The sequence below is a fragment of the Phacochoerus africanus genome, chromosome 11, assembly GCF_016906955.1.
Source record: "Phacochoerus africanus isolate WHEZ1 chromosome 11, ROS_Pafr_v1, whole genome shotgun sequence".
NCBI classification, from domain to species: Eukaryota; Metazoa; Chordata; class Mammalia; order Artiodactyla; family Suidae; genus Phacochoerus; species Phacochoerus africanus.
The window spans coordinates 81,094,577-81,219,939 of NC_062554.1; the positions used below are offsets into that span (position 1 = coordinate 81,094,577).

The following is a 125,363-nucleotide window of genomic DNA, read 5'->3' on the forward strand; positions in this document are numbered from 1 at the left end:
AGGCCAGGAATCAAAGATACTAGTCAAAGTCATTTCTGCTGAGCCACAATGGGAACTCTGAAACATTCCTTGTTCAGAGTTGAGTATTAAACATTCCTTGTTCACAGACTCTGTATTTATTAGATGCTTTAAAAGCTCTTGAATAAATTAATCTAAAGGTAAATGCTGTCGAGTTGGTAGGAAATTAGCACTAGAAGTAAAAAAAAAAATCAGCTTCTTGTTCACGTTAGTTTATATTTCTCTAATGTTTCTCTCTCTCTCATTCTGTACCTGCCTCTCCTTTTCTATTTAGCTGAGTTCATTTCCAACAAATGGAAAAAAGTTAAAGTGGCCACCAGGAAATTTTTCTAGTCTATAGTCAAATACCTTCGGAAAAATACACTTAGTTTACAATCACAACGCATACATCTGGGTATCTTAACCATAAATCTAATGCAATTATTGTTCCTTTATATATTTCCTCAATTTTATATGAATAATAAGTACACTCTCCGATGACAAAAAATAAAAAGTAAAAGCAACATAAAAACCATACAACTTTGAGAAGTTTCATATATAAACATGCACCGTATGACCCAGCAATCCTGTTACTAGATAGTTACCCAAGAGAAATGGAAAAATACCTTCACAAAATAGTATTCAAATGTTAGTAGCAGTGTTTATTACTTATAGTAAAACATTAAAAACAGTCTAAATGTCTGTCAACTGGTAGATGAGTAAGCAAATTTTTGCATATCCATGAAGCTGTAATACACCACAACAAAAAGAGATGAACTACCAATTCATGCAAAAGCGTGAATGAATTTCAGAAACGTGCTTAGAAGTTAGACACTGAAGGCTACATACCAGGTTACTCCATTTTTATTAAGTGTCCAGAAAATGGTGGTCTATAGTGGGAGAAAATAAATTTGTAGGTGCCAGGAGCTAGGGTTAGTGGGAAGGGATTGACAGCTAGAGGCCCAAGGGAACTGTTTGGTTCAGTGATAAAGTGTTATATCATGAATACTGTCAAACTCCATCAAATTGTACACTTACTGGTGAATTTTCTTATATGTAACTTTTACCTTAAAAAGTCTGATTAAAAATAATTTTTAAAATGGTAAATATGAGCCTCAAGTAGGCTCCAAATATTTAACAGATTAGAGGGGTATACTTGGAATACCTGCCTAAATTATTGGGGCCACTCAAATATGCTTTCTTGCCAGCCACTCACAGTGCATATCAGACATTCACAGGCATCTTACTGCTTATGACTATGGAAGGATTTAGTGAGTGAAGTGCATAGACCCGAGACTACGTTCTGATAATATTAAGGGATTGTGAAGGGGTCAGGTTATAGTATGAACCTGAGTTGGCCACAGCATGCTGAAGCCTTGAGACATGTCTCAGAGTGCTCTTTGGATGACATATAACTGGCAAGGGGTAGTGTATGTATCAGACACCAGAATCTAATTGGCAGGAGGAGATTGGAAAATATTCAATATCCATGATTTAGTGAAATATAAGTAATTTTTTAAATGACTAAACAGAAAGGGCTGAGTAAAAAGGTCCTCTTATTTTAAGGTTCTCTGCTTAGGACTAGTGATAATAGAGACCTTAATATGTAACCAGGAATTCTTTTATCAACTGGAAGAAATAATCACAGGCAGGGATAATTTCTAAAGAATATCAAGATATTTAAATAAGATCTGTTGTACAAAAAGTATAATATATGCAATTATATAATATAATGTTAATGTCCATTAATATATAAAATATAGATATGACTTTTCCTTTTTAAACATGACATAAATTATGAGTATTAAATGTGTAAAAAGAAACACTGAATTAAGTTCCATAGTGCAAAAGATATAGCAATAAAAATTGGAATTTTATTTCTAATTTGGGCTTTTTCTTTTAAAAATATATAAGAAAATGAAAGTCAAAATATTGGTAAAATGTTATATAATAATCTGCTCTTATATAATAATTATTCTTGACAAAGTGATAATGTACTTCAATGATAAAACTCTTTTGAAGTTAAAAAAGAAACTCTTGAAACATGCATTTCTTTCATTATAACTGTATCTATTAGTAAAATAGTTTTTCCTAAAAAGCAGAATAAGTGTCTATCTTTGTTTTGTCTTGAAGGAAAAGTGGCCCAAACATTACAAAAACACATTCAGATTTCTGTTCTTTCTTATTGGATTTGAATTACACAAAAACAGGGATAGATTATGCTGTGGACAATGATAAATAAGTGGGAACTTACAGTTATACTTGAACAGATAAAAGCAGCTTTTCATTACTGGGGCAAATTATGATTCTTTTAGGAAGTTTACCCCAAAACCCCTGCTGACAAAGTTATAATGCCTGTCTGAATGCCCTTACTGCAGTATGTGTGCTTTTGTTTACTAAATTATATTTGCTAATAACAAAGATTCAACTAGATCTTGGCCCCAGCCTAAACTGATCCTCATGATCACTCATGACTTCAAACACTGCTGATTGCTGCTCCCTCCATACAGAGATCTGCTTGAGAACAGGATACGTGAGCACAGGATTTCTCTATTCCAAGAGTTTTACATCAGGTCCTCAGAACTTATTCATCATACTGATGAAACTCTGTACCCTTCTACCAACTTCTCCCTATTTACCCCACACCCCGGCCCCTGGCAACCACTTTTTTCTCCCTCTGTTTTTATGCGGAGTTTTTAGTCTGTGTTGTTTTTAAATTCTACATATAAATGATACTGTACATGATTTGTCTTTCTCTGCCTGACATTTCACTTAACATTATGGCCTTAAAAATCCATCCATGTAGTCACAAATGGCAAAACTGCCTTCTTCCCCATGGCTGAATAATATTCCATCTTCTTTTTCCAGTAATCCATTGATGGACACTTAGATTGTTTCAATGTCTTAGCTATTATAGATAATGCTGCAATGAACATGGGAGCACAGATATATCTTCAATGTCCTGTTTTCTTTTTTTTTTTTTTTTGAATATACAACCAGAAGCGGGATTGCTGGATCATACAATACTTGAATTTTTAACTTTTTTAAGGAAACTCCATACTGTTTTCCATAGCGGCTACACCAATTTACATTCCCACCAACAGTGCACAAGAGTTCCCTCTTCTCCACATCCCAGTCAACCCTTGTTTATCTCTTGTCTGTTTCACGATACCCATTTTAACAAGTGGGAGGTGACATCTCATTGTAGTTTTGATTTGCATTTCCTTGACAATTAGTGATATTAAGCACTTTTCTGAGTACTTGTTGGCCATTTGTATGTCTTCTTTGAAAATATATCTAGTCAAATCCTCTGCCCATTAAAAAAATCAGATTGTTTGTTCTTGCAATTGAGTTGTTTGAGCCCTTTATGTATTTTGGACGTTAACCTCCTTATTAGATATATGATTTGTGAATATTTTTTCTTATTAACTTGGTTGCTTTTTCAATTTGTTGATAGATTTGCTCTGTTAAGCAGGTTGCTTTTTTGATTTGATAGTCTCCTTTGCTGTGCAGAAATTTTTTAGTATGATGTAGTCCCACTTTTTTGTTTTTGTTGCCTATGCTTTTGTCAGATTCAAAATATCATGGCCAAGAATCATGTCCAAAAGTTTACACCCTTTGTTTTCTTCTAGAAATTCAATGGTTTCAAATGTTATGTTAACGTCTCTAATCCATTCTAAGTTGAATTTTGTGTATAGCATAAGATACAGGTCCAGTTTCATTCTTTTTCATGTGTTGGTCTAGTTTTCTGAATACAATTTATTGACAAGAATCTCCTTTCCCCATTGTATATTCTTGGTTCTTTTGTCATAAATTAATTGACGATAGGCTTATTTATGGACCCTCTATTTTGCTACATTGCCTATGGATCTATTTTTATGCCAACATTATACTGTTTTTATTACTATAGGTTTGTAATATAGTTTAAAATCATCTTCAATACTAAGTAATAGATTGCTAGCTATATTTGTACACTATGCTTTTTTGTCTGTTCTCATACTGTACTATTATCCCTAAGGCATGCCCTTCACTGTCCCTCTCTACCTCTCAAAATTCTACCACTAGAAATGCCATTATTAAAAGTTTAAATAAAGGTTAGTATTTAAATAAACAATTAAGTGTTTGTCTATTCTTTTCCTAGAAATTACTGTCCCCCTCTAAAAATGCTGGGGAAAAAAAAAAACAGAGATGTGAACCTCACTGCCAACAAAATAACAGAACAAATTAAATGACTGGCAAAAGTAACACAAGTCAAGCAGAATGCAGGAAAATGTGGAAAACAGATGCCCCCAGCTGTGTATCCCTAACATTGCTGATAGAATACACATCTTCTAATAATCATCTCAGTGTGAGAAAGAAACCCCAAAATCATCTGTTTTCAATAATAATAAAAGGGTGAGTGGGCAGGCAGTGAGAATGCTCCTGTATTCATGTGGTAGAAGGCAAGGATGAATGGGGAAAAAAATTATTTTTGAGCATTGCTTCTTTTCTGGGATGTTGGTCATTCAAGTGTTCATTTGCATTAGTTCATTGTATATTAACATTCATTGATTTTTCTAATGTTGTATTTCCATAAAAATAATTCATAAGGGGATATAACTTCTATTTACTAACCTCTATAACTTGAAGAAAGAGAACGCACTTTCTATTCCAGTTATTATGGCTCTGTAACAAATTACTCCATGCAACTATTTATTATCTTCATAGATTCTGTGGGTTAGGAATTCAGTCAGAGCACAGCAGGGATGGCTGTTCTCTACTCCAGCACTTCTCTTCTTCAGTGATAAGGCTCTAATCTGGGGGCAGGAACAATCTGAAGATTTATTCTCTCATATGTCTGGGAGTTGATGCTGGTTCACAACCATTTAGAGGATCTTATAAAGGATACAACTTCATTTACAAAAGCGACAAAACAAACCAAAAAAGAGTAAGGAACAAGAAAGATATCTATGAAGGAAACTGTAAAGTTCTACTGTGGATATAAGTCAGAAAATAAACATTACATTTCTGAGTTTAAAAAATCAGGGAAAGGAGTTCCCGCCATGGCGCAGCAGAAACTAATCTGATTAGGAACCATGAGGTTGTGGGTTCAATCCCTAGCCTCACTCAGTGGGTTAAGGATCCGGTGTTGCTGTGAGCTGTGGTGTAGGTCACAGATGTGGCTCAGATCTGGCGCATTGCTCTGGCTCTGGTGTAGGCTGGCAGCTGCAACTTTGATTAGACCCCTAGCCTGGGAACCTCCATATGCCACAGGTGTGGCCCTAAAATGTAAAAAAAAAAAAAAAAAAAAACCAAAAATAACAAAACAAAACAACAGGGAAGAACACAAAGATGTTGATTCTCCCTATGTTAATTTAAAATTGTAAAGTGTATCAAATAAAATAAAAACAGGACTCAGAGTTCCTGTTGTGGCATATGAATCATACTAGTATGATTGGAAATGAATCACACTGGTATCCATGAGGATGTAGTTCGATCCCTAGACTCACTCAGTGCGTCAGGGATCTGGTGTTGCCATGAGCTGTGGTGTAGGCTGCAGACATGGCTCAGATCCCGTGTTGCTGTGGCTGTGGTATAGGCTGGCAGCTGTAGCTCTGATTTGACCCCCAGCCTGGGAACTTCAATATGCCAAGAGTGTGACCCTAAAAAGCAAAATAATTAAATTAATTAATTAATTAAAATAAAAACAGGACTCAACCATAAAAATTAATGAAATAATTCCATTTGCAGTACATGGATGGACCTAGAGATTATCATACTAAGAGAAATCAGACAGAAAAAGACAAATACCATATGATATCACTTACATGGAGAGCCTAGTAAAAATGATACAAAACAACTTATTTACAAAACAGAAACAGACTCACAGATTTCAAAATCAAGTTTATGGTTACCAAAGGGGAATGTAGTAGGGAGGGGATAAATTAGGAGTTTGGGATTAACAAATACATACTACTATACATGAAATAGATAATCAGGGAGTTCCCCTTGTGGCTCAGTGGGTTATGAACTACATGATGATACAGGTTCACTCCCTGGTCTCGCTCAGTGGGTTAAGGATCTGATGTTGTCGTGAGCTATGGTGTAGGTCACAGAAGTGGCTCAGGTCCTGCGTTGCTGTGGCTGTGGTGTAGGGCAGGAGCTGCAGCTCCCATTCCACCCCTAGCCTGGGAACTTCCATATGCCACATGTGTGGCCCTACGTAGCAATAAATGAATAAATAAATAAATAAAATGCAAATGAGTCAAGAAGAGCTGCACTTTTAAAACAAATAAATAAATAAAATAAAATTGATAATCAGCAAGGATCTACTGTACAGCCCAGGGAACTCTACTCAATATTCTATGGTAACCTATATGGGAAAAGAATCTGATAAAGAATAGATGTATGTATATAAAGAAAACTGAATTATTTTGCTGTACACCTGAAATTAACACAACTTTGTAAGTCAACTATACTCTAATAAAATTTTTTTTAAATAAATTAAATAAAAAACAGGATTTTTTTTTCTATGAAGGCAAAGTGATTCTAGGCAAATTACATCATCTGTTCCATGAGCTGTTACTGGATTCAGAGCACCTTTGCTGGCCTGAATCCATCACTGGTGCAAGCCACCATCACCTCTCATCTGGGCTACTGAAATACCCTAACTGGACTACCTGCTTCCACTCTTCTTGTCCTCTCCCTCATTCCACTCCCATTAGGCTATTCTTTAAAACATGAACAATTCCTCTGATAGCATCGGTCAGACCTGCTCCAATGGCTTTCCTACACAGTTATAATCCAAAGTTCTTCACGTGGTCTACAAGCATTCTAGGACCTGGATATTTCTCAGAACACATTTTCTACCACTGCCCTACTTACTCGCCTTTGTCCTTTTTCACTTTTCCCCAGAAATATTCCTCAATATGCTTTTCAAGCTCTTTTCAGGTTTGCACTCATTGTTCCATCTGCCAGCAATGTTCTTACTCTATAAAATCAAATCCATTCCCCTTTCAAATCAAATGTCACCTCAGAGAAACTATCATTGAATATCCTATATAAAATACAGTATTTATGCTGATTTATTTTCTTTATATTATAGTTTTATTTGTTTGGGGGTTTTCTGTCTTCTCCACTAGGAAGCACATTTTTACAAGGATAGAAACCTTTTCCCTAAACACTTAAAATAATATATGGCATATTTATTGGCAAGCACTCAATAAATAATGAACTGAATGAGTAAATAGAGTGAGAATCATTTTCAAAATTAGTATATCATAAAAACAATGTAACCCCAAAGTAGCATAACATAACAGTATGACTCTATAGTAACATATCATAACCCTACAAATAACAATGATAACAATCAATGGAATTAGTAGTTATATTTAAGACCAGAAATTGATCCAAATACAAATGCAATTTAGTATAAAAGAGAAAACACTTCAAATTAGGAGAAGGGTTGGTTCAAAATTATTGGTGTCTCAACAACTTGAAAAACTATTTGGAACAAGAAAATAAATTAAGCAGAATATTTTACCTTCAGGCCTTAAAGTAAACTCCAGATGAACTAAGTACTTAAATATAAAAAATGATATCAGGAAGTACTGGAAAATTCATAGGAGAATCTGGAAAATCACCTTAGAAATGGAACACTTTTTTTTAAAAGGTTGCACAAAGTCGGAAACCATTTTTCAAGCATTGAAACTTTTTACTGTTAAAAATTTCAAATGTCTTTATTTGAAAAATCGCTTAGGGAGTTCCCGTCGTGGCGCAGTGGTTAACGAATCCCACTAGGAACCATGAGGTTGCGGGTTCGATCCCTGCCCTTGCTCAGTGGGTTAACGATCCGGCGTTGCCATGAGCTGTGGTGTAGGTTGCAGACGCGGCTCGGATCCCGCTTTGCTGTGGCTCTGGCGTAGGCTTGTGGCTACAGCTCCGATTAGACCCCTAGCCTGGGAACCTCCATATGCCGCGGGAGCGGCCCAAGAAATAGCAAAAAGACAAAAAAAAAAGAAAAGAAAAATTGCTTAAAAAAACCCAAAGGAAGGAAAAACATCCATAACTTGTATCAAACACAAATTGCAAATTTTCTCAATATATGATAAGTTCCTAAGATAAAGAAGAAGACAACTGACAACCTGGTAGAAAAATGAGCAATGTATGTGAATAGATACCATATTAAATTAAATAACTTTAAATATGTGAAAATATGTTAATCTGCACTAAGAAAATGCAATTCAACATGTTATGGCAATGACATTTTGTTATTTACCTGTTTCACTGGCAAGCATTAAAAAAATGACACTACACTGTGTTAGGGTAGACAGAGGATATCAGGCACGTTCATACACTGCTATTGGAAGTTTAAATTGGAACAACTTTCATGAAGAATGTATTAGCTATCTATTGTACATAACAAAATACTGTAAAACTTAGAGGCTTAAAAACAACAACAAACATTTATTTTCTCTGACAATTTCTCTGGGACAGAAATTTGGGAGCAGCTTAGGTTGGGTGGTCCTGGCTCAGGTTCCTTTATGAGGCTGCAACCAGGATGTTAGTCAGGGCTGCAGTCATTTTAAGGCTTTCTGAGCCCTAAATATTCCACTCTTAACAGTGACTCACACACCTGGCTAGCAATTTGGTGCTGACTGTTGGTGGGAATCCTCAGTTCGTCCACCTGTAAGCCTCTCCCAGGGGTGCTTTGGGTGTCCTCATCACATGGCAGCTGGATTCCTCTAGAGAGATTCAAAAGAAAGCAAAGTGGAAACATTATTTTTATTACTAGACTCTGTACTCTTATCATGTTCTCAATATCCTATTGGTCATTTAGGTTAACACTGTTCATTGTGGGAGGAGACTACAAAGAAGCATATATTTCAGGAGAAAATGACAACTGGAAATCATCTTGGAGGCTGGCTACCACAGGAAACAATTTGGAAAATAATTTTCAAAATAAAATTTCATATAAATTCTGAATCTTAAGTTCTACTTCTAATTATCCTCCAAACACCCACTTGTATATAAGGATATATTCATCTCAGCTTTGTTACCAAAACACAGAAAATTGAAATAATCTAAATGCTTTTGAATATGGGTTCTGATTAAATAAATTATAATGCATCCATACAATGTAATACACATGTCTTTCAGTAGATTCCACACAAAAAAAAAGAAAAAAAAAGAAAGAAAGAAATAGTACTGCCTTTGGAAAAGGCAGTAGTAATCAGGGTGACAAGGGAAAAGAGGGAACATTTTTTTTCTATGCATGCTCTTCTGTATATTTAATATTTTGTAGCTACGTGCAAGAATTATCTACTTTGAGAAAAATGGTAAAAATATATAACTGCTGTAGTCTTTGTAAAACTAAGTTCCCAAGCAAATGTTAGTTGGGCTGTACTGAGCCATTGTGCTTTTATTTCATCTTTTTGTTATATATTAATCAATTTGCTATTATCATTATTATTTGGACCTTCAAATCAATTCTCCTCTGAGATTTCAAGCCTCTGAAGTGTACTGATTACCTGGCATATTCCTAAATGCTTAACATATCCCCACATGTTCCTAAGTGCTTAACGTATATTTGTTTAAGTCAAGGTCTCATAACCTCAGCACTACTACTATTTTGGGGCCAGATGATATTTTGTTAAAAGGGGCTGTTCTGAAGTCAGATAAAGACAAATATATGAAATCACTAACATGTGAAATATAATAAAAATTGTATAATTGAACTCACAAAACAGAAACAGACACAAAGATTTCGAAACCAAACTTATGTTCACCAAAGAGGAAATGTGGGATGGGGGAGGGATAAATTAGGGGGTTGGGATTGATATATACACACTACTATATACAAAATAGATGGGTAACAAGGACGTAATGTACAGCATAGGGAAATTAACTCAGTACTCTGTAATAACTTATATGGGAAAAGAATCTGAAAAGGAATGGATATATGTATAACTGATTTACTTTGCTGTACACCTGAAATTAACACAACTTTGTAATCAACTTTATTCAAATAAAATCAAAAGAGGTGGGAGGTTGTTCTATACATTGTAGGATGTTTAATAACCACCCTCGCCTCCAACTAGATGCCAGTAATGGAATATAAATCATAACAAATAAAATATTTCGAGACATGGTCAAATGTCCCCTGAAGGGAAGGAATCATCCCCAGTTGAGAGTCATTGATTTAAAGTAATGACATATCCAACCTTGGAGTAGACACAGAATTTTAAAAGATTTTTAAAGCAAGATTTAGTATACATTTTCTACTACAATATAATAATTAGGCATATACTTTTGATATAAGTGAATTAAGGGATGGAATATACTAGAGATTATTAGCTAAAGGAAGAATAATATTTAATATTTTTGTTATTATTCATTTACTATTCTTAATTGTTCCTTGTTATTTGACATCAAGAATTGACCTTGCATAAGAAAGTGAAGAATTCAGAACTCCTCATTTAGCGAAACAGTATGATTTGCAAAATGATGAATGATGGCCTATACGTGAGATACATCATTGTCTTTCCCCTTTCTTCTAAATGACTATAATGATAGCAAAAAATTGACTATCAGTACACGAAGGGTATGATTTAGAATAAACACTCCATTCTTTGATGCAGATCACTTCATCAAATAAGGATTAAACTACATAAAGATTAATTATGCCAGCCAAATTGCTAGTTCTGGATGATTTCTTTTAATTGATAACCAATGGTTTACAAACTAGAAATCACCACCTATGAAACTGGATGAAAAGCCTCACGGTGAGAATGACAGAGTAACACTGAGGATACTTAAGACAGATCATTGTTATCTCATAAACAGCCTTACTATGGAGGAAAGACCTCCATAACACATGGATGAGGGAATTAACAAATCTTTCCCTGTCTTTAAGATCATTATTTTGTCATTAAAGGCTTTGCGGTATTAAGAGCATTTCCCATTTCTCCTACTCAACTCACTGTCTTGTCTTAATCCCAACAAAAGGAGAAGGAAGAAGAAAGGAAGGAGGAAGGGAGGCTGGGAGGAAGGGAGGCGAAAAAGAAAGAAGGTAGCAAAGGAAGAATGGAAAGGAATTTTTCTGTTAAAGAATAAAATTTTCAATTATCTACAAGATAAAAATTAAACTAATGGCCTAATTTTATATTTTCTTTCCCTTTATTTCTACTGAAACACAATTCAGCCAACATCTATAAAGCCAATTTTGAAATATACTTAAGAAACTTAACTAAAATTACTATGTTCACTACATTTCCATAATGTAATTTTTTTAATGTATTATAAAGGATCACTATAGGCAAACTTACTGGTGTTATTCAGACTAATTTCAAATAATACTGCCTTAAAAACTGGAAATTCCTGCTTCCTTTAATTCTACAATACTTGCATTGCTTTCTCTTATCTGTCTTGATACCTGAGTATCTGCCACCAAATTCCAAATGGTGTTATGTATCTACCAACAGTTCCAGTACTTAAAAAAAGAACTAAAGGTATTTTCAGTTAAATATTTTTTCTCAATCCTAATTTGACTAGAGTATAAGACATTAACACTGTATATTGTTTTTAATACTGACTCAATTTTGTTGGCTCTATCACTGTATAATAGTCCATCTGGTTAAAATATTAGCAGAGTGAAGTACCTAGTTATTATTTCCTAGTAACATAGGACATATTATTATCATTATTTATTTGAAAGGCAACCAGTTATATAGTCTGACTGTTCATAAAGCAAGAAGATATTATAGAATCATCCTATCAAGGTAGGTCACTTGTGTAATAACTAGAAATTTACACAAAATCCACAATTCAGTAGTTTAAATGGCTGATCATACATCAAGCTTTAAAAACAGAACAAGTAATCAAGAAGGAATATGCTTTGTGTGCTTATAAGTGGAAATATTACATCTTCTTTGTAAGATAAATGTTATTTCATGGAAAATAATAATGTCTACAACATAATTAATCTCAAACGAACTGATCTTAGAATCATGATGAAGCTAAGTATAATGTTTATATTGATGAAACTAATTGTAAAGTTTGTGTAGAAATTCTAATTTATCTTTTTTTCCCAAGGAAAAAATAGACATATAGTATTATTCATGAATATTTAAAGATAAATACTCTTGGTATCATAAACACATACTCATTTTCTATTGTAATTTCTTATAATTTAAGCCCAAGGCAAGAAATGGAAGAAGTTGAAATTTCATATGGTCCAACCTAATTGTATGAACAAGAAAATTAAGGAACTGAAGTAAGAAAGTAAAAGAAAGAAAATGTAAAGGAGAATATTGGCTTAGTAAAAAGTAGACAATCCTGCAGCATGGATGGACCTAGAAATTATCATACTAAATTAAGTAAGTCAGTAGAAAGACAAATATCATATGAGATCACTAATATGTGGAATCTAAGAGAAATGATATAATAGAACTTACAAAAGACAAACAGACTCAAAGATTTCAAAACCAAATTTATGCTTACCAAAAGGGAAACACTGGGTAGGGGGAAGGATAAATTGGGATGTTGGGATTGATATATACATACTACTATATGTAAAATACACAGACAACAAGGAACTACTATACAGTACAGGAAAATTATACTCAATACTGTGTAATAATCTATATGGGAAAAGAATCTGAAAAGGAATAGATATATGTATATGTTCAACCGATTTACTTTACATCTGAAATTAATACAACTTTGTAAGTCAACTATATTCCAATGAAAAATTTTTAAAAAGTAGATGTCCACTTTATATTATATTCAACAAAACAACTTAGCAAAAACACAAAAAAATTACATACAAATAGTTTTTTCACTTTGAAAAATTTATATAAAGTATTATGAGGTTTACAATTCACATATGACACGTAAATATTACATTTTAACTTGGTGTCATAATCGGCAGCCTAATGGATAAGAGATTAATTAAAACATTCCACACAACACTGAATAGTTAAAGATAGTGAATGCATTAACTCTGATTATAATTTACATAAATTTTAATGCATTTGCAAGAGAAAAGATCCTTTATTTTTCTTCAGATTTAATGACAGGGTTTTATCACCTTTCATGACTGCAGATTTTAAAATCACACTGTAGTGACTAAAGGATGGCCTCTGACATCTTACACCTGAAACTGCTCTATCTAAAAACCTAGGAAGCAATTTGCCATAGGTTTATTAAGAATGTAAACATCTATAATGAATTCTAAATTAATAATCAACTATATAATTGATATATTTTGAAGGATGTAAAGGTCAATTATCTATGATGGTTTAGGATATTAATATTAATTTGAAAAGGACAAAAATTGTGAAAATACCATTGATTTCAGCTTTAACATAAAATTGGCATAATATCCAAAGCAAGTGAATGTTATTAGGCAATTTGAAAATATTATATAAGACAGAGTATAGAACTTGAAATAATTCAAATACCTCAGTATAGGATATAAGACGTTATTCAATACACACATTACTGACCACACTTTCTACTTGAGTACTGAATTTTGGGCTTTCCTCTAAGGAGTAAGATCACCTGGTAATTTAGATTGAGAGAATGACTCAGTGGTTTTTGACTTTGTCTGGTATTACCACATTTCAGTTACCACATGATACATAACATACACTGGTAATTATAGCCACCATACTATGCTTTAGAGACCCAGAATTTACACATCTTATAGCTGGAAGAAAATATTCTGCCCAAATCTCCTACCCCCTCCCATCCCCTTCAGCCTTTGCCAAATATTCCACTGTGTATACATACCACATTTTCTATATCCAGTCATCATAGTTATGAAGTCACCCATGGACACACATAGTTGTTTCTATGTCTTGGATATTGTGAATAAAAGCTGCAAGGAATGTGGGAGTGCAGATATCTCTTTGATACCCTAGAGCCAGCAGGTGCTGAGATGAGCCAGGGGCCTGAAAGCCCTCACCTGGTATCCTTAGCACTTATGAAGTGACTTCCAAAATTGATATTTCTGGGAGAAAAATGGTGCTAAAATTTCCTATATAGCCATCTTGCTGATGTCCCTCCCTTGTTCAGGAGTATTTCAAAATAAAGATTATTTATATTTCTGATTCTGACTTTACTATTTCAAAAATTTCTAAACTGTGGCAAAGTTTAATGAAAAATTCCGAAGCAAAATTCCAGAAATTTCACTACTTTAGAAAAGCTAAAAATATTCAACTTTGGATTAATTACCAAATACTTCTTCAGTATTTTTAAGTGAACATTTATATTAACTGATTAGAATTTCACATACACAAAAAAGAAAACTATTCATGAAAATGAATTAATGTACTGCTTACATTTCAAATAATTTCCAGGTGGATAAAATTTGAGACAATCTTCCTTTATCCTAAAGAAACCAAAAGAATTTTTGATCTATTAAAGGTATATGACATTTCAATTTTTTTGTTTGTTCCACAAGATGAAAAATGATTAAGCTGCCAACCCATACACGCTCTGCTCTCATCTCTATTGGTCAAGAGCTGTTCCTTTCTCTAAAACAAGTCATCTTCCTCTATGCTTTACCACCACCATAGCACCAATATACCAACATCCATGTCACCATAAACAAGCATCCTCTCCTTCATTATCAAATTCTGTGAGGTCATTCTTTCAGTACCAGTTCCTCATAGGGCCCCTCCTTGGCACTCACAGCCAACTAAACCAACTATTATTCCAAGTCCAAAACCTTCCACCACTCATTGGCCAAAGAGAAAATTGGAATGATCCAGCTGAAGTCACAAATATACTTCAGGACCATATTACTGAGGCCAGCAAGGATTTCTTTGTCATGCATGCCTGTCCCTTCCTGGATTATAGCCAAAGGGAAAATTCTCACAGAAGATGTGAGCACAGAGCCAATGACATTGCTAGTAAACCTTATATAGATTCATAGTAATCCTCAAAATACATATTTTAACTGGTCAATCACCCTAAATATAAATTTTATACCAGATAGATTCACCAACTCATTAGTAAACTAGCACTCTAATGATTTTTAGAATTTTTTTTTCTTTTTATGAGAGCACATGTGGCATATGGAAGTTCCCAGGCTAGGGATCAAATTGGAGCTGCAGCTGCTGGCCTATGCCACAGCCACAGCAACACCAGATCTCAGCCTCATCTGTGAACCTGCGACCTACACTGCAGCTTGTGACAACAATGGATCCTTTTTTTTTTTTTTTGTCTTTTTGCCTTTTTTTCTTTGGCCGCTTCCGCAGCATATGGAGATTCCCAGGCTAGGGGTCTAATCAGAGCCTTAGCCTACGCAAGAGCCACAGCAACCCAGGATCCGAGCCACGTCTACAACCTACACCACAGCTCTGGGCAACGCCGGATCCTTAACCCACTGAGCAAAGCCAGGGATCGAACCTGCAACCTCATAGTTTCTAATCTGATTCGTTAACCACTGCGCCACGACGGGAACTCCAACACTGGATCCTTAACCTACAGAGTAAGGTCAGGGACTGACCCACATCCTCACAAACACTATACTGGGTTCTTAACCCAATAAGCCACAACAGGAACTCCAATTTTTAGCATTTCTATTTATTTATTTATTTAGTCTTTCTGTCTCTTCTAAGGCCACACCCGTGGCATATGGAGATTCCCAGGCTAGGGGTCTAATTGGAGCTGTAGCTGCTGGCCTACGTCAGAGCCACAGAAACTTGGGATCCGAGCCGCATCTGCAACCTACACCATAGCTCACAGCAACACCAGATCCTAAACCCACTGAGCCAGGCCAGGGATAGAACCCACAACCTCATGACTCCTAGTCGGATTTGCTAACCACTGAGCCATGATGGGAACTCCAGAATTTTTATTTTTTTAAATTTTTGGTTTTTCAGCAGATTTAACACAGACTTTCAACTACACAATTTAGCAGAAACTTTATGAGGTCAGATCCCATAAATAACATTTATATGTATGTTTTCATGTGTCAGACAGACATAAACAAATCTCAGACTCTTGGTGCTATACTGCATGAGTGATCTACCCCTTAAACACACCAGAAACACCCAGGAATTGAGCTCTTATGTAGAGTTTTTCTACAATGATCTGAACAAATAATTCCAGATAAATAAGCACTTTAAAAGCAGAGGAAATATTCAAAAGTACAGAAAAGTACATTATTTAACATGTATTTCACTTGAAACTCTAGGGTTTAAGAACTTCTAGCATTTCTTTCCAAATGACAATGATTTACTTCCTGATATCAAAGAAAGTATTTAATAATATAAATGATCATAGAAAGTATTTAATAATATAAATGCATGCATTGCACTTTCCAAAATTTAAAGTAATATTTTAATTTTTATTTTATACTTTAGGTCGCACCTGCAGCATGTGTAAGTTCCAGGCCAGAGACTGAACTTGCACCACAGCTGCCACCTGGAGCCAAAGCAGTGACAATGCCGGATCTTTAACCTGCTGGGCCACCAGGGAACACCTGAAGTAATATTTTTAGATAAAATTTTATCTATATCAGTGCCCTTTTTTTTTCCATTTGAAAAGAATTCTTTGGGCTGTAGTTTATCTTCAGATTGAAACTATGGTAATTTATTTTTCAATTTCATCCTTACATTTTATTATTTTTTATTTTGGGGGGGCATATCAAGTTTATTGCTGTCTTCCACAAGAAGGCAGCCCACTGCATAGAATGGTCCCCACCCTTGTTAATGGTACTTGTCAGGACAAAATCAGGTTGAAACAAACCGTACACATTGTTATAATTCAGTCTTATAATATTAAGTTGAAAATTAAATTCTATTCCATAGTCAAATAATTATAAGGAAAATGGCAATTTATGTAATAATTGATAGTAAATAAATATATACCACTTTGTAATTTTAAATTATCATGTGAAAACTATCATTAAGCTGACTTGACAAATTTATGTGGTCTCCTCCGACCTAACTGTGTATACAAATCACTTAACAGAATGTGTTAAATACAGACTGTGACTCAGGAAGCCTCGGCTGCAATCTGAAATTCTTCATTTCTAATAAGTTTTAGTGATGCCAATGCTCACAGACCAAACATGCAACCCACTGCGTAGCAAGCGAAGATATTAGGAAATTCGTGACATACTATAGTTTAACTATTGTAAATTGTACTTTCCTACAGGTTGTGCTAACCCATTATATATTAACCTAAATTAGTATTTATGCTGGACACAAGTTGGAATAACTACCCAGCTCACACTGATCCTTCCAATGGCTTTAGTACCTATGTAATTTGGTACTAAATATGCTCCAGATCAAAGATATTGGACCAGTTAGACACTTGATTTAGGAAGAGAGTAAGATTCTCTCTGGATGATTATTACAGCTCAGTCACTTTAAAAGCAATCTCTCTGAAAGTCTCAGTCTCCTGATACTGAAGTCTTTGGAGCTGCCTTTTTGAAGCTTGATCAATTCATATTTTAATATCCAAATTAATTTAATACCTTCTCATAAGTCTTCTTAAGTTACTCAAAGTTGATTTTTGTTGCTTGCAACCCAATGAACCATAATAACACAATTTATCAGAGCAGAGGACAAAATGGAATTATTAAAAACACCCCCTCTACTGAACACCACAAAAAAAGAGTAAGTGCTGCTATGCTATCTATCAGAATAGCCACCAGGCACATATGGCTATTTAAATTTAAATAAATTTAAAGAAAATTTAAAATTCATCTTCACTGTCACACTAGCCACCTTTTAAGTGTTCTATACCAACATGCGGCTAGTGGCTATCACATTAGATGGTGCAGATAAATGGCATATTGAACATTTCCATCACTAAAGAAAGTTCTATGGCAACACACTGTAAGGAGACTGGGCATCAGATAAGTTATTTGGGGTCTGTGGGTATAGCAAATTTTGGAAAAAGACTACTCAAATATGCTAAGAAATTCTTCCACTGACACTGTACTAGGAACAAATTTATACATGATGCCTCTAGGTTCTAATTTCTCTTTTCAGAAAGAAATTATTCACAAACTGCCCATTCCTCTAGGAATGCTATGACATTGTTGAAATGATTTCTATGACTCTTTGGTCAGCGTGCTAATCCAATCCTTATAGTCATTAGTAAACCATACAAAGTTATTATTTAATAAAACAAATTTTCATTAACATGGTAAAAAGTAAATTTAAAATGGGAATTATAAATAAATGAAAGAAAAAACATTAAAGGATTGGATAATAAATACGAATTAATTTAACATGCATATTTGTATCTGGTAAAATATGCTAAAATATGCATATTAAGTAAAATATGCTAAATAAGGTCATTCTCAAAGACATTAAAACAAATGAGCCTCATAGATTCACTGCAGACTTATGAGGAGGGGGTTAAAGGCCATTCACCATCCATTGGTTGGACAATGATCCCCTTCATAGATAATACAAGAGAAATTATCTTGGTATTTTAGGTCTAAAATCATATGTCATAATATATTTCTACATTACCCAAATAAAAAAGTAAAATATTACAAAGTTTGTTAGAGATTAAATATTTACCACACCATCCTCCTAATAGGTATGCACTCATTAAAATGCAGCATCAACCTTATAAAAGGGAAAGGGGACTACATACCTTCATATGTTAATACATTCATGCAAAAATACATACGTATATTCACAAATCTGGAGTCAGACTCTTATTTGCCTGAATCTTCAGCCCTGTGTTTTCCAGTCACTGTTTTCTCCCAATATAGGATGATACAAGCATGAAAATAGCTACTCTTTTAGTTTTTATTGTTTTCAAACTACAACATACTGCATACTGCATCTAAGAGGCAATAATTGATTACAAAAAACTGCCTGATTAATAAAAGTAATGAACAAGTTATGGTCTGTACATATGTGTAAGTAAACATGTCATTGTAAGAAAACCCGTGATATTCTAATGTAAACTTAAAGTGGTAACACTTACAGGCTGATGTGTTCTCTACCAACTGATAAAACAAATCTTTTTCTGCATGACTTCAAACATAACATGGTACTTTTAATCTGAATTTTATGATGAAAATATATTGACCATTAATTTTAAATAAATAGACCACTTAATATTCATATGAAAATATGGATACTACTTAGAGCATGAAAAATCCTAGCTCTGAAATTTAATTATTTAGGCTTTTAAAAAACCGTAGCACAGTTTTTAGAGTATAAATGATGAATTAACTAGTTGATAAAAGAAGTATGCTAATGAGACTTTGGTTCCTTTTACATCAGCTAATTTCAGTCTTTTTCACACTTTTTAAATATTAAGACTGTGTTTGTGTGTGTGTGTGTGTGTGTATGTATGTGAGAGAGAGAGAGACTGAATTAATGTAAATGATCCCTATATCAAGAATAGCTTTGAGTACATGTGCTACTGACACTGAATCACCAGATTTATTTGAAAATGACATTTAACCATATTGTTTGTTCATTAAGTTACAACATCCTCCAAATCTGGAATCTATTATGGTATATTATGGCTTGTTATATCTTATGCAATTTTATAATAAAATAATTTTAGCGGGTCTTCCCAGCAGATTTACCAGTACTGATTCCAGAAATTAAACCAAACTATTCAATTACATGTAATTGGCCAGTGCTCTCCTAACTCAAAAAACAACATTCATTAAACTTCAATACATCTTATTACTTGATATAACAAAAACATCATACATCAAAGCAAATGAGCAACTGTAGTAAAACAAAATACCGTCTTCCTTTCTGGAGATTGTTAGAAAATCTGATAGGTGAATTAAATCCACAGGGGAAGCTTAGAAGAGTAAAACAATAGAGATACATCTCCTCAGCAGAATTATGAACCTGTTAAAGGAGATTTCTCTCTGGAACTGTCATCAATGACCCCTACACTTGTTCACACTAGACCACCAATACTGTGTGACAAATGGAAGGTGTATGTTTCAATACAAAATGTCATATTAAAAGACTCTGATCGATACTCTAGCACTTCTCTTCTCAAAGTTGAAACACATAGGCCATGATGTCACCATTGCTATTTCACGTTTGTATTACTTTGCATTTTCCTAAAAATATTATTTATCACTGATTCTGTATACTTTTTCTTTACCATTGATACAAATTTTATTTCATATTGATGTGAATATGAGTAAGGAAATACTCTGCTATTCTATCACTACTACTGATTATAGTGTTTGCAAATTTCAAAGGTAAGTTCAAGAAGGACACTTTAAAGGCATTTCTACTTTACTTCACCAAAATGTTGTGTTTTGTTACTGTAAGTTTTTAATTTTTTGATGTAAATGAACATGTGGCTATAGATTTAAATGTTCTGAGGCGTTCCTGTCGTGGCTCAGCAGAATCTAAGAACACGACTGGTAGCCACTGCTGCCGGAATTTGGCCTCTGTCTGCTGGTGTGGAATTAAAACACAGAGAGTTTTGGGTAAAGGAGAAAAAAAAATAGCTTTTTGCTTTTCCAGGCAAAGGAGGGTCAAATCAGGCTAATGCCTTAAAGACTGTGCCCCCCTTAAAAAGAATTGAGAGGAGTTTTATAGCAAAAAGGAGAAAAACAGGTTTTCAGATACGAATCAGGATTGGGACAAACATGCATTCTTCTTTCTTTGGGGGAATCTTAATCATCAAAGCTAGAGTCAGGAGATCTCGGCCTGATCAAGATGGTGGTCTTCTGGGTTATTGCCTAGAATAACAATACTTGCAAAAAGGGAATATTGATAAGAGATTAGAACAAACTAGGAAAGTTCCTGAAAAATGTCTTATGCTGATAATCTTAACACACAAGTAATTATGCTCAGGGTGCCTAATCTTTAGCTTACAAGTGATTGTGTTTAGGTGCAATTCAGTCAGTGAGAAAGACAAAGAAAGACTCTAAACTGTTCAATTTCAAAGTATTCATTTCTAAAAGAAGCATAAGGAATGTAGCTTTTCTATTAGGTGTATAAGATGCCTGTATTATTATGTATATTCCTTTAGGGGGAAGCAGGATACTGCCCCAAGGTTGTACTATTGTTGCTTGACTGTTTCTCCCTTCCTTGATCAGCAACTGTCTGAACCTGTCCCTAGGAACTGAGGGAAGGTCATAATGGCTGAATGAGACCCATTTCCTAACAACAAGAAATGGGGGACACAGAAAGGCTTTTGCACCCAGGAGCCACACAGGGCCATGTCCGGTTTCAGCATGAGGACATGGGTTCCATCCCTGGCCTTGCTCAGTGGGTTAAAGGATCCAGCGTTGCCGGGAACTGTGGTGTAGGTCACAAATGTGGCTCAGATGTGGCATTGCTATGGCTGTGTCATAGGCTGGCAGCTGCAGCCCTAATGCAACCTCTAGCCCAGGAACTTCCATATGCCTTGGGTGCAGCCCTAAAAAGAAGAGAAAAATTTTGAGAAAGCATTTCAGCTCAATCTTTATAAATATTTTGATTTATAGTCAGTGAGCTACAGAAGAAGTTGAGGCTTTAGAGAGAAGAGACTTGTGGGTGGAAGTCATGGAAAAGGAGAAAAGTAGAATCTTAAAAAATTTAAATTACAATTACATGAGTTTTTCATTTTAAAATCAGTATCTGCATAACAAACAGTCCCTTTTCCTCTGGGAGGTGGAGGAGGAAAAATGTTTACCATATGTTGGATGTTCCAAATAAAGAGGGCGAAGAGTACTCCCTTTCTCTGCCTCTGTAGTACAAGTGTTATCTATCAATAAAGCACTGTAGTCAGACCAGGTGGTCCACTTTAATGAGTCCTCCCGAGTGGCTATTAATTAGCATGTTATTATATAATGTCTCATTATCATTCTATCATTTATAATTGGTTCCTTTACTTCCTTCATTTTTTTTTTGTCTTTTTTTTTTTTTTTTTTTTGCTATTTCTTGGGCCGCTCCCGCAGCATATGGAGGTTCCCAGGCTAGGGGTCGAATCGGAGCTGTAGCCACCGGCCTACGCCAAAGCCACAGCAACGCGGGATCCGAGCCGCGTCTGCAACCTACACCACAGCTCACGGCAACGCCGGATCGTTAACCCACTGAGCAAGGGCAGGGACCGAACCCGCAACCTCATGGTTCCTAGTGGGATTCGTTAACCACTGCGCCACAACGGGAACTCCCATTCATTTTTTAGAATACACTTCATGACACTTATGAAGAAGTTGAAATGCTTAGAAGAGCTCAGTGCAGCAAAATGTTTTGTGGTGAGGGGGAAACTTGATACTGGTGAAGAGGGAGCAAACAATGAATGAGCCAACATAATAGAGGATAACTAGTAATAAAGGAAAGACTAAATAATGATGAGTGGAATTTGTTAGTTTTCTATATCTCAGGATTTAGCACCACTTAACTAGACAAAATATGTACATATCTGGTTCAAATAATACTATGTTTTCTTCCTTGATATTCATTTATTCATTCAACAACTATTTATTGTTTACCTGTGATATTTCTGGCAATGTGGTTTGAGGTAAAATTACTTTTTTTGCCCATGCACATGGCATGGGGAAGTCCCCAGGCCAGAGATCAAACACACACCACTGCAGTGACTCAGCCACAGCAGTGATAACACTTTTCCTTAAACCACTAGGCCACCAAGGAAGTCCTAAAATTACTTTTTAGACTTCCCAATAAACAGGAATTTTAGGTCTCTTGCTTTTTTGCACTTATACAAGATAAGAACCATCTGACTGAAACTTGTGAAAACTTTGAAAAGGTGAATGAAACACTGTAACAAAGAACATCCACATTACTTAAAAATACAAGAAGCTATTATGTGGCATTACACAAAATGTATGTGTATTTCTGCTCTTTTCAATTTAGATTCTTTCCTTCAAATCAGTAGCATTCTATACCCCCTCTTTTGAGGAGACCACTTAGGCAGCTACCCAGTCAACACAGATATAAAGAAAAACAAACAAACAAAAAAAACCAGGGCAACATATTTTCTCTAAAAAGAAAAATAAGCTGTATCTAGAACTATAAAACTGGTATTACATATTTTATAAAAAATATAAAATGCCAATCTTTAAAAAAATAATATAGACAATACTTAAACTTCAAAGAATTAGAAAAAATAGAGTAAGAATTAGAAAAATTTAGGAGTTCCCGTTGTGGCGCAGCGGAAACGAATCCCGACTAGGAACCATGAGATTTCAGGTGCAATACATGGCCTCGCTCAGTGGGTTAAGGATCCAGTGTTGCTGTGGCTATGGTATAGGCTGGCAGCTATAGTTCCAATTCAACCCCTAGCCTGGGAAACTCCATATGCTGCAGGTGCGGCCCTAAAAAGAAAAAAAAAATTGGAAAAGTTTATAAAACAAACAATACATAAGCATAGAGACACAGCAGAATACCTAACCATAACTGGAGATCAAAAGAACTGAACCCAAACTTAATTAAAAAGAAGGTGATGTCTTTTCATACACCAGGATAAATGTCATGGCAATTTCTTAGAGAAAAACAAATATGGAAACCCACTATTTGTTGTACATAATTATGCTCCCAGCTGACTGAACAGCAAAGTTTGTACAGTTCTCATTCTACAGTGAGTTCAGTGATTCTAGACAAAAACATCAAGTATTCTTAGAGTTCTAATAAAAAGGATTCTCCCAGGCACATTTGTTAACAATGACCTCTATGTAATTAATTACTCTAGCCAAGTTCTAGTACCAGGAGTAGGAATAAAATATTTTCACAGACGATTGCATTTAATAGGGCTTATTTTTGTTTGGGTGTTTTATTTATTACACATGCATGCCTGACCATTTGTGAAACTAACAACCTTTAGGAAGGTGAAGGTTAAAAGTGAGACTCTGTACTTTTCCATTAGTCATCAGGTACTAGATTCAAGCAGCAGATTGTGTCTTTTAATTGGTTTATTTAGCTAGTTCCGATGTTCTTGTGTGTTACTAAATTTTGTATTTGTGACTCAAAACATTGCTGCCAAATATTCTATGAGGTCTCCAAAATAATTCAATGAAAATAGCTTGGCAAATGACATAGGAACGATTATATTAAGCAAAAAGTTCAAATAAATCTACGAGTGAGTTGGGGTAGGGAGAAGTACTTCCATGGAAATGACTTAATAATGAGGATAACAAAAATAAGGCATTGATGATATACTAAGTGTTTAACATTAGCTAGGCAATAATGAAACTGTGATTGCAAGGTAATGAGTACATTCCAAGCAGAAATGAAACCAAAGTGGCAGGAAGAACAAGACAGGAAATGCAGAAGAGCAGGAAATGCAGCATCCTGGCAGAGTGTTTGCACCTAGATTCCCTTACAGAAGGCTTGGCTGGGCCACAGTGCCAATATTTGGCCAAACATCATTCTGGATGTTTCTGAGAGGGTATTTGTAGTTAAAATTTATATTTAAATTAGTGGACTTTTGAGTAAAGCAGATCGTCCCCCCATAATACAAGTGGGCCTCACTCAATCAATTGAAGAACTGAATAGAATAAAAGACTGATCTCCCCAAAGCAAGAGGGAATTTGGCCAGCAGTTGGATTTTGGACTTGAACTGCAACACTGGCTCTTCCCAAGTTTCCAACTCTCTGCTTCTTTTTATCTTTGTTAATATTGATGTAAATATAGACATCAGTATTGATACAGACATAGACAAAGAGCAATACATCCTGTTGGTTTTGTTTCTCTAGCGAATCCTGGCCAATACATTGGAGTTACAGATTTTGGGGGTGAAGACTCCAAAATTAAAGTGCCATTCTCATGCCATTATATCAAGGGTACATGTTATCATCATAACTTATCACCACTGATGTTAACCTTGATCACCTGGCTGAGGTAGTGTAAGATTTCTCAGACGCAAAGTTACCATATTTCTGCCTTTCCATACTGTTCTCTTTGGGAGGAAGTCACCATATGCAGTTTACAGTTAAGGAGTAAGAAGTTATGTTCCACCTCCTTAAGGGAAGAACTCCTATGTAAATTATTCCAAATTCTTCTTTTTATTTCCCACATTTATTTATTCAATCATTTATTTATATCTATATGAACTTGGGGATGCATATTTCATAATTCAGGTTATGATCATATACCACATTTATTTATCATCATATACCATGTTATTGTGGTTCAAAGTGTACAAGCTTTAGCTGGGAACTTTTTCACTGTCTCTTGTGTCCCTTTGATATACCTGCATCACTGTGGATTGCTGTAACTCTCTTTTGTTTGCTTAGCCAATTCCTTACCTTACAGAAATACAAGATTCTTCAGGCTTATCTTATATATTTCTTGAACCAATCCTAGAATAATCCCTTTCTCTAAGGATCCTTAGTTTCCTTCCTAATGATGTTAGAAATCAAGGTATGGGCACCAGGTAAGCTCATGCTACTCCCCAGTAGCATGTCATTGTTTCCATGTTTTCACAACTGACAGAGAAAGGAAATCTTTGTGTGTATAATAACATGTGAATATACACAAAAATATGTAAACAGTTGTGTAAAAAAACCTTACTATTTGTATTTCTATTAAGCTAAAATGAGTGCATACCCGTGTCTCCAACCCTAATCCTTTACTGCACTGATAGCCCCTTCCCTTGCTTATCTACAACCTCCCACTCCAACAACGAAAAACTTGGCTCCACTTGTGTCCTATCCATCAATTGTCCAGTTCCCATATATATGTATGGGGGTATCAGAATTGGTCATCTGTAGCTCCACATGAAACCACTTTATTAACTATAGTATGGTGCTTACATACATTTTCTTTTGCATTTAAAGGCTCCATTCATCTCCAAAGTTACTTAGGTCAGTATCTTCCTCCCTCATCCCCATATTTTCCGCAAGGTCGTTTCATTTATTTATAATAAAGTTAGATTTTTTGCCATATTTTATCTGCATTATTCCTGGGATCACACAACATGCTAAATTTTTTTTTTAATTTCCATACATTTAAGCTCAGTCTTTATATTGTAAAGTTCCGTGGGTTTTGACAATGCATAGGGTTTATATTCTATTTCATTAACTTCTGCTTTTCTATATATTATTTCCTTTCATCTTCTTAAATTAGATTTAATTTTGTCTCCTCTTTTGTGTCTTAATGTATAAGCTTAGCTAGTTCACTGTATGTCTTTTTTCTTTTCTAATATAGGCATGTAATATGAATCTTTACTGTGACTGGTTTTAAGATTTTATTTTGTTTTTTAGGATTCATTGAGCTTCTAGAATATGGGGATTGATATCTCCAGTCATTTTGGAAGTTTCTCATATTTAATCTCTTCAAATATTTCTTCTGTCCCTTTTTTCTTCTTCTTGGACCTAAAGTACACACATGATAGACCATTTGGTACTGTCCTACAGATATCGGACACTATCTTCCATCTGCCCCCTCCCCTTTGGCTCTGCATATTTGGTTTGTGTAATTTCTATTGACCTGTCTCAAGTTGCTATGTCCTTAAGTCCTAAAGTTCTGATGTGTCCAGTTTGCTGATAATCCAAACGGACATTTATGTCTGATATTTTATTAATTCTTTTCCATCATTTTAATTTTTTTAACCAGTTCCCATCTCTTTCCCAAAACACCCTGTCTGTTCACACATGATGTCCATTTTTCCTACAGAGTCTGTAACATATTTATCATAGTGATTTTTTTTCTTTTTTTTTTATTTTAGGGGCACACTTGTAGCATATGGAGGTTCCCAGTCTAGGGGTCCAATTGGAGCTATGGCTGCCAGCCTACACCACAGCCACAGCAATGCCAGATCCGAGCCGAGTCTGCAACCTACACCATAGCTCACAGCAACACTGGATCCTCAACCCACTGAGCGAGGCCAAGGATCGAAGCTGTGTCCTCGTGGATGCTAGTGAGATTCCTTTCCGCTGAGCCATGACAGGAATTCCAATCACAGCCATTTTAAAGTCCTGTTCAGGTAATCCCAACATCTGGGCCATTTCTGTGTTTGCCTCTATTAACTGTTTTCTCTTTTGACCATGGCTCACATTTTCTTGGGCCTTTTCAAACCTCACTTTTTATTGTATGTTAGATATTATATAAAACAGTAAATAATTTTTACCCTAAAAAACTATCTTGCCACTGTTTCTGCTTTTTGAGTCCTTAGATTTGCTGAGTCTGGACACTGCTGAAATTAATTAGTTTCATTTTACCATGTGCTTCAAATGTGTTTGGGTTCATAGTGCTGGCAAAACCCCAGAGATGACTTTGTACCTGATATTCCATCCTCTCAACTATCTGCTTCTCTCTTAGCTCAGAGGCTTAGCTTCCAGCATGTCCACGGGATGTTCTCTTTACTGTCTAGTCTTGCCTGTTTTTCTGTGCCTCAGAACTCTCTCCATCCTGATGCCCTGCCCCAGCCTTCAGAGGATTGCTACAGTACACCTGAACAGGCCTGCTATCCTCAAAGGGATTGTTCCCAGCAATTCTGCCTCACTCTCTGCCTTTCACATACTACTTTTGAGCACTTAGCTAAGGACTTGGGAAGAGTCAGAGGGTGGCTGCAGACTCAAGCTATGACTGGAGCTCCATGAGACTGAGAGCTTGCATTCCAGTTCACACACAGGTGTTAAACATTTGGCTGGTCTCCCTTTACTTCCGTTTATGGTAGTAAAAAGCTACTTGGTGCACCATAAACACCATAAGCTATTCCGTAAGAAATGAAAACAGCTGTCATTCTTTTCTCTCTTAGGAAGTTCTTATTACCTTTGAATTTAAATTTATTAAAGTTTACTTGTGGGAGTTCCTGTCATGGCTGAGGTAACAAACCTGACTGGTACCCATGAGGTTCAATCCCTGGCCCTGCTCAGTGGGTTAAGGATCCAGGGTTGCAGTGAGCTGTGGTATAGGTCACAGATGCAACTTGGATCCCGCATTGCTGTGGCTGTGGCATAGGCCAGCAGCTGCACTCTACTTCAACCTCTAGCCTGGGAACACAGAACGAGAACAAACAATCCAAAAATTTATTTGGAACAACAAAGACCCAGAATTGCCAAAGCAATTCTGAAGAACAAAAACCAAGCAGGAGGCATAAATGTCTCAGACTTCAGGCAATATTACAAAGCCACGGTCATCAAGACAGTGTGGTACTGGTACCGAAACAGACAGACCAATGGAACAGAATAGAGAACCCAGAAATAAACTCAGAGACCTATGGTCAGTTAATCTTTGACAAAGGAGGCAAGAACATAAAATGGGAAAAAGACAGTCTTTTCAGCAAGTACTGCTAAAAAACCTGGACAGCTGCACGCAAATCAATGAAACTAGAACACACCCTCACACCATGTATGAAGATAAACTCAAAATGGCTGAATGACTTAAATATAAGACAAGACACCATCAAACTCCTGGAGGAGAACATAAGCAAAACATTCTCTGGCATCAACCTTACAAATGTTTTCTCAGGTCAGTCTCCCAAAGCAACAGAAATAAGAGCAAAAATAAACCAATGGGACCTAGTCATACTGACAAGCTTTTGCACAGCAAAGGAAACCCAAAAGAAAACAAAAAGACAACTTACAGAATGGGAGAAAATAGTTTTAAATGATGCAATGGACAAGGGCCTAATCTCTAAAATATATAAGCAACTTATACAACTCAACAGCAAAAAAGCCAACAACCCAATGGAAAAATGAGCAAAAGACCTCAATAGACATTTCTCCAAGGAAGACATTTCTCCATCTGGCCAACAAGCACTTGAAACAATGTTCAACATCACTGATTATTAGAGAAATGCAAATCAAAACTACCATGAGATACCACCTCACACCAGTCAGAATGGCCATCATTAATAAGTCCACAAATAATAAATGCTGTAGGGGGTATAGAAAAAAGAGAACCCTCCTGCACTGGTGGTGGGAATGGAAGCTGGTACAACCACTGTGGAGAACAGTACCTTGGAAAACTACACATAGAATACCATATGACCCAGCAATCCCTCTCTTGGGCATATATCCACACAAAACTCTACTTAAAAAAGACACACACACCCACATGTTCACTGCAGTCCTATTCACAATAGCCAAGACATGGAATCAACCCAAATATCCACTGACAGATGATTGGATTAGGAAGATGTGGTATACATACGTGATGGAATACTACTCAGCCATAAAAAAGAACAAAATAATGCCATTTGCAGCAACATTGATGGAACTAGAGAACCTCATCCTGAGTGAAGTAAGTCAGAAAGAGAAAGACAAATACCATATGATATCACTTATACCTGGAATCTAATACATGGCACAAATGAACCTTTCCAGAGAAAAGAAAATCATGGACTTGGAGAATAGACTTGTGGTTGGAAGGGGAAAGGGGAAGAAGTGGGAGGGACTGGGAGCTTGGGGTTAATAGATGCAGAATGTTGCCTTCAGGATGAATCAGCAATGGGATCCTGCTGTGTAGTACTGGGAACTCTGTCTAGTCACTTATGATGGAACACGTAATGTGAGAAAAAAGAACATATACATGTGTGTGTAACTGGGTCACCATGTTGTACAGTAGAAAAAAATATATATATACATATAAAAATAAATGATAAAAAGATAAAAACTAAAAATAGTAAAATAAAATAATAGGAAAAAATAATAATAAAAAAAGAAAGTTCACTTGTGTCCTCAGTTCTCTAAGTTGTGTGTGTGTGTGTGGTTTTTTTATTATTTTTTTTATTTTTCTGTGGCTTATGCTTTTTTTTTTTTTGAGGGGTAGAAAAAGTGTAAGGTTATTACACATAACTGAATTGTTATGAAGTGGAATAATCTCTTACTACTTTGTAAATTCTGACTGGACACTGTATTTTTATTTTATAGTCCTTTCAATACACCTTGTCAAGAGTTCTCTTTTCAACAGCAGTGATGACTGATCACTAAAGAGTGAACTTTCTTTTTTCTCTTAACCATTTAACTTTATTCATTGTTCTCCCTTCCATTCATGTAGTAAAAACTACTTGATCCCCTTGTGACTATTATTATCTGGCCTTATTTCCCATTCTTTGAGTCTCTAACACCGATAATGTTTCCTTTTCCACCTACCTGTGCATAGTTGGGCCTCCCCATACTTTGAGAACAATTCTGACTTTGTATAGAGAGCAGAACTTGCCCTAAAGGGCCTTGATTTACTATTAAGCTCCATTCTTTTGTACCCACCAAAGAGGTATCATTGCTCAGACATTCTGCCTACATACATAATTTGTATTATGTTGGCTCTTTGTTCAGAACTTCCCATACTGTTTTAAGGATAGCATCTTCCTGAAAGCTTTTGTTTCTTTAATATTAACCATCTAGTACAAGCCAGGAATCAGAAAGTACTGCTTCCAAGCTGGGTCGACCTTTTGGATTTGATTAATTGCCCAGCTGAACACAAAAACTTGCTTATCATTCTCTGACTTCACTGATCTCTATAGTTATGAACTCTGAAGGGAAACAAAAGCTGCCAACTCCTCTTCCCTCCAATCACTCCAACTTGAATAGTCTCATTGTCTCCCATGTCACTTAGTAGATTTGTTGCCTAACCTGAGATTACTCTTCTGATTATTTAATAATTAACCTTGCAGTACAAACACAGGAGAAATTAATTAAGATACTAATACCAGGAGAATATATTACTCTCCTAGAAAGATGTGAATCTTAATCTCCTGGAAAGGTCTGAATCCCAAATAATCATCAATTTGCAAGACATATAGGGATATACTTTGAATATAGTGGGCTTCACCTATTTCTTGACGACCAGGGTCTATTACTAATCTAATGACCGTGTTGATTTACCAGCCATCTCATCGATCCCACTCCACTACTTCATCAGAAAACAAAATATGTAAAACAAATACTGAAACTTCAAATTATGTATAGCTATTCCTCATCTACACTATTTATGTTGTTTAAGCTTTTGGATTTTTTTGGCTTTTTAGGGCCACACCTGTGGCATATGGAAGTTCCCAGGCTAGGGGTCAAATTGGAGGTTAGCTTCCGGCCTACACCAGAGCCACAACAATGCAGGATCTGAGCTGCATCTGCGGCCTACACCACAGCTCACGGCAACACCAGGTCCTTAACCCATTAAGCAAGGTCAGGGATCGAACCTGCATCCTCATGGTTACTAGTCAGATTTGTTTCCACTGAGCCACGAGAAGAACTCCTGTTTAAGCTTAAAAATACTTTTTTCCAACTTCCATTATTTCACTTCTTCCACAATCTCTCAGGTAATATTCAGTAATAACCGAGTGTTTCTGATTCTATTTTCCAATTATTTGTAGCTATTCAACTTCTCTGTCCCCCAGGCATCATTACTTTTGTCTGGGGTCCTTCTCAAACTTCTTATCTAGTCTCTCAGCCTTCAATATCCCTCCCATTCAGTTCCCATGCATTTCCAGTAACAATTCCGGAAATGATCTTTTAAAAATACATACATGACCATAATGATTGGCACTACGGCATAACTCCTTAATGAAAAGGATCCTTCATGACTAATTTATTTTCTCAGTTTTCAGCCTAATCTCATTTTCTACTTAGTTTTCACTTGCACACTATGCTCCATATTCATAGTTAAATATACCTTACTCTTTCAGAGCCTGTGCACATGTTCTTTTCTTGCATATAATTCCACTTCCAGCTTTACTCAGTGAGCTTTTCCTCAAGTAGCCCCTCCTGCAGAACGTCTTTTTTAATCCCTAAGTCTGTATCCAATGCCATCTCTCTATACAGCCTATGCAAATCCTTATCTTAGCACTTAACACCTTATATTGTATTTGTTGAGTTACTTAACCCTCTTTCTCACTTAGCTTTAGGTAATGTTGATGAATTCATTCTATCAAAATGAACTTCTGCTCTTTGAAATACAGTTAAAGGAATGAGAGAGAGCACAGCCACAGTTAAGAAAAAAATTCTGCATATCCCTGATAAATACTTTTTTTCAGAACACTTTTCCAAAGGTACTATGAGAATGGCAAATAAGAACTTAGAAAGATGTTCAACATCAGTAACCGTTAGGGAAATGCAAACTAAAACCATAATAAAAAACCACTACTCCTTTATCAGAATGGCTAAAAATTTTTAAAAATGACTATACCAAGTATTGGTAAAAGTTTAGCTCAGTGGAAACTTAAACACAGCTAATGCGAATATAAAATGATACAGCCACTTTGGAAAGTAGTTTGGCAGTTTCTTAAAACTTTAAACATTCAACTACCATAAGTCATTCTACTCCAGGGTGTATACTCCAAAGAAATGTAAGCAACATGTCTTGGAAAGTCATGTACATGAATGTTCACAGCAGCTTTGCCTATAACAGCCAGAAAGTCAAAATGTAGGCCAAAATATCAAACAACAGGTGAAGAGACAAATTGTGGTATATACTTAAAGTGAATGCTCTTCGGCAATAAAAAGGGATGGACTCTGAGTACTTACAAGATGGATGAATCTCAAAATGAGCAGACAGTGAAAAAAGTCAGACAAAAAAGAGTACATAATGTTTGATTTCATTAATGTAAAATTCAAGAAGATGTAAGCTTATCTATAAGGACAGAAAGCATATCGGTGGAAGAGTAGCAAGCATGAGGTTACAAAAAGACACAAAAAAAATCCTTGTGGTTGTGAATATGTTCATTATTTTGATTATAGTTTTGGTTTTACAAGCATATTCATATGTTCAAACGTCTCAAATTTTACTCCTTAAACATGTACAGTTAAGGGAATGTCAATTATACTCCAATAAAACTTTAAAGAAATTTTTAAAAAATCTCCTTCACATTCCTCACTTCTCCAAGGAATCCTCATCAGTCTTTCAGTACCAGTTAGATAACATTCTTTAATGCATGTCTATCATTCATATACCTTATCATATTTCAATGTTTTTGTTGATTTACCTATCAACCTCACTAGATTTATAAACAATTTGAAGGGAGATATTATTTTTGAGATTGATTTCTTAGAATACACACTCTTTCTGAACATACACATTGGTTTTGTTCCAGGTAGAACAGTGACTTGAATGGACACTGGCCTGTACTGATACCTGTTGACTAAAGAAAAATGTACAATCTCAAAGTTGTAAGCTACATTTTACTAGGGGACCTGTGGACTATAGCCCAGGAAACAGCCATAGCTCTGAGGACTAGCTCTGAGCTGTTCAGATAGCTCTGAGGAACTGCTCCAAAGAGGTAAGGGAGGAGCCAGGACAGATAGGAGTTTTTGCTGGGGAAAAACAAAACATATAATCACACATCAAAAGATAGCTGCTAACCACAAAAAACAGACATCTCAAGTTGGTGATTCCTATGTATGGGAAGATGCAAGAGTCTGCATTTACCGATTTCTTAGATATGCATCTCAACTACCTAAAGCCAGTACCCTGTTTTTCTCAGTCCTGAATTCCCCTCAGGATGCACCCTCAGGGGCAGCTGCAGTGGCCGATGGCTTGAGGGTAGAGCAACATCCCTTGGTTACTGGAATAGCAGGCAATATTCATTGTTTACTGAAATGGCAGGCAACAATTTTTGTCTACTTGCCAGATGCCCTCATCTACATACTAATATCTGTTGTTAAGGCCCTCATCTACATACTAATATCTGTTGCTAAGGCCATCATTATTAATTACTAATAATTAATTAGTATTAATTTTAAGACTAATCTGAGAGATTGTCAGAATTGAACATCTTCAAAGTGATATTTAAGAATCTTGAAAATAGAAATCAGAAGGTTAAATAATATACTTTGACATACATCTTGCAGGTATGCCAGCTTCTACTTGACTCTTCTGTTTTAATTGAAAACTAACCTGGTCCTCCTACACACTTGTCATTTACGGAAATTCTCAAGAAATTTTCTAAGGGATTTCATGCAGAGAAACAAAAGGGATAATAATGCTAATAGGCCAAACTGTATCAAATTGTCATAATTTAAGAGTCATAGTGGGGAGGACCTTTGGAAAGCCATGTTTAAGAGAAAAAAAGTACAATGAAAAATAAAGTATTTGGGGTTAGCATAAAAGTCTCACTAGACACTAAGATGAGATATATACTGTATTATTTTCTCCCTTAAACTAAAATTTTCTAGTTATATATAATTTAAGAAGTCCTAGGAACTCTTATTGGTGTTTTGTGTTGTGGTATGGAACTCTGTTACCTAAAAGAATAGAATACATCCTAACCACATGTGACTCTGGAGCACTTGAAATGTGGCTACTCTGAATTAAATTGGGCCAATCTTTAATCTCATATGAGAAACAGAATGTAAAATGTTTTATTAATTTTTATATTTATTTTGAAATAATAATGTCAGACATAATGGCTTATTAAAACTTATTTCACCTATTTCTTTTTATTTTTTCTAATGTGGCTACTAGAAAATTTTAAGTTACATATATAGCTTGCATTTGTTGCTCAATTATATTTTTGTTGGACTGCACTTTATAGAGAGAATAAACTTCCATCCAGTGCCTGAACTGGCAACTGTCATTTCAGAGGAAAAATTTTCATACTTATAGGTTAATCCTTTTACATTGTAGTTATTTTATTTGGATAAAGAAACAAAAGAAAGGATTTCAAAATTTTAATACCAAATGTCATTGGGAGTGACAAAAAAGTTGGGAGGATATTGGGATATTGAGAACTGAGGCTATTGGGAACAAACATAGGGGGCATTTTGGTTATTAAAAAAAGTCTCAAGGCTAATCTTATAAAAGAGAGGCTGAGATAAAGGTAAATCCAAACTGGTTGTAGAAGGGGAATTTTTCATTTTTGCTGCAGCAGCTTGAGAAAAGAGGAGTCTGGCCCCTAGATTTAGAGGAAAGCATTTGGGGAAAATCTCAATAAAGAGTCAGAATGGGCTCCTGGGGATCTGATGGCAGCCTGGGCTCAGAAGGAATCACTCCAATATGACTCTTGGGCAGAAAATGAACTCTGAATTTTAGTAAAAATCAATGCTGAATACTGGAATTTAAGTTGTTTGCTGTTTTGTGTACCTTAACCACTTTTTAACTCCTATAAGTGTGTGGTAATAGTCTGTTACACATACAGCTTTCCGTTCACGGTGACCTGTAGTATGACAGAAAGGAACCGTGTTTAAAGGAGTGGCAAAGGGATGCAGAGAGAGCAATGAAGAATTCTGAAACAGTAATAAGACAGTACAAAGTGATCAAAATTTGAACCAGGAGCACAGCACAGAAAATAATGACAATCAATCACCAACAAAAAGTGATAAGCCTTCCATCTCAGAAATCTTTAGAAAAATTGGAGTACACTCCCTGGAAAAGAGGCTTCACGTTATTTGCCTATTAATGGAAAGGGTGACTCTGGAAGACTAGAGAACTAGGGAGACACACTGAGTAATTTATACGTACGGAATCTCTACTCAGATTTTTTCAGTTTCTTATCCACTTTCAATTCCTTTCTCAGATTTAATATTTAATGAGAAAGAACAAATTAATTTAATTACAAGCTCTAACTAGATTTTTAAAACATCCTTTTGAGCTTGGGAAATACTAGTTGTCAAAGTGATAAGATCTCAACATTTAGAAACTTCCTTAAGACTTACATTTTACATTTTTAATTTGATTTTTATTAGGCTTTTCTCTTTAAATGTATTATATTTTGAAGATCATTCATATGATTGGGGCATTGATATTTTTTAAATGACAGTCCATAAAATGACGAGTCTACTTCTATGTCTGCCCATTATTCTGTACCTTGGTGATTACTGATGAAAATATGAAGAACACATAGCCAGAATCCAGGGTACCCAAGCTATCTTATAAATAAAAATAAAAATTTGCCCCTTTAAACTGCAATATAAACAATGATACAATGATAACACTTTTTAAACAGAGAAAATAAAATTGTAAAAAAAAAAGAAAGAAAAATGAATCTTTTCAGGGTTTTCTAAAAATAAATGTGAGGTCACCTAAGTATTGATATACCACAATTGAATCTTGCCTCTGCTCTCTATCTAATTCATAGTTACTGTTCCCTAAAGCCACTTTTGAAAATGAGAAGAAATAAAAGAAATAATGGCTAGCAAATATAACACCACAGTTGGACAGCCATCTTTATCTAGTTGGTTTTGGGGGTTTTTGTTTGTTTGTTTTTTGCTTTTTAGCATCTCACATGTGGCATATCAAAGTTCCCAGGCTAAGTGTCAAATCAGAGCTGCAGCTGCCGGCCTATGCCTCAGCCCCAGCAATGCAGGATCCTTAACCCACTGAACAAGGCCAGGGATGGAACTGCATCTTTATGAATACTAGTCTGGTTCATTAGCAGCTGAGCCACAAAAGGGAACTCCTAATTGGGTTTTATAATCCATTTTCTTGCAATTAATCCTTAATTTACAGCCAGGGTTTTTGGTTTGTTTTTTTTTTTTTTTTTTTTTTTTTTGTCTTCTTGCCTTTCCTAGGGCCGCACCCATGGCATATAGAGATTCCCAGGCTAGGGGTCTAATCGGAGCTGTAGCCACTGGCCTACGCCAGAGCCACAGCAACTCGGGATCCGAGCCAAGTCTGCAACCTACACCACAACTCATGGCAATGCGGGATCCTTAACCCACTGAGCAAGGCCAGGTATCGAACCCACAACCTCATCGTTCCTAGTTGGATTCGTTAACCACTGAGCCATGACAGGAACTCCCAGCCAGGGTTTTTAATCTGGTCCTCATGGACAGACTTCAAGGATATCTGTGAACCCTTCGAAATCTTTTTTTATGTCTCTTTTATTCCCCCTTGGGAAAGGAGGCTTCATTTCATATTCCAGATTATTAAAGAGATCTGTGACCTAAAAAAGTTTTAACAGTTGCTGCTTTGGAATGTATTTTAAATGAACTCTTAAAGAAAACCTATTGTCTTATATGTGAAGAATTAGACCAAGATTTGAAAATACAAATAATCTTGAGATTCTTGATTAGGAAATAACATTTAGAAAAAAAGCAAAAATACCTTTGATATTTAAGACCCTATCTCTCTAAAAAATCTTAAAAAAAAAATTTTTGCTTTTATCATTCTCTTTCATGAAAGCCCATAGCAGTTTTACTCCCTTCACAGTCTCTAGTATGAAGTTTAAGAATTATTTTTTCATCAGCATATATCTTTCAGTGTTCACGTATTTTAACTTTTTCTAGACAAAAATCCATCTTTCTAATTAAATATAGATATTTCTGCTACAGTGGTTAATAGCTTAGGCTTTGGAATCAAAATATCCAAGTTTCAATTCTGATATATGCTAGTCTGAGGCCATAGAAAAGTTGTAGTACCTGGAAACTCTATTTCCTCTATTTAAAAAAAGATGTGGGGTAATAACAGAACCTAATCTGAAGTGTTTCTATAAAAATTAAATTAGGTTATGTAAAGAAGGCTTGATACAATAAATTCATTCCTTCTGAACAGAACAGCCCTCTCAAATTCAAGTTATTCTCATTAGAAATTATAATTAAGACAAAGATCCTACAGAAGATTCAGATGCACTAAAGTCACTAACTTGTTTTAATTACTTTTACTTTTTCTAGCTTTATTGAGATATAATTGACATATAATATTGTGTAAGTTTAACATGTACAATATGTTGATTTAATACTCATACATTACAAAATGATACCACAGTAACTTGCATTAGCTAACACCTGCATCATCTCACATGATCACCATTTCATTGTTGTGGTGAGAGTATTTAAGATCTACTCTTTCAAGTACACGATACCATGTTATTAATTACAGTCACTATGCTGTACATTAGATCCCTAGAACTTATTCATCTTATAACTGGAAGTTCATCCTCTTTGATCGGCATCTCTCTTTTGTCCTACTCTCCAACTCCTGGTAACCACCATCCTAGTCTCTGTTTCTATGAGCTCAGCTTTGTAAAATTCCACATGTATGTGATATCATACAGTATTCATCTTTGTTTGACTTACTTCACTTAGCATAATGCCTTCAAGTTCTACCCATGTTGCCACAAACAGCAAGATGTTTCTCCTTCGCAATCAACAGTCACCTGTGTGTGTGTCTGTGTGTATACACACATATACACAGATGTATAGTGTATATATACATACATATACACACACACACTTCTTTTTGATTGATTCACCCATTGACAAACACTTAGGTTGTTTCAAGATATTGGCTATTGTGAACAATGCTACAATGAACATGGGAATTCAGCTATCTCTTCAAGACCCTGTTTTCATTTCCTTCAGATACCTACTGAAGAAGTGGGCTTGCTGGATCATATGGCAGGTTTAGTTTTAATTTTCTGAGGACCATCATACTGTTTTCCAGAGTGACTGAAATAATTTACATTTCCACCAACAGTGCAAAGGATCCCTTTTCGCCACATCCTTACCAACACTTCCCTGTTGAAGAGGTGGGAAGATGAAGAAAGCCCTCCCAGGCCTTCTGACCTCAGTGTGGAAAGCCAAGCACCAGATTCCCCTCTGGTGTTTGCATAGCTGGGAGCTTTGCTAGTTGTCCCTGATGAAGACACTGGACTTGAATGATCTTAATTCTAATTGCAAATCTGCTTATATCTTCTAGCTTTCCCTGCTCTGCCTCTAAGCTCATTCCTTGGCTTATCCCTCTTTTCCCCTATTCTTTCCCAACCCAAACACTCTATACCCTCTAGACTGAACTGCTGATCACCTCATCAACAAAGAATGTGGATTGTGAGGCTGACAAACTTTGACTTAAATTCTGTGTTGCTTATTATCTACGTGATGTGGGACACATTGCTTAACCTCACTAAGCCTCAGTTTTCTCATGTGTAATAAGGGGGGAAGTTATACATTTTTCATAGGTTCTGGAGCTTCAAAGGGCTCATGTTATGGTTACTTATTGCTGAATAACAAACCACCTTGGATCACAGTAGGTTAAAATAGTGAGTTACATTTATTTTGCCCATAAATCTTCAATTTAGGTAAAGTTCCAAGAGAAAGAAAGCCAGGTGGAAAACAATGCCTTTTATGACCTCACCTGGAGGTCGTAGAGGGTGACTTCTGCTATTTTCTGCTCATTAAGGAAGTCACAAAATTCCACAGTTTCAAGGGGAGTGAAAATAGACTCTACTGTTTGAAAGGCCTTAACCTTGATGCAAACTTCCTCTGAAAGAAATTTTGCCGTATGGTTGATTACTCTTAGGATCGAGGTGATTTACCATTACAGTTAAAGAAAAAACCAGAATGTGCGGCAAAGCTAAGTTTTCAAGAGAAAATTAAACATAGAAAAATTCCTTAGCTCCAGTATCATTGGTGAGTACAACCAGAAATCACTACAGAAGAATTATCACCTATTCAGAGTTCTCCTGGACTTTTAAAGGATACGGCCTTCATATCTGTTATCACAGAGACTGAAATGGAACTCAGGAAATCATTGTTAACCAAACAATTGCAAGCTTTGGCAGTAATTTTCCTTTCAAAATGTCCTTTAGTGATGAAAATCAGAGTACAGGAGCAAATGCACCAAGTATTTAATACCTATTTTTAAAAATATTCATTGTTATTTGGGCAATAAATTTTTCATAATAACATTTAAATTTACTACATAACTTAGGGTGCCAACTCCTGGGTAAGACCCATTGAGACTGGCATTATTACTATCCCCATTTTACAGATAATAAGTTAGGTATAAAGAAGGTTAAGTATCTTATACAAACTCTGTATATCCCAGTCAGGCTGGGCTCATCCTCAGGTAATGTGGCTGTAAAGGCTGTATTTCTAACCATGCCATTAAACTGCTTATTACAGCGATCTTCTTTTAAAAAGACTCACTCCTATGTGAAATCCAGTTATTTGGATAAGGACATGCTGTGCAGCCAGAATTTTTAAAGTTAAGTGATAAAGATAGTTGAGAGAATAATGAGTAAGTATTCCCATGAGAATTAAAAAAAGAAAAAACTTTTATCCAAAAAGTTAAACTTGCTAATTCAAAAATGCATGTAGTAGAGCAAATGAAAATAGCCTCAGATTACAAATGACTATATTTTGCATGGTTTCTTCCATTTATATCTATATGTTCTAAATGTGAATATATTTTACAGCCTTTATAATACTTCATATACTAGCTACTGCATACTGCTTTTACTTAGTGATATACTATCATCACTTCTATGTAACATAACATGGGCTTTACCAGATCTCATTGCATGGCTGTTCTATATTAAGTTATCCTGTAGAGTCATACAGGTGGACTGTCAGAATAGATACATAAGTTGCTTTTCTTTTTTCTCTCGCATGTTGTGATTTGTTTCAGCTGTACTATTTATTTTGAAATTTCAAAAAATGTTAGTGGAAAATAACCATTCCTCTACCCACTTTTAGGAGGCTTGAGCTGAATTTGATGGGATAAATGATTTACTCAAAGACCCACTGGAAGACAAGGGCTAAAAAGGGTGGAGAATGATTTAATCAACATGGCATTGTTGGACATTTAGATGAAAACATTTTGTACAAAAGTCATATTAGTTCTCATTAGGGTCAGGATAAATTCCAAAGGATGTGAATGCAGGATGTGAAAATTTAAATTTTTAATACTCTTGCTACATAATGCCTAACTGCTTGCTAGTAATTTTATGAGCTTATATCTTCACCAATATAGTGTGAGAAGGCTCATTATCTTACACATATATATATAATTTTGGTATTAAACCGTATATTGTTTTTTCCATCGCTGGCCTGGCCTGGGAACTTCCACATGCTGCTGGGGGGGGGGGGGGGGAATTCATATTGCTTTGATTTCTATTTCTTACTTTTTTTTACGTATCTTCATATTCTCTTGGTCAAACAAATCTATCCTGTCAGAACATAGAAATAAATTACTATGACTTTCTTCCTGGGTTACTATATATACATGCTGTTACCCTGATTATAACAATGACTTTCATTCACTAAACATTAAACACTGCAGGCAATGAGTAGCCCGAGCTTGACAGTCATTTCCATTATCTCATTTAACCCTCAAAACAACTCTGCATTGTTATTCTCATTTTCTTAACCCGTTGAGGTGTTAAGGAGAGTAGACCCAAGTCACAGAGATGAGCTGAAACACAGTATTTGAGCAGACTCACACCCTTGTAATTTAGCACTTAGTGGGCGGGGGAGGGCGCACCTTGCGCGAAAACAAAAACATCCAGAACAAAACCAAAGCCGGTTCCCGCCCACTCACTGTTTTCTTCTAATAATCACGAGATTCTAAATTAAAACAGATGTGACTTTTTGGCTGCCAGACATGGCTACCGACCAGTTTATCTCACTCCTAGCGTCTCTAGTGTCAGGGGTCACTTGAAGAGCCCAGGTTTGAGGCAAACAGTACACGTCTTTCCCCTTCGCAAAGGGAAACAGCCTGACAGGGGAAAACGGAGGGGGTACCACCATTTTTAAATCTTCAGAGCTCGAGCGGCCCAACTTTACCTCTAAGTCTTAGGAGACCAAGGTAACGAAACAGGTAGACCGAACAAGCACAGTACCAGGCCTTCAGCGCTGTAGAAAGGCGGAGAATGTACGCAAACGTGACGCACGCTTCCGGGCTACACCCCCCTGCTCCGGGAGCGCTCTGCGCAGGCGCGGGAGCAGGTCGCAGCAGCGCTGGGCCTCGGCTTAAGCTGTTGTTGTGCCGCCCCTCCCCCACCCCTACCCTGCGGCGGCCCAGCGCTGCAGGCCGCTGACTCCAGCCCCAGCACCCGGGACTGCGGACTTCGTGACCCTTTCCTCGGGCTTGTCCGCGCCGGAGCAGCTCGGGACTGCGCAGCACTCCGCGTGCCGGTGAGCGACCCAGGACGCGCAGCCCCCAAGTCCCCTTCTGGAACAGGGCCAAGCGGGCGCCCTGGGAAGAGCCGAGCCCAACGAGGAGATGGAGGAGGGGAGGCTGCCAGGGAGCTGGGCCCGCCCGGCGACCAGGGAAGCGCTTTGGGCTGGGCAGTGGAGGTGTGTCACCTCCTCTCACCCGGGCCCAGCCTCCTGCCAAGGGGCTCCAGGCTTCGGCCCAAGCCTGGCACACAGGGTAGTTTCCGGGTCTCCATACGTTGAGCGCCCAGGTGGCCCCGGGTTTTCTCTCCTTGAGTTTTCTTTACTCGCTGCCGGTGTTTCAACTTTAACCTTTCCCAGAGTAGGCAGGCTGCGTCCTGAGTTTTGTTTATGTAGTTTTTAAAAGGCGCCGACTTCTCTCGCTCAGATCATGACCCATTTAAATTGGATGGAGTCCTGTACAGGTTTTTTTCCCCTCTCCGTAAGGAGTCTGAGATCCGTGTTGATTTTGAGTAAATTAAAGGATTTTGATAAAAACATCGAACACAGGGAAGAGGAATGGTCCCAGCACCTCTTTATAAACTAAAGGAATCTCCAAAAATAAAAGTGGTTGAAGTGCTCTGAGGAAAATCCTGTGGAGAGGACAAGGATGCCCCAGTACCTCACAGTCTGCAACTTGTCCTTTAGCCTTGATGATGCAGTCAGAGGCTGACTCTATCAAGGCAACTGTTACGTAAGGGTGTTAAGGAGGCCCAGACTGAGAGCCACTTGGTTTTGCCTTCTGTGTCTTTTCCCCTTAAGACATTACAGTGGGAGGCACCTTATACCTCTGTTGTGTTAACTGAGATCCCAGAAAGGGTGCCTCTGAGGCCCTGGCTGCTAAGGCCCGATCCCAACTCATCTAATATTCCATACAGGCTCCAAGGTCAAAGTGTGTGGAAACAGTGATGTTAATTTGCCCGTGAGCCACCTGTGATTGGCAAGTATTGGTTTGGCCTGGATTTCATTTCTTTGAGCCGAATCAAGAGAAAATAGTGCATTTTTAGAAGTTATAAATCATTTATGTTTTTGAACATAATAATCAGTGTACATAGATTTTTTTTAATGGTGAAAATAGGCATCTTTATTCATCATTCGGAAATTTTGTTTAGTTTTTTATCTTGCTGTTGACACAATGTTTGAGTAACTCCAGCACACGGATGGGGTTTTTTTGTTTTGTTTTGTTTTTGGCTGCAGCTGTGGCTTGTGGAAGTTCCAGGACCAGGGTTCGAACCCAAGCCTCTGCAGTGACAACACCAGATCCTTAACCTCTCCCCGAATGCCATTTTTAAAGAGCGAACTTTTCTTTGCAGCATAAGATAAACTGAATTATTTTGAATGCCAGTTTTCCTTATTAAAATCAATGAGAACTTTTGAAAGAAATATCTTGTATGTGAATGACTTTAATAATCTGTTTTTAGAAACTGATAAAAGTATATGTTCAAATTTAGAAAAAGAAGGAATGGATTATTTTTAAATTCAGCTTTCTCCCTTTGTTACTTTGCTCTAAGAATATCAACAGATAGAATGTATGACTTTTTAAGTTCGTTTTATCCTTAAAATTGTATGACCTTAACTGCAATGTTATTATATTACCTACCCTCTGAGGTTATTTTGATATAGGTACTAGCACTAATTACTTATTTTTATTTGGCTTTAAATTGATATTTAATTTCCCCATGTATTTTTGATGAATTATAGTCAATATTTTGGAATATTAATTTCATAATTTTAACTTCACTAACTATTGAAGGAAAAACATGAACGTTTTGTTTTTCAAGTTTGTGTGTGTGCAAGTATTTAAATGTTTAAAGCAAGAAATGTGAGGATGAGAAAGTTTGTGGATTTTATTTATCACATGGGGGTATGAAAACTACTACTTTGATATTACCTGGTGATAACTAACTGTAGTCTACCCAAAGCAACTTTTGCCTTCATTTAGAAACACAGAATGTGTTTTTGTTTTATTCTGAGTGAAGTCCATATATTTCTAGTCGGAGAACTAGTGTAGGCTTTTGTCAGATTAATATTTAGTATTTAATATTCTTTGAAAGCCCATTCTCATCACAAATCTGATGTGATGTCTTTTCATTTTGTTAGAAAAATACTGCTGAACTCTAATAAATGGCTCTCTTATTTCAGATATTACTTTGATTGAGTGTAATTCTGATCCAAATAGTGGTTTAAACATTCCCTTGAAGGTTGTTCTAAATTACTTTGACTAATATAAATATCCTGTAATTTTCTTGAGTGGCTTTTTGTTTGTTTGTTTGTTGTTTTTTTAGGACCGCTTCTGCAGTATATGGAAGTTCCCAGGCTAGGGGGACAAGTCAGAGCTGCAGCTGCCAGCCTATGATACAGCCACAGCAACGCCAGATCCAAGCTGTGTCTGTAACCTACACCATAGCTGAGAGCAACACTGGAACCTTAATCCACTGAGCAAGGCCAGGGATCAAACTTGAGTCCTCATTGTCGGGTTCTTTACCACTGAGCCACAACGGGAACTCCATATTCTTGACTATACTGTTTTACTGTAGTTTACTATAAGATTTTTCTTTTTCTTAGACATGGGAAAGTCTTTTTCTCATTTGCCTCTGCATTCGAATAAAGAGGATGCTTATGATGCAGTCACATCAACTGAAAATATGAGAAATGGATTAGTCAATAGTGAAGTCCATAATGAAGATGGAAGAAATGGAGATGTTTCTCAGTTTCCATATGTGGAATTTACAGGAAGAGATAGTGTCACTTGCCCCACTTGTCAAGGAACAGGAAGAATTCCTAGAGGTATGTGTTATTGCACAGTTTTTCCTTTTAAGAATGATACCAGCATTTGCACAAGTACTATGAAACCAGTGGGTTTAAGTACAACCCTTTATGTTTTAAAAGACTCTTAGAATTGAAATCAAAACTTCACATCGGTTATCTTCAGTCAAAAAACACAAAGAAACAAAGATATAAATTGAGGTTCCTAAAGCAATAATGAAAACCACCTCTCTGCCTACATTATTTTTTCTTTCCCACCTTTAATTATAGCTGACTTGCAACACCTCTTTTCATCCTATTTGACATCAACAGAGGTCATATCACAGTTGCTTTGTTTTATTGGATGTTAGAAACAATACAAGTAATGAGGTGACCTAATATTTTTAATTTGTTACTAAGCTGGTCATGTGCTAATTAGTTGTTTTTTAAAAGAACTATGTGAGGAGGAATGGCATATGAAGATGAGCCATATAGGAAAAAAAAAAATCAATTTGTGACATGTCATAGGGGAAATTAGTAGTGAGTAATTCCCATGTGCTGTTTATAGGCTACCTTAGTAGCAATGGCAATAAGTAGAAATAATAAAAGTACCTTGTGCTATGCTCATTTTCTGGTTAGTAAAAGTTGATATTTGACCCTGGTGAGACCCTGATGGGAGGACAGACTGACAGTATAAAGTTTTATTTTTTCAGAGGTAGTAGCTATTTGAGAATAAAAGGATTATTGTAGTGGAAGCTATTAATGTACCAGGCTGGGGATGGAGAGGGGGTCAAGTCCTATTTTAGCAATCTGGATATGTTTTCGAGCTATAGCCAGTAGATATTTTTGGCAGCCTAGATGTGCATTGTGTATAGTAGGATCAAGGGTGATTTCAATGATGTTTTTGTCTGAGCAGCTGGAAAAAAGAGGTAGCCACTTATTAAGAGGAAGAAAGGAAGGTTTGAGTGTATGTCTCAGGGGAGAAATCAGGAGCTCAATTTTAGATGTGCTAAGTTTGGAGATGTGTATTTGACCTCTCAGTGGATATGCTCAGTAGGACATTAGTTATAAGAAGGGCCCGAAATTCAAATACAAGGCTTAGGCTAGAGTCATCAGTGTATAGATGCTGTTTAAAACTGAGTTGGTTGAGGGGGTTCCCATTGTGGCACAGTGGAAAAGAATCCAGCGAGTATCCATGAGATGTGGATTTGATCCCTGGCTCGGTGGGTCAGGGATCCCACTTTGCTGTGAGTTGTGATGGAGGTCGCAGACGTGGTTCAGATCCCAAGTTGCTGTGGCTGTGGTGCAGGCTGGCATCTACAGCTTCAATTCGACCCCTAGCCTGGGAACTTCCATATGCCTCAGGTGTGGCCCTAAAAAAAAAAAAACAAAAAACAAGTTGTTGAGAATAGTAGGTTTATCAGTATGAACAGAAGACAGAAGAAACTCTAGCACGGACCCTTGGGGCATGGCAACACTTCAAGGTCAATGACATGAGAATTGGCAAAGGACACTAAAAAGAGCAGTCACAATAGAAGTAGCAAATCCCATTGTCTGTGGTGTCCTAGAAAATAAATGAAGAAAATGTAGTCCTTGGTGGAGGAGAGATTGATCAGCTATATTAGATCCTAATGGATCAGGCAGTGTGGAGACTTGGTGAATTTAGAAGCCACTGGAGACCATTAAAAAGGGAGTTTTGCCCCCTTGCTGTACAGTGGGAAAATAAAAAATAAATAAATAAATAAAAGGCATAAGGGGGGAAAAAAAAAAAGGGAGTTTTGGTAGCCTGCAAAAAAATGTATAGCATGTATAGAGTAGGATCAGGAGCGCGTAGGAAGAGCAAAGTTATATAGTGATAAGAATAGCTTTTTTGAGGAACTTTGCTGTATAGAAAATGAGAGAAGGCGAGTGGTAGCTAGAGCAACCTATAAGGTCAGGAGAAGAATTTTTTGAAGATGGAATGAATAATATGTTTGTATGATAGTGAGAATGATGCATAGAGCAAAATTTGATAGTGTGGACAACAGAGGGGAATTATTAGATTCAGTGCACAAGTGAAGGGGGCTGCTATTAAAGAGGAGCACAGACAATTCACTCCTAGTGATAGAAGGGAAGGTGTGGATACAGAAGCAGGTGGAGATTGTGCAAGTTCTCTTCCCTTTGCTATATGGTGAGCTAAGAGTAAGAATGGGGTGAAGATAATGGGGATTTGAAAAGAAAGTGGGAGTTCCCGTTCTGGCACAGCAGAAACCAATTCCACTAGTAACCATGAAGTTGCAGGTTTGATCCGTGGCCTCGCTCAGTGGGTTAAGGCTCCGGCATTGCCATGATCTGTGGTGTTGGTCACAGACGCAGCTCGGATCCTGCATTGCTGTGGCTGTGGTGTAGGCCAGCAGCTGTAGCTCTGACTCTTGACCCCAGCCTGAGAACTTCCATATGCCGTGGGTGTGCCCCTAAATAAAAGAAAAAGAAAGGAAAAGAGAGTGGATATTATGAAGTTATAGTTTGAGAGAGTCAGATTGAGAGTGTGAACTAGGGAAATACAGTGTGAGTGTTGGCATCATTAAGAGGCACTTGAGATTGGTGATCTAAAATGAGATCATTGAGCCTACTGGTTTTGTTTTTCTCTCTCTGCTTTTAGCTGTGTGGACATAGGCATAGTGGCTAAAGAGTTGGTTTGTTTTTTTTTTATTTTCCCACTGTACAGCAAGGGGGTCAGGTTATCCTTACATGTATACATTACAATTACATTTTTCCCCCAGCCTTTCTTCTGTTGCAACATGAGTATCTAGACAAAGTTCTCAATGCTATTCAGCAGGATCTCCTTGTAAATCTATTCTAAGTTGTGTCTGATAACCCCAAGCTCCCGATCCCTCCCACTCCCTCCCCCTCCCATCAGGCAGCCACAAGTCTCTTCTCCAAGTCCATGATTTTCTTTTCTAAGGAGGTGTTCATTTGTGCTGGATATTAGATTCCAGCTATGAGTGATATCATATGGTATTTGTCTTGGTCTTTCTGGCTCAGTATGAGATTCTCTAGCTCCATCCATGTTGCTGCAAATGGCATTATGTCATTCTTTTTGATGGCTGAGTAGTATTCCATTGTGTATATATACCACATCTTCCGAATCCAATCCTCTGTCGATGGACATTTGGGTTGTTTCCATGTCTTGGCTATTGTGAATAGTGCTGCAATGAACATGTGGGTGCATGTGGCTCTTTTAAGTAGAGTTTTGTCCGGATAGATGCCCAAGAGTGGGATTGCGGGGTCATATGGAAGTTCTATGGATAGATTTCTAAGGTATCTCCAAAGTGTTCTCCATAGTGGCTGTACCAGTTTACATTCCCACCAACAGTGTAGGAGGGTTCCCTTTTCTCCACACCCCCTCCAGCACTTGTTATTTGTGGATTTATTAATGATGGCCATTCTGACTGATGTGAGGTGATATCTCATGGTAGTTTTGATTTGCATTTCTCATAACCAGCGATGTTGAGCATTTTTTCATGTGTTTGTTGGCCATCTGTATATCTTCTTTGGAGAAATGTCTATTTAGGTCTTTGCCCATTTTTCCATTGATTGATTGGCTTTTTTGCTGCTGGGTTGTATAAGTTGTTTATATATTCTAGAGATTAAGCCCTTGTCGGTTGCATCATTTGAAACTATTTTCTCCCATTCTGTAAGTTGTCTTTTTATTTTCGTTTTGGTTTCCTTTGCTGTGCAAAAGCTTTTCAGTTTGATGAGGTCCCATGGGTTTATTTTTGCTCTAATTTCTATTGCTTTGGGAGACCGACCTGAGAAAATATTCATGATGTTGATGTCAGAGAGTGTTTTGCCTATGTTTTCTTCTAGGCGAATGATGGTGTCCTGTCGTATATTTAAGTCTTTCAGCCATTTGGAGTTTATTTTTGTGCATGGTGTGAGGGTGTGTTCTAGTTTCATTGCTTTGCATGCAGCTGTCCAGGTTTCCCAGCAATGCTTGCTGAATAGACTTTCTTTTTCCCATTTGATGTTCTTGCCTCCCTTGTCAAAGATTAATTGACCATAGGTGTCAGGGTTTACTTCCGGGTTCTCTATTCTGTTCCATTGGTCTGTCTGTCTGTTTTGATACCAGTACCACACTGTTTTGATGACTGTGTCTTTGTAGTATTTCTTGAAGTCTGGGAGAGTGATGCCTCCTGCTTGGTTTTTGTTTCTCAGGATTGCTTTGGCGATTCTGGGTCTTTTGTGGTTCCATATAAGTGTTTGGATTGTTTGTTGTAGTTCTGTGAAAAATGTCATGGGTCATTTGATAGGGATTGCATTGAATCTGTAGATTGCTTTGGGTAGGATGGCCATTTTTACAATATTGATTTTCCCAATCCAGGAACATGGACTATCTTTCCATTTCTTTACATCTTCTTTGATTTCTTTGATTAAAGTTTTATAGTTCTCAGCATATAGGTCCTTTACCTCTTTGGTCAGGTGTATTCCGAGGTATTTTATTTTGTGAGGTGCAATTTTAAAAGGTATCGTATTTTTGTATTCCTTTTCTAATATTTCATTGCTGGTATACAGAAATGCAACTGACTTCTGAATGTTAATCTTATATCCTGCTACTTTGCTGAATTTATGAATCAGTTCAAGTAGTTTGGGGTTGAGTTAAAGGGTTGGTTTTAACCAGATGTAGTTCAGACAGATGAATACCACCAAACAAGATAGGATATGTAAACACATACACATATACAAATGGTATATATTTATATACTTATATGTGGGCATGGTAGTGGGAGGATAGATAAGGGGAGACTTGTGGAGGGGGCAGGGAGGAATAAGAGAAGTATTACAGAAAGCTTTAAAGAGAATTTGACTGTGGTGCTTTAATAGTTAACACAAAGAGCCAAGTTATGGTAAGACTAGAAAATTTGTATTTAAAAATCCCCTTATCTGTTAAAGCATATAATGTTCAACTCAAGTAATAAATGTTGGATTTTGAAGGGACTAAGTGTGGAGAGGGGTGTGACCTGAAAGAGTCCTGGAAGCTATGTATAAATAGGGGTTCCTAAAGCATGAGCCTTAATATGTGTCAGTTTTGGTTTTCAAGAGGGAGAGTGTAAGGACCTCTATAGTTTTAAGGGTTTCAGGACACAGGGGCAGCAGTATGTTTCTTCTGCTCTGATTCCTATAACCAAATTAAAGTCTTAATGGAAACCTGTGGAAAATAGAAAATTAGAGAGGGAGTATGAAGGAATGCTTGGTAAATTCAGATCTTCTGAAAGCTGGGACTTTTTAGATGTTTTTCTCAGTAGAGAAGGAATTACTCCATTTTGCTTTTTGTTTTTTGTTGGCTTTTTAGGGCCACACTTGCAAGCCGTATGAAAGTTCCCAGGTTAGGGGTCGAATCAGCTGCAGATGCTGGTTTCTGCCAGAGCCACAGCAACACGGGATCCGAGCTGCATCTGCAACCTACACCACAGCTCACGGCAACACCAAATCCTTAACCCACTGAGTGAGGCCAGAGATAGAACCTGCATCCTCATGGATACTAGTCAGGTTCGTAACTCCCTACCTCACAATGGGAACTCCAGAAAGTATTGCTTTTTCTCCTTCTTTATAATATTTTGACTAGGTAGAAATCTAGGTGTGAAAAAAAGAGTATCTGCTTTGGAATTCAACTGCTACCGATAATTTTTGAAGATTTCGAGAGCCGTTTATTAAAGGAATGAGATGAGGGCCAGATGTTATTCTGGTCTTTCCATACCGGATTTTGATGAGGAGCCACTATGTGTTTAATTAATTATGTTAATAACTTTCCGAATCTACTTCTTTTACTTTTAGGACAAGAAAACCAACTTGTAGCATTGATTCCATACAGTGATCAAAGATTAAGACCAAGAAGAACGTAAGTGATTATAAGAAAGTGGCAATTGTTTTAATGTTTCTTGCCTTTCAAATTATGTATAAATAAATACTTTAGTTAAAACTGTTAAAAAGAAAAAAGTACTGTCAGGTTGTTGAGTAATGCCTCATATGCTTTATGTCATAAAAAAAACAGAAAAGGATTCCTGATTGGGTAAGTTCTTGAAAGCAGCATAGTATCTAAGTCTTCTCAAATCTATTCTTAAAACAGACCTAAAATAGCAGTTAGGAAAGACAGAAACAACATTTTCATTAAGAATGGGTGTTAAGGTATTCCCACTAAATTCAAAATAAATATGGGTATTCAAATCATGAAAATCATGATTGCATAAGGACCCAAACATGCTTAGCAGCTGTGTGGAAGTTGTAAAGGGAAGCCTAAGAGCCCTTACACAATGTAAATTCTTTACCCCAGAAGAAGAGGCCCCCACTCAGAGGACTTTCAGTGAATACCCCTAAGAATAATCTCTGGAAATGGGAAGACTACAAACTGTAGCTTGGAGAGAGTGCAAAAAGGCCTCAAGAAAATCTAAAGGAACCAGATCATCTTAAGACATCAAAAACTCCTACAAAAGGACAGATACAACCTAAAGGGAAAAAATGCTGGGGGTGGAATCCAGGTTCTGTAGGGCAAGAATAGGTATGAAAGAGAGAAAAGGTTCAGTAGAGAGATAATCTCAGAAGATAAGTGGATATACATGCAGACCATCTGTTTTAATCCTTTATATAACAACATAGCGTGGAGTTCTTGAGCAGTGAAGCTAGGAAAAAAATCCTGGCCCATCCTGACCACTTAAAATGGCAGCTTTTCTTCAGAGTACCAAAATGCATCTCATTTAAACATGGGCCAAAAAAGGGGGGATTATTATCAAGCATTATTACAAAGTTAGTAAAATTTTACCAAGACGAAAATGAACTGAACAAAATGCTAACAGATGATGAAGCGTTATCAGAACAGTAGATGAAAGCTTTAACTTAATACCTAATGTTAAAAGAGATTAAGTAAACTGTAGACATTATGATAGCATAACATAAGTCAGAAATTGAGGAGCTTGGAAGTGAGATGACCAAAAACTAGAAAGACAGTCTACAGGCCCCTGGAAAGAATTAGAAAAAAATAATTTCAGAAATGAAGATAAAACTGGAAGAACACAGTGCAAAGTGATACCTTGGAAAGTGCAATTAAAGAAATAGAGGATACAAAGGAGGAAATGAAACCATACATCCCATGAGTACACACACACAAACACAAATTAATGAAAAGTACTTAAGAGAGAAAGGTAATAAAACACAAGGCAAAGAGATTGAGCATGAATGTAATTCAAGTCTGTGAAGAAAATCTCAGGAGGCAAACAACAAATAGTTAACATGTAATTCAAGATCACTTCCCTGAAGTAAAACAACATGTGAATCTGCACATTTCAAAGATACACCATAATTTTGAAAATAACCCATCCTAGTGAAATTTCTGAACTTGTAAAAATAAATAGCCGAAAAGCCTTTTTGAGCACCCAGGCAAAGGATCAATGAATTTATAAAGGATAGAAAATCAGATTGGCATGTTATTTCTTGACCACAGTGCTTCAAACAAATATGCAATAGAGCAGCATATCTAAGTCTTGAATGGAATGAAAACTAACCCAAGATTTTATAAATAGTCTATTACATAATGTATAGACAGTTCTGAATGTAAAAGAAATTAGGGTTAATTTCTTTACAACCTGAGAGGAGAACAACTTTCCTATGATCTAGAATCCAGTAATGAAAGAAAAGATTAATAAATTTGAATAAAATAAAAAATTAGTAAAAGTGTAAATTAACTTTTACAAGATGAAAACAAAAAAATGGAAATCACAGAATACAAGGAGCAGGACCATGTGAAGATATAAGGAGAAGGCAGCCAGCAGCTGTAGGCCAGAAAGAGTACCCTTCCCAGAACCTGGCATATAGGCATGCTCATCTTGTATTTCCAGCCTAGAGAGCCATGAGAAACAAATGTTTGCTTTTCAAGCCAAAAAAACAAAAAGCAAACTGGGATGTGATGTCTGCAAATTATTATCACAGAAATCCAATATCCTTCCTGTAGAGTTTCATAGTTTGGAGAAAGAAAAAGCCTAACCAAACAAAAGGTAAGGGCTATGAACAGACAATTCAAAAAGAAGAAAAGCAAATATCCGTTAAACATATGAAAAGATGTTCAGTCTTGCTCCTAAGAGAAATGCAAATTACAACAACGTTGAGACGTTGAGATACCATTTCTTTTATAATGATTTTTATTTTTTCCATTGTAGCTGGTTTACAGTGTTCTTTCAATTTTCTACTGTACAGAAAGGTGACCTGTTACACATACATGTACACATTCTTTTTTCTCAAATTTCTTAAGTATCAGATGAACAAAAGTCCAAAATTTTGACAGTATATGTTGTTGGCAGTACTGTGTGAAAATAAGCACCTTTGTGCCGTGATACAGACGGGAAAATTTGGCCTTATCTATCAAGATTACACATGCATTTACCCTTTGGCTCAGGAATTCTACTTTGGAAAATTTATTTCTAAGGATTACTGTCCTTAGAATGCAGTAGTAAATGGCATTTGCACAAGTTATTCACAGTGGCAATGTTTGTATTAGCAAAGACAAGAAATGTTTGAAATGGCCAGTAGTAGATGACTGGTAGAAGTTATGCTCTATCCATATGATAAAATGAAATGAGGAAGGACTCTTTATTTTACTACACTGTGATATCCGCAGCACATTTTTATTTGAAAACACACACATGCATATACACACAGAAAATAGAATGATAAACCAAAGACTAACAAAATTGATTACCCTCAGAGTTTGTGAAAGGACTTTGAAGAGAGAACGGGTAAGCAAGTTAGATCTCTGTGAGCACATATATATTTTTTTCTTGTTTAGACTTTAGATCATGTAGTTGTTTAAAATACAACTTAAAAGATTGTATCAAAAGTTAAAAAAAAAAGCAGTTCCTAAAAATTGGAACAAACTGAAACAGATGATTCTAACTGTATATCAAGTTGATAACATAACCACACATCAAAGACTTACTTTAAGTGACTTAAAAACATTGTATTTTGACTGTCAGTGTCTAGGAAGATACGTTCTAAATGGGAAAAAAAAAACTAAAATGGTATTTTAAACTGCACTCAATAGTTGCATTACTAGTAGTAATTTTGTTATAATTTAGAAATTTTTGTACATACAGTAAATAAATAGCTGTGTAAATGCCGTTAGTGAACAAGATTTTTAGCATCAGAACAAAGACTTAAAACTACAATATCAAATAAATTGTATTCTCCACTTCTGACCAAGATGGGAATCGCAAGGGCTGGATTGATCCACTCGCATGAAACAACCACAAAATTATGCAAATACAAAATAGTGAAATGTTATTTTCAATCAGTGAACGTCAAGCAGCTCAGGACAGATATCCCTGTGGAGGGATAAAAAAAGAAATGAGCCTTATAATTTCACCCACTTACTGTCCAGAGAAAGGTTTCAGGGTGTAGCCCATAGAAAAGAACCCAGGCAGAGCTTAGCAGTCTCCCTGAATTAAGAAGTAAATGGTGCTAGGGATCCAGGAGAACAAGATGGCTAGAGTTATCAGGGCAGATTTCCAAAAGTAGAGAGTTACAGAGGGTGCTCCTCTGATGTTAGGATACTGATAGGTGTGAATGCATGGAGAAAGTACCTGAAGCTAGAGAAAGAGCTGTCTGAAAGGAGCAAAGGGAATGGTCCTCAGAGCTTACATAGGGCCAGGAAAGTTGTTTCCATCAATGAGTGTAGAAAATCTCATAATGCATAGGATGTTGGGTGGAGTATTTAGGAGGGTATTGCCAGAGTGATAGAGATAAAATTAGAGTGATAAGAGTCAAAGCAGCAGTCTGCAGCCTAGGAGCTTCCACATGCCGTGGGTGTGGCAAAAAAGAAAAAAGGAAAACCTGAAATAAATGTTGAAACTCTCATTTAAAGAAGTACAAACCAAAAAAAGGGTGCTGTGGGCTTTGAGCAGAGTGCTGTTTATTGGAGAAACCAAGAAATAATGTTGTCCCTTAGTATCAGTGTGGAGATTGATTCCAGGAGCCTTGGCATGTACCAAAATCCACTGGTATTCATTCAAGTCTCTTTTGTAAAATGGCATAGTACAGTCGACTCCACATCTGAGTTTTCAAATCTGTGGATTCAACCAACCATAGAAGGAAATTTCAATATGTGGTTGGTTGAATCCAGGGATTCAAAACATGCAAATAATGGAGGGCTGACTGCAGTGTCTTGAAACTCTAGTTTAGAGGGTAAATCGAAGATAGGAGGTAGTTTTCATCTATGGATGCTAAGTATTTCCTTCTCTTTGTTAAGAGTGAGAAATGAAAGAAACATTTCAGGGGGAGTTAGAATAGCAATGTCACAGGAGGCTTTTTTTTTTTTTTTTTTTTTTGGTCTATCCCTGCATAATACTATCCCTTTTCTGGTTTTTTTTTTTTTTTGGCCTTCCCCATGACATGTGAAAGTTCCCAGGCAAGTGACTGGATCTGCAACCCGAGCCAACACCAGGTCCTTAACCCCCTGTGCTATAAGAGAACTCTATATTATTCCTTTTTCTTGATTTTAAAGAAACAGTTTAACAACATCTTCAGAGCATACTTGATGAATGTAAGCAATGTTTTTAAAATGGAGTATGTAAATACTTTGAGATGAGACTCAAAAGGGCTATCTTAGATTGATAAGGTTATGTCTTTACATTTTTAAGGGGTTCACAGGTGGTTCTGATGAGCAGTCACTTTAGAGAATCATGTGATGGCAAAACTCACATGTGAAAATTCTGCTTCAGTGAATTCGTCAGGGAGTCTTGAAATTTATATTTGTATAAAGTTTCCCAGCTGGATTCTAATGAAAAGCCTAGTTTGGGAATCACTGCAGTAAAGGTTCTATCTGTAAAAAATCTGAAATCCTATAGTCTCCAAAATGGTAAATATGTCTTTGAAGGAGGACATTTTAACACTTAATAGATTGAAATTTAATCATTTTTAATACCGTTATAATGTAAAAAGGTGGTAAAATCATACATCTTTTCCTGCTGGCATATAATACATAGGGGCAAAATTCAAATCGAAAATGTCTTCTCTAGTAAGTGTTTTGTTATGTAATTTTTGATGAATGTATGTTTAAATATTCCATTTTCCTTTGCAGAAAACTGTATGTGATGGCTTCTGTGTTTGTCTGTCTGCTTCTTTCTGGACTGGCTGTGTTTTTCCTTTTCCCTCGCTCTATCGACGTGAAATACATTGGCGTAAAATCAGCATACGTCAGTTATGATGTTCAGAAGCGTACAATATATTTAAATATCACAGTAAGTACATAGTTGTATTAAAAATATTTGACCTCATTCCTTTATCATGTTAAGCAATACCTTTGTCCTTATTGAGAGAATATTTAACGTTAGATATCAGTACTAAGTTTTTTTTGTGTATGTCTGTTATGTTGACCTTCTCTGTCATTTATGATTCTGCTAAAAGTGGCAAATAATAAATATTGGCAATCCTGTGTATACAAAATCATTTAGCATTTGAAGATGCCTTTAGGAGGGTAAAATAGACAAAACCATTAATTACTGTAAAAAAAAAAGTATTTACCATCTATTTACTTTTCAGTATTTGACTCTGAATAGCTTCTAGCAAGAGACTAACGTAGTTGATTCAATAGATGTTTAAATGTAATATTTTCATTTCCTTGTATTTTGTGAAACACAATTTTTGCCAAGTGGGAAAAAAAATCCAACAATTCCCCTGTCATGAAATGCTTTACAATTAGTACTGTATTCATTTATTTTTAAATGTAAAGAACAAGTAACTTATTTGATTTCTCTTATAAATTAGTATGTGTGAAAATAGCCTCTGTGTGTACCAGGACAGTGATTTTTTTTTTAGGACCCTGCAGCCTTCCTGCATCTGAACACAAACAAAAACTCAGAGAAAATCCTATACCTATTTTACACGTTAACATTTGTTTAAAAAAAAAAACATGATTTGCAAACCACTGTATTGTTAAAAAGACATATATTGATTGAGGTCTTAAGGTACATATTTGTGGTGGTGATGTGTTTAGAAAAGTGATATTGGACTTCAGTTCCTCAAAGAGATGTTTGGTACCTTTAGGTTGCGGTAGAGATCCTATGGTGTTGCCTTTGAGGAAGGAGGCTTTGGAGGGTCAGGGAGTGAAATGGAATGTGTGTTAAAGTGGAATTACTTAACAATTATAACAAAAAAGGAACTTCCATGGATCCATTTATGCCCATTGCTTACTGTCAAAGATGTCAATCTAAGGGCTTGAAAAAAAAGAAAATCCAACAATTGTATCTGTGAATATATATGTGCAAAAGTATAACACAATACTAATTTTATAAAGCATTTCATATGACTAGGGAATTGTTGGGTTTTTTTCCCCACTTGAACAGCCTTTTGGAACAAAGACTGTATTTTCCTTTTTTGTACAGTGTTTAAAACGATGGCTGAATATTTTTGGCCAACTTCCAGAGCCTGTTTCAGATGAAATCCTGTAAATTTATAATGAAAGATAATGAAATCCATGTGCTGTTCCCTTTTAGATACCAGAAAGTATGTTTAAATAACAGTATCTTTATTTTAAAAAACTATTCAGGAATTCCTATATTTTGGGATACTAGTACCTAACTAAATTGAGAAAATGAGAACATTAAATAAGAAATAGGTTTATTATATAGATAAACACTAGGCTTAACTGGATGACAGTGAGATAAGAGGCTGAGATTTCTGCAGGTTTTCTATCAATATTTTGAAAAATGGAATTATATAATGTTACTTTTGTTCCTTAAAATGAAGTAGTACTACTTACATTTTGTCAGTAATATTTTTTGTCTATTTGTGAAAATATTTATCATTGTAAGACATTTGAAAAATACTGTAATGTATATTTTCTTGTCTACCTAGACCTAACTATTAGTATATTACTAGTCTGCCCTCTGTATCCACCAGTTCCAATTCTACCCCTAGCCTGGGAACTTAAATTTGCCACAGGTGCAGCCCTAAAAAACAAAAACAAATAAATCAGAGATTTTTTAAAAAGTCAAAGTTGCAGTTCCCACTGTGATGCAGTGGGATCAGTCGTGTCTCTACAGTGACAGGGACACAGGTTCAATCCCTGGCCTGGCACAGTGGGTTAAGGATCCAGCATTGCTGCAGCTGTGGCATAGGCTACATCTCCAGCTCGGATTCTATCCCTGGCCCAGGAAACTCCATATGCCATGGAGTGGCCAAAAAAAAAAAAAAGCAAGACTTGAATTTGCTGTGTTCTGGAAACTGTTTACATACCATTTACATTGTATTTACAACTGTGTACATAGCGTTTACATTGCATTAGGTATTTTAAGTAATCTATAGTATGTGGAGAATGTGTGTAGGTTATGTGCAAATACTGTGTCATTTACATAAGGGACTTGAACATTTCCAGATTTTAGTATCCTGTGGTGAGGTGAGGGCTGAGTGAAGGTGAGTAGGGAGAGTCATAGGTGGTCTTGGAACCAGTCCTCTTTGGATACAGGGACAACCATACATATATTTGCTAACAGTGTATATATACGTGTATATATTACAAATAACATTTACACACGCAATTGGACTTTTTATATAAAGGATACACACATATGCAAGTGTATGCAAATGCACGTTCTCTCTTAATTGAGATCTCACTACTTTTTTCCATATTAAGTGATTGCGTGTAGGTTCTTTACATGGGTGTATTACAATTTACTCAACCATTTTCCCAATAGATTCTTAGTTTTGCTGTCATAAATATTTATTCAGAAAATATCTGTGCTTAAACTTCATGTTTCCATTTCAAATTCTGTCTTATTATTTTGTTTTTATGTTTATTTTTGTGTTTCTTTCTAACTCCCAATATATCTTGTTCTAATTCTCATAAGAATTTTTGTTCTCAATCTGTTTTGCATCATTGATCTCTTTTAATGTTGTAGTGAAAACTATTGACACTTTAGAAGAACCACATACCAGTATTATTTTGCATATGTATAGGACTGCAAGATTCTGCTGAATCCCATTCTTTGGTCTGTATCAGAAGGTACATTGACCTTAAGTTAACAATCCTTTTCTATAGTGTCTGGAAATGAAATTGATGTTGGTATTAAAAGCCAAATCAATGAAACTATTTATGTATTTAGATAAAAATTATTTCTACCATCTTATAGAATTTTTTTAATTTCTACATTTAAAACTAATAATGTAAATGAATGCATAAATATGACCATAAAATTGCTGATTGCTAGCACTTTTTTTTTTTTGTCTTTTTGCTATTTCTTGAGCTGCTCCCGAGGCATATGGAAGTTCCCAGGCTAGGGTCGAATCGGAGCTGTAGCCACAGGCCTACGCCAGAGCCACAGCAATGCGGGATCCGAGCCGCGTCTGCAACCTACACCACAGCTTACGGCAACACCAGATTGTTAACCCACTAAGCAAGGGCAGGGACCGAGAACCCGAAACCTCATAGTTTCTAATCTGATTCGTTAACCACTACGCCACGACGGGAACTCCTGCTAGCACTTTTTTAATCCTTTTTTTTTTCTTTTTTGGCCACCCTATGGCATATGGAATTCCTAGGCCAGGGATCAGATCTTAGCAGCAGTTGTGAGCTAAGCTGCAGCAACACGGGATCCTTAAGCCACTGTGCTGGGGAAGGGGGAACCAATGTGTGTCCCAGTGCTCCCAATACACCGTTGAGTCACAGTAGAAACTCCTTTAATCCTTTTTCACTAAGATTATTTTCTCTCTTCTTTTCACTTATCCCATATTGTATCTTTCCATATCTTTTTCCAAATTCATGTTAACTCATAAACTCACATGTTGTTTTTCTTAAATCATTATTTATTTTTAAAAGCAATGTTTTGTACATACTTTTACGCATCTTGATTTTTTTCATTTGTTATTAATACCTTGTAGAAATCTCTCCATGTTTTCTGGCTTAGAGTTAATCCATTCTGCATATTATTCCATGTAATGACTTAATATTTTTTCAATCATTCTTTTTTATGATGGGCATTCACTTTATTTACAAGATTTTTGTTTTTGTTTTTGTTTTTTTGCTAGTACAAAGAACACTGTCCTTAACAGCCTAATGTTTTTATTTCTATGGAGTACTCAAAAGTAGAGTTGCTAGGTCAAAGGATATACAGAATTTTTATTTTAATAAATAGTGCTGTAATGTTTCACATATTTCCAGGAGTATAAAAATATATCATTTTGTGCATATTCTTGCCTGGAATAAAATCTGTCACTTCTACAAGTTTTACTAGTTTATTGAGTATAAAAAAGTATTGCATTTTTACTTAAATCAACTTTCCTCTGACTGTAAATGAATTTGAGAAATTTTACATGTTTCTTTGCCATTTATTTTATTTTATTTTTCGTCTTTGGTCTATTTAGGGCTGTGCCCACGGCATATGGAAGTTCCCAGGCTAGGGATCCAGTCGGAGCTGAAGCCAGAGGCCTATGCCACAGCCACAGCAAGACGGGATCCGAGCTACATCTGTGACCTACACCACAGCTCACAGCCATGCCGGATCCTTAATCCACTGAGCCAGGGATCGAACGTGCATCCTTCCAGATGCTGGTCAGGTTCGTTAACCACTGAGCCACGACAGGAACTCCTCTTTGCCATTTATATTGTACTCTTCTGATTTCTTTACTCATGTTGTTTGCTCTAATTTTTTTTTCCGACAGGGAAGGCTTTGACCTTTTTTTTTTCCCAATTTGTAAGGCACTTTGTACAAATGTTAATCATTATTATCTGCCTTGCAAATTCTTCAAGATTTATTGTGTATATTGTCAATTTTGTTGATGATTTCTTTTGCTATGACTTTTAGATGTTTTATTATGTTATTTCTTGATTTAACATTTTTCTTTCTTATTTTCATTGACTGTTTCCTAAAGTAATTTGAGATAACTGTCGTAAATTAGAATTGTAGAAGTTCACCCCAGCAGTTACTTAAGTATAGAAATGATGCAACTGCATTTCTTTGCAGCCAGCCAGTCTTGAATTTATCCCATTTCTTCTAAAAAATGACCTGTTGGAGAGTTTCTGCTATGGCACAATGTGATCGGTGGCATTGAACTGATCGATCAATTGAACTAGTTCAATCTCCAACCCAGCACAGAGGATACTAACTACATTGCCTCAGCTGCAGCAGAGGTTGCAACTGCACCTCAGGTCTGATCTTTGGCTCTGGAATTCTATATTCAGAGAGGCAGCCAAAAAAGAAAAAAACCAAAAACAAAAACCTGTTGGGACTCTCTCCTGATATATGTTAGAAATACCAATGTCTTTTAAACAAATAGTTTATTTAAAGTACTGTTTAACATTTTAAATGATTGCCTTTGTATTTAATAGAATAGGAAATAGCTTAGTCTGTGGAGACATATATGTATTAATATTTAGTAAACATTTAGATGAAATTCTAGAATTATTTTTATTGAATTTTTACTTAGGCCACAAATATATTTTCTAACATTCATTTTTCTATATTCCTGTACTATACATTTTCTGGAGCCATTTTTAAGTGTGATCATTGTAGGCATATTGTATACTTAGCACTCATGCATAAAACCAAATAATTTGTTCATTTAATGTTCCTTGACATTTTTGGTAATACTTTTCTTCCATGTAATAAATGGAGCATGGCCACAGCTGGAGTCATTTTCTCTATTAATTGTGAATACATAGTTGTTATGCTTATTTTAAGGTAACTTGTACATTTTCTGCCTCCTTTCTTTTTCAGAATACACTGAATATAACGAATAATAACTATTATTCTGTTGAAGTTGAAAACATCATTGCACAAGTTCAGTTTTCAAAAACAGTTATTGGAAAGGCACGCTTGAACAACATAACCAAAATTGGTCCACTGGATATGAAACAAGTAAGCTTCGTTTATGAAATACTTTTGAGAAGTTAAATGAGTAAATTAATCTCAGCTTTGTATGTCATATTAACCTGAGGGAGATGGAGGATTTCCTAAAAACTAGACTTTGAAATGTACTCCATACATGTGTAAGAGAAAGTCTTAGAATCAACGGAAAGGTAGAGATTTCTAAACTCTTTGAAGTTATGAAACGTATCTGAAATACTTGATGTTTTGATCCTATCCTCTATTGGTTCCTTTTCATTTTTTGCCTTTCAGATTGATTATACAGTACCTACTGTCATAGCAGAGGAAATGAGTTATATGTAGTAAGTTCTGATTTTTAATTATATTCTCTCATTGAATTATAAATGTGTGTGTAAATATTAGTTTCCCATCTTCTTAGCAGTGAAAAGACCACATTTTGGAATATTCCTTCTGGCTTCTGATCATCTCTGTTCTCTTCTCCCTTTTTCAACATATGTAACATTAATGATGTGTAACATTAATGTTCATATACCTATACATATAATTCTTTTCTTCAGAATTAGGATCAAATGAGTAAATTAATCTCATTTTTTTATTAACTATGTTTTAAGAACCATATTCTCACATTCTTTTATTTGTTTCTATTTTAGTCTAGGAGGAATAAAAATACTAGTGATATAGTAATATTCAGTTACTGGTTTTAAGTTCTGAAGCTTTTAAATTGGATCTAAATGATTATTAATTCTTGTTACGTAAAAAATAGTAATAAATTGGGAGTTCCCAACATGGCACAGTGGTTAATGAATCCGACTAGGAACCATGAGCTTGCGGGTTCGATCCCTGGCCTTACTCAGTGGGTTGAGGATCTGGCGTTGCCATGAGCTATGGTGTAGGTTGCAGACGCAGCTCGGATCCCGCGTTGCTGTGGCTCTGGCGTAGGCCGGTGGCTACAGCTCCGATTAGACCCCTAGCCTGGGAATCTCCATATGCCCTGGGAGCGGCCCTAGAAAAAAAGCAAAAAAAGACCAAAAAAAAATAGTAATAAATTTCATCATCTTTTGATATCAGCCTGATATAGAATTTCTGAGTAACACACTGGTTACTAAAATTTCAAAAAAATAAACAGTAGCAGTAATTTGTAGCCCTGTTAAAACAACTCTACAGTTGTTATAGTATGAAAACATGTTTTTATGTATTTATTTATTTTTTGTCTTTTTTAGGTCCGCACACATGGCATATGGAAGTTCCCAGACTGGGGATCGAATCGGAGCTGTAGCTGCCAGCCGACACCACAGCCAGAGCAATGCCAGATCTGAGCCATGTCTGCAGCCTATACCACAGCTCATGGCATCACCAGATCCTTAACCCACTGAACAAGGCCAGGGATCAAACCTGTGTCCTCATGGATACTAGTTGGGTTCATTACTGCTGAGCCACAACAGGAAGTCCAGCATAATGTTTTTAGAATAAGAAGTCATGATAATATTAATCATTTGAGGTATAGAAAATGCTCAACTAATAAATGCTTATTTATTATATCTTAATAGTATTTTTGTTAGTGTTAACATAGGAAAAAGAATAGTAATTCAACTATTTTAAATTTATAATGCCATAGTTTGCATGTATTCACATTTTTTTCTTTAACAGTGATTTCTGTACACTGATATCCATCAAAGTACATAACATAGTTCTCATGATGCAGTAAGTATGAAATTTTTTTTTGAAAGCAATTCTTTGTTTAAAATTAGATATATAACATTGGCTTAGAGCATACATATACATCTCTATAAATGCCAGCTCATTTGGTATTAAGCCTTACTAGAACACTCTAAGGTGAAGTAAATATTATTCCACTTTACACATGAGGAAATGGGAGCTCAGAGAAATAGTGAAGGATCACTTGGATGCTAAATAGCCTGGACCTTTTAAGAACTCAGGAAAATGGCAGAAGTTTGGTAGTGAAAAGGACAAGCTCAACACCCAGTTAGTTCCTTGCTGCCTGTGGTAAAGAATCATTAAAGATAGGAGAAATAATGTTACTGGTTTGCAAATTGGGTGTTATCCTAAGTCATGGAAACATTGTGGGTTATAAGTGGAGTAGTTGGGCCATTAGCTGACCTTTGATTAACCCTTTCATATGATGAGAGAATTGTATAATTATTTTTAAGAGTGCAGTGGTCTTACATGTTTTTTAAATAAAGATAAGTATTCTGAAAAAAAAATATTTTTCACCTGTTTGGATAGGGCTTGCTCAGCCAGCATTTCTGTGGTCTGTGGCAAACTATTTCCTACTAGGCTCATGTCCAGAATATTAAGTCATTAAAGAATATCTCTCTGGAGAGAATTTTGATATATAAAGTCTTTTTTATATAGAAATATTCAGTGTTTCTCTCCATTTGTTTTATTTTTAGAGTTACTGTAACAACAACTTACTTTGGACATTCGGAACAGATATCCCAGGAGAGGTACCAGTATGTTGATTGTGGAAGGAACACAACTTACCAGCTGGGGCAGTCTGAATATCTAAATGTACTTCAGCCACAACAGTAAAAGCAGAGATGCAGCTGGGGAAGAAGAAATAGCTGTTGATATTTTCAGAACTCTGTAGGATGAGGTACTTAACTTCCTGATAGATCTTAAATTGAACAACCTAAAGTTTACACTTCTACTTTAAGAGTGTAGCTAAAAGTATGTGGACTTGTAGATTATCATAACTCTCCACTCTGTGTTCATCATATTTGTACCAGGATCTTTACTTGAATCTGAATTTACTGATTGGTTCTCTTCTCTCCTGGTCTCCCCCCAAAAGGGGCGAACTTAGACTTCTACAGGACAATAGATAATTATTTGAAATTCATAGCTCTAATCACTACTGAAAACATAATTTTGGTGATGAACATAGTTTGAGAAACTTTATTTCTGAATGCTTTTTATAGACTATTACTGAGGGCCTCTTATTCATGGAAGACTTTTAAAGAATAACCTTTTTTTTCCCTGTTTTATAAATTCCCATTGCTACTTGGTAGTATTTCAACTATATTTAAGCTTTTAGCTAAATGTTCTTATTTGTTCATTTGAAGTCCTCATTTGCATGTTTTTGTCAGTCTTATTTCAAGCTAGTGCTTGCTTGCATAACATTTATAAACCAAAATAATCTTTGCATAATTCTGTACCTAACATTTTTAAAAACCTCGAAATAATGTGTTTCACATGTTTTTCCATGTTAGTTATAGTTCTGTGAAATTTTTGTGTAAAAACCTAATCATTTATAGTATTGTAAATAAATTGTGCATGGCTTTTATATAGCTTTAATAATTGTCAAAGTGGTACAGATTTAAAATGTAGTAAGTTGCTCATTAAAATTAAAAAAACAAAAATGAAATTCAGAAACCTCTAAATGTGAATATTGTTGCAATTACATATTAGATCAGGCATAAAGTAGGTTTGAAATAAAATATTGATGCTCCACTTTTTTTTAATGTTGCTTTTCATACTAAAGAATTGTGAAGACACTTAACTTTTCACAGCTGTTAAGTACCCAAGTCATCAATTTTATGAATGTTTTAGAGGAGGAAATTACTTCTTTGGTAGAAATTACCCAGGGAATCATGTTATTAAATGATGGTGGCTATATCAAAATAAAACCTATATTATGCTTTTAAAAATTTAATCACTTTGCACATCGTGGATATCATGCATCTAGCAGTTAACATTTTTATAGGTTTCAACTTTTGATTTGGGTTTTATTTAAAGTTATTTTCAAGTGTAAATTATTGACTTACTTTGCTGTTTTATATTTTTAATCCTGTTTCCATTTGGGCTTTTTGCCTTTTCACTTACCAAGTTCTGAGTACCTTTTAAATACATAGCACTGAGCGTAGGGGCTGAATATGATACCAAAAACAGTTAAGTGGCTTGAGATTAGTTTTCTTCTGTTTTCTAGTGACAGAAATCAGGCCACCTACCCCTTCTCCCCTCAAAGTGCCTAACTTAGGTCTGAAACATACTTATGAATAAGTCTGACTCTCTGAACTATAAAACATAAGCTTTATTTAATTAATTAGAGCTAATGAAGCCCTCCTTTCTGCCTTTAAACACACTCAGGTCTGCCCTTAGCTTTCATATCCTTTTCTCTACATTTTCCTGAGTGAATATTTAAACAGGTGAAATGCACTAACTTCCTTTTTTTCAATAACTACTTAGACTTCCCTTAATCCATTGCTAATTCACCCATCCTTACTATTGAACTAAAGTCACCCCTTTAAATTTATGAACTTTGTAGTCCAACACAATCTGTAATTTCTTTTCTTCTATGTTTTTTGACTACTCACCTTTTCCTTGAAACTACACAGTTCTCTACTGTGTAGATTCATTTTGCACTTTTCATATCATCTTAATTTTTTTTTTTCATTCTCCTGTCTTTTGATATCTTTTATTGAGTAGTAATCTAGACCCTTTGCTGCCTCAAAATTTCTACTGTTTTGGCTTCAACAATCACCTATATTGGGGCTTCCACATCTGTTTCTACACACATGACCAGTAACCCATCTAGTTTCTCAGTTAGCTAATGACTTGGAAAGTAATAGATTTCACTGTCTCTGTGTAAAATCAAACAATGTTAAAAATTTTTTATCATATTTTGTTTTGTTTGCACCTTGTACTCATGCCCCATTTCTTCAAGATCATCCTTCAGATATGTCTCCTTCAAAATCAGTCCTGATTTATTTTCCTGATTTGTATCTTCAAACCTTGGAAAACTGTGTAGTGTAAATTAAATGGACTTTTCTGTTGACTTGTGGCTCTAATATCCTTTTATAGTACATGCAAAGTATCTACCGAAGAGTCACGAAAATAAGGGACCATTTGCTTTTAATGACTTAGTTTTGAATATTTTTTCTTCATCTTTGATTTAAAAACTCTTTATTATACCTGCTTTCTGTAGAGTTCAAGTCAGAATAAAACTGGAATTTGAAATAAGTTAAAAAAAAATCCCAATAATAGAGAAATAAAGATCACTGTGACTACTTTTAGAGATGGTTCTGTAACTGCCAGAACAAGCCTGGAACAAAGCAGACTATAAATTAATAAAACTACAAAAACACATTAAGATGAAGCAAACTTATAGCCACTAAAAAAATAAAAAATCTTAAAATAATGGGTGAGGCTTTAACTTTTCTTAGGTCATTGTCCAGTGTAATTTCTTATGTAGTAGTAGGGTAGCTATTGATAACATTTTTTGAAACTGCTCTTAGACCTTATACAAAGGACATAGTAAAGAGGTTACAGATTTTTTCCTGATACTTCTAAAAATAACTTTCTCTTAAATTGTACCTTTAATAGACTGGTCATTATAACCACATCTAATATAGTAACAAACCTATGTGTTTTGATATGACATGTATATAAATAGCACTGTGCCCTTTTCAGAACTCTTTGATATTTTTACTTAAATCATTTCTCATATCCTATGAGTCAGAAAAAGATGGTGGTAGGGTGAAGAGGCATGGAGAGGTTGAGGTACTTGCTCAAAATCTCATATTTAGTACATAGTTATTTGCTAGACCTAGTTATTCTGTCTTCCCTATCTGTGCTCTGTCATTTAAAAATAACCATTGGACGGAGTTCCTGTCGTGGCACAGTGGTTAACGAATCCAACTAGGAACCACAAGGTTGCGGGTTCGATCCCTGGCCTTGATCAGTGGGTTAAGGATCCGGCGTTGCCGAGAGAGAGCAATAGTGTGGGTCGCAGACGCGGCTCAGATCCCGCATTGCTGTGGTTCTGGCATAGGCCGGTGACTATAGCTCTGATTGGATCCCTAGCCTGGGAACCTCCATATGCCACAGGAGCACCTCAAGAAAAGGCAAAAAGACCAGGAAAAAAAATAATAAAAATAACCATTGGAGGAGTTCCCGTCGTGGCCCAGTGGTTAACGAATCTGACTAGGAACCATGAGGTTGTGGGTTCAGTCCCTGGCCTTGCTCAGTGGGTTAAGGATCCAGCATTGCCGTGAGCTGTGGTGTAGGTTGCAGACTCGGCTCAGATCTCGCGTTGCTGTGGCTGTGGCGTAGGCCGGTGGCTACAGCTCCAATTCGAACCTTAGCCTGGGAACCTCTATGTGCCACGGGAGCGGCCCAAGAAATGGCAAAAAGACAAAAAATAATAATAATAATAACCATTGGAAAGCCCCGTTGACTCAGGTTAGTATGAATAAAAATTAGAGAAAACATTCACATAGGTAATAATGGCAATCAGAATAATAATGATGGCCTAAGATTTCAGTATATTGAAATTGGTACCTGAAATAGCAAATGAACATTTGTAAAATATTTTGGAGCATAATCTCTAGCTTAATTTGTCTGTTAAAGTTTAGTACTCCTTCCAAGAAAGATAAAAATATGTTTCAGAGTAGACTATAAATAATAGAGATTATTGGATTTGAGATTTGAAATAAGAATAGTATGAAAATATTAGATACTGTTAAAGCTGCTTGAAATGTCTAAGTAACCATCTTTACTGTAGCACATAATATGTAAATGACTGATTTTATTGTGTGTATTTTTTCTATGCCTTTTTTCTTAATTTAGGTAATGAGTTAATTATTTTCTCTAAGAATTTATGAATGATAAGAAAATAAAATTAACCTCAGATCATCTGAATTTTTTTGGGAATGACACAGTTTGGTGTTAAAATAAATAGGAAGTGACTGCCAAAACACAAGAAAAATAACTTAGGAGACTTCCGACTTTAGCCTAAATCAACCCTTTGAGTTACTTAGCCTCATCATTATTACAGTATAATTCTGGGTGTTTAATTGGAGAGCATATTCCCAACTTCCTCTCATAGCATTTTACTTGTTTTTAAAAAAGTTTTAAAATAAACAGTTTTTTATATAATGACCCCATCTTATTTAAGAACATAGTTTATTACATGCTTAACTCCAAAAATAAGTCACTACTCAGTATAGCTAATATTTACTGGTTACTTACTGTGTCATATACTGTACTAAGCTTTTGTGTGCATTATCTTATCCCTGAGAAAAGCCCTTTAAGGTAGTTATTATCATTGCTCCTCATGTCACCTCTGAGGAAATTAAGTTTTAAAGAAGTTAAGAATTATGCTTGAACGTGATTAGGGATTCAAAACAAGTCTGACTCAAGCATCATTGGTCTTACAATTAGCATATTTTCTTTCTAGCTTTTGAAAATATTTTAAATGTAAAAATGTATTGGATATTGTACTTAATATATAAGATTCTGAGGTTTTTTTGATGGTATTTTCAAAAATAGTCTTAGAGTACTTATTTTTTAGATAATTAGTACAAAAAATGTGTATCATTGATTTTTTAAATATTAATACTTACCCTTTAAAGGTTTTTTTCTGATGCATCCAGGGCATGTGGAAGTTTCAGGCCAGGGACTGAACCCACACCACCACTGTAACCTTAATCCTTAACCCACTGGGCCACCAGGCTCCAATTTTTTTCTTTTTAAAAGATATAATAATTTAAATTACAAATACATATCATTCTTTTTTGATAAGCAGTATGAATTGAACTTCAAGTTATTAGGTTGTATGCCAAGGTTACTCATCATAATGTCATGATTTTTAGTTCATAACATCTGGAAACAGTAACAGCTTGGCTCAAATACATCTAAAAGTAATTAATTTTCTCTCTCTTTTTTGTAAAATCAGATTTTAAATGAGATGTTAAACTATTTTAAGGAAAAAATATGTTTGAAAAGATGGGGTAAAAAGATTGTTAAACACTATTTCTTCAAAAAATTTATTTTTACATGAAAACAAAATATATTTGCCATATGCTTCAGTCAAAAATTTCACTTCTCTATCCCATATCTGTATTTCAAGGTAAAAATGTTCACTTGTCAGCTGAAATTTCTGGTTAGAACTAATATTTGTGTATTTTTGTGCTTAGAATGTAAATTTCACAGGGGATTTTTGAAATTTATTCTTAATTTGGATAAAAGCAAGCGATATATATACATATATATATATATAGTTACTCTAGGGATAAAAATGTTAATTTCCATTTTTTGAAAAACTACCAATGTGGTTATGTTTTTAGTTCTTTTTACAGACATTCAGCACAGTCGTTAAATTAAAAAATACAGTATGGTCTGTATTGACCCAAAAAGTATTCCATAAATTAATTTAACAAATATATGGCAAGTTTTTCATAGCTAAATCTAATTCTTCTAGAAGGAAGTTTGTTGCCTTCTGTTTAATCACATTAATTGAAATGTGTTTAAGAGAAATGTTTTCAGCATATTTTATATACTAAAAACCAAAAAGGATTAGTACTGGGCCAATGGCCAAGATGTAATATTACTACCTTGTAGACTGTTATAGTTTAAATTGTCCCACTTCCCCCAGAATTTTAGAAACTAGAAGTCTGGGAGATAACCGTATCAGCTATAGTCAGGTGATTCTAAATGCTCTAAGCACTATTCATCTTTGAGTTAGTGTGTGAGACAAAAAAATGCCAAGTTTCAAAAGTGCATAATTTCATTTTGTTTTAGGCATAAATATCAGCAAGATATGTCTTGTGTGTTTTGTCTTATATTTCCTCATAGAAATAAATTAAGAGTTTGGAAAATGATTTGAAATGCTTTCTGGTTTGAGATGCTTTTTGACTTGACCTGCTTGGTCGAATATTTGAATGATGGCACTGCTGGGTAAATTCTAACCCATGATTATGATTGTGGAAGAAAAACTAATATAGTGTGACACTATGTTTGGGCACTTACTCTTGGTTTATATTATGTATTAGCCTCCATGATGACATACTTATTAAATTTCCAAGTTGAGCAGTTCTGTAATTGTAACCATTGTTGCTATTCCTCTAACAAAACATGCTTATGATGGTAAAATGAATAGAAGTGCCCCCAAATGCTATTTTTTTAATCACTTGTAACTGTTACTCTTGTAATTGTGTATGACAAAATAAAATTTGTAAAAATTTTAGCATGAAAAATAAAATTTGTATCAGTCAGGTATTTTGGTTATGCTTTTGAAATCCTCTTGACATAGACACATCACCATAAACATTTTAAAAGTCCTTTAGCTTAAAGATCTTGAGTTCTTAACAGTTGTTACCCAGATTCCACTTTTATATCATTTGATTTCTTTTAACTTTTATATGCTTAGTTTCCAATCTGTTGCCTAATTCTATCTGTTCTATGTCTGTAATACCTTTGGAGTCTGTCTCATAGTTGAAATCCCCATTGCTATTTCTCCCTAATTTTTTATTGAAAAAAACCTAAGTCTCTATTGTGTTGTTGGGAACCTTTCATTATCTAGTTACAACCGAAATTCACAGTCCTATTTCCTATCATTACCCCTCACTTATATCCCAGCCAAATTGAGATGTTTGCCATTCCTTGGAAACTTAGCTTTATTCACACTTTGCTCATTCTGTTCCTTTTTTCTTAGAAAAGTATTTAACCATCTCTTTAATCCCCCAATCTTAATTTATTTTTCAACACCCAGCTCAAGTGTCCTATGCCTTTCTCCTTTCTGCCAAGCTTACTAAATCATTTGGTGACATTTTCCCAAATGTGTACTCCTTTTTTTTTTTTAAACTGTCTTTTGTCTTTTTGGGGCCGCACCCATGGCACATGGAGGTTCCCAGGCTAGGGGTCTAGTTGGAGCTGCAGCCGCCAGCCTACGCCACAGCCACAGCAACGTGGGGCCTGAGCTGCGTCTGTGGCCTATTACCACAGTTCACAGCAACGCCAGATCCCCAGCCCACTGAGCGAGGCCAGGGATCAAACCCGCAAGTTCATGGTCACTAGTCAGGTTCCTTAACCACTAAGCCACGACAGGAACTCCCACAAATGTGTACTCTTAAAATAATTGTCTAATCACAAAAAAATTGTTTTGATTTTGTTTTTGAACCCAAACTTTTTGTTTTGAACTGAACTTAAAACTTAATTTTTTTTTTTTTTATGGCCATACCTGCAGAATATGAAAGTTCCCAGGCCAGAGATTGAGCCAGAGCTACAGCTGTGGCCAACGCCACAGCCACAGCAACACCAGGTCCAAGCCATGTCTGCAGTTCATGCTGCAGCTTGCAGTAACGCTGGATCCTTAACCCACTTAAGCGAGGCCAGGTATCGAACCCACGTTGTCACAGAGACAACATTGGGTCCTTAACCTGCTAAGCCAAAACAGGAACTCCTTTTAAAAAGACCTTTCATTTTAATATTAATCAAACACATTTTGCCAGCTTGGTGTTTTAATTATGAATTTAAAAATCTTGTTTTGTATCAAGTAACATGATTTGAAGGTAGATGAAATGTAATCAAAGATACCTTGGTAGAATAATAGGGGAAGAGAAAAGATTAATTATCTGGGTGTACTTGAGTCAGTTTTATCACAAAAGAAGAAATTTGTGCATGTTTTTTCCCTGATTTTCTGTTCCTTTGGTCATTAGCTTTCAGAATTTTTTTTTTTAGGTTATATAAAACCTATTTTTTATACAGTGTCTTACATAGAACCCTAAGATATGACAAAACATAGCAATTTTTTTTTTTTTTTTTTGGTTTTTAGGACCTCACCCTTGGCATATGGAAGTTCCCAAGGAGTTGGATCGGATCTACAGCTTCTGGCCTACACCACAGCCACAGCAACAGGGAGTCTGAGCCATGTCTGCAACCTACATCACAGCTCATGGCAATGCTGGATCCCCAACCCACTGAGCAAGGTCAGGGATGGAACCCGAATCCTCATGGATGCTAGTCAGATTCATTTCCGATGAATCACGACTGGAACTCCTTATTTATTTTTTTATTTTTGGCAACTTCTATTTCATTGGGAGAAGAACTGCAGGCCCTCGCCCTCACTGGTCATCTTCCCCGATGGCCCCCTAAGCCACTGGCTTAGAGTGTGATGTATAGTCACTTCTTTAGTGATAACTTACTGTAGTTTAATAAAACTGCTTTGGTTTACGACTCAAAGATATTTCACAGCTGGGAAAATGTAAGCTTAAATTATTAATTTATATTTTATAAATAGCTTTGAAAATGAGAATAAAGGGGAAACACAGATTAAGTCCTAATTTCCCAATTACTGATTTTCCATGTTTACATATGTTTCAGTGTTTTTTTTAAAGGATACACTTTCCAAACAAAATGACTTTTTTTTGTCATGGTTGATAATTTGTGAATAATTGTTTCTACTTCTTAGAACAAAAACAAATAGTATCTGTAACAACTTATGTAAAGTTAAGAGTAAGGTTAAAAAGTCAGTTTTTTTATTGAGAACGATTATTCAGATGTAAAGTTTTCATGTTTTTAAGATAGTCCTTTATCCTAAAACTTATTTATTCACATGCAAATTCTTATTTTTTAAAAAGTTACAAGCTTACTTGCTTACATGTTAAATTAATTGTGTCCTTATGGTTAACTTTTTGTGCTTTTTTTTTTTGTCTTTTTGTCTTTTTTAGGGCCACACCCACAGCATATGGAGGTTCCCAGGCTAGGAGTCTAAGTGGAGCTGTAGCCACCAGCCTACGCCACAGCCATAGCAACGTGGGATCTGAGCCATGTCTATGACCTACACCACAGCTTGCAGCACTGCCAGATCCTTAACCCTCTGAGCAAGGCCAGGGATCAAACCTGTGTCCTCATGTATACTAGTTGGGTTCATTAACCATTGACCTATAACAGTAACTCCACTTTTTGTGCTTTTTGAGTTAAGCAGTATGACATTTCCTAAAATCATACTATTTGAATATTCATGTTCTTTATCACATTTAACTTTAAAAGCATTACCTCTTCAACCAGTATCTTCTTTCCTTCCTAAAATTCTAGCTGACTATTTTATAAGCTGTGGTCTATTTTAAAAAAGGAATGCTTTCAGCATTCCTGAACCATGGAATTCCCATTCTTCTTTCCTTAGCATCTATTACCATGTAAAATACTATACATGTTTACTGATTTATTTATCATCTGTATGCGTGAATGAGAACAAGATTTCTTGTCTATTTTATTAACTGCTGCAGCACTCATTTACTTACCACTGGGTTACAGGTGTACCAGCCTTCTGGAAAGGATAAATTCTGAGGTGAATTCTGAGGCTGCTGATCATCTCACGTTGTGAGCATCCTAGTTAGTTCATCCTAATACACTGAACAAATGTTTTCTATGAATACTAGGGAGGGGACTTGTTGGAAAGCCCCATACCTGAAGGAAATGATGAACAAAATAATTTGTTTGTTTATCCTATTAACTGATAGAAATCATGTGGCATACTTCCCAAACTTTCATTAGAATATGCTATTATAGTGAAGAAAAAAAAGAATATGCTATAGTATTACCAATATTTTCCCTTAAATAAATTTTTCTTTCCTTTTTTTTTAGGACCATAGAGATAATTTATTCCAAAATCCTTATTTTACAATGGAGAAAGGTAGGATTAGGAAGGAACTGATATGATAACATGTCATTAAGGAGTAGCTGACTCCCAATCCTTGGCTCAGTCCATTAAACTATTATGTTTTTCAGATATAAACAAATATGTCTATAGCAAACTTAATCAACATTACTGCCCTGGCTGATCCCTTAAATAAATTTTGGCTTTCAACTTAGGTCTGATCTTTATCATTTTATGATTTATTAAAGGCAAAGATAGAACTATATATTATATATAATTACATATATAATTCTAAGTTATATGAAGATGAAAACTATGTTATTTAACAATTCTGGATGTATACACAAACTGATTTACATGGAGGTTAAAATAATTTTATATAGAATGAATCATTTAAAACATTGTTTTTGAAACGTGATTTTAAGTCCCAGTAGCTTTGTTCAAATTCTCTTTTCATTTTCAGTTGTAAAAATACAGTATTCAAAGACACTTGCCCTCAGTGATAAACATTTTTATTTGGTTTATCTATAGCTGTAGACCAAATCCTGGAAGCAAAGTGCCACTTTGAATTTTTTTGCAAACTGCCTATTTAAGTTTTGGACAGTTCACTAATAGGATTTATGTTGAGCTACAGATGTTTAGCCAGGCCAGTTGGCTGTATCTAAAATTAATTGGAAGTCTAACTAGGGTAAATAACAAATATATTCATCTGGATTTATCTTTCAAGTCTAAGTTACTTTGTGGCTGAAAAGTTAGAATATTAAGCAGCTTAGTAACCACGTCTATTTACCCTTTCTCTGGGCATTATTTTCTATTTCATGTCATAGGTAATGTAACAATCTGATTATTTGGGTTTGATTTGTAGCACACTTAGGAATTTATGATCTTATGATTAAATAAAAAGATGAGGCTCATGCAAAGGCTGACCTTTAAATTCTAAATAATTTCTTTCAGATATCAATTTTTTGGGGGGGTCTTTTTTTGTCTTTTCTAGGGCCACACCCACGGCATATGGAGGTTCCCAGGCTAGGAGTCTAATCAGAGTTGTACCCATCGGCCTACGCCACAGCCACAGCAACACCAGATCCAAGCCACATCTGTGACCAACACCACAGCTTGTGTGCAAGGCCAGGGATCGAAACTACAACCTCATGGTTCCTAGAGTCGTTAACCACTGAGCCGCGATGGGAACTCCTCAGATATCAATTCTAATCATTGTATCAGGAGTTTGAATGTAGCCTGTTGGAGCATGATTGATCATTATCTCTCAATGGAAAATGTACACCTGCCTGGACACAATAATTCTGCTTTCAGAATTTATTTTTCTTTCTGTAATATTTGAGTAAATAAGTATAGAGTTATGGATTTCAAATTTTAACATGTTACATTGAACATGAATACTGCAGCATAGTCTCCTAACCCAAATTATTATTATTATTTTTTCTTTTTCTAGGGTCTCACCCACATCATATGGAGGTACCCAGCCTAGGGGTCTAATCGGAGCTGTAGCTGCTGGCCTATGCCGGAGCCATAGCAACTCGGGATCCAAGCCGCATCTATTGACCTACACCATGGCTCACCACAACGCTGGATCCTTAACCCACTGAGCAAGGCCAGGGATCGAACCTGCAACCTCATGGTTCCTAGTCAGATTCGTTAACCACTGAGCCACGACAGGAACTCCAATTATTACAATTTTTTTTAAGAAAAGCCCTGCTCAGAAACAAGGAAAGAAACCTGGAGTTGACTCAAAACTGAAGAAATCTCTGTAAAAAAGATTTTTAAAAATTAAAGAAAAAGAATCATATCAAAGGGAGACTATAGTCCATGCATTGATACCATTCTGAAAGGTGGAATTACAGGGCTAAATGCCTGACGGGGTACAAGTGGAAGCAGGAGAGGGCCCAAGGGAAGCTTGGAAATAAAACAGTGAGTGTTGTGCCAACAACTCCAAAATATAGAAAGAAAAAATTGATACTGGACACAGAGAAATGGACCAATAGACAGTGAGATTTAACATTTCTTTCCTGAAGGCTGAGGATATTGAGGATTTAGATTAAAAAATTCAGTGATCTGTGATCTAAAAGAAAATTTTGTCAGAACATTGGTATGTGAGTGGGCTTAGGTAACTTCCACTCAAATGTAATACAACTAGGTATCAATAAAAATAATAAATTATATAAAGCTGGAAATTGAAAAGGTATGTAACTGAAGGCAAAGAGGAAATAAAATGGAAATCATTTAGAAGCAAAATGGGATCATTACTTACAAAATCTTTTCAGATGTAGCCAAAGTGATGTAAAAACTGCCTGAAATGTATGTATCAGAAAATAAAGAATGGCATTTCCTGGTGGCCTAACAGGTTAAGAACTCTCTTGTCATTGCTGTGACTCAGGTTCCATCCCTGGCCTGGGAACTTCTGCATGCCATGGGTGTAGCCCCCCCAAAAAAAAAAGGAGAAATGAGGAAGATTGAATATAAGTAATCTATATTTCCAGCTCATAACCAGAAGAAAATAAAAGCAACAAAATAGACCTGAAAAAAATGGAATGAGAAAAATCTGATGATAGAAGAAAAAAACTATGATAATGCAGATTATTAAAAATAGGTTCTAAAAACCAGGCCTTTTATTTCCAGCATTGTAGTGAGATGGGTGTCTAGAGCCACTTTCATAGCACAGAACTTCTAAAGTGATTGGAAAAATATTTTTACATGATGAAGCTAGTGAAGAGGAAACGTTTGGAGCAAAAATCACTTAGAATCACATGAATAAGAATCACATGGATAAGAAATCTACATGTTAAAAAGTGTGTGATACAGCAAAAGGATTACAAATATGAAATTAGTCAAAGGAAATGTTAAAGCCTTCAGTGTATTTGCTGGAAAACAAAAAATGGAAAATAAATTATTCTAACTTTAACAAAACTGAGGGGAAGGGAAAGGAGAATAAAATTAAACTCCAGGGCAGTTTCCATTGTGACTAGTATCCATGAGGATGTGGGTTCAATCCCTGGCCTTGCTTAGCAGGTTAAGGATCCCATGATGCTGTGGCTGTGGTATAGGCCAGCAGCTGCAGCTCTGATTTGACCCCTACCCTGGGAGCTTCCATAGGCCTCAGGTGCGGCCCTAAAAAAGAAGAAGAAGATTAAACTCCAGACAGCTCCAAAGCCCATTTAGATTCAGCATACAGTTTGAAATCTGGAATCTTCAGGGGACAAGGAGTTCTTTCCATCAGTTCTCATCTTCTGGTGATCCATGTTAAATGAGCAAGTGTTTTCTTACAACACAAGTGACATACAGGATGACTGCAATAATACTGCCTTTTAGCAAAAGGAAGAGATGGGAATTACACACAATTACTAGTGCAAGGTACTTACCAAATATTGCTGGGTCAGAACCACATGAAATCCTTGCTCTTGAAGTAAATCATGTACCTTGTTCACTCAACAGTTTTCATTCTGTCTGGGAGGATGTCACTTCATTGTCCTCCCCAACAGTTCCATCTTCTGGGGTAGGAACATATAGTTAATGTATGGCCATAAACATGGATTATAAGAAAAAAGAATAGGAAGGAAGAAAGATTGGTGTTAACCAAATTTGGGTCTGCTCACCTGCTGCACAGCAAAGACAATCTACTCACACCAGCTTGTGGTGAAGAAAACTACAGGGCCAAGCAAGGAGAACAGGCAGCTCATGTTCAGAACCAGAACTCCCCACTACTTTCCAAGAGATTTTTGATACCACTTCACACCAGTAAGAATGGCCATGATTACTAAGTCCACAAATAACAAGTGCTGGATGGGGTGTGGAAAAAAGGGAACCCTCCTGCATTGTTGGTGGGAATGTAAGGTGGTACAGCCTCTATGAAGAATCATATGGAGAGATCTTAGAAAACTATACATAGAACTACCATATGACCCAGCAATCCCACTCTTGGGCATATATCCAGACAAAACTTTACTTAAAAAAAGACGCATGCGGAGTTCCCGTCGTGGTGCAGTGGTTAACAAATCCGACTAGGAACCATGAGGTTGTGGGTTCGGTCCCTGCCCTTGCTCAGTGGGTTAATGATCCGGCGTTGCCGTGAGCTGTGGTGTAGGTTGCAGTCGAGGCTCAATCCCGTGTTGCTGTGGCTCTGGCGTAGGCTGGCGGCTACAGCTCCAATTCAACCCCTAGCCTGGGAAACTCCATCTTGGAGCAGCCCAAGAAATAGCAAAAAAAAAAAAAAAAAAAAAAGACGCATGCACCCACATGTTCATTGCAGCACTATTCACAATAGCCAAGACATGGAAACAACCCAAATGTTCGCTGACATTGGATTAGGAAGATGTGGTATGTACACACTGTGGAATACTACTCAGCCATAAAAAAAAGAACAACAATGCCATTTGCAGCAACATGGATAGAACTAGAGACTCTCATACTGAGTGAAATAAGTCAGAAAGAGAAAAACAAATACCATATGATATCACTTATAACTGGAATCTAATATACAGCACAGGTGAATCTTTCCACAGAAAAGAAAATCATGGACATGGAGAACAGATTTGTGGCTGCCCTAGGGGAGAGGGAGGGATTGGGAGCTTGGGGTTAACAGATGCAAACTATTTCTCTTGGAATGGATTTACAGTGAGATCCTGCTGTATAGCATTGAGAACTATGTCTAGATACTTATGTTGCAACAAGACAACGGGAGGAAAAAGTATGTATACATGTATGTGTAACTTGGTCCCCATGCTGTACAGCGGAAAAAAAAATAATAATAACGGGCTAAGGCAAGTGGAAAAAAAAAGTATTTGAAGTGAGGGGTGCAGGGTGGGTGAATTTCTTCTGATTGGTTGGTGGTAAGGTAATAGGATGATGTTTCAGAAATCCTAATTATCCCTAATTATTATCCCCAGATAATAATCCTAATTATCCCTAATTATTATCCCCAGATAATAATCCTAATTATCTGGGGTCTGTATGCTTTTTGGTCAGTGTATAGTCACCACCCTCAACCTGGGCAGAGATCTTAGTTTCTGCATAATAGCTCAAAAATATGTATTAGATTTGTTATTGTACATCCTTCGAGGAGCTAGGATTCTGTTTTACTGCTGAACTATTGTCATACTTTTCTTGCTTAACTGTTTTTTTGTTTCTGCATTCCCTCACTTCCCTAATTAGTAACTGCTTGAGTCTGCTCTTTAGACCTCAGGGAAGGCCTAGGAGACTAAAGTCTTTTTCTCAAACAAGAAATGCAGTACTGGGAGTTCCTGTCGTTGCACAGTGGTTAAAGAATCCTACTAGGAACCATGAGGTTGCAGGTTTGATCCCTGGCCTTGCTCAGTGGGTTAAGGATCCGGTGTTGCCGTGAGCTGTGGTGTAGGTTGCCGACGTGGCTCGGATCCTGCATTGCTGTAGCTCTGGTGTAGGCTGGCAGCTACAGCTCTGATTCAACCCCTAGCCTGGGAACCTCCATATGCCGCAGGAGCGGCCCAATAAAAGGCAAAAAGACAAAATAAATAAATAAAAAAAATAATAAATGCAGTACATTTCTATCCGTGAGGGCCCCTCAGGCTCCTGCCCCTTTTCAATGGCACCATTATTTAAACATTTCATATAAAGTATAAGAATTAAGTTTTAGCACACAAAAAGTAGCTGATATTGCATTAAAACTAATTACCAAAAATAAGTAAAATACAAATAAATAAAACCCTGTTCACCATAGTAGCAGGGGTAGAGCACTTAGGAATAAACCAAATGGATAAAAATAACATGTAGAAATATAATAATAAATATAAAATATTTGAATAGAGGAATACACAAGGATTATGAATAGGAATATTTAGTACAATAAAGTCAGTCAAAGATTTATAAGTTCAGTGTTATCCCAATCAAAATCCTAACAAAAATGTTCATAGAACTTGACAAACTCTAAAATTCAGATGGAAGACTATATGGGTAAGATTAGCCAGGAAATTTTGAAAAATAAGGAAAAAGTATTAGTTTGCCTTACAAACCATTAGATCACATTTTGAAACTATAGAAATCAAAACAGCCTATTATTGACCTAGAAATAGAAAAAATAACTTTTGGGAAGTGAATATAGAGTCATAAAATTCCTTTACTTCAAAGTCCCTTAACTTTAAAACTGGAAGGTAAAACATACTATTTAATAAATGGTATCAGAACAATTTACTATTCATGGAGAAAGTTAAATTTGTACCTCACGTTTTGCTCAAAATAAATCCAGAGAAATTAAGAGTTCTAGACCAGGGGCCAAAAAACTGATCCATGGACTGGCTGCCTGTTAAGTAAAGCTTTACTAGAACTCACAGATGCCTATTTGTTTATGAATTTGTCTTTCACAAAACAGCAGACTTGAGTTGTGAAGCAATAAAGGCCATTTGGACCACAAATCCTAAAATATGTACTCTTTGGCCTTTTAAGAAAAACTTGTCTGACCCCTGATCTAGACAGTAAAGAATCACCATAAAGCATTTTTTAAGGGGGAGAAAATAGAAGTGTGTTTATGTCTTTTGGGTGTAGTAGCCAAGTTTTGGCAGGCCAACTGCTACATCAAATAATCCCAGTATATCAGTAGTTTTTCACAGTAAAATTTGCTTCTCACTTTATGTTCAAGTCACAAGCAGGTTGTTGTTCTGTTGTGTGCAGCTTCTTAAGGAATACAAAATCCTTCTATCTCTTAAGGCCATTAAGACTCGCTCTAGTTCGTGTAGAGGAGCAGTATTTTATCATCCTAAAATATGTCTATTTGGCTTATTGATTATCAGCTTTAAGCTGATTATTTTTTGAGAAACAACAAACATGGAAGGGGCTCTGAAAAACATAGAAATTGCTCTTTTTAAAGAGTTGTTTATTTACATTTGCAAGGGAAGTCTCCATTTGTGTGGGAATGTCTCCCTCTCTGTGCCTAGAAGAGGAAGATGACCAAATCTCTAGAAACTCTGTCCGAGGAGAGGGCAATGATAACCTTACCCTTGTTTACTGAGCATTTCCTGGTAACCTTCCGTAGCTGACAGTTCCCACCCTCGATGTCCTCTTTTTTCTTCAGCTGAGGATGGTGTTTAAGGCGAAGGCTTTGGCCATTTGGGGAGTTACTCAGCTTTCCTAGGTCTCTACTATATATACATGTTATTAAACTTTGATTTTCTCCTGTTAATCTGTCTAATGTCAATTCATAGACAAGCCAGAATAACCTAGCATGATAGAGGAAAATTTCTTCCTCTTCAACACTATTTATGGTTCTTATTTATTTTTTTTTTTTTTTGTAATTAAATAGCATCAGTTGGAGTTTTCTTGTGGTGCAGCAGGTTAAGAATCTGGCATTGTTATTGCAGTGGCTTAGATTGCTGTGATGCTGATTCAGTACCTGGCCCAGGAACTTTCACTTTCACATGCTGTGGATGCAGCCCCCAAAAAAGCATCAGTTGTATACCTAAAACAAGAAATAGTCTCACAGAGTATGAATCAGAATTGTTCCAGAAAAAGATATCTCAAGTGCTTTATAAAAATTAAAAAGGTATCATTTCCCTAATAATTTCAGAAGAGTAACACTTAACAAACACATCATTTAGCAAATATTTATTAAATATTTTTATATAGCATAGTAATAGTTTCTCAACTTAAGAATGTTTTACTAGTTTACTGTTTGCTTTTTAATTTTGCATGTAATTTTTTGACATTTAAGTTGTACATTTGTATGTCAAACTTTTTTATGTTTAAAAATTCCTCTGCATCCCAAGATTAAATATTCATCTCATTTGTTAAATAACAAACAAACTAAAAATATATCACTTCAATCATACATATCTTTTAGTCTCAATGGAACAACATTATTACTAAAACTTAACTTTGTAATTGCTAGTGATTTCTTTGAATGCAAATTCAAATGTGCTATAGAGACATCCTATGTTAATTTTGCATAGGGCTATTTAATATGTCACTTATACTTAGCTTCTACAATCAGTTTTTTATTCAGTGCAATATAGTGCATAAAGTGTACCTATTATAAAATCTTTTTTCTAAATGAAGACAGTTTAATGTTTTGTTTTCCATATTAGTAAATTTCATGGAGCAAGAATCTTTCTAGACAGCTGAAGATTATGGAAATTAAGTCGGCATTGCTCAACTAATCTTTACATGAAGTATGCTGTTGAAACAAATATGTCATTTATAAATTATATACGAACAATGTAATGTAGGTGAATTGTGCTGACATGATGGAGGTGATTATAGTATTTGGATTTATGTGAGCTCAAAGAACAAAGCAGATACAAGACTAATAAATCAGCTGCTCTTTGGATGAGTGGCTTCTTTATGCATTAGTCATCTACCTACTGGGACTCTTAGGATTCTAATGACAGTTCCTCACAAAGTTAATGTTGCTCCTTTCTCTGCTGGAGATGTTTGTTGCCTCAAAATATTCATCCCTTTCTTTTTTTAGAGCTCTGAGTTTTAGGTGGGTCCCTTACCAACGAGGAAAAGACTGCCTGGGAGTTCCCGTCGTGGAGCAGTGGTTAACGAATCTGACCGGGAACCATGAGGTTGTGGGTTCAATCCCTGGCCTTGCTCAGTGGGTTAAGGATCCGGCGTTGCCATGAGCTGTGGTGTAGGTTGCAGATGTGGCTTGGATCCTGCGTTGCTGTGGCTGTGGTGTAGACTGGCGGCTACAGCTCTGATCAGACCCCTAGCCTGGGAACCTCCATATGCCGCAGGAGCAGCCCTAGAAAAAGTCAAAAAAAGACAAAAAAAAAAAAAGACTGCCTTTAGCAGTCTGCCTATGTTTGGATGTGGCCTATGACCAAATGCAGGTGAATAGCATGTAAGTGACAGCATTGCATCTGGGACTCATGGATAGTCTTTGAAGGAAAAGGGCATGCTCTTCTCTCCTGTCCTCTTTTCTGTTGCCTCGAACCTAGACTAAATTACAGGAGCTCCAGCAGCATTTTTGGATTATGAAGCTACCATGAATTAGAAACCAGCACCAGAGGTAATGAATTAGAAATAAAGACTTTCTTAAAAAACTAAACATTGAGGGAATTTGTTGCCAGTAGAAGCTGCCTTCCAAGAAATGTTAAAGAAATGTCTTCGGAGATACAGGTTAGAAACTTAGATCTACATCGTCTCTTCAACCTTTTTTATCCAACTGTACCCCCTCTTTTACACTACAGCCCCCACTTTAAAAGAGCCTATGAAATGAATCACAGTAGGTCTCCCGAATTTGAGGCATTAACGTATCACACTCACTAGTGTTATCATTCCCACTTGAAGTAAAACTCATAATTTATGGAAAGACAGGAAAAATTTAAACGTAAGAAATTTTCTCTACCCTTTGGCCTCTTGTCTCCCCTCACTGTGTATTATGCATCTGCACTACACTTTGACCAAACCTCTCTATTGCCAGATATACCTGCTCAACCTTAAAGAGCAGCATTCTACTAGCACCAACAAGACAGCTCCTTAAAAGATAACATTCCAGGGGTTCCCACTGTGGCTCAGAGAGTTAAGAACCTGACTAGTATCTGTGAGGATGTGGGTTTGATCCCTAGCCTTGCTCAGTGGGTTAAGGATCTGGTGTTGCTGTAAGCTGTGGTATAGGTTGCAAATGTGGCTAGGATCCTATGTTGCTGTGGCTGCAGTGTAGGCTGGTAGCTGCAGCTCCAATTTGACCCCTAGCCTGCGAACTTCCATATGCCACATGTGTGGCCCTATAAAGGAAAAAAAGATGGCATTCCTTATTGATCTTGTAAGGGGCCAAGATGGAGTTAAGTTGGGATTGTATGACCTGTTAATAATACATCATGTACAGCCTTCTATCTCAAAACACTGTGCCTTTTCTTCTAATGGCTGGAACAGTTCTTGGAGATTTCTGAGATGCTATTCCTGAGTTATAATCCTCAATTTGTTTTGAATAAAATTGTCCATTTCTTTCTTAATTTTTCATTGACACCACTGACCCTAACTACAGCAATAATTTCCACAATACCACAGTTTGATGGGGAAATCGTATTGTTTTAAAAATGCATAATCGTTACATTTAAACCTTGTTATGTAAAGAGAAAAATTAAGTTCTGTGCCACTATTAGCTAATGTATTACAATTTAGGAAATTCAGGGATAGAGTTTAGAGTATTGGGCTAGTTTTTAAGAGACCAGAGGTCTAGGACTGGCTCTGACCCTTAAGGAGCTGTGCTTTTGCAAAGTATATAACTTTTCAAATTCTCAATATCCTTGTCTCTGGAAAAAAACTAGCATAATCCAGGCACGTGATACATTTTTCTATAAATGTTAGCAAATATACCAATAATTTTCCTGTCACTCACTATGATGTTGTGATTTATAAGAAATATATACTTGGTCTTAAATGCATTCATGACACAGAGGTCATAAAACTCTTGATATTTCCTGAGTGATAATGATAAAATTGCCTTTTGTTACTCATAATAAGCCTCTTTCACCCACATCTAAGTTTATGATAGTGAGGTTATTTTTAAAAAGCACTTAAGGATAGCGGTTGCCTCTAATCAACTGTGATTAGAGGGTTGGAACTTTCAACTGCACCCCTGAGACCTTTTGGGAGGGGAGTGGGACTAGAGATTGAATTCAATCACCAGTGGCCAGTGATCTAATTAATAATATATGTATAATGAAGCCTCAATAAAACCCCCATAAGGTGGGTTTGGAAGAGCATCCGGATTCGTGAATGCATCTGTATGCTGAGAAGGTGGCAAACCTCAGTTCCACAGGCCAGAAGCTCCTGAACTCAGGACCATCTCGACCTTACTCAGTGCATGAATTTATCAGGCTCTACATCTGTATCCTTTATAATATCTTCTCTAATAAACTGGTAAACATAAGTAAATGTTTTTCTGAGCTCTGAGAGCCATAGTAGCATATTATTGAATTCAAGGAAGTGGTCAAGGGAAACCTAGTTTTTAGCCAGTGAGTGAGAAATACAGGTGACAACCTGGACTTCAATAGGTGTTTAAAGTAGGGGACAGTAATTCCCTAGTAGCTCAGTAGGTTAAGGAGCTGGCATTGCCACTGCTGTAGCTTGGGTTGCTGCTGTGGTGCAGGTTTGATCTCTGACCCAGGAACTTCTGCATGCCGCAGACATGGCCAAAAAATAAACTTAAAAATAAATAAATAAAGTAGGGGGCAGACTTATGGGACCGAACCCTTAACCTGTGGGATCTGATGCTATTTTCACTGAATTAGACACGGGGCCCCCTTCTTGGGGTCCTAGCTGAACTGAAGTTCTCCCCTGCTCACGTTCGCAGTACTAATAATGAAACTTGAGTTTGGTCCCAGACTTTAACGGATGAGAGGCAGATAGGTCATCAGGGCTAGAGGAGATTTCCAGGGAGTAGCTGGGGGCAGCCAAGGCATGCCCAGTTTTCCAGGCTCCAGGTTTCATCTGTGCAGGATGTTCCCACAGTGAAGTCAGAGCCATTCAGGGCTGTTCACCACTGTATAGCTCTCAAAGCATGTATCTTTCAAAGTACAGTGGCAAAGCATCTATGCCACTCACCAGGTACTTTTGAAGCAAACACAGATAATTCAGGGAGTGTCCTTCATCTCCCAGGGGTTTGTATGGAGCTGCAGAGATGATCAAGGCCAGGAAAGCAGTGACTTTTAGCCTACTTGGCCCACAATCTTGGATCTAACCAGCTGAGTCTAGTTTTGTCATAGACTTTTGTGGCATCATGTCAATAAAGCATAACTAGCCTGCATGGTTAAAAACAATTCTGATCCTGTGGCCTGGGCTGCATAGCATGGTTGACACCATCTCTAAGATGAGAGAGTCAGAATTCAGTTAGATTTGTAGGATGCTCAGTAGGTATTTCCTGAGAATTGGAGCATTGTTTGGTGGTGATGGAAGGCAAACTATCCATTGATTACTTTTCATTCCTCAACTATTTTGCCTCTTCTCCATATCTCTGGAAGGAAGCAAAATGGCCTTTCACCTACAAGGCTTTCTAAAAGCTGATGAACCCTCTTCTGCTATGCTGCCTGAAGTGGATGGCCGGTAACTCACAAGAAACAGTCCTAGGAAAAATGATCTAATTTTATAAACCTGAAATGTGAATTCTCAGATACAGAATATTAAAAAGCCAGTGCTTTCTACAAGAGCCATTTAGCGCTCCAGGGGAAACCTGAGTTGTCTGAATAATAGTAGCCTATAATGATAATAACCAAGTGCACCTCACAGGAGTACTAAGCTTTAATGACTCAGTATTTGTGGAACCCTTTGAGCACCTCTAAATTATGCAAGCGTAAATAATAAGTAGGGACACCATATATCATTGTTATTTCTACATTAAATCTGTCTTGGTATTATAATATTTTTAAGGTAGATATTATATGACACTAATTCATGAACAAAATTATGGAAGAGATAAAAGTATAAGATTATATGTAGCAGTGATTCCCAATCAAATAATTTTTTTTCTTTTGCCTTTTAGGGCCTCACCCGCAGCATATGGAGGTTCCCAGGATAGGGGTCAAATTGGAGCTGTAGCTGCCATTCTACACCACAGCGATGTGGGATCCAAGCTATGTCTGTGACCTACACCACAGCTCATGGCAATGCTAGATCCTTAACCCAATGAGCAAAGGCAGGAATCAAACCCACAACCTCATGGATTCTAGTCGGGTTTGTTTCTGCTGAGCCACAATGGGAACTTTCCAATGAAATAATTATAATCTTGTATTAGTAAAAGAGAATGGGGTCATTAATAGCACCTCTGAGAAGTCATTCCTAGGTTGTAAAGTAGAAAAATGGAAATCTGGAATATACACATAAGACGTAAATATCTAAAAAGAGTTTGCAAAACTACTTGCTATTTTGTCTTATGAAGGGAACAGTTAAGATTTTGGTTTTAGTTTTTTTCATACTGAAGAAAGTTTAATCATGTTTTCTCTGTTTATTTCTTAATAGAAATTGTATACATTATTTTCATACATCTTCCATTCTGCCTTTTCAACTTCCTCTCCATCACCAGCATTATTTATGCAATGTGATAGTACTTTTAATGATCCTAGGTTAAAAAAAAAAACATAAAAGTATAAACTTGTATAGCTTGATCATAGCTTCCAAAATGCACCATTGCGATTGTGATATTGCCCCTGATTTCAACTGAGGTAGCTAGACAAAACGCATCAGCCCAAACAATATCTTCAACAAACTTTGCTGTAATACCTTGGATTTCCACCAATGAAAGATTCATTTCTTCCAGTGAGTCTATATATATATATATATAAAAAAATCCCCTGAGAGGTTCTCCTGAAGAGAGTGCTCTTCTCCTTGCTTTCCTCATAAACATATTCAGTTGTAGAACAAAGAAAATTCTAAAAAGTCTCAATTAAAACCTGTCCTCAGCCTCAGGCTTCTTTCGATACTTTCATTTTTTTACTAATTTTTTTTTTGTCTTTTTAGGGCTGCACCATGGCATATGGAAGTTCCCAGGCCAGGGGTCAAATCAGAACAGTAGCTGCAGGCCTACACCACAGCCACAGCAATTTTGTATCCTTAATCCACTGAGTGAGGCCAGGGATTGAACCCACGTCGTCATGGATATTAGTCAGGTTCATTACCATTGAGACATGATGGGAACTCCTCAGCACTTTAAAAGAAGTGGTAGTTCCCGTTGTGGCTCAGCAGAAACGAATCTGACTAGCATCCATGAGGATACAGGTTTGATCCCTGGCCTCGCTCAGTGGGTTAAGGATCTGGCGTTGCCCTGAGCTGTGGTGTAGGTCGCAGAAGCAGTTTGGATCTGGTAATGCTGTGACATAGGCGGATGGCTACAGCTCAGATTCAATCCTAGCTTGGGAACCTTCATATGCTGCAGCTGCGGTCCTAAAAATACCAAAAAAAAAAGTGCCTGGAGGTAGGGCTGGGGTCACGAAGTGGGCAGAGAATTCCAAGCATGAATCCAGTAGCATGGAGGGAAACCTTATTATTTTTTTTTTTCTGGTTCAGAAGCAAAGGAAAACTTAATTATTTGATCAAAGAACGGAGAGGGGCAAGCTTTTACTCTGCAGTACGTGCTCTTTAGGGGCTGTTTTTTTTATAGGGTCTCATCAGGGGTAGGGGTGGAGGGCTCACAGCTTGGGCGCAGGCGCACTACTGCCTGGTTCCAGCCTGCACTCGAGAGGAACAGCGTCTCTGCATCAGCCTGCCGCCGCCATCTTGAAGTTTCCCAAGCTGCGCTTGGGCACAGGGTCCTGAGTGGACGTGTCTGTTGAGCCATTTGGCACCAGGAACTCGGCTGTGAAAGGCCGCGTGTGGGGGACTCTGCACGCTGGCCCCAGGAGCGAGTGACACCAGACAAAGCACAAAGGAAGAAGGAAAAGTTTAGGCTTCGTTTTATTGCCCAGATTCTCTTTTTATTTCCCAAGGGTTATTAATGGACTTTGCCAGGGGACGAGTCTCTGCCTTTTGTCCAGCTCCTCATTCTTGAGAGGAGCTGGTGGGTGCAGGTTCTCTTCTGTAATTGCTTCCTGCTGAGTTCGAGGTCGTCTGTCAAACTGCGGGTGGAGCTCCAGCTGCCTTTAGATAAGCTCCGTGGTCCTCAGGCCTCAGCCCAGACTGTTCGTATTCCTCAGCGACCACTTTTGCCAAACCTTTTGGAGGCAAAGGACATGAGACAATCAGACAATTTAAGGTATGTGACCAAATATTAGCATGAGAATAACAGTCGCCTGTCAACTTTTCCTCAAAATGAGGGTATCTAGGTCTTTTGCCTTAGGCATGTGTGCCCTGATGGCCAGCTCTGCCTTAGTCTGAATATCCCTGTCACACTCCGGTTGTGTTTTGGAAGCTTCAGGTCAGAGAGGGTAGTGGCACCACCAGTAGTCAAAGGGGTCTGTGGTGCCAGGTTGTTTCTCTGGAGGTCGGGGCTCGGTGGACTCTCCTCAAGTGCTTTATATTTTGAAGATAATATTTCCATGTTGTCTGTGCTGCAGAACAAATAATTGATGGTGTGGGGAGGAAAGATTTCAACCTGATATTGATTTCATTTGTGAGGGTAAGGACAATGTGTCTTTTTAAAAAATTGAGACAAATCACTTACACAAAACAGAGTGCTCACATCTTAAATATACAGCCTGATACAATGTTATATATTGTTTAATTCATGTAACCACTACCCTAATCAAGGTAGAAAACATTCTGGACCTCCCTGGAGATTCTCTTGTACCCCTTCCCAAGCAGTTCTCAACACACCCACACCACTATCCTGATTTTATCACCACACTAGTTTCTTTTTAAACTTCCTCTAAATAGGCTCATGTATCATGATATTTTCAGGGTCTTTTTATGTATTTATTGGGTATTTTGACAATCTCTGTTAGGAAGTGTTGTTTAAATCTTACACGTTAACAACTGAATATTCTTTTTCTCATTTAATGGGAAATCTTTGTATATTCTGGATATGACCCTGTCGATACATGCATATTGAGATTATCTTCTCTCAGTTTGGGCTTACATTTCCTTCCCTTAATAATTTATTTTAATGAAGAGAGATTTTAAATTTTAACAGATGTCAGTATTTTTATGGCTACTGCAAGGGTAATATTTTACTTTGTATTCTTGCAGAAGCTTGGTTGTTTTAGCTTTCATGTTTAAGTCTATGCATGTTTAAGTCTATGACCAATACGGAAGTAATTTTGTATATGGTATAAAATATGGGTCCAGGTTCTTTTAAATTTAAAGATGTGTAATACAATTGACTAGGATCATTTTTGAGAAGATTGTCATCTCTCTATAAAATTGTAGTTGCGACATAGGCAAGAACCAAGTGCAGACATAGCTTTTCCTTTGGAGGAGACTGAACCTGTCAAAAAAAAAAAAAAAAAGGACAATCTGAAGAATCTCTGTTTAATGCTAGGGATATTTTAGTTTTGGATTAAGAGATGAGTTCTGAAAAATGTATATTAATATTCTAAAATAAAAAGCTTATTTAAAAATATATGTAGATTTCCAGTTTCAATGCTGACATGTAAGGAAATTAGAAGTCATCGTTCTGATCCTTACAAGAAAAATGATTTTAAAAATCCTGAAAATCAGATTACTATTTTGGGTTTACCAGAGAATTGAGGTTACAGGACAAACCACCATGCAAAATCTGGAGAAACAGACAAAGATAGAAAATCATAGATAAAATCAGTTTACTTGCAGAAGCTGCTGCAGCTATAAGCTGGTAGGAATATTTACATGTCACCTTGATGAGTTGTGGGAGGCAGACCTGAACTAGTGTGAGAGGGAGAAACCTCTGAGAGCCACAGACTTAGAAAGGGTCCCACACTTTTCTTGAGTTTTATCTACATTTATCTCCATATTCACTAATTTTGTCTTCGCCTCTGTTCTGTATACTGTTAAAATTATTCAATAAGTATTGATTCCAAATACTATATTTTGCTTTCTGTTGCCTTACAATATTCATTAAAATCTTTTAAAATAGATTTTTAAGGTTTTGGAAAAAATCATTCATTTCTATTCATTTCCTCATATTTTCTATTATCTTTAACGTATTAATCACACTAATTTTGAAGTCTTTTTCTGCAACTCCATTTCCTTAATCTTCTGTAGGTCTGAATCAATTGACTATATTACATTTTGAATATCAGCAACTACCTTTTGGGTTTTTTTTTTTTCACTTGCTTAGTAATTTTTAATTCAGGTTAAATATTGTGAATTTTTTTATGTGGGAATTCTTGATTATATTATATTCTTTTAGAGTCATTTTTTGCTTTGTCAAGAAGTAAATTGCCAGCACCTACTTTGAATGGCTTGATTCAAGGACTTGTAGCCACAGCCCATGTTAGTTTTCTTCCTACTCCTGTTTTTTTATCCGCACTTGTAAAACTGACCCTTCTGGGTTTTTGACGAAAATCCCTGTTTGTGAAGGATTTTCTATTCTGGTCGGTCTAAAATCCAGTCTCTCATTTATTTTCACAGTACTGTGTAGTTTCTAAAATCTCTCTTGCGCCCTTCAGTATCCCAACAGCTTTTCTCTACTAGATCTCCCAGTGCTTCATAACAAACATGCAAACCTTATGAGGTGGCCAAAGACCAGAGAGAGATTTTAATGCATATTTTTGGTCTCCTTGTGTTGGCCTCCTTCTCTTAGGTACTCTGATCCTCAAATACCCACTGTCTATATAACCCTGAACTCTGTGCTCTCGGAGCTCTGTTTTCCTGGCTAACAACAGTGTGAAAAATGCCTCAGTGAGAAAGCCGGTGAATTTAGGCCTTATCTCATCTTCCTCCCTTCTCTCAAGGATTATAGATAGCCCTCTGTGCAGGTTTTCAGTGCTTAAAAATTGTTGTTTTTTAAATTTAGATTTTTTTCCAGTTTTTACTATATTCACAAGAGGAGTTTTAATTTGTTCCTAGCCACTCTGTAATAGCCAGAACCAATCATTAAAATTTGAAAACAAGTATCTATCTTGAATATCTTACAAGAGAAAAACATTTTATTTTAATATGTATTTTCAATCAGATATTATAACATTTTCACTATTTTTGAAATTTTTTGTTTTAGTCTAATTCTTTTTTTTTTTTAACCCCTTAAAGACTGTAAGCTGAAAAGGAGTAGAGAACAAGTACTCACATTTTTAATGATAGTGCGGAGTGTCTGTTTTCTCAGAAATATAAAACAATTACAAGAAAATGTCACTTTAAAACTAGGTCTTCTTATGAAAGATTAATTCTGTGTGCTGAATACTTGGCCCCAACCCAATGAAGTTCTTGAGAAGATACATAACTGCACTAGTTAAGGGACTAAGGAGAAAAAATGAAATGATACATTCAAATTGAGTAATATGAGGAGTGTTAATAAAATGACTTTTTTAAAAGTATAGGAAAACCACAAGCAGTAGAGAATTGTGGCACTTATACCACCTTTAGGACAGAAGGAGCAAAAAGATTGAAAAAACAGGGCTGTTTTGAGAGGAATTCCTTGTCGGAGCTGAGATCTTTAGTCAAAGGACTTGCCACCCCATTTCACCCCGTAGGAAGGAAGCCAGGAAGAAAAAAAAAAAAAAACAAAAAACCTTCAGACCTCATTTTCCTCCCTTCCTCTAATCTCCTGCTGATGCTTATTCAGTTAAATAGGATGTCAGAGGCAAGGGAGCTCACTGATGTAATGCATACTAGTTCAGTCTTCCAGGATACCAAGTAGGGTAAGGATAAATAGAGTATCTAGTTGGGCAAAGACTGTCCAGCACAGCAGTGCAGAATTGGTTTTTCCCTTAGTAATTTCAGCTAGGACTTATTTTTTTCTCAAATGAAATAATTTACCACACACAGGTTTAATACTTGTTACACTCAAGTTAAGTAATTTCCTAAAGTGAAGTTTAATTTGGAAATATATTATTTAGAAATTTATTACTAATCCACTGAAACTAAACTTTTTTTTTTTTTTGTCTTTTTGCTATTTCTTGGGCCGCTCCTGCGGCATATGGAGGTTCCCAGGCTAGGGGTCGAATCGGAGCTGTAGCCACCGGCCTATGCCAGAGCCACAGCAACGCGGGATCCGAGCCACGTCTGCAACCTACACCACAGCTCACGGCAACGCTGGATCATTAACCCACTGAGCAAGGGCAGGGACCAAACCCGCAACCTCTTGGTTCCTAGTTGGATTCGTTAACCACTGCACCACGACAGGAACTCCTAAACTTTTTTATTTTATTTTATTTTATGTCTTTTTAGGGCCATGCTTGGGGCATATGGAAGCTCCCAGGCTAGGGGTCTAATCAGAGCTGCAGCTATGCCACAGCCACAGCAAAGCCAGATCCCAGCCACATCTGCTGTACCTTGAGGCAACACCAGATTCTCTAACCCACTGAGTCAGGCCAGGGATTGAACCCACATCCTCATGGATACTAGTCAGATTCTTAACCCACTGAGCCACAATGAGAATTCCTGAAATAAATCATTTTATAAATTGAAAATGTTAATTCCTATTTACCCTCTCCTGACTTTCTAGCTGATTTAAAGGCAAAATTGTGAAGGAAGTTAAATTCATTTTCTCCTTACTTTTGAATTCTTTCCACTTCTCCCCTCGTGGAAACCTATCAGAGTTTTGAGGCTTGAGCACAGTGGTTCTCTACCATTATAATCTACTTGGAGTCTTAATGCCTCAGGAGGAGGCTTTTTTCCTATGATGAGGTCACTTAAAGTACAGATGTATTTTCACAATACACAATAATCTGTACAGAATATTTAGTATTTAAGAAGAAGATTTCACAGGACAACAAATCCTTATAGCCAAGGAGCCTACTTTAGTGGAGATTATTCTCTCCAGAGTGATGATTATGTAAGTGTTAAGATGTCACATTAAAAAACAGAAGACTGGGGAGTTCCCGTCATGGTGCAGTGGTTAACGAATCCGACTAGGAACCATGAGGTTGCAGGTTCGGTCCCTGCCCTTGCTCAGTGGGTTGATGATCCGGCGTTGCCGTGAGCTGTGGTGTAGGTCGCAGACGTGGCTCGGATCCCGTGTTGCTGTGGCTCTGGCGTAGGCCGGTGGCTACAGCTCTGATTCAACCCCTAGCCTGGGAACCTCCATATGCCGCAGGAGCGGCCCAAGAAATAGCAAAAAGACAAAAACAAACAAACAAACAAAAAAAAAACAAAAACAAAACAGAAGACTGAGAGTTCCTGCTGTGGCACAGAGGTTTAAAGATCCTGTATTGTCTCCACAGCAGAAAACGTGGATCTGGTGTTGCTGCAGCTGTGCCATAGGTCACAGCTGTGGCTTGGGATTTGATTTCTGGCCAAGGGACTTCCATATGCTGTGGGCATGGCAAAAGCAAAATAAAACAAAAAAGAAATCACTCCATGATTCTTTTGATTACATGAAAAGTTTCAGTTTTCTCATAGCCTTTAATACTTCTCAAACATTTTCTAATTTCCTCCTTTATATAAGGAGAGAGCATTCTACAAGTTCAAAATCATCAGGGTCATAGAGAGCGCCAAATAGAATTTATTATTAATGTTTTCTTTTCCTTGTATTGATTTCTTCATAATTACTGTCTGTTAAGAGCAAATGCTTTCTGTTTAATATGTGTTGAACTGATACCTATTCTTTCTTACATAAATTTAAGTAAAATAAATCACTTTAAAGAAAAGTATAAAGTTTACAATAGTATAGGCTGTATGAATATGTATGGCAAATCTTATAAAAGTGATAATGACTCAGGTTTCAGGAAAATGGGTAGTCTTCATTTTTGTTCTCTGTTGAATTCTCAAGTCTTTGAACAAAGTGTGGTACATAATAGAGAACAAGTATTTGGGTGACTGAATCTTTAATTGGAATTTAAGACAGAGTAGCAAGTAGGAGTGCCCTTGGAGAGACACCCTCAGGTTCTACAATACAGGCCAATCTGTATTTTTGTCTACTCAAGAGGCTGCTACTGTTTAAGGATGTGTTTCTTATCTTTCAAATTCTGTCTCATTATGTAATTAAAATTTCTTAACTGATTAGCTGTTTATTAGAGTACCAAAATATTAATGACTTCATGTTAAAAAATCATTAAATTATTTTATGTCCTTATGCATTATTTTAATAATTTGACTATTTACAAGACAAATCACTACACATTTCCATTACATCTAAGCTGTTATTGCTAAACCGCAAAAATTAGTTGGCTGTTGACTACAAAATTTAATTTTATTTCTTAAGGTCATAAAATGACATGAAAATTAGCTGCATGAGAGAAGCTTATTTTACCTTTAATTAGGCATCAAAACATGTTTAAACCAGGAAGGCTAAAGCCCTTATAGGTTATTAAAGAGCAATGAATTTTCAGAGTTTTATTTAAATGTATATTTTAGTTAAAGGATTTTTTTTAAAAGAAAATATTCAATGGCAAAATATAGCCTATATTGTAAAAATATATTTTACTGAGGATGCTGTACAATGGAAGGATGATTAAAGCATATCTGTCTTTCTTTTTATTCCCTGTTTGATACAGCAAACATTTCACCCGTCATTTTATGAATCGAACTTTCTTATAAATTATGTAAAATATGAGATATTTCTTGCAGCATTTATGAGAAATTAGCTTTTGATTGTGTTAGACTGCTTAGATTTTAACCATTGCTTGTTCCTTCAGCACTGCTAAGTCTGTTTTGACTAATATAGTATATGTAATATAATCTAACATGTTATGATAGTTAAAGAAAAGGCTTGGTCCGAAAGAAACCTCATACCCATTAGCAGTCACTTCCCATTCTCCCCTCCCCTTGGCCCCTGGTAACCACTAATCTACTTTCTGGCTCTATGGATTTGCCTGTTTTGGACATTTCATATAAATAGAATTATATAATTTGTATCTGTTTGTGAATGACTTATTTCATTGAGAATAATGTTTTTAAGGTTCATTCATGTTGTACTTCATTCCTACTATAGCTGAATAATATTCCATTTTATGGATGTATAACATTTTGTTTATCCATTTATTAATTGATGGACATTTAGGTTATTTCTACTTTTTTACTATTATGAATAATTCTGCTGTGAATATTTGTTTACAGTTTTTTTTTAAACATATGTATTTCAGTTTTCTTGGGTTTATACTGAAAAGTGGAATTGCTGGATAATATGACAACTCTAGATTTAATTTTTTGAATAAATGAGACCGCTTCCAAAACATCTACACCATTTTACATCCTTACCAGCAATGTATGAAGATTCCTGTATTTCCACATTATCACTGACGCTTGTTATGGTCCATTGTTTTGAATATAGACAACTTAGTGAGTGTGAAATGGTATATCCTTGTGGTTTTGATTGGCATTTGCCTAACAACTGATGATATTGCTTATCATGTCCTGTGCTCATTGGCCATTTTCATGTGTTTGGAGAAATATCTATTCAAATCTTGTGTCCATGTTTTAATTGGGTCATTTGTCTTTTATTTGTTGAGAATTGTTCTTTACATACTTTGGATTCTAGTCCCTTATCAGATATATTATATAGAAACATTTTCTCCCTATAACTGAATTTTTATTATAGAAACATTAAAAAATAGTGTGGGTGATGAGTTGGCGAGATAAGGAAGGAAGAAGGAAGAACAATTGTGACCTTATTGGGTAATTCAAAAGAGAAATGATGAGGCAGTAGTGATAGAAATGGAGAGGAAATAGAGGGAATTTAAAGAGTTATTTTCTATATGATTTGATAACACAGAATAGATGAAAGAGCTTGGCTTTGCTGTGAGACAATCTAAGATGTAGTCCTTGGTTCTCCTCTTCCTAGCTATGGCATCAGATATTGGTGTTTGGGGAGTATAAGTTGTACACACAAATTTGATTTCAAAATACCCCATAAATATTATTTTTCATTCAGATTTGCTCACAGTGAGGTTTGGGAGGCATTTTACAAGAAAAATTTCTGGAGGACCTATGAGCAAATTTTAATGAAAGTCATTGTTGCTGGGAATTTTGAAAGAAGAAATATATTGCATCAATATTTACCTCTGACTATCTGTGTAATCTTGGGCAAGTTAATTAAGCATCTTTGGAAATTGGTTCTCTCATCTGTGAAAATGGGTAGTTTCTCCCATAAAAAGTTAGAAAAAGAAAATAATGTGATGGTTACTGGAATGATTTTTGAACTCAAACTGTGTGTTCAAGTCATGCCAGCTATCATATATTTAACTTTAGTAAAGTATATAACTTACTGTAGTTCACGTTTACCTGGAAAAATGGAGATAATATGTAGCATCAAAATTATGTTATGAAGATTGGAATAGTACAAATTAAATTCTTAGCATGGTATCTTGATAAATAAAAGTTCCTAATAAATATTAGCTGCTATTTTAAATGTTATATAACGTAAGTAGGGTACCCATTTTAGGGCATGTGTATAAAAGGTAATCAATGTATACTTAGTACTATCATTATAATAACCACTATTACTCAGTGCCAGAGAAAGAAAAAATTGGGTTTGAGGATGAAAACAGTTTCTAGTTTAATAAGGATCATACAACCATTCATTATTCAAGAAAAGTAGGAAGCCAGATGGAAAATAAAGACAACATTTAAGCATATTAAATCAGATAACTTGGTAAAATGTCCAGTAGATAACTGATAGTATTCATTTGGGCATTGGTCAAAGGTAAGACTTGAAGACTGCTTAAGATTTCTCCAAAGAGGAAAGAGTCTGTCATTCTAGGCTTTAGTTGGAGAGAAGGATGATGTAATGGGAAAATACAGTATGTAGGGGACCTTGGTTCACTTGGAGGGAGCAGAGAATGTAAGAAGAGAGGCACAAAGAGAAGTTCCAGGTAAACTAATCAGAAAAGCGACATGAGAAAGTAGGAAGAACGGTGTTCTATTCATAAAGGAAGAACATCAATCATCCATCTTGGATTTAGAAGTGAAGGGGTATATATCTAAAGAAATTAAGCATAACAATTAAAAGTTATGAATTTGAAGGCAATTATTAGCTTTTGTAACCTTTTTGAATTTTTGATGTATGGAAAAGAAATATAGTAATTTCTTAAGTCAAAACTCTGGACTCAAGCTTGGCTTATGAAAGAGAGTTTAGTAAAATGACTCTTTACAATGGTGAGAGCATGGTTTAGAAAACACGTGGAGGGTGGGGTGATGTGCTATGCCTGTGCAACTAATAGGAGAGTGCCTTTATTAGTCTTTGGTTGAAAGAGGCCGGGGAAGGTAGCTATGATCAGATCCTCGAGAAGGAAGCTCTATAGAGAAGATAGCTTGTCAGCAGATCACAAACAGCCAAAGGTGATGTCACATGGGACAATATGAAGAAACATCCTCTTCACACTACACCCCCCACCCTTTCTAGTCTCCCGGCTTTTTCTCATTGGCTGAAGCCAAAGCCTGTGGGTAAGCAAATCATTAGTATCTCCTAGGTTTGGCACCCTGGGGCATAGAACAGGAAAAAGATGGGGTGAAAACCTAGGGGAAGGTATCTTCAGAGATACATAAAAGGTAGTCAGCATAGAAATGGAAGCAAAACATAAATGAATTACCCCCTCATGTAGGAGAAAATTAATTAAATGTATTAAAATAAAATATAAAATTGTGGTTTAAATGATGTTTCAACTTGGGCTTAATTTACTTTCTCATATATCTCCAGTGTGTTCCACAACTTCTAAAATAAATTCATGGGAAGTTTAAACCAGAAATATGAAAATTACTTTAGAAAAAAAATCAGTCTTCTTAATGGCTATATAATAAGCCCACAGACTTTAAAATGTTGCTACATAATAACCAACTTGTTATGACTGTCCAAGCTCTGTAGGGTTCAGTATGAGTGCTCTGAAGTGGAATGAAAGGATATGGTGAAACAGTTTCTCAATTGATTTTAATAACCTTTGAAATTAGAAATAGATGTTCTCTAACAAATAGCTTAAACTTCTCAATTTTCAGTTAAAGACTTATTACACTGTAGCATTTCAAACACATTCTTGCATTAAAGAAAAGTGGATTTTTATGTATATAGCTTTATCTCATTTTAATTGTACATTATCCATAACTCATTTTCTAATTTAAAAAAATCATATTCCATAATGAAAATGGATACTGAAAAGCAATAACAACTAAGTTTCCTTAAATTTCAATTGAATTTAGAAACTTCTTTTATTCTTCAGTATCTTAAAAAATCTTTATATCAATCTAGCATCACACTTTTGAGTTTTTTCCTAGTCAGTGTGATAAGTGACTGTGCATAGTTTATTGTCCATTTACAGTTACCATCAGAGATGATGAAGTGGAAAGAGATATCCAATAGAACCATCTAAATTTCAGACATACTGCTTCCTGCCTCTATTACTAGCAGCAACCTTATCTATTTAAGATAATCAGGTCCCTTTTGGGGTTAGTAAAGGCTAAGTATATATTTAGAATGAATAAGCAATCCCATAATAAGTCCTGCTGTATAGTACAGGGAAGTATATCCAGTCTCTTGGGATAGACCATGATGAAAGGTAATATAATAAAGGGAATATAAATATATATGTATGACTGAGTCACTTTGCTGTACAGCAGAAATTGGCACAACATTTTATATCAACTACACTTTAATAAATTTAAAAAAAAGACATAGTGCCCATTTTTTTTCCCAGTATGGTAAATTTCTCTTTGCCTGCTTGTCTTTTGGGACCAGGAATCCAGTATATCCAGGTGGTAACCACAGCTGTAGGTTTAGTTACAGACTTTTACTGTATCCCCTGATAGAAGGATCCCATCCTATACACCTTCCCAAACCAGTACCTCTAACCAGTAGAGCCTAGAGTTGTGGGAGAGTTAAGAAAACCTTCCCCAAGTAGATTGGTAGGAGTGGTGAGTGATGATGAAAGTTTACCCCATTCCCATATATGGGACTCAGGCCCATGTATTCTAGCTTTTGAGAAAATATCACCATATAATGGCTTTTGGTTTAAAGTATACACTGAATCTTGAGGAATAGTATCCCAACCCCCAGCTACTCAAGGAAGCATCTCAGGCTGAAGCCTCAGCTGGACATTTAACAGGCCATTAAAACTTTTATTAACCTGGAAGCTTTATGGTTGATAAAGTATATAGTAGAGCCAGTGGTATCCGTGGTCCTATGCTCTCTGCCCTACTTGCTGTGGCATAAAATGGGTCCTCATCATCAGTTACAACTCAACCCTGTATCTAACAATCCTCAAAGAATCTGTTTCTCACTTCCTTCCATGTGCAGCTATATGGATACATGTACTGTATCCATATATACTGGGGGAATACCTATTAAACCTGCTGTGGTATTACTTGGTCCTTCCTTAATGGCACTCAGCATACCTTTCACTTGGGAAAGAGAAATGACTTAGGTCTAGGAACTGGTAATGGATCAATAATTTTTCTACCATTAGAGATGACATCAGCCTTTTTGGCACATACTCTTTACATTTTTGGGTTACATAAATCAAGAAGTGCTCTTACCAGGTGCCCTCATTCTTGCTCCTAGAACTACCATGGAAGCCCTACTTCTAATCATCAGCATGTGCATTTTTTTGCCACAATTTTTCTGACTGCTCCACTTTGCCCATACGGTCTGGAATCCAAATTAACTAGTTCTTTTCTTCCAGTTCCCCACAGTATTCTTCAAACGATGACTAGTGGGAATTTGCAGATAAATACCATTTGACTCTTCACATTTTCAGTGAATAAGTTTGAAGTGTGAGTCCACTCTGTGTTAGATCAGACTTCAGTTGACCACAGTAGTATATTTCTTAGTTGACTTTCTTTCCTTTTCTGTCTCATTTTTCCTCTAGCCTATGGTAGCTACCTAGGCTCAACTTCCAATAAATTACTTGCACTCAAACCCTTGTTAGGGTTTACTGGGGGTGGGGAGAATTGAAATTGAATGCTAACAGTCCCCATTGCTGGTGACACATAGTGTCTAGGATGATGTAGCATCACTAAGACCTTCACCTGTTGTGAACTGGAATGGCATTCAGGTGGAAAGTGATGCATGGACTTATACAATATTACTAGCACTAGAAGTAGGACGTAATATTATAAAGATTGCACAGTTCATTGGTGTTAATTACTATTAATATATGAAAAGAAGAAAATAACAGCCTTAGGTCATCCATTTCTCAAATTAGTACATAGTGGAACAGTTCAAATATGTTTAAGGCAAGCTTCAACTCCTGTAAATCTACCATGTGCCATTTCTTTCCATCTTGGCACTGAGAAAACTCTAAAAAATACCAGTGGATTACCATACTAAAACAAAAATTGTCATAATGATATACACAGGCCAAAATAATGTAAAATAAAAGAATATGTGTCAAGAAATATAGTAAGGATAACATTCTTAACACTACATCATCCATTATGAAGATATAATCATTTTATATACAAATGTAGAATCAATTTTGTACATATGGAAATTTTTGTTCCTTTCCTTTGCAATTGTCCACTTTTGGGTAACTCAGAATGTCAGAAGAAAGTTTAGTTGCTTTTGATTTATTTTTGACAATTTATTTCTAAAAATTATTGGAGCTCAAGCTATGTCCCCTTTAAGAAATATTTCTGAGTAGTCACAGTGAGAATGCAATTCTTATAAAGTGACTTGTAATTTAGCCTCGAGGTTTTGATATAAAACTTTTACACTCTTGTTAAATTTCAGTTATGGTGAAAACTAATAAGCCAATAATTTACCTTGGGTAACTGAGAATCATACCTCTTTTAAAATTCTAAAACAGCTTTTGAATCAGTAAAAGTTAATACTGTAATCACTTATATTTTATCTTGTAAAAATTAGTTTTCACAAGTTTCAGAATATTAAAAAAAATCTTTAGCCTTAATTGTAATCAATCATTATTTCCCCAATACATTTTTTTCCTACTATACAGCATGGTGACCCAGTCACACATGCATGTATATATTCTTTTTTCTCACATTATCATGCTCCATCATAAGTGACTAGACATAGTTCCCAGTGCTACACAGCAGGATCTCATTACCTATCCATTCCAAAGGCAAAAGTCTGCATCTGTTAGCCCTAAGCACCCCATCCATCCCACTCCCTCCCCCTTGGCAACCACAAGTCTATTCTCCAAGTCCACAATTTTCATTTTTGTGGAAAAGTTCCTTTGTGCCCTATATTAGATTCCAGATATGTGGCATCATATGGTATTTGTCTTTCTCTTTCTCTTACTTCACTCAGTATGAGAGTCTCTAATTCAATCCATGTTGCTGCAAATAGCATTATGTTGTTCTTTTTTTATGGCTAAGCAGTATTCCATTGTGAGTATATACCACATCTTCCTAATCCAATCATCTGTTGATGGACATTTGGATTATTTCCATGTCTTGGCTATTGTGAATGGGGCTGCAGTGAACATGTGGGTGTGTGTGTCTTTTTTAAGTAGATTTTTGTCCGGATATATGCCCAAGAGAGGGATTGCTGGGTCATATGGTAGTTCTATGTGTAGTTTTCTAAGGTACCTCCATACTGTTCTCCACAGTGGTTGTATCAGGTTACATTCCCACCACCAATGAAGGAGGGTTCCCTTTTCTCCATACCCCCTCCAGTATGCATTATTTGTGGACTTATTAATGATGGCCATTCTGACTTGTGTGAGGTGGTATCTCATGGTTGTTTTGATTTGCATTTCTCCAATAATCGGTAACATTAAGCACATTTTCACGTGCTTGTTGGCCATCTGTATATCCTCCTTGGAGAAATGTCTATTCAGGTCTTTTGCCCATTTTTCCATTGGGTTGTTGGCTTTTTTGCTGTTGAGTTGTATAAGTTGTTTGCATATTTTAGAGATTAAGCCCTTGTCAGTTGCATCATTTGCTCCTATTTTCTCCCATTCTGTAAGTTGTCTTTTTGTTTCTTTCTTGGTTTCCTTTGCTGTGCAAAAGCTTGTCAGTTTGATTAGGTCCCATTGGTTTATTTTTGCTTTTATTTCTATTGCTTTGGGAGACTGACCTGAGAAAAGATGTATAAGGTTGATATCAGGGAATGTTTTGCCTATGTTCTCTTCCAGGAGTTTGATGGTGTCTTGTCTTGCATTTAAGTCTTTCAGCCATTTTGAGTTTATTTTCGTGCATGGTGTGAGGGTGTGTTCTAGTTTCATTGATTTGCATGCAGCTGTGCAGGTTTCCCAGCAATACTTACTGAAAAGACTGTCTTTTTCCCATTTTATGCTCTTGCCTCCTTTGTCAAAGATTAACTGACCATAGGTGTCTGAGTTTATTTCTGGGTTCTCTATTCTGTTGAACTAATCAACAAATTCAGCAAAGTAGCAAGATATAAGATTAACATTCAGAAATCAGTCTCATTTCTGCATACTAACAATGAAATATTAGAAAAGGAATACAAAAACACAATACCTTTTAAAATGCACCCCAAAAAATCAAATACCTGGGAATACACCTGACCAAGAAGGTAAAAGACTTATGTGCTGAGAACTATAAAACATCCATCAAGGAAATTAAGGAAGATATAATGAAATAGATATTCTATGATCCTGTGTTGGAAAAATTAATATTGTAAAAATGGCCATAATACCCAAAGCAATATACAGATTCAATGCAATCCCTATTGAATTACTCATGACGTGTTTCACAGAACTAGAACAAACAATCCAAAAATTTATATGGAACCACAAAAGACCAAGAATTGCCAAAACAGTTCTGAGGAACAAAAACCAAGCAGGAGGTATAACTCTCCCAGACTTCAAGCAATATTACAAAGCTACAGTCATCAAGACAGTGTGGTACTGGTACCAAAACAGACATATAGACCATAATATGTTTTCTGAAAAAGGATGTGATACCCAAAGATAAATATCAATGTATCATAATATCCAAGTGCTTTTTAACCAAGTGTTAATTTTAAAAATCTTGTGTCAGTCTATACTTAGGAAGAACTAAAATACTCTTTTGATTCCTTCATGAATCCACCTGACATTTTCTGGTCACCTCCCATACACAAGGCATGATAATTGGTGGTAGGAACTTAAAATTGAATATGACATCAGAGACAGTTAAAATATGCACAAGGCTCTGGGAATGCAGATACTCAAGCAGCCTGGAGGAGCAAGGAAATTACTATTAAGGAAATAACCTTGAGCCCAGACTAAAAGATTTAATAAAATTTGGTCAGCAGATTTTCAGTAGTTCAATTACAAATCATTCATCCTGTGAGGATCAGGGAAAGAGAGAAACCTGGAAGGAAAAGAGAATGCAGTGGCTGTGTGGACAAGATATGGAGGACTGCATTCTGTGTCAGGGTGCCTGGGTTGTTGGAGAGTCTTCATTATTCTTTTGTTCTTGTTGACATATTCTGGGCAGTCCTTCCTGCAATGGCAGGAGTCTGGGTATTAGCTTTCTAACAGCTTCTGGGGTTTACCTGAAGATGTTTCCTTTCCACTATATTGGGATATGGAGACATGGGTAAAATGGATTCTGCAGATTCCTCACCTTGATCCCAATGATGTGTCTGTAATAACTAGCCTTAGAAATTCTTTCCTAAAATGCTGTGTTTTTCAGGATACTTGAGGATTAAAAACTAGATTCTCTCCCACCCATGCCATGATTTTTGCCAACATTTTTTTTCCCCTCAAATGAAAAGAAGTGAGAAATATATCATTTGTGAGAGAAAAATTGTTCCTTTTGGTTTTATTCTCTTTGGAGTGCTTTAATAAATGTATACATTAACTCCATTGATTTGATTTAACGGAGAATGATTATGTGATGAAAATTTTAATTAAAGTTGCTTTAAAAAATGATGCTGAAAGATCGGGTTTTATTTTGAATACATTTCTTCTGCTCACAATGATACTCATATTTATGTGTAGTTTTCTATATTTTCAATTAAATGTGATTATTTATAAGCTTATTAAAACTTCCATCAATAGTAATCATCAATGGAAACAAAAAGTGAAAATAAAGCTATTGATACTTTTCAAAACTGAAGAGTCAGATTACAAATTTTAACATGAAGATCCTTCTTTGAAATTTAAAAGTTAGCTGGTAGGCAAAATGAAAGAAAACTTTCAAAGCTTACTAAAACAGAAAAGTCAACAAAGGCTCTTTTCAAATTAGAAAGAAAAGTGCAGATTAAAAGAAAAGTCATAAGTTTCTAAAAACTTTCCTAGGACTTTGAAACCTAACTCATCAGACGGGGCTTAAAATTACAGAACTTTGTGTTAGAAGTAGAATTTGTTTTTCCCTGTAAATGGAAGGAACATCTGGACAAACTCAGATGAAAACAAAATGCCACAATCAGCCTATAATACAAGCCAATTCAAATGGAAAGAAATGATTCTCAAAAAAGAAAACCCATTTTGAGAATAAAGGAACATACTCAAAACCTACAATTTATTCTTAATAATGCTTCATTTTTCATTTGCTTTATAGCAGCCTTTTACCCAAGGGGCAAAGATTGACAGAATATTTCATAGTCCCTTAATTTTAGCTGTCCCCTTAACTGTGACTCTGGGGCTGGAATGTACAAACAGGAAAATAAATCAAAGGATCAAAGAAACTAAAACTCTAAAGCAAAGGGGAGAAGGAGGGTATGCTGAAAAATTCCCTTTACCTGCATCCTTAATAATTGATAAAAAGTATTGAGTTTCTGAGTCCAGTTATATATTTTTAAGACAGATACATTTGTTCATTGTTTTCCATCTAACTTTTAGCAACACAGAGAGTGTGGTTTCATATTTATTCTTTGATGTTTTACTCTAGTTAAGTTATATAAAATTAGAATAAATTGGGTTTAGTTTTAGAAATATTCATATATGCCATGTCCTCAACATTTTCGAGATGTATAATGTATACATTATTTGGTTTGAAAAAAACCTTTATTTAAATGTCATCTTTTCAAAAGAAATACACTTATGCTTTACTCTAAAATTAGGGTTTCTCTTTAGATAAATTTAATACTCCTGAGACAAGCTTAATTTTCCAAGTCCAAAACATGAATACCAGTGCTTTTTAACTTCTTGAGCTGTTATATACCAGATCTCATTAGATATTTTTTCTAATTTAAATTTTTATAATTTAATAATTGAACTATGTTTTATATGTGCTGAAATATTGTAGTTAATTTCCTTTATGCAGATAATAAACTGTCTTGACCTAACAACTAGATACATGCATATCAAGGCAAATAGTTGTCATTCCAGCATTCATTTACAATTTTATTTCTGTCATTATAGGATGGTTAAAAGCATAGTTAGGTGATATGGAAAGCTTAATAATGAGTTTTGGATGGTTTTTGGTTCTTGGAAGCTCGAGAATAGTAGAGGTGTTTAGGCAAACTGATCTAGTTATTTACCATTTCAAGAACCTTGGCAGGACTATAACAGGTTAAGATTAGTAAAATGATCATTGGACAAAACAGGGGAGATGGTTAAGATTTCCTGTTACTAAAAGTAGGGATGTTAAGAGTGAGAAAAGATGCTTTGAAAAGATTCTATTCTTCCTTTTTAAATTTAGAAGTTAAATCACAATTTTTATCCCTTAAGTATGTCATTAATATTGTAGTAATTGCATATAAATAATAAAAATATATAGAAAAGTAGCAAAGTATTTTTATAAATATCATCCATCTTCTGTGTCAGAAGAGGAAAAAACATGTTAGCTCATAATTTCACTTTGTGGTTCTACAGTCTTTACTTTTTTCTTTTCTGAAAAGTTTAGATCACATTATGCCAAATCTCCAAATATTTTTTTTCTTTCTTATAATCAGATTCTCCATCTTCATTAAACAATTCCTGTTCTGTTTCCAGATGTGCTGTATCTAAAGAGAATTGCTCTGCCTCTCTTATTTAGAGAAAAGGATTTGCCTATTTATCTTTAACATTCTTTAAGCAGTTTCACATAAAACACTCAGTGATGATGGGCACAGCAATATTCAGGTGAAGCAAAAATGATTTGTTTTTCTCAGTTTATTTGGGAATTCGTCATGATTCTGAAGAATGCGATTCAATCTTTGAGAAAAAAAATTCCCTTTGTGTTCTTGTGTCTTTCGAATATCAAGAATAAAGCCCAGCTTCACATAAATATTAACTCTATTAAAAAGTTTCATGATAAAACATGGAGATAAGGGTGTACTAATTACCCTGACAACTCCCTCCTCCTGAATTTAGATCTGCTGCTCATGACTCCTCTTCCCCTGGCTCCATCAGAAACTGTAGGGCAGAGACCCTATGTGGGATACTGTAAAGAACAAATGTAGCGCACAGAGTCAGGCAGAGAATGGCTAACTACCAGCACAGATGGGTTAAATAGCAGATTGGATGAAACTTAAAAGATGTTAGTGATTTAAAGGTAGGTCTGAAGAAGTTACCCAGTAGCATGGAGAATCAAGGACTTGGAAAATAGGAAAGATTAGTTAATTGACATGAAGATTGAAAAGAACAAGTGTTTAATATTCCAGTAAGTGTCCTAGAGGAAAGAATACAAATAATGCAGGGGAGACAATATTAACAGAGGGAATAATAAATGTAATTATTTAATAACAAAAGAAAACACATATAGCATTACTATGTGCAAGGTATTGTTCACAGCATTTTGACTTTCATTAACTAACTTAATCCATCTATCTAATAAGCTTATGATTGGGTATAGGATGAATCCAAAGATACAAGAAATACCATAGTTTTTGAATGGTATAAAGATAAATTGACATTTGAACACCTTGTAGTCAAACTATAAAACACCAAATAAAAAGAGAATAGAAACAGCCAGAATAAAAGACAGTAACAACAATTAAGTTGATAACAGAAGTTTTAAGAACAGTGGAATAGTAGCTTCAATGTATAAAAAGAAAATAACTATAAAGCTAGGATTAGGTATCCAGCAAAACTGTTTTCAAGTATGAGGGAATCATAATAATATTTTAAGATAAAACAGAATACTTACTATCAATAGACATTCACTAAAGGAACTTCAAAACGAATGTATTCGAAGGGTAAAAAATTGATCCCCAAAAGGTCAGGAGGCAAGAAAGAATGGTAAGAAAATTGGTAAACATTTAAACTTATGCAAATATTATCTTTACAAAGTAATAGTTAATAGTTTCTAATTTAGAGTATAAAAAGATGAAATACAACAATAGCATGTAATGTGGAAGGAGGTTTACAGGAATTAAGCTGTTGAAAAAAATCAGATTTTTTGAAATGAGAGTGAAGGGTGGTTTATATTTTGTTCATCAGTTGAGAATTTCAAAGGCAATAATCAAAAACATAAAAATATAGTATATAGAGTTTCCATCATGGCTCAGTGGTTAACGAATCTGACTAGGAACCATGAGGTTGCGGGTTTGATCCCTGGCCTTTCTCAGTGGATTAGGGATCCAGCGTTGCCGTGAGCTGTGGTGTAGGTCCCAGATGCGGCTTGGATCCCACGTTGCTATGGCTCTGGCATAGGCCAGCAGCTACAGCTCCGATTAGAACCCTAGCCTGGGACTTGCCATATGCTGCGGGTGTGGCCCTAGGAAAGACCGAAAAAAAAAAGACAAAAAAAATATATATACATAATATATATTATAGCCAAACCAGTTAAAGGGAAAAGATGAACCAAGAGTCAAACTATTATATAATATCTCAATCCAAAAGAAAGCATGAAGGGAGAAAAGAGTGGGGCAACAAGCAAAAACAAATGGTAGAAATAGGTCAAAATATTTATAATCACAATACACTTAGTTATTTCTAGTTGAAAGACGGAATGACTAGTTGTGTTAAAAAAAAATCAGCCTTACACTGATTTCCAGAAGTACACATAAAACCTAAGGAGACAGACAGGTTGAAAGTACAGTAGAAAAAGATTAATCAGAAAAATATATTTTTTCAGGAAATTTTTTTTAAAGAATGAGTGTAACTTTCAGAGTTCCTGTTGTGGCTCAGAGGTAATGAACCCAACTAGTATCCATGAAGATGTGGGTTCAATCCTTGGCCTCATTCAATGGGTTAAGGATCCAACGATGCTATGAGCTATGGTATAGGTCACAGTCACAACTTGGGTCCTTTGTTGCTATGGCTGTGACATAGGCTGGCAGCTGTAGCTCCAATTTGACCCTAGACTGGGAACGTCCATATGTGGTGGGTGCAGCCCTAGAAAGGCACAAAAAAAAAAAATTGGGGGTAACTTTCAGAATAATTTTTACCTTTATTATTAAATAAAACACATTGGGGATAAAGAGGTCAGAACATATAGTGATTTACCAGTAGCTGTATTTAAACTACTGTGTATGCATGGAAGTATTAACTTGTTTAAACTTCATTTAAATTCTATCAGGTAGGCATTATTTATATTTCCATTTTTTTTTTTAGGTGAGGAAATGAAGAGATGGACATTAAATAATTTGTTTAAGGTCACACAGCTTGTAAGGAATAAGATTAGGACTCAAAGCCAGGAGGCAGTTTGTCCTATGTTTATGCATTTGACAACTGTATTAAGTCACCTGATTAAAGGCTTAGTATACCAGAAATTTGCAGTCATCTATTTTAATAGTTTAAAGTACATAAAGGGAAATTTGCTAAAACTACAGGGAGAAATAGAAAAGTACAAAAATTACAGAAAAGAGACTTCAGGAGTTCCTGTTGTGGCAGAGCAGAAACGAATCTGACTAGGATGTGAGTTCTATCTCTGGCCTTGCTCAGTGGGTCAGGGATCCGGTATTGCCATGAGCTGTGGTGTAGGGTGCAGACATGGCTTATATCCCAGGTTACAGTGGCTGTGGTATAGGCAAGCAGCTACAGCTCTGATTAGACCCCTAGCCTGGGTACTTCCATGTGCTGCTAGAGTGGCTCTAAAAAAAAAGAAGAGAAAAGAAAAGAAAATTATTAGAAGAATAAGCAGATGAAAAATTCGCAAGCTGAAGAACTGAAAAAAAAACTGAATCGATTTAAAAGTTTGATTTAACAGAAATTAATTCACTCTGTACTCTTTACCAAAACTTTATAAAGGCAAGGATAATGCATTTTTTATCTACTGCTAACAAATTATTCTAAAACATAGTGGTTCAAAAATAACATGATTTTCTTATATCACATTTACTGGGAGTCAGGAATTCAGGTACGATTTAACTGAGTCCCTCTGGATCATGATGTATTTTGGGGTTTCAGTCAGGATGATTCCTGGGGGTTAAGGTCTCACCTCAAGGCTTGACTTGGGGATGACGCACTCCAAAATCACCCGTAGTTTTTATCAAGATTCAGTTCCTCCTCGGATGTCGAACTGAAGGCCTCAGTTCTTCTTGGCTGTTGGCTGGAGGCTTCCCTCAGTTCCTTGCCATATTGGCTTTTTCATGGGCAAACTACTAGCATGACAACTGGCTTTCCTCAGAGCAAACAAGACACAAAGAGAGGGAGAGGGAGAGGAGAGAGAAAAGGTGGTGGGTGGCACAGGGAGGGGACGGAGAGAGAAGCTAGTTATTTTGTAACCTAATTTTAGAAGTGACAGCAACTCCTTCTGTCATATTCTATTAGTTAGAAGGGAATCGCTAAATTCAGCCCACTCTCAAAAGAAGGGGATTACATAAGGGTGTAAATATCAGGAAGTAGTGGTCATTGGGGACCATCTTAGAGATTACCTAGCACAGGTAATAAACGCAAAATACAGGACAGTAGTTTGGAATGCAGAGAAGCAGAATTATAAGAGGAACATAGAAGTGCAACTATGTTGACATTGACATATTTCTGAATTAGATTATTGAATTGTAGGTGTCCATTTTGGTATGTTTTCTAACTTTAGAGATACAGTAACATTTTCTCTTGTGTGTTTACAGTATCATATTTTCTGAAAAAAGAAAGATAGTAGTCATTTTCTGAAACAAAACAAATCTTTTCCTATTTAAGACTAATCCTTGATAAATTTAGATTCTACTGAAAATTAACCATTGCACTTTATCTATGAGTCTGGGGAAGTTTGCCTCACCCCTGCACATCTCAGATTGTATATGTACGTTGAATAGTGCATTTTAATTCTATCTTTAAAGTAAAATATTCATTAATTCATTTTAAGGGATAATTAATTCAGTCTTTTAAAGGCTCCGTACTTTTCACATAAAAGGTACTCTATAAACTTATAAGTAGAAAAAATATTTTGTGGATTTTTGCTCCCCTAAATTTAGGCAAATGTGTGTTTTTTTGGCATTACTCAGGGAATAAACTCAAGTCTTTGCTGTAAATTCTACCTCTAAATATTAGAACTTATGCAAACAAAAGAACTTGGTTCCATCATTTTTATATGTAGTATATTTCTTTTCTGCCCACCCCTTTGGCTGTATATCAGAAACACAGTTTTATAACATGAATCAAGCTAATAACATTAGCTTATGACTGATTACCTGTCCAGTTTAGTCTCAGATGAAAATACTGAACAATTAATTTTAATCTTTTGATAATACTCATGGGACTATAAACCATCCTTAATTTAAATACAAAAATTTCCAACTTAAATACATATGCAGTAATGAATTAGCAAAGTCTTTTACTCTGAAAGAGTATAAGTACAACTAAAATTTTATAGAAATAACATATTAAATTTTTAATTAGTTTTATTGCCTCTTTTCAGTTAAGAAAAACTATGCCTTGGATTTTCACTTTATATTATTCAAAATGTCTATTAATTGGTATTTCAAGAGAGCTGCATTGTTTGAGGCTAATTGAAGATTCTGCAAAAGTATACATTACAAAAATAAGATCACTATAAAAATTTTTTAAAGTACAAATATATGAGAAGTAATAAGCAATATATATATAAATCACCCTTCAGCTCCTAGTCACACTTCTCTAAGGTAACCAGTTTTAAAAATTTGATGTCTGTCTTTATATAATTTTTCTGTTCTTGGAAACATGTGTGCCTATAAACACATACACATTTTAAAATGAGAGTATAGTAAAATTATTGCCTAAAAAAATTTGCCTTTTCATATTTTTCATTTAATATAGCATAGCCATCATTAAAAGATATAAGGTATAGTGCTGCATGACTCACTGTTTTATATGCTCTATAGAAATTTCATAGCTGGATGTATAATAATTTAGCCATTTTCCTACAAGTCACTTAAAATATTTTATTATTTATTGATTTTTATTTCTTAGTATTAGAAATTGCCACAATAAACATTTTTGGCAGTGAAATTATTATTCTACTAATTAAAATAAATTATTAGAAGAGTAATATATACACGTTCCTATTGTGGCTCAGCAGTAACAAATCCAATTAATATCTATGCAGATGCAGGGGTTCAATCCCTGGCCTCGTTCAGTGGGTTAAGGATTTGGTGTTGCCATGAGTTGTGGTGTGGGTCACAGATGTGGCTCAGATCTGGCTGTGGTGTGGGCTAGCAAATGCAGCTCCAGTTTGACCCCTAGCCTTGGAAATTCCATGTGCCATGCATATAGCCCTAAAGCGACCAAAAAAAAAAAAAAAAGGTAATGTATCAGAGGGTTTCTTTAAAATTTTTGTTTTCTCTTAATTGATTGTATCTCAAGATTTTCACTGCAGTCCCATTTCATAATAGTGGATATGACAGTTCTTTAAATTTGGGTCTCAATGAAAGGTTACAAATCTTGATCTTAATTTTCATTTATTAATGAAATTATAATTACATGTTAGCTGAAGTACTCATAATAGTATGCCAGTTTCTACTCAAATGAACAGCTTAAAAATAACAGCTAAAGTTCATCTTAAGTATCTTATCTCTTTTAGCTTAACAACAATATGGAAGTGTGAGAGTGTTTATTCTTCCCTGACAGTTTTATACATTATGATAAAGAATTTTCTTTTTGAAAAATAATGAATAGCAATCATCTTAATTAATTGCAATGTGGCTTTTACAAAGAGCTTGAGGCCTAATTAGTCAAAATTTCACATATGTATTTTCAGCATGAGAATTCTATCAGAAGTTACAAACTGCCTATCCATCTTGGTTTCATCCTTGCTTGTCAGTTTAGTTTTCCCTGAGGGATGGGGAACATAACAACTCTCTAGCGAGTTATCTCACTCGGTTATTTAGTGCTTAGTAATACAGATTGGCAGAGCCTGTAATCAGCCTGCCTGCATGGGTTAGTAAAGAATTTTTGTGTTTTAGTGGAAACTCAGTATGTACTTGCTTGGAAGATTACCATGGGGTTCAAAACAATTAAAAATAGGAATTTTCTTTTAGCTGATTTAATGGTGATTGGAATTTAGATCATCTAAGCAGAGCTGACTGGTAGTGCTCTGTCTGGGATATTTGTTCTCTCATTTCAGGAGAAAACACATTGGTGTATTTTTTGGCAGCCTCCTCCTTTTAAATTCAAATCTAAGACTGGAAGCTTTTTAGAACATATTATGCCTCAGGACTTTATCATTACCTGTGAACTGCCTTCTGTCTGCTTGAACCCATTGCCCTTCTTGATTCAACCATATGGCTCTAGAAGAATCCCACTCTTGCTCTGCAGAGCAAGGCACACAGCCATATGCCAACTCTCAAAATGAGCAATATGTTTTTTTTTTTTTTTTGTCCTGGTGAGGTCAGTTTCCATTTCCTACAACTGTTTCTTCTTTTATGGGAAAAAATAAAACTATTTTTCAAAATGTTTGTCTGTCACTCATCACAGACCTGATGCCTTTTCTCTGTGAAGATGCCCACGTTTTTTGCCAAGTTCTGCTGCTGCCTTATGTTTGTTTGTATGTTTGTTTTTTCCCTTGGGTTGAACCATTCTATTCTTCTGTGCAGGCCACTGTGTAGGAAATGAAATGGCCGGTCTCTACCACCTCTCTTATGCTTTATTTATTTCACTGTAATGCTGCAGGCAGGATGTGCTGATGGCATTACATTGAAGATGGCTTGATTCTTTGATAGGAAGAGCTGGGTTTCAGTTCAACTGCAAAGAAGGAACTGACTGTATCACATGAAAGGATTTGAAAAAAAAATCCTGCTTATTTCTAGAGTCCTCAGAAATTGCAAATCATCAGTGAAAATGCATTAGCATAGAATTTTCACTGATGCATTCTATGGGATGTTGGCAACAAAGAGTGGGAGTAGGGGGTTGAGGTGTCCTGCATCTGCTATCTCCTTAAACTAATAGAGGAGGCACCATTTAGAAATGAATGACAGGTCCTGGTGGCTAAAACACAACTTGGAGTCAGGGAAGAGAAACCCTGAGAATTTCCTTTGATTCATAATCAGAACCCTCAACCAAGAGAGAAGCATCTCAGCTCAGGCAGCACGGAACCGAAGTGTAAAGGAATACAGATGAAGATCCCTAGATCCTAGAATGAGAATCTCAGTTGGACCATAGGAGTTCCCGTTGTGGCTCAATGGTTAACGAATCTGACTAGGAACCATGAGGCTGTGCGTTCAATCCCTGGCCTTGCTCTGTGAGTTAAGGATCCGGCGTTGCCATGAGCTGTGGTGTAGGTCACAGGCATGGCTCAGATCTGGCTTTGCTCTGGCCTAAGCTGGTGGCCACAGCTTCGATTAGACCCCTAGCCTGGGAACCTCCATACTCTGAGGGTGCGGCCCTAGATAAAGACAAAAAAAAAAAAGAAGAATAAACTGGACCATAACAGTATTTCTTGACCACATTAGCAAGGATTACCACAATTCCTCAGTGAGCGAGGGTTAAGTTTGATGTCAAAATGTACGCTCTGTATGTTTGATCTATTTCTCGTTCTGTCTGGCTATCGAGGGAATTGGGAAATAATGAGGGATTCTTCCTACTATAATGTTGTATCCAGTAAGTCTTAAAATACTTTTTTTCAAGTTCATAGTGTCTCAAAGACTTTCCAGGTGTTGTCTATATAAGACATATAGCTGGGTGGACTCTACTTAAGACAAAATTATGGTGCCAAGAAGGAGCATATCCAGGAAAGCATTTTCCTTTACAAAGACTTTTTCTCAGGCTCTGCTACATATTGCCTTATGATTATTTTTCAATAGAAGGGGGAAAAGGTATTAGTTTTGAAATACCTGAAAGTACTGTCCATTTTAATGGCTAGAATTTTACAAGTTCAGTGTGTGTGAGAGAAACTAAAGATTTTCTGCCCAACCTAATGCTACTCACAACAATTTAAATCTCATGTAGATTAAGTAACCAAATCTTTAAATGCAACTCATCCCTTGCTAGCACAATGGGAATTGTTAACTGCCATCAGCCAAGTGGCAGTTGATTTTTCACCAGGTATAATGAAGACTTCTAGGCTCACAAGAGAGAGTGGTGGTGTTAGTGAAGAATTTTATTTTTAGGAGATGTCATTTATTTTTAAGAATTTTATTTTAAATATTTAATATGATCTCTTACCAAACTGGTCTTTTTGCATTGCTTGTGAGTTACCTGGGAACTGAGAAGCTAGCACCATCTTCAGGCAAAACTCTGCTAATTTCATCTGGAAGTAGAAACGATTTTACAAAAACTTTATAGCTGAGGTTAAAATTGTTTTCACAGTGATGTACAAAACTGTTCTTGTGATAAAAAATGTAAATTGAAATTCCATATAGTTTGTCTTCCTTTTTTCTTTTATTCTCTCAGAACATCCATAGTGGCTATTTTAGGAGTAAATAATCATGAGGTATACCCATGGAAACCACTTAGAACCAAACTTGGCACACATGCAGCTGCCAAATTTTCATCGTTCTATGCCTGCCTCTTTTAGCCTTTTTAGGCTGGTTCTTAATAACAGCATGACAGAGTTGATTTAAAATTTATGTTCACTTATGTTATCTTGTTTTTAATTCACATATTGTTTAATCAGTGTTTTTTAAAGCAAATTCTTTAGTCAGGGAACAAGAAACACCAATATACAGTAATTGTCAGAAAACTAAAATCCAAATAGGGAGTCTACCTGTTATCTCTTTCTCCACAGGTTCTAGTGATTCATTTTTAGCAACAAAAAAATATATGATAAAACCCATGTTTTGGGCATTTATTAGATGACGGTCATTGTGAAAAATTATAATTATCTCAGTTTAAATTTAAAATTACCTAGTAATCCTATGGAATAAGTATTATTTATCTCTTCAAATGAAGGAATTAAATGTAGAGGGAGGTGAAGCACTCTGTGCAAATCCACATAATTGGCACGAGGTGGACTGAGGATTGGGGGTTGAATTAAAACACAGGTTTCCCCCAACTCTAAAGTCTCCGCCCAATGTGTTATGCTGTTCCCCTGCCTTCAGTACTATTTCTGCATGGTGCTCTTCCTTGGCAGACACTTCTCTGGAAACAGATTTGTATTCCACAGCTAAAACTAAAACAGACTACTAATTCAGAAAGTTTTCTCAAAATGTGTTCCTTTCAAAATATTTTTGTCAACTAGTTAATAAATTAAAATTTATTATCTCAACATGCAGAGTTTTCTTATGTTAACGTGCAGACTAATGTGGACTGAAATGGTCAGGGCAAAGAGATATTCAAGTAGGATGCCTTGTTGAAATTATCAAGTGGTCTTGGGCCATTAAGAGCTATTGAAATCTTTGGCTCATTTAAAAAAATATGTGATACTGTGCAGTTGAAATAAATAATAGGTCTTGGTGTCAGATAGATGTGAATTCATACAAAACTACTGAAATATGTAATTAGCAGGATATTAAATGTACTTTTCTGGGCTTTGGTGTCTTCATCTATAAAGTGGGGATAAAACTCATTATCTCTTAGTAGATTTTTTTTTTTTTTTTGGTCTTTCTAGGGCCGCTCCCATGGCATATAGAGGTTCCCAGGCTAGGGGTCCAGTTGGAGCTGTAGCCACCAGCCTACACCAGAGCCACAGCAACGCAAGATCCGAGCCGCATCTGCAACCTACACCACAGCTCACAGCAACGCCGGATCCTTAACCCACTGAACAAGGCCAGGGATTGAACCCACAACCTCATGGTTCCTAGTGGGATTCTTTAACCACTGAGCCACGATGGGAACTCCCTCTTAGTAGATTTTTGAGGTCTAAATAATATTTGTTAAAATCTCTAGTCTTGAGCTCAATACATCTTAGTTTTCTTTCCTGAAATTAGTCTGATAATTAGATAACCGAATAATTGATCCATTTCTTATCAAGGAAATATTTTGAATTTCTCAGCATGCTGCTGAATGATTTATGACAATAAAGTAGATGTTGACCAGAGATAGCATCACACCTAGCACTATCCTTTGATAGATATATTTGTTCACACAAGTTTTAGTTTACCTGCCTTAAATAAACAAAATGAAAATAAAACAAAACGAGACAAAAAAACTGAAATACAAAAAACCTTCCTTGACAACCATGGTCTGTCTACAGTTACCATAATTTTTCAAAAATAGGGAACTGTTCTGACCTAATTATTTACTTCAGTTCATTGCAGCATCACAAAATTCAGGCTCCAGAAACGATGGCACACTGGGAACTTCCTATGTTCAGACCTGTTACATGCCCAAATCAGAATGTGAACTTCCCTATAGTCTGACACAGACAGCTCCACCCTCCATATGACTGCTGGTCCTGATTGTGGCTGACTACAGATGGAGGGACACTGGATTAAGCTTACCCAGTCCACTGACTGGGAATTATTATCCTCTGAAACTTTTCTCACTCAAGACTTTTGAACTAAACAACATGATTTCTAGCCAATGGGTGTCAGCTATAGCAGCTAAAAGATTATCCTGTGGATCTGGTGGTCACATTGGATCCTGAGGAAGATCAATAATGGGCAGCAATGGGCAGAAAGAACCAGAAATTTGCAGAGAACAAATAATCTATGCAGCTGCAGAAAGTAAAAAGTGTAGGTCTCCTTTCTTGATGGCTTCCCGAATCCCATTAAGCCCAGCTTCACATCTGGCCCTTGAGTTCCGTGAGATTTTTTTCTTTTTCTTTTTTTTCTTTTTGCTTTTTAGGGCCTCACTCGCAGCATATGGAGGTTCCCAGGCTAGGGGTTGAATCAGAGCTGCAGCCGCCAGCCTACACCACGGCCATAGCAAGGCCAGATCTGAGCTGTGTCTGCGACCTACACTACAGGTCAGGGCAATGCTGGATCCTTGGCCTACTGAGCAAGGCCAGGGATTGAACCCACATCCTCATGGATACTAGTCAGGTTCGTTTCTGCTGAGCCACGATGGGAACTCCAACATTTTTCTATCCTTTTAATAAACCACCATTCTCAATGAGTTGAATCAAACTTGAATCTGAACTTGATGGCTTCCATCTGAGAGAAAGGAGGCATCTTTCACCAAGTGAGACTTAGGATAGAAAATGAAGGAAACTGAGAGCAGTTATGTATACTTCAGCACCAGGGGTATTTAGCATTCCAACATACTTGTCCACAGTGAACTCCAGATCACTTCAGGCCATTGTGAATGTGGTGACTGGGGGATGGAAAGGGTCAAGGATCCTGATTGTTTTCATCATCAAGAAAATGTTATATGAGGAGGTCCTCATGAGGCAAAGAGAAAACTGGTGGGAAAAAGCTGACAAAAGCTAATCAACAAGTTCATTTTTGCAGCCTTTTTTCAGGGGTTAAGGGTTGAGTTCTATGACAAATACATGGTATCTAGGAATAAGCTTTATGTTTCTTAATCAACATTAAATATTAATGATTTCAGCACAACTCTGTTTTACTGCTATTTACAAATACACCATTTCTTACATATCCTCAGCTGGGAAAATGTGTTTGACTTATACAAGGCAGACTTTTTTTAAGCAAGAATTGAATTGATAATTCTCAGTATCATTTGCAAACAGTGACTAAAAAAATGTCAGCTGCAGGTCTATCAAATGCCTATTATAGAAGACCTAACTAGTATATTCCATTAGATCACCTACTTTGCTTTGTATTGACAAATGACTATTTCTCTTAGGGAAAAAAAAAAAAAAGGTAGACTCTTATAACTCTGGGAGTTCCCTTGTGGTGTAGCAGGGTTAAATATCCGATGTTGTCACTGCTGTGGTCCAAGTTTCTGGCATGGCTCTGAACCATGCAGGTTTGATCTCTGGCCTGGGAACTTGCACATGCTGCAGGTGTGGCCAAACAAATCTTGTAACTCTGCCTCTTATTTATGTCCTATTTATAGTTGAAGATATGTAATGCAGTGTTTATCCTTTTAGATTTTCTGTCTATACTGTGTTTTCCTCCGACCCCCTGATTTAATATATCCTTCAATATTTAGACCACTTCATCCATTTTAGAACTGGCATACATATTGTAAAGAATAAATCATTAAATGATAAAAAGGAAAGAAAATATTACATTAATTTGATTAGTATATATATACATGGTTTAAATTCTGGCAATAAATACTTTAAAACAAATTACATAACTATAATGGTGTTTATAAAATGGATATAATATGTATATATTTTCATTATGGGCTCCAAATACTCCAGATAGTTTTAACCTGAAATTTAAAATATTATTATTTTTGTTGCAGTTCAGAGGAGTATTATAATTTGTGAATATAAAAAATAAGAAACATTCATAATTCTATCAAAAACATTATTATATTAATATTTTAACTAAAGGCTACTAGACATATTTTAAAGTTTAGATAGAGGATCAAAGAAAGATAAAAAATTTGATAATTCAAATATTTCATTTAAATGCTAACATGAAGAAACACAAAATAGCCAAAAATATGGTCTACCATCGGATTAATTTTGGAAAATGATTTATAATGTAAACATTGAAAATTATGTATTTTAATGTACTTTTGCTTAAATTACCAAACTTTCATTTTCTTGAAAATATTTTCCAGATAGATTATGGGTAAAAAATTTTCAAATTAATAGGTTGAAAAATATCACCAAGAAATTAAAAAAATTAAATTTATTCTCCATAAATTTATCAAATTACTTGCTTTTCAAAATACATTGTATTTCTAAAACATTACTTCCATTTGCATGAGTCATTAGCTTTCATAAAGAGTGCTTTTGTGTATGATCTGTAAACCATGAACCATAACATTTCTGCATTATTAGCATATACAGGTCCATTAAATCTATTTTAAATGGATAGTTTACCAATTAATATTGTAATTGTATTTTGGGATTCTTGGTATGGATCTAGGAAATATTTCTGTAGATTTAAAGTATTGGTTTATACATTTTGGAATAAATCCTTGAATTATTATAACTTTTTAACCATAAAATGTTTACATTGAAAGTCAGCTTAGTAAGGCTGCTGCTAAAGTTGCAATGTTGTATACTGAGCAAAGGAGGCAGAAATGGATATACAAATTATATCTATTTCATTATAACTATTTTTGTAGGGGTTTGAATTCTAATTAATAATTTTAAAAGTATTCACTTTTATCTAGAGAATTTTTTTCTTTCTAGTACTCATACTTTCACAAGAGCTTAAAAATTTAACAACATTGTAAATCACTATACTTCAATTAAGTATAATTTTAAAAAGCCTATCTTAGAGACAACTTTGAAAAATATAAATTCCAGAGAAGACGTTGTAGGGTTACTAAATTTATTAAAACAATGTGTACAGTAAAAAAAAAAAATCAGAGTTCCCATTGTGGCTCAAAGGGTTAAGGGCATGAAGTAGTGTCCCTGAGGATGTAGGTTTGACCCCTGGCCTGGTTCAGTGGGTTAAGTATCTGGTGTTACCGTAAGCTTCGGTGTAGGTCACAGAGGCAGCTTAGGCTCAGTCTTGTCCTGGCTGTGGTGTAGGCTGGCAGCTGCAGCTCCAACCTGACCCCTAGACCAGGAACTTCCATATGCTGCAGCTGAAGCTTTAAAAAGGAAAAAAAAAAAAAATGTATATATACACTAATTGTCAAAAGTTTATTTTTGCAGTTATATTTCTGTATTTTTTTTGGTAACAAAATAAAATATAATGAGAATGTTATATACTCTTAAATGATTGCTTAAAACTACCTTTTGGCAAATATGAAATGATAAATTAAAATCTCTTATGTCTGACATTGAATACCATTATTTAATATATTCTTTTTTTTTTTTTGCTTTTTAGTGCTGCGCCCACTAAGGAGGTGGCATAAGGAGGTTCCCAGGCTAGGGGACAATTGGAGCTACAGCTACCAGCCTACACCACAGCCATAGCAACACAGGATTCTTAACCCACTGAGTGAGGCCAGGGATCGAACCCACATCATCATGGATACTAGTCAGATTCATTTTTGCTGCACCACAATGGGAACTCCCAAAAATATTTTTATAAAAAGTAGCAATAATCTTATTCTAAAAATGTCTTTTATCTTGTAGTTTAGACATGGCTTAGGCAGGCTTAGTTTTTCACTTAAAACAACAAAACAAGTTTTGTAAACTCATGATTTAAAATGTGTGTATATCAAATTAATTTCTTTCTTTCTTTTTTTTTTTTTCTTTTTAGGACCGAACCCACAGCATGTGAAGGTTCCCAGGGGTTGAATCAGAGCTACAGCTGCTGGCCTATGCCATAGCCACAGCAATGCAGGATCCAAGCCATGTCTGCAACCTACACCACAGCTCACAGCAGATCCTTAATCCACTGAGTGAAGCCAGGGATAGAACCTGCAACCTCATGGTTACTAGTCAGATTCATTTCTGCTGTGCCACAATGGGAACTCCTAAAATAATTTCTTTTTGAAAAAGACAATGAAAAATTTGAGGTCAAGTATAAGATACTAGAGAAACAGAAGTTTTATAACTAGTTGACTAATTATTTGCTCTCTGAGACAAATTTTTTGATTATTTGTATATTCTCTATTGACATTCTCACTTCCTCAGCAATTCATGTCCTGTAATTTTTATTTTATAAGCATACCCTTCCCTTTTGATATTTGTAGAAGGATTTGATTTTGTGATAGTTATCATGGTCTGTGCATGCAGGTAGGAAGAATTTCTGGATTCATAGCAAGGTGAAGAGAAAGAAGAGTTTACTGAGGTAAGAGACACTGCTAGCACAGTGGGACAACTTCCTGATAATCAGGGAGAGCCAATGAGGAGCACGTGGTCATGTCTGCTTTTATAACCTAGGGAGAAGTGAGAGGTGTTGTCATACACCTGACCTGCTGGTTGGTTGGGGAAAGAGGCACATTATGACACACTTGCTGGTTGGTTGGGTGTATCTAAGGCCCCTATAGGGGTGAGGTGAGGAGTGGACCACATACCTTTCCCAGTAGAGGGCAGGAAGGAATAGGCCAGGTTGCTCAAGGTTGCAGAGGGGGCATTACAATGAGCCATATGGGGCAATGATAAGGGTCTGGTAATTCTTGTCTTGGCCAGAGGCTTTGAGTTCTATCGCCTTGAAGGGGACTTGAAGTCCCACAATAGTTTCTCTATTGCTTCTGCACCAAAATACCATGAATTGCTTCAGTTCATGGTACTGAAAGAATGGATAGATAAAACAGACATTTTCACTTTCTTTTTACACATAAATGCAGTGACCAAATAAATGTCACTATTTCTTCCTCCTTGTCCAAAAATGGTAGACAGAGCAGCAGAAAGAGTAGAGGGGGGAAAAGAGACAGACAAAACTAGATGTGGTGTTTTTATCACAGAAGTAATGGCTTTATCTTTGAAATACAGTCCAAAGCAATAAAATACACAAATTTTAGCAAGTTTTGTGTTAGCTCACTTTTTTCCCCTTGCCACCACAGTCACTGTCTTCTAAGGCTGGGAGCAACATTTTCCAAATAACCCTTCTCTGTATGGTTCTGGGTTGCACTTTACCAAGGAGAAGCTTTCCAGAGTGTTAGAAGATGGAAATAAATAGGAAGCCATTACTTTTTTGAGATATGTTTGCGGCTAGATACTCACTTAGATGAAAGATTCAGAGTGGCTTTCCAGCAATTTTTTTTTCCCTTTCCTTCCTTCTTTCTTTCTTTCCTTCCTTCCTTGCCTGCCTGCCTGCCTCCCTCCCTGCTTGATTGCTTTCTCTCTCTTTTCTTTCTTTCTCTCTTTCTTTCTCTCTCTTTCTCTCTTTCTCTCTTTTTCTTTCTCTCTTTCTTTCTTTCCTTCCTTCCTTCTGTCTTTCTTTCTCTCTTCCTTTCTGTCTTTCTTTCTCTCTTTCTCTTTCTCTCTCTCTTTCTTTCCTTCTCTCTTTCTCTCTTTCTTTCTCTCTTTCTTTCTTTCTCTCTTTCTCTCTCTCTCTCTTCTTTCTTCTTTCTTTCTTTCTTTCTTTCTTTCTTTCTTTCTTTCTTTCTTTCTTTCTTTCTTTCTCTCTCTTTCTCTCTCTCTCTCTCTCTCTCTCTCTCTCCCCCCTCCCTCCCTTCCTCTTTCTCTCTCTCTCTCTTTCTTTCTTTCTTCCCACCTTGCCTGAGATAGTTGCTGGTAATTTCTGGGGAGTCACAAGTATTGCAGCAGCTTCAGGGAAATGTAAAAGGGCATGCTTGGTGCTTCAGGCTGATACTTTCGCTCTCAACTTTTCTGACCTTCAGCAGCTGCTTTGCTGCCCTCTATCTTAGGGTCCCCAGTTCCCTCTCCCAGCTCTTCTAAGAGTACTGAACGTACCTAATTCTGCATTAACTCTTTATATCTAGATATATCAAGTGGCTTCTGTTACGCTGACTGATCCCTAGTAATAAATACATTGTCACAGTAAGGACTAGGAAAGTAGTTTATTAAATATTGTCAATGTCAGGAATATCAGAAACATCACTTCAGTATGTAAGTATCAAATCACATTTCAAAATAAAATTCCAATTTCAAGCAAAGAGCTTTTCTCTAGCAACGACAACTAAAATCATTTTATATTTTATTAGTTTCTTCGGTCTTAAAAATGATTTCAAAAATGATGTCCAAATAAACTTCAAGTAGTTATCTTCAACTTCTTCTGAATAAAAATTTTCATTCTTAGGGTATATGCTTGTAATTAATATACTTGATATTACTCAATGGCGTTTTATCTGTAGTAGGAAGAGGGAAATCAAGTGTCAAAGAACATTAGGAAACCATTTAATTCCAAATCATTATTTGTTACCTTATTCGCCCTGATGTGATACATAAAGCTCTTTTGGTTCTATGTTTGCCACCAGAGACTAAATACTGCTTTCGAAAAAAATTGATATCTAATCAAGATCATACTTAAATGTCAAAACAGTTGTGACAATGTAGCTTGGATACATCATAACTCTGTCTTGGCAAAGGAATTACATTCAAGAAACATCCAAATAAAAATTTTTACATCCATCTGAAAAAGACTTTTCATGATGCATTTCAGAATGCATTTCAACATTTCTCTCAAGTCTCCTTACCCAGACTTTTTCCCCCCCACCTCTCTCTATTCCTCTATTCAATGTAACCATCAGTAACAAACTTACTTAGTGTTTTCTCATACCAAACACTGTTCCAGGTACTTCACATATATTAACATTTTTAATCCTTATAACAACCCCATGATCAGATGTTATTATTAGCTCCATGTTAGAGAAAAAAAAATGAGCCTCAGATCAGGTTCAATACTGTGCCCAAGGTCACAGAGGAAACAAATGGCAGGGACATGGTAAGGGCATTTAGCTAGGCAGCAAGTTATGAAGCCTCCCAAAGCTGACCTGCCATCTTTAGCAACTCCTTTCCTACTTTCTCTTTCTCTGTTTCTTTTGTTTCTAGCCAACAATTCTCATGGAATTTCATTAAATTCTAGAAATCCATAAAAACCTGGAAAAGCAGGTTACAGTAAAGCAGGACATGTGGGTCCTTTAGCTAGTCTTTCTGTTTTGTTTTTTCCTTTCCTTCCATGACATTCTGTTCTTTCTTTCCTTAATATGATTCCAGATGCAGTCTCAGAAGCAACGTTAGTGGGCATGAGGATGATCTGCTGTTAATCATATGAGAAAGATTCAGAAAGTAAAGAAATATGTAAAAATACTATAGAGGATAACCTAATTTAGCTTGTTAAAACAGAGTCGAAAGCTTTTGCAGTTTTAGAGTTTTTGGTGCCATAAAATCTCAAATAAAATAAGATGAAGTATATTTAGTTTGCCTTCAACCCAGGAAACACACTCTTTTATATTTTTCTCAATAATAGCTGATCAAATAGTTTTCAATAACTTTTATTTTCTAGTTTTTAAGTCATAGTACTATTATGATCTTGGTTTTTTTTTTTTTTGAAAAAAGATACCATATCCTTCCAGGAAGAACACCAATCCTAGGATAAAAACACATAATATACCCATTTGCCTCTAAGCCAAACTGACTTAGTATCTTGCTTCAGGAAGAAAATTCCTTATCATTTTCCAAATTATAATACTCCAAAGTACTCTGATATTCATGACTCTTGGGGTTTTTTTTTAAGTGTTAAATAGCAAATTATTGCTTTTTAAATTAAAATCTAATACAGATTAACTTCAAGCAATTTTTGGAGTTCTGCTACAATTTGTGTGTGTATGTGTGTGTGTGAGAAAGAGAGAGAGAGAAAGATTGTTAGAACAACCCTGGTATGTGAAAAAAATATCTTGGATGTTGATATTTAGAAATTTAAGAGTAGGAGTTCCTGTTGTGACTGAGTGGGTTAAGAACCTGATACAATGTCCATGAAGATGCACTATGTAGGTTTGATCCCTGGCCTTGCTCAGTGGGTTAAGGATTCAGCATTGCTTCAAGCTGCGGTATAGGTCACAGATATAGCTCTTATTCAGCATTGCTGTGGCTGCAGCTCTCATTTGACTCCCTAGCCTGGGAACTTTCATATGCTGCAGGCATGGCCATAAAAATAAAAAAATAAAAATAAAAGAAATTTAAGATTGGATACCAAAATAATCGTTTCATTTTATAAGTAAAGGTAGAATCACAGAAGTTTTTTTTTTTTTTTTTGTCTTTTTGCCTTTTCCAGGGCCACTCCCGCAGCATATGGAGGTTCCCAGGCTAGGGGTCCAATCAGAGCTGTAGCCGCTGGCCTACACCAGGGCCACAGCAACGCTGGATCCGAGCCGCGTCTGCAACCTACACCACAGCTCACGGCAACACCGGATACTTAACCCACTGAGCAAGGCCAGGGATCGAACCAGCAACCTCATGGTTCCTAGTCGGAGTCATTAACCACTGCACCACCACAGGAACTCCAGGATCACAGAACTTTTAAGATAGATGTTTTTATAGCACCGGCCTTGCAAGTAGTGAGGGGCAATTTCAGAAACTCTTAAGAAAGCTTTTATTCTTCCTTCACTTTCTTGATTTCTGAAATACAAATAAATTCTAATTCTAATGATGGGAAGAGTTTTTTATTTTTTTCTGAAATGGATTTTAATAAGGAGTAAATGAAGAGAAAGAACTACTATCT

The 125,363-nt window shown here is 36.1% G+C and overlaps 1 protein-coding gene and 1 long non-coding RNA gene across 2 annotated transcripts; one reads left to right on the forward strand and one right to left on the reverse strand.

The window, feature by feature from the left end:
• The first annotated feature begins 41,477 nt into the window (after positions 1 to 41,477).
• Positions 41,478 to 66,329, forward strand: TMEM106B (transmembrane protein 106B). The gene is made up of 8 exons (XM_047752820.1): positions 41,478 to 41,689; positions 44,276 to 44,497; positions 50,270 to 50,333; positions 55,557 to 55,716; positions 61,189 to 61,329; positions 61,591 to 61,640; positions 62,947 to 63,000; positions 63,711 to 66,329. The coding sequence occupies exons 2-8, from the start codon at positions 44,278 to 44,280 to the stop codon at positions 63,847 to 63,849; spliced, it is 828 nt and encodes a 275-aa protein (XP_047608776.1). The 5' UTR covers positions 41,478 to 41,689; positions 44,276 to 44,277; the 3' UTR covers positions 63,850 to 66,329.
• A 21,724-nt stretch (positions 66,330 to 88,053) lies between these two features.
• Positions 88,054 to 109,561, reverse strand: LOC125110487 (uncharacterized). The gene is made up of 2 exons (XR_007130654.1): positions 109,337 to 109,561; positions 88,054 to 88,326 (listed from the first exon to the last, which is right to left on the reverse strand). It is a non-coding gene; the product is annotated as an uncharacterized LOC125110487 (long non-coding RNA).
• Between the last annotated feature and the right edge of the window lie 15,802 nt (positions 109,562 to 125,363).

What these genes read in the sequence shown, in the direction of transcription:
- TMEM106B (XM_047752820.1), top strand. Translation starts at nt 44,278, where the DNA reads ATGGGAAAGTCTTTTTCTCATTTGCCTCTGCATTCGAATAAAGAGGAT. An exon ending in GTCCACTGGATATGAAACAA is followed by an intron (nt 61,330 to 61,590) that starts GTAAGCTTCGTT and finishes TTTGCCTTTCAG; the next exon opens with ATTGATTATACAGTACCTAC. An exon ending in GAGGAAATGAGTTATATGTA is followed by an intron (nt 61,641 to 62,946) that starts GTAAGTTCTGAT and finishes TTTCTTTAACAG; the next exon opens with TGATTTCTGTACACTGATAT.